General features: G+C 42.8%; 3 protein-coding genes across 5 annotated transcripts in view; 1 reads left to right on the forward strand and 2 right to left on the reverse strand.

Annotated features, from left to right (window-relative positions):
• Nucleotides 1-3,575, forward strand: part of ADPGK (ADP dependent glucokinase) — an 11,758-nt gene extending 8,183 nt beyond the window's left edge. The window contains exons 6-7 of one of the 3 annotated variants that reach the window (XM_075273703.1): nucleotides 463-561; nucleotides 1,733-3,575. In XM_075273703.1, the coding sequence (XP_075129804.1) occupies nucleotides 463-561; nucleotides 1,733-2,302 (669 nt within the window). In that variant the 3' untranslated portion in view covers nucleotides 2,303-3,575. The remainder of the gene's footprint in view (nucleotides 1-462; nucleotides 562-1,732) is intronic. The other 2 variants (XM_075273704.1, XM_075273705.1) reach the window with 2 other exon arrangements.
• A 7,832-nt stretch (nucleotides 3,576-11,407) lies between these two features.
• On the reverse strand, nucleotides 11,408-36,983 carry BBS4 (Bardet-Biedl syndrome 4). The gene is made up of 16 exons (XM_075273702.1): nucleotides 36,919-36,983; nucleotides 34,039-34,084; nucleotides 32,828-32,907; nucleotides 29,870-29,933; nucleotides 29,532-29,643; nucleotides 26,090-26,162; nucleotides 22,836-22,889; nucleotides 21,123-21,250; nucleotides 19,779-19,833; nucleotides 15,818-15,886; nucleotides 15,486-15,638; nucleotides 13,597-13,768; nucleotides 13,195-13,264; nucleotides 12,934-13,072; nucleotides 12,331-12,538; nucleotides 11,408-12,246 (listed from the first exon to the last, which is right to left on the reverse strand). The coding sequence occupies exons 1-16, from the start codon at nucleotides 36,940-36,942 to the stop codon at nucleotides 12,155-12,157; spliced, it is 1,539 nt and encodes a 512-aa protein (XP_075129803.1). The 5' UTR covers nucleotides 36,943-36,983; the 3' UTR covers nucleotides 11,408-12,154.
• Nucleotides 36,984-45,282: 8,299 nt separating this feature from the next.
• On the reverse strand, nucleotides 45,283-84,254 carry ARIH1 (ariadne RBR E3 ubiquitin protein ligase 1). Its single transcript, XM_075273641.1, has 14 exons — nucleotides 82,930-84,254; nucleotides 66,973-67,040; nucleotides 65,598-65,742; nucleotides 62,618-62,710; nucleotides 62,375-62,430; nucleotides 60,987-61,053; nucleotides 56,659-56,765; nucleotides 54,983-55,025; nucleotides 54,770-54,841; nucleotides 53,598-53,728; nucleotides 53,198-53,255; nucleotides 52,124-52,384; nucleotides 49,359-49,471; nucleotides 45,283-48,592 (listed from the first exon to the last, which is right to left on the reverse strand). The coding sequence occupies exons 1-14, from the start codon at nucleotides 83,218-83,220 to the stop codon at nucleotides 48,508-48,510; spliced, it is 1,590 nt and encodes a 529-aa protein (XP_075129742.1). The 5' UTR covers nucleotides 83,221-84,254; the 3' UTR covers nucleotides 45,283-48,507.
• Nucleotides 84,255-144,179: the final 59,925 nt, after the last annotated feature.

A 144,179-nucleotide genomic window follows, 5' to 3' on the forward strand; every position in this document is an offset into this window, starting at 1 on the left:
GTCAGACACCTAGGCCTTGCGAAGATCCACTAATTTGTCTGTCTTTGGGCACCAGAAGCTAAATGGTGGATTGCTCCATTGCAGCAATAAGAAAAGCTGGGTGTCAGACCTCCACAGATGAGCAAGCAAGAGATTGTGTACCAGGGAGCCTTGATCGGGTCCCATTTTACCATATCCACATTAATCATTTTATTTTGAACCAGGAGTTGGTAACCTTTTCAGAATCACATTCAACCCAAAATAGGCGCTGCCTGTGACACCACAGCCATGGTTTTACAATATATGTTTTTAGCAAACTCCATTTTGGTAGTTTCCAATGATAAAGTGTTGGATCCTGCATTATATACTTTGTAGGAAGTGTCAGGAGACATGACAGGTCCTCTTTAATGGCCAGCTAAGAGGTTAATGAACTTTCTGCGCATACTGACCACCAACTGTATTTGTCTTTGGAACAACCTTTAGGCTGCCAATGCTTTGTCAGATGTACCTTCAGATATCCTTATACATTTGGAGTTGGCAAGTATGACAGATGGCGACTTGATGAGAGGAATCATCTACCAGGTAACCAATGAGATTGGAAAAAAACGGATTAATGTTTGAGGGATGTGTAGTTATACAAAATAGTATATGTCATAAAAGACCCTAAAGTGAACCTGTAACATGTAAAATGCAGTCTGATCTGCAGGCAGCGTGTCGTAGAGCAGGAGGAACAGGGCAGATTGAGATATATATCATTTGTTTATCTATATCTCTGCTCTTTCTATTCTCAGAAGTTAAGGGGGCGTTCTTTAGCTGTGACTTACAGTTTCTTTGTGTGCACAATCTTAAGGAGGGCTGCCAATATGTAGGAAGGAGTGCCCACTTAACTTCACAGCCTAGGAAGAGCAGATATTTAAGACATATAGTACACGTTATACTAAACCTATTCCCAATAAACAATATATAAAATTGCTCAGCTTTTCCTATACAATGCATTTTCAAGTTTGCTTTAAACAGATGTGTATCCTGGCAGACACATAGATATCTTATTTCTCCTGAACCAAAAGCATAAATTATCATTGCTAAAGTCTTCCTATATGTTGTGTAAAGGTATTTGAGCCCTTTGTAACCCCTGTGGGGGCTTCAACAAACTTTCCATTTGGCCGGGGATCCAGTCTCTGTTCGGGTCACCAGTGTTCCTGACCTTTGGCTCACCCGTCAGTAACATAACCAATCAGTAGCAGAGCAGTGACACTCTGGTCACATGGAGCATTGCTGCTCAGCCAATGACTGGGTGACATGTTCATGTGTGGCCAGAATGCCAATAAAGATTGAGACCCTAAACCTTTGTAGGGCATTTAAAAAAAAAAAAAAAAAGTTTTAGACTAATGCCCCATGTTGCCGAAACACAGTGCTTTTTTTGAGTCAGGAGTGGCTTGAAAATATAAAGGAGTCTCTTAGACATTTCCCTTCTGTTAAAGCTACCCCTGACTTTCCCTCAAAAGAAAAACAAAACACAGTAAAATCATTAGGATAAGTTTCAACCTACTCTAACATTTTGGTCAAATCTTCCTATGTATTGGTATTTGTCTATAAAGGAGAATTTTGTTCGTTCTGACATTGGTTGTGGAGAGTGGTTTTGCACCAGGTCTCTTCTATTTAATAGGACACATACATGTTTATCTTCTGCTTGGGTGTATGGGATGATTTTGCATAAATATGTGGGGAAGGGGTGTCACCTTTTTATAACAAGTTCCTATCTGTGTGTTCTCTTGGTCAGCAGGTCTTCCCTCTGATTAGTTCTCTTGGACTCAATGAACAAGAGCTATTGTTTCTGACCCAGTCAGCAGATGGTCCTCATTCCACCGTGCCTGCATGGTCCGGAGTTCCAGATGTTGGGATCGTGAGTGATATCTTGTTCTGGATTCTTCAGGGTTCTGGTAGTGAAGGCTCTGGTCTTACCAGAGTGCACTTTCACACACTGGCCTATCATATCATTGCCACCATTGATGGCTTTTGGGGAAACCAGATTGCTGCAGTAGCTGCAGGTGCTCGGATTGCAGGAGCTCAGGCATGTGCAAGTGAAACCATCGACCCTTCACGAGTAATGCTTAAAAGTCCATTAGAATTCTCTACATCACAGACAGAGACTGGTTCTACCGCTAAGATCACTGCTAAGGAACCAGTAGCAGTATGGAGAAAAGGAGGAGTGACCTTTCATTTCACACCTGTCCTGATCTGCAAGGATCCAACTAGAACAGTAGGATTGGGAGATGCCATATCAGCAGAGGGGTTGTTGTTTTCTGAGTCCAAAACCCAATAAGGAAACAACTCTGTGCTACAGGAACCCAGGTGACATATGCTGCTGTCAACGTCAAGGCAACTTTAAACACCCTGGTGCTGTCAGATTCTGTTCGATACGGTTTTATCCTTGTTACTTACCTATAAGGGGTCTGGAAATCCAAATCCCTTATATGCTGGTTGCGATATTAGCAAATGTTACAAATTGATTAATATGTAATTTATTCTGTAATGATTTTGCATTCCAAACCTTAAAGAGGAATTTCACCCAAGATGTGAAATTGAATACACATTAGTGTGTAAGAAGTTAAAACATACCCAACTTTTCAACAAACTTTGAATAAATCAGTACTACGGTGTATATACATGAGGAAAAACACTATTTTTGGTCATTGTATGACTTGTATTCTCCATTTTATAGCAGTTTCTCCTCTGTATTCTCTCATTTTCATTTGTCTCAAAGCTGCTGGCTGGAAACTGGCTGCTATCAGGGCTGTGGAGTCAGCAGGTCAAGCCAATGAATACTCTGTTTTTTCACACTCCAACTCCTTCATAAATCCATGACAGTCATGGTTAGACAGGGGTAGTAAAGCTCCTCGACTTCATAAAAAAGCTAGTGAGTGAAGTCCTATGAATGTAAATATGCAGAAAACTATATCTAATTAATTATACAATACCAATTAATGTAGAATATAATTAAAAACAATCACTTCATTTTGAAATCTGAGTTGGTACCTTTTTCCGACTCCACAGCCCTGGCTGCTATAATGTCTGTTATATACTGCACACAGGGAGTAGAGGAGAATCTGCTTCCTAACTCTCTCTCTTATTCAGAAGCAACAGCAGGATCATGAAGGGCATTCTAAGGAAGTGCTAACCTGTATTAATGTGAATAAAGCACTTGGAGTGTAATACAAACTTCATATTCTCTCCATCAGCCTCTCTGTCTTTGTCTCTCCTCTCTTACTCAGGCACTTATTTCATAGGATTAAATCTACTGCAGTTTCTTGTATTCACCTGTAATAGTGATCTATGCAAAGTTTGTTGAAAAGTCAGGGATCACTTAAAGCAGTAGCCAAAGTTTGGTCATTTTGTTACACTGACTCAGAGGCATTTTTTTCTTTCTGTTTTTATTGCAATGCCCATATTTTAATATGCAGGACCAGAAAATGTCACGTGAAATTAGGAATAAGAAGCATTCTTGAGTTCGCGTGAACATATATAATTTTTTTTTTCCTTTAAAAATCTTGTTCTACACAGAGCTATGTTATAGCTATGAAAGCAACTTTGTGACTGTTTCAGAGGGCCATAATAGAGGTTCAGTGGCATCATAGAGTGATGCATCCATAGTGTGGACCCTAAAATTAGGCCAAGTAAAACCAGCTTTACCCTTTTGTACACAAAGTACTGCTGAGCAGGTTGCTGGTTTGGGGTCATACCGTTGAGTTATAGGTTTGGTTGCACTCCTAGATTTTTTTTTCCAAATGTATATTGTGCAGACTTACTATATACAATAGCATAGGTTTTGACCCATCTTCCCATTAACTTTTGTGATTAAGAAATTTACATTTTGGTTTATTTAAAAAAAAAATTCCAACTTCTCAAATGTCAACCAAAATTATTTCTTGCATATATCTGACCCATCGCTACTGTATATAATAGATAGCTCAATTGTATGGCCCAAATGCTCTGGGGTTTCTACTGTATGTTATATAATTCAGTATACCCCAAATGCCTTTGTTGTTGTTCAATTTTGCACTTTTGCAGCAAACATGAGATTATCGCAGTTCGCCATTAAAACGATTTAACAGTGACCACTATTAACCCATTAACTGCCATGATCCCCAATTAGGGATCGGGTACTTTAACCCGCCTACAAACGCTATCTGTCATTGAGGAATAGAATCAGGACATTCACGTGCTTCAGCAGGATGTCGCCCGTGATAGGAAACCTAAACTCATCACGTGCATGCATTGCCTTGTGCAGATGAGGTCATTTTCACGGTGCAGTTCCCGTATTATTGGAAAAAAAAAAAAAAAAAAGGCAGTTAAAGGGGTTTTATTATTTCAGGTTTTCAGATCAGTTCAGAAGTGTTTTCATTGTTTGTACATAAATTGTAGTTATCTTTGAATTTACTTACAAGGATAATAAAAAGACTGCTCAAGAAATGTATCTAGCTGTTATCAGAGATCAGCAAGTGAGAGCAATTTGCAGAGCAAGAAAGAGAATATAGGTGGCCGGGAACCTTCCAGTAGAGCTAGATAAAGAGGAGGTCTGTGACCTAGGCAACAAGCTGTAAACCCTAAGGAGACATAGTGACGGCTCGTTCACATCTGCGTCGCCCTCTCCGTACTTCAGGTTTCCGTTTCCTGCCTAAAACACAGGCAGGATACGGAAACCTGCAGGAGTCTCTCACCCATTCATTTGAATGGGTGAGAGAGATGTCCGGCCGTGAGCGGCGGTGAGCGTTTTAGGCTCTCCGCCGCGAAACCGGGTTTTATAATCCGGACACAGAGTCGGACATGCAGTACTCTGTGTCCGGATAAAAAAAATCCGGTTTCGTGGCGGAGAGCCTAAAACGCTCACCGCCGCTCACGGCCGGACCCGGTCTGTGGTTTCCGTCTTCTGGCATGCAGAAGACGGAAACCACAGAACGGACAGGAGAACGCCAGTGTGAACCTAGCATGAGCGGTATCTGGAAAACTGAGCGAGATAGATAATTTAACTGAAGTGTTTTACCCAGTACATTGCTTTAACTTTGATCCTGGAGATGGAAATCCCTCTTCAAACATTACAGTTTTATCAATTAAGTCTTAATATAATTTATATAATATAAAGGCATTAGGAAAATTAATAAGGGAGTCAAAATGTGTTTCTTCCATTAGATTAGGATCACTCTGTGTCCTGACAGTCATATGCAGGCACTTAGTCTCACAACTCTAGATGTCTAGTCTAGCCTTAGCACAAATCCTACAGTACACGGTGGAGCCGTTGCAATTTTTATAGTTCTCTATCTCTGGGATATTGACGAAAGAACATTGTGATATTAAATTGTTGTTTTACCATTTGCTGTGTATTATACACTCCACCTTACCTCTTGGGTTTACACACATCCATCTCTGAATCTCTGGTGAATTTTATTGGGACCAAAAATATTTATGCCTTTTCTGTATTGTGTTGAACTTTTTATTGTGGTGGGCCTAGCTATCTGACCTAAATGTCCCTTTTTGTAAATCCTTATTCATTCTTTGTATTTTATGCAGGGATACTTTCCATTTAATCCATATTGACTTTGCTGTTACAGTTCTATACCAAAACCATTTGAGATTTTATTTATTACAGTTTTTTTTTTTACTAGCAGGTCCTAAATAACCAACTAGAACAGACCTGGGCAAAGCCCGGCCCGCGGGCCATATCCGGCCCTCTGAATGATTCAGTCCGGCCCGCACAGCTTTGACTAGGGAGGCGTGTCTAGGGGGCGTGTCTTAGTGCCGGCCGAAGATGGAGATGTGGAGCCTGTCATAAAATACTGAGAGATGTAAGGTGAGCTGCAGGGGGAGAGAGAGAGAGTGAGTGTGTGTGTGTGTGTCTATATGTGTGCCTGTCTATATGTGTCTATATGTGTGCCTGTCTATATGTGTGCCTGTCTATATATGTGTGCCTGTCTATATATGTGTGTGCGTGTCTATATGTGTGCCTGTCTATATGTGTGCCTGTCCATATGTGTGCCTGTCCATATGTGTGCCTGTCCATATGTGTGCCTGTCCATATGTGTGCCTGTCTATATATACGTGTGCCTGTCTATATATATGTGTGCCTGTCTATATGTGTCTGTGTCTATATGTGTCTGTGTCTATATGTGTCTGTGTCTATATGTGTCTGTGTCTATATGTGTCTGTGTCTATATGTGTCTGTGTCTATATGTGTGCCTGTCTATATGTGTGCCTGTCTATATGTGTGCCTGTCTATATGTGTGCCTGTCCATATGTGTGCCTGTCTATATATGTGTGTGCGTGTCTATATGTGTGCCTGTCTATATGTGTGCCTGTGTGTGTCTATATGTGTGTCTGTCTATATGTGTGCCTGTCTATATGTGTCTGTATGTGTGTCTGTCTATATGTGTGTCTGTCTATGTCTGTCTGTCTATATATGTGTGTGTGTGTGTGTCTCAGTAACCTAGGGGCAGAGATGGAAGGGGAATGTTATACTAGGGCAGAGATGGCAGATGGAGGGGGGGGGGGGACATGAAACTGGGGGAGAGATGGAGGGGGGGGGGGGTACATGAAATGGGGAAAATAAAGGGGGATATGAAACTGAGGGAGAAATGGATGGGGGGGGGACACATGAAACTGGGGGTAGATGAAGAGGGCACAGATTGGGAGGAAGCTGTAGGGGGACTTGTCTGCCTCTAGTTGCCCCCAGTTTAATGTCACCCTCCAGCTACCCCTACGGTTTTATGTCTGCTTCCTGATTTTAATGTCCCCCTCTAGTTGCCCCCAGTTTCATGTCCCGCTCCAGCTGTCAATTTATTGCCGCCCTCCAACTACCCCCACTGTTTAATGTCCCCCTCCAGCTGCTCCAGTTTCATGTCCCCTCTAGTTTCCACCAGTGTAAACTGGGGCACCAGGAGAGGGACTTAATACTGTGGGGCAGTTGGAAGGGAACATTATAATGTGGGGGCATATAATGTACGGGTGACTGTAGGAGGATAATACTGTGTGGGGGCACATGGAAAGATGATTGGGAATGGGCGGAGTCAACGTAGAAGTGGGTGGAGCTAAATTTGTCGTGGCACGGCCCTCTAGCATAGTTTCAATTTCTTATACGGCCCCATGGGAAAATTAATTGCCCACCCCTGAACTAGAACATGATTTATTCCTTGCACACATGAGGAAACTTTGACCGTAAGATCAGGGTACTTTACTGCAGTGAGTGTGGATTTAGGGAATCTAAGTTATTACCCAGGAATTGAGCGACTTGCTTTTGAACAAGTTTGCTATGGTATGGGGCAGTGATGTCATCATGTATATGCAGCACAGACCCGGTACTGAAGTCATGGGTCATGTCACAGTGAAAGCACTGATAACTTCTCACATAACTGGTTACAATAGATTGTCTGTATGCCCTTTTTTATTGCAGTTTCTCATTTTATTTGGCTCATGGAGAACACTTAATTTTGTAACATATTTGTGATACTTCGTAACTTTTTTCCTTTTTAGAAAAAAAAATATAATAAAATGTGTTTTCTTACCAAATTCAGTTTCCTCGGTACTTTCTTCCATTCATATACTATTGATGAGCTGAATATTCACTTATTAGGGGAAAAAAACACACCAAGTTGTTGTAATTGAATAAAACTTTCTATGTGTAAATGTAATGATAATGATTTATTACAGTATTGGAGTGAAAAGATCAGTTTATTGGGGTGAACTGTACAATAGAAAGGAAGTCCTAGTACCTTTTTGGGCCACCTCTAGCCTAGATATAAGATATGATTGGGCATGAAGGCAGGCAGGCACTTTTCCATATGGTATCCTGTAGCACATTTACCCTCAAATGATGCATTTGGGCCTGTAGGTCCTGCACACTCTTGGGTTACTGAAACTGGTGTCCAAACTGATCACATTAATGTTTAACTGGTGCTAAGTCTTGTGACTGGGAAGGCCCAAAAGTGTTGCAATCTAAGGCCGCGTTCACACAGGGTTTTTTGGTCAGAATTTTGAGGCCATATCCGCCTCAAAATCCTGACCAAAAAGACAGCTCCCATTGAAATCAATGGGAGCTGATCAGATCTTTTTTACGGGAGCCGTTTGTGCCAGCTCCCAGAAAAAAGAACAGACATGCTCATTCTTCAGGCCGATTCGCCTTGCAAATCTGCTTGAAGACACTCCTGACTAGGCCCATTCATTGGGCCTAATCCAGAGCGGAGTGCGCGACTAAATGCCGGTGCACTGCACCAGCATCCAGTTGCGGCTACCCGTTTTTTGGTCCGAAAACTGAAGCGGCCTCCACCTCAGTTTCTGGACCAAAAACCCTGTGTGCACTCAGCCTCGAAGAAACATTCCTAGTAAACCCTTGCTGTGTATAGATGGATGGAAAATATCAGCTAGAAGCCCTGTCATGAGATGTGACAAACTAGTATTGCGATGGCCCAACAGATCATCACACCAACAGTGTAGTTTGTCGCTCCACAACAAAGGCAAAATTAAAGCACCCATAACAAAGCCTCCATGATTGAACCTGACATTCATCAGATCCCAAACGGAGTCTGGATTCATAGCTGGAGATCTATAACCAGCCACATAAGGGCATTGTGACACAAAATCTCCTTGTGCTAAGTGCCTAAAATGGTTTGGGCAGAGACAGGGGTGGATAATGAAACTGGGAGCTTCTCAGGCTTGATGGCATTTCAAACTACGGGTGGTCTACCAGGAGCATGTTTGCTGTAGACCCTCACGGGACCACTGCTCTCAACACTTCCTAACAGCTAAGTCAGAACAGTCTAGATGGTGGACAATTTATTGAAACTACCATTTTTCTTCTCTCAATCAAATGATGTGAGCCCTCTCAAAGTCTTCCAACTGGGCAAAATGTCCTCTAGTGTGTTGGAGAAGCATGGCTACCAGTCAACTATCTATCACCAAAAGGTACACTACCCAAAAGTACCCATCTTTTAGGGCAGGGGAAGAGATCACACCTGTGGCCTTCTCTGTGGGATCTCCAGCGCTATTACAGCAGCCGCACAATTGCGTTCAACTGCTGGAAACCACAAGGATGTACCGATGTGTCCTTGCAGAACAAGGAATTCACTAGCTGGACATAAAAACCCAATGGCTGGTCTGTAAGTAGTTAAACACAGCACTATTTTGGTCAGTTTCTTTCCATAGAATGCTGCTTTATTTATTTAACAATACAACAAAACTGCAAGTTGAGAACACAAAAACCATTTAGTTTGTGTATAACAGTTGCACTTGCAATTCAACAAAGCCAATCAGACACATGGACGTGGACACAGGAAATAAACACATATTATATGAATTGCCAACATTGTTTATTTTTACTATATCATACAAAACAAGAATCTATATACAACATCTACAGATTGCTGAAAAACCTTAGTCAAATAAGAAAATTCTAATATTTATATATTTGTCATGCAAGAATAGAATACAGTCCAGACAAAAAAAAAGTTACAATTTTTACACCGTAGATTGTATAATTATTCAGTCTGTGTACACCACTCCTTAACAGTCTACCTGAATCTATAAAGGGGTTGTCCGGGATAATCTGAAATCCCTACACTACTCTAAATACCCTCCCCTCTGTTACTTTCTAAATAACATTACTAATAAAAAAAATGTATATTTACCCATATCCTTGGGCCGGTCATGTCACAGCCCCAGGAACATTTTGCTATTATCCGGTGACGATCTGTTTCCCCATTTCTGGAAACGGATCATCACTGCTACTCTGCTCCCCCTCCTCCACTCATACTTACCCATCCATAGCTTCTTCCGACACGACGGCTCCTCCTTCTTTACTCACAGACTTCTCCAAGCAGTGTGTGCACATTACTGCCTGTAAATCACTTGTACTGTGTGTCCACGCATGCGCAGTAGAGGTGACTCGTCCCTGAAGAAGGAGTATCCATCTCTCAGGAAGAAGTATGGAGGGTAAGTATGTAATATGGGTCGGGGGTTGGGCTGTGTAAGTAGAGAAGGACATATAGGATAGCAAAACGGACGGGGGCGGTGAGAGGGGTTAGGAGGAAGTTAAATAGCTGGAAGCAGAAAGATATAAACAAAAGTAGGAGACACTAGGGGGCCCCAGAGACACCCAGAAATCACTCAAAACACACTAAAAAAGTATATGGTTATACGTCTAAGTGGGAAGGCTATCTGGGCGAACCTATTTCAAGTGCTGACAGGTCACTTATTTGGGGAAGGGCACCCAAGACCTTGAGATGTGTCATGCATAAAGAAAACTTTTACAAGATGTTGATGCACTAGTATCTCAGGCCGTACTGGACAATTGCTGGCGCTGTGGTTCCCATCTAGCTCACATTTTTCATCTTTTCTGTTCTTACCCCCTTCTCCAACCTTTCTGGTGCCAAGTTCAGGCCTTGGTCAAATTTGCCTTCAGACAGGATGTGTAAACACCTCTAGACTTCTGATTTTCCTCAGCTTATCGTCTGGTGGCCAAACATTGGAGACAGCCCACCCCATCTGCTCTTGAGGAGCTATACACCAGAATAAGAGATGCCCAATCATTGGAGTACCATACTACCCTATTGAATCATGAGAAAGGGAAATTTCAAGCAGTTTGGAACCCATGGGATGAGTTTAGGGCTACACAGGCTCTGTAAATTGAGACCTCCACCCCTCTTTACTGGCTGCAATTCCCTCCCTTCCTCCTTGTAAGGCTTGGTTCACATCTGCATTTGGTAATCCGTTCAGGGAGACTGCATGGGGACCCCCAAACAGAATACCGAACGCATTGGCAAGCGGTGTGCAGTAAAAACACACAAACCCCATAGACTATAATGGGGTCCATGTGCTTTCTGTGTGGTCTTCACACGAGTCATGTGGACATGAAATTAGACCGTGAATTACTTTTCTGTCCGCATGTTCCGTGCGGACACCGTGCGGAAAGCACTCGGACTCCGTTATAATCTATGGGGTCCATGTGCTTTCATAAGCTCTCCGCTTGCCAATGCGTTCGGTATTCTGTTCGGGGGGATCTCCATGCGGACTCCCCAAAGGGATTACCGAGCACAGATGTCAACCAGGCCTTACCTGTCTTGTGTTCACTTCTTGATTTATTTTGCTTTTTCATATGACCTGACTGGGCTCATTTCTTAGGTACTTATTACTTGTTACATTTTTCTTTTTGCTTTAGGGTGCTCTATGCACCTTGGTTGCATGTCTTATTCTTCCTATATTTTTGGTTGTTTTTATATTTCCTAAAAATCTGAACCCCCCCCCCCCCACACACACACACACACACACACACAATTATACAAAAAAAAAAAACCTCTGGAGAAGGACCTGTAACCTTGAGATTGTTGATATTTTACCACAGTTTTGGTTCTCAAGTCCTCAGAGTTTTCTTGTCCTCTTTGTGTGTGCACACTAAGCATGGAGAGCACAAACACACAATGTAAATATTGAATCAACTTCTTTGTTTTTATCTGGCTCCATGTGTGAATTGCCCATAGCTATTACTTGCCACTGGTGAGTTTGCACAAGCATCACATGCTTGAAACAAAGTTATTTACCCAGAATTTCGAAAATGTGTAACAATTTTGTCTGGTACATTTTTTGTTAGTCCAGAAAAGGAGAACTCTGCAGACTCTCTGTGAAGAGCGCTGCAGAATAAAAACGTGATGTGCTTCCACCGCTTTTTTTCCACAGTGCTTTTTGACTGTGGCTCACCATGTGGCGCCTTAGCCTAGAGGGGTTTTCCTGACTACAAATATTGATTTATCTTAAAAGGAGATCACCAATATCAGATCGGTGATGGTCCAACACCCAACATCCTCCAAGTTTTCTGCAGCTGATACACAGAGCAGAAAACCTCCATTCTCTGTGTAGTGGCCAGACCAGAGTATGGCAGATCAGCTCCCATTCACCAATCTCATGTGACTTAGTGTCACAAAACAGAGCTGTCTGCTTCCAGCTCCATTCTTTATGCATCAGCTGCAGAGAACATGTGATCGGTGGGGGTGTCATTAAAACAAAGCTTACATTAACCTTATGTACTATATTCAGATTTAACCTTGTATCTGATATACAAATGAATCATCCCACTGAAATTAGCTGCTTCTTTAATATCCATCACCGTTTTCTATTAATTTGATGAGAGTTAGCTGGGTCACCTTCTGTATTCTGTAGTGGAACCAGAATTTGAAGAGTCTTCTGGTTCCAGTGGTAGAGATGGAGGTTTTGACACAGGACCAGTAGACCCTAAAAACCAAGTTATGGATATGAAAAAAAAGCAGCTCAAAAAAAAAAAAAAGAGACAACAGGGTTAAGAGTGCATTGTCACACCTGTAGGCAGACTAGGAGCCTTGCTGTATCCAGCTGCAGAAGACATTGCTCTTCCTAGAGCTTGATTGGAGCCCAATGGCGTCTGTTCTGCGCCAGCACCTTTAACTGATGCACGTTGCTTAGCTTTATGGTCTTTTGTCTGCTTGGTCCACACCAGGCTCTCTCCAACTTGCAGAGCAGCCCCCAACTTTTGAGCCATGTCAACCATCTGAAAAACAAACAAAAAAACCCCCGCAATATTGTGGATTTACTAATTCTAATATTTGTACACGCTAAACAGACCAGACTGCACCATATTTAGTATAATGGATTATATAGTGTATCATAATTCTGGTGCATCTTTCTAGACATGGTAGAGATTTTCTAACCATGGCTTACTTTACACCAATTGTTTGAATAAAAATGTTAACGCAGTTTGTTGCATTGTAAACCATGTCTCCTGTCCATTAAGTAATGCTCCTTGTCTAATGAGGCACATTGTCTAAAATACACATCGCACAGAGAATTTATTCTATTTTATTTTGTCCGCAGAATAGTAGATGTGATTTATTTTACATTAAGCTGTATTTTTGGGATTTGATATGGTTTGCTTTTCAATCGCACCTCAGGGTCAAATTCAGCTGAAGTTTCCCTGAGAACACTGACTTTGCGCTCTAGTTCCTGGTACTGGGCCAGAGCTCCCTTCTTATCACCCTGGTTGTAGAGCAGAATGGCGAAGTTCAAATTCACAAGGGGGTCAGTCCTGAGAGCAAGAGAGAGAACACATTAATAAAATCTAGAAGTAATAATGATTTTCAGATAAAGTAAAGAATAATAATGTAAAATAATAGCATATAGTGTAAAAGTAATGTTATATTCACTCACTGGTCGAGGCTGGCTGCCTGTTGGTATGAGCTCTTGGCATTTTCTGTATCTTCGAGGTATGTTAGTGACACTTAAGAGTAAAAAAACACATGGGGTAAGGCTTGTATCAGTAAGTATTAGTCACAACAGTACACCAGTAAAGTCTAGTGAATGTAAACTGCTGTGATACAAAGCTCTGTAAGGGGGCATTCACACAGCGTAAAGTGGCGCTGATTCTGACCCAATAACCCGCGGCAGAATCAGCGCTGATAAAAAGACTCCCATTGAGTTCAATGGGTTTGGTCTTCCGCGCGGAACACATTGAACTCAATAGGAGTCTTTTTATCAGCGCCGATTCTGCCGCAAGTTATCTTGGCAGAATCAGCGCCACTTTACTCCGTGTGAATGCCCCCTATATCTCACCTGCCAAAAGCATATAAAGTGTCGCATTTCCATGGTGTAGGGAGATAGCTGCACTCAGAAAGTGAAAGGCTGAGGCATATTGCTGCATGCTGAGATGAACAAGTCCAAGATTATACAGCACTCTCCAGTCAAATGGGGAAAGGTAAAGCGCACGCTTCAGACAACTAATAGCCTGTAACAGAGATGTCACCAACAAGCATTTGTAAAAACAGATAACATGTAAATTATATTACAAGACTAGTTTTTACAACCTTTCCCATTACATTTACATATACAGTAGTATGAAAGGTTTTTAGCATAGATACAAATTATAGCATTATGATGCATCCACGTAACAAGCACGCAAAGCACATTTTTTACACCAAGCAGTTATGGCCAAATAGCTCAGAATTTGCACTTTTAAAGTGGATAAAAGCAAAGTGTGCATGTGTACAGAAGGTGGCCGTACAACTTAAGTCATCACCAAGGGAGAGACCCACAATGCAGATAACAGAGAGCTGTGGTATGGCAGGAGTAAGAAGTGAACTCGAAAATGTAGACTTGGCATACTAATGTTTAAAGGGGGCCTGTCAGGCGTATTTGGGACATGCATATTTTTCCATTGAAACCAATGTAGTACACTATGACTTTACATTGCTCAACATGTGTTGCATACACAATGAAACCCAGGTGTACTGCCCCAGCGTCCTTGCATTCATCTGCAGTGCTGCATGTTCACGCACATTTCTCCAAAGTTGGTTTTTGTTTTGTTTTTTTCCCTATGGTCTGGTAGTCGTCAGACGATTTGGTTATTGTGGCCTGGTTATCTTCTCATGCAGAAACACAGAAGCAAGTGGGGACACAAGAAGGTAACCTGACCACAATAAAAAATCATGGCTAGGTATCTGACAAGTTCTAAACCATAGAACATTCCTGAATTCATGGTCATATCTACTTGCAACCTATCAAGACAAAAAAACTGTCACCACCAAGATGGTGAAAATTTTATGGGTCAGTTCACACGTGAACTGCCCGCGCGGGTTTTGACACGCGGTGAGCCGCGTCTCTCTCTTGTCAAAACCCGCCTGCCGCGACCATCGCGGTCGCGGCTTTCCCCTCCGCTGTCGGCTCAAATGAATGAGCCGACATAGGAGGGAGCTGCCGGGGGCGGAAGCATGTCCTTTCTTCTCTCCGCTAGCGGCAGCCCGCCGCTAGCGGAAAAAAAAAGCCCGGTGGTCTACATAATCCACCATTGTAAAGGGGCGGATTTTGAAGCGAAATCTGCTGTCAAAATCCGCCCCTTTGCCTACGTGTGAACTAGCCCTTTATTTGCAACATAGTTTAACTTTTTAATTGCCACAAATTTAATGAAGTTAAGTTCCTAGGAAAGCCCCTTAAAGAATGAAAAAATACATAATTTGTCTATAGTGTGTAGTAAATAAATCATAAAAACGGAAAAACTCAATCCCCCCTTGCTGTGTGTATGTAATGCTGCGATCAGTTGTCAGACAATACACAGCTACAAAGTACAAATGTGGAATTAGGTTAATGTAGTTTGTGGCATTTTCTTTATCATATAACAATACAAGAAGTACTCAGTGTCAGACATAAAGATTGTGGCCATATTGAGCGCATAAACTGAAGAGTTGGTACACAATAATATCCCACATACCATATGTTGATCACGTGTGCATGGGGAAACATCATAAATAACAAAAGAGGTAATGTAGTAATATGGACATTATTCGGTATTGAATTCATCAAAAGCAATAGTCATAGAGTAGATTATCATCTAGGTCTTCCATCTGTATCTGACATGTGCCACATAAGAATTCTTATATTTAAGCATTTCCAGACTTCAATATATGGCATATCATAAATGAGAATAAACCACAAACATCCATTCTTACCGCTACATATTTCTTCTTCCCATAAAAACACATTCCTATGTTGTTCCATAGCGGGGAGCTCTCTGGAACACTCGATGCCGCAACTCGATACTTACTGAGGGCTACATCATAATCCCCATGAGACTGCATCATACAACCCGCTGCTAGTATTCCCTTTAAAACAAAAGGAGAACAGTCACAATGGATTTAAAATTTCTATGTAAGCTTTACAGCATATCCTAATACGACACTAATTCATTGTAATGCAGTATAACAACAAGTCATGTGTCACTTACATAGATCCACTATAGGTTAAATATACTGCATTATATACAATGTGCACATTCCTTTACCTTATAATTGCTGGGATCATATGTTAGCGCATTCCCAAGGTACTCAAAGGCTTTTTGATACAGACCATTCTGTGGAAAATGTAAAAAGTCAGTGTCTAAGCAATATATTTACATGTGTGCCTGAAAGAGAGTAAGCTAGTAAACAAGTCAGACAGACATTTATACTGTAGGTACCAGCAACTTCATGTTTAAAGATACCTTGGGCTTGAAAAACAAAATGCAATGCAGATAATAAATTGAAACACTGAATAGCCCATGGAAAAGAAATTAAAACAAGATGAGAAAAACGTGAGATACAAAGTGACCAAAAAAAGAAGTCACTTCAAATGGGCGTATATTATTCAGTGCATACTGAATTTCATCAGCATTTATGTTTAATCAATTTCTAATGAAATTTTGATGTATAACAAAAAATTAAACAATGCTGTATACGCAATTTAAAAAACACGTGGAGAACAGGCAGGATACTGTGACAATAAACATTAAATGGGCACCGGTAACACAGGGCAGTGCCTGAAAGGAATTGCGCATGTTGCCCACACATAATTGAGAGCAAATGGAGTGTCGCCATTGAGAGACAGCAAAAACATCTAGGGAGTAGAATCAGAAAAAGAAAAGCGGGGTGACAGAAAGAGAGACAGATAACACGTGGGATGGGAGGACACGTAACAGTGGGGAGGAGGGAAGAGAAAGGACAGGACAACTGTGAGGAGCACCAAGGGAGAAGGATCCCAAAAGGCCAGGGGAGCCTAGAAGAGGTTGGTGAACTCTGTGGACTCCTGGAACCCACAATCACTACCCACCCACGATCGCTAAACATGGCATCAAACATGGAGGGATCGATAGAATCCTCGGCAACCAAGATCTCCATTTTCCTTATGCGAAGGAATGCCTGGCACCACTCCATCATAGAAGGAGCTATGGTACTTGGCCAGAGAATGACCACTCTGGCAGCTGTGACAAAATAATGCAGGGGAGATCCCTCTTTTCATCAGTATTTATAAACCATGACTAAATATCAGGGATTTTCCAGACTTTGGGAGGTTTTTGACCTATCCGTATGTCAACATATCAGATAAATGGGGGTTCCAGGTGGCTACAGCTGTTCCCAGCTGCCATCGGGTCACAGGATTATGTAGCGCACAAAGCCAAAAATAAAAAGATCCCTATTGGGCATCAAAGTACTGCAGCTCTGCTTCTATTCAGTTGAAACGGAGAAAAACTACAATACTCCATCTGACCATTTGCGGTACTGGGTGTCATGCCGCCCACAATATGAGTGAGCAGCATGGCTCTCCTGTGCTGCCTTAATACGGGTGATCTGCGGAAGTCTCAGGTGTCAAAACACTGCAGATCTAATATTCATGGCCTATGTTGAAACCTTTTAACGTTTTAACAAACTTTGCATAATTCAGTAGTACAGGCAACTATGATAAACCTTGTAATATATCTTAATCAGAGAAAAATGCTTCTTTTTCCTCTTACCAGATCAATTCCCTGTTCCTCCTCTAAATTCAGCAATATTCACCTCAAAACCAACTGTATGTCATCGGAGAGCAATGATCAGTTGCCATGACTGCTGGGAGCCTATTAAAAGGATCCTAGACTTGTCATTACCATAGTTCTATAACAAGCATCCATATTGGAACCTGTGCTCATAGTCCAGCACCATACCACTCAATTGACATTCACTAGAGAATACCAAAAGGCAGGTCCACCATTGGTGCTCCATTCTCTTCATAGTTGAACAACAGATTCACAAGGAGTGCACAAAAAAATGTAAAAGAGTCTGGAGATGTCACATTGAGCATTATACTGTTTGCAGAACATCATACAACATGACTGGTTTGGCGGATGGTCTGCAAAGTTGAATCCTTGGTGAATTGTACAAACCACAACTAAGCTAACAGTACCTGACTGCTTTGAGGCAGTGTCAGACCTTGTGCTGGTGTAGTGGGCTCTGGGTTCTTCCTGGTTCAGAAAAATTCCTAGCCTCATGTGGCCCAAGTATGTAGGCAGTTCAAGAATGGCTAAAGCAGCAATGTCACTAATGGGCTCTCACCCTCCCCAAAACTGAATACAAGTGAGAACTTCTGGGCATTATCACCAATCAGTGCATCCACAGTGCCACTGAGTAGAGCCACAGACTACCCTTCTCAGAAGCTCCTTGATGTCCTGATTCAGGTCTGGAAGGAGACACCTCAGGACACAATCTGCCATCTCATCAGAAGCATGCCCAGATATTGTTGGCAGTACACATTTTTTCGAACATTGTAAAAGGTAAAAGACAGAAAAATGGAAAAGACTTAATTCACAAAGGCAGAAGACACCTTAGAATAGGCAAAGTCACAAAGTGTTTTGACTCTAATATTCTTTTTTATTAGAAAATGCAGCAGTCAGATGTAACTTTAAAGGGAACAAGTCAGTTCCCTTTAAGTAAACTGGCCTCATCATGAGCAGGATGACCTTTAACTTGTTGTCCTCTGTAATTTATGTATAGCAGCAAAGTGACATTATAAATCTTTAAAAGCATAAATAGTCGTATGTAAATTAAAGAGGTTGTCCAGGCTAAACAATATTTTCTAAATAGGCCACGGGAGGTGAAATTAAAAAAAAAAAAAAAAAACATTATCACCAGACCCCGATGCTCTGGGGTCCTCACAAAAAGGTCCAGTCTGGTTGGCTGCCTTCTTGCTGTTGAGGATCGCACTGGCTGTGAGGCCCGTTTCCATTCCCCTGAGGCCAATCAAGTGACTGCTGAAGTCAATCAGCAGCCTCAGGAAGGGAACCAGGGATGTCACAGGTAGTGACATCCCAGTCCCATTCTTCAGGCCACTGATTGGCCTTAGCTGTCACGTGTGGTGGTACTTCCACCGGAACACAACAATGGAGCTGCAGGATCATACTGCGTGGGGAGGCGCCGGAGCACCTGGAACAGGAGAGTATGGTTTTCTTTTCTTTTTTACCACCCCCGGCCTAATTAATAAATACAAATTTAGCCTGGACAACCCCTTTATCCTTAGGGCTAGTTCACACAGGGCAAAATGAATCCGCATCAAAATCCTGCCACCTCCCATTGAAATCAACGGGAGCCGGTCATTGCCTTTTTCCATGAGCGGTTTGTTCCCACTCACGGTAAAAAGAAGCGAGCTGCCCTTTCTTCAGGCGGATTCTGCAGCTGATTGAGCTACAGCGTCCGCCTCATGACACCACCCTCCAGACTAGGCCCATTCATTTGGACCTAATCCGAAGCGGAATGTGTTCACGCAGAGCCCTGTGTGAACTAGCCCTTAGTAGTCACAGTGGGCAGGAGCAGCTTCAGCCTAATCATGCGTCACCTTGCTTATCACATCTGTTTGGCGTGAGTCATTTGTTTATATGGTTTATGTCTGGATCTAAATAAAGAAAAAGGATTCTAAATTCAACGGCAATGACCCTTTAATGAGAAGCTGCTACAAGGAGATTAATGGAAACTGCTGAGAATAACTAACCAAATGCATACTGTATGCACGTCTCTCCATAGGATCTTCTGGAAAAAAAAAAAAAAAAAAAGTATTGTACGTAATGTCACAAAATAAAAACACCAACTAGGGGGCAACATGGTGGCTCAGTAGTTAGCACTGCAGCCTTGAAGCTAGAGTCCTGGGTTCGAATCCCACTAGGAACAGCATCTGCAAGGAGTCTGTATGTTCTCCCTGTGCTTGTGTGGATTTCCTCCCATTCTACAAAGACATACTGATAGGGAGGGAAAAAAATGTACCTTGTGATCCCTATGTGGGGCTCACAATCTACAATTTAAAAAACAAACAAAAAAAAAATCCATTAAAATGCTTGAAATACATAGTATGTTTTGCATACATTTACAAATACAGAAAAAAACAAAACGTGTAAAGAAGTTGAAAGGCAGAAGTGTGATAGGAAACGAATCAGGATCTAAATTGGATTGTACGTTTTTCATCACCTGTAAATACACGAGCCCTAGTGTGGTTAACAACTCTGTACTTTCTGGAGACAACCTAAAAAAAAATAAAAATAATAATAATAATAATAATAATAATAATAATAATATTTAATTAAATTAATCATAGCTACCATTGATATTTTTCAGTTTTATTTAGATCAAACATTAGAGATTATTAACAAAGTTTTTTGGCACGGTTCTGATAGGGCTATGACCCCCTTTATGTCAAGCACCCTTTATCTGGTAGACTAGTTCCAGCCGCTGGAGAATATAAGCTCACTGGACAAAAAATTAGTCACCCTAATGAGCAAGCATAGATGAATCATTAAGCCTGTACAGATGGGGCAGCAGTTGAGTCAGTTTGTATTATGCATTAATTGTACGTAAACATGAGAAAATGTAAGGATGTGACAGAGTGGCAAAAAGGGGCAATCGTGTTTGGCCGTGCCCATACGGTAAGTTTAATGTGTCTAAAGGCAGTGGTGTAATACACGTGGTCACGAAACGCGACATTGGAATTGTGGTCAGAAAAGGATCCTAACTGAAAGGGACTGGAGACGAGTTCCGTGGCTTGTGTATCAAAATTGCTTCCAAACCCAACAGGAATTGCTGCAGTCATAAAATGAAGGTCCTCCCCAACCTGTTAGTGAGTGAACATTGCAACGGGAACTGCATACAATGAACATTTGGAGTCGTTCACCTCGCAAGAGGCCATTGCTCACACAGGCACATAAAGCTGCACGTCTTCAATGGGCTAGAAATCACCGAACGTTGACAGTAGCTGACTGGCGGACTGTAATGTGGTCTGACGAATCACGTTTTTGCCTTTATTCCAATGATGCATGTCATCAAGTGCATTTCGAGTGCATCCTGAATGAGGGACAAGTTGGAACAGCGGGTAAAACGCAGACATCAGCATCCCGCAATTTGGTGGATTTGCACGATCAACTCCTCAGCGAGTGGCTTAAACTGAATGCGACATACCTGCAAAACCTTGTGGACTCACTTCCTAACCGAATCCAGGCGGATGATTTTCATGATTTCTTTAGGGGCAACTAATTTTTTGTTCGGTGAGCTTACAGCTACTAGCAACCGTGAGCCACTCAATAGTCATACTGCCCCATATATGTACCCGATTAAGCAGCAGTCTCAGACCTCTCCCACGAATGTGACTGAGCACATTTTCAACAGTAAATTTGCCCAGTTATATACAGAGGGTTCAGAGGCTTCATGCCGAGGTACTGCTGCACATTTGTGTAAACAGCACAGTTCAATAACTTATTTTATTATATTATTATAAGTGAATATATATGTCAAACAGATTGAATTTAGGCAAATACTTACTGTAGTGCCTGCAAATATGTCTGGATAGCGTTTTCTGTGTCTCCTTCCATAAGCTGAATCTTTCCTAGTGTCATGGCGCTGAGCTCTTGTCTGTGCAGCTGAAGAGCAAGATTCAGCTGTTCTTTGCTCTTTCAAGAAAACAGAAATATTTTAATGCACAATTTTACAATAATCTAAGAGACTAAGTATGTAGTTAGGGAAGCTGAGCTGTGAGCTCCTTCATTATACCTATATGCTTGGAACTGTGTAATCATCATTAGCTATGGATAGCAGTTAGTGTTTGCCTTGTAGAGGGCCTATATGGAACAATGAATCATACAGTAATTGAAAGTCTGACTTTTAGGGTATATTCACATGACGGAAATGGAAGAGGAACCAAAGCAGAAAGCCGAAGCTCTGGCTTTCCCCCACGGATAAGGCTCAGAAGAATGCGCTAAACCACTGGACTATGCCAGACGTTTAACTATAGGGGCTCCAAAGGCTATCATGATGCACAGCAAGATGGCAATGGTAGATGGAATGGAGGTCTATCCACTTTAGCGATAAGCTCTGCTTTTGTCTCAGAAGCAATAATATCCATAGAGATAGCAGCACAGTCACAACAAAGAACACAGTTACATCCTTCTGGCAGACTGCTCACATTAGCACAAAAACATGCAGTCCAGCGTTGTCCTGTTGAGAGACATCTCCTGAGACACTTTGGAGAAATGGATGTACCACTGATTCCACAACCAAATCAATCAAATGCCAGGCTGTTGGTGTACCTGAGATAATGACCAGATAACGACCAGAGGGGTCCAGCTATTGTACATTATGCCACCCCACACCATAAGCTCAGGAGCAGGACTGGTGTGACATTCCCTTGTGCCTCTTCATGGTGTTGCCTATGTGGTCTTTAGCTCAATCTGCAGCAATTATTCCATCCATGTGATACATTGCTGAAAAGTATAGACATCCATACCAGCCTACCATCTTGCGGTGCACCATGATAACCTGTGCAGTGCTGTGAGGTCAATGTAGCTGGATATCTGTCTGTGTCTGAAATGGGAAAGAGCTTCAAACACACTTCTGCATGCTCTCTTCTTGTCCCACTCTCCTTCAGAGAGAATACTTTTAATACACACACACACTCACTTTCTGTGTAATTGTATCTTTGCTTTATTTTTCAGTTTATTTTTTGTGCATTTAAATTTTTTGTAACATGGTGTACATTAAATATTTTTGCTTTCATCATACTTCACAGCTCTATATCTTTTTTGTTTTCATCGTACTCCACAGCTCTATACATTTTTAGCTGGTACTCACCCTATTGCCTGTTTTATGTCATAAAGTAACAAGTGCAGGATAATATTTTACACTTACAGTACAGAATGGATCACTATGCACCATTCTTTCAATCAGACCATCAACACTGCTCCAGGCACACACATAACAATTACTACTTCTATAACAAAAGGTGCACATATGCTTTAAAGGGAACCATCCTAAACAGACCCCAGCTTATGTAGCATCATGTATTAGCCTTCCCTATGGTATTCCTCACTAAGCTTTCATGCTGAAAGACCAAGTTATAATGTATTAGAAACATAGATGGGCACATGCAAATTTACCTTCACTAGTCATGGGGTGGGTTGAGGGGGCTAGCTGGCAGTCTGATGCCGGACAGTCTACACTTCGCAGACTGATAGCAAACATCTATTTCAAATGTCCTACCTTGCTGAGGTCTTTCAGATACAGATAACAAACTCCCAAATTATGACAAATTTCCTAAAGAATAAAAAAAAAGTCAATTCATAAGATATATGATAATGTCATGTTGAATATTAAGGAAGTTTACTACAGAAGAATCATATTCCTTTGTACCCAAAGCAATGCATCACATCTGAGGCATCCCCACATTATCCTTATTCGAGGGCACAAGAGTAATATAGTATGGCTGAGACACGAGTCGGATAATGCTTCTTCAAATGTCCGGAAATAATAAAAAAAAACGGTAGAAAGCAACAGCAAAGCAACCCTACAATCATGAATGCATTACATACCACCCATGCTGCATTAAGGTTTTTGTCAACTTGACTGCAACATGAATAAATTGTTATATAAAAAAACCTAAATATTCTGGCTTGTTCCCATATGTGTTTCAGTATTTAGACTGCAAATGAAAGCAAGTTTAACCCTATCACTGCCAGGGGTTTTGGATATTCTGCATTTCTGGCTGCCAGGGCAATTTTCATAGTATAGAATTTACCACGTGCAAAGTTCATTCATATCACTAAGGCCAACTCCTGCATGCACATGTCTTCATAAAATCACCAGAATTGGAAGAGAAAAAACTAAAATCTACTTTAAAGCTGGAAATGTTAAAAAAGTATCATCCTAGAAAATGGAGGGATTACACACAATGAAAAGCAAGTGCACCCCTAAACCCTATATATTTCTTGTAGACAATCTGAACATAACAGGAGTCTCAATGGGTTATCAATAGCCATGTCCATCTTCATGTAACTTTGTGACAAACACAAATATATATTTTTTTAATGCACTTAAACATATTTGCACTTAAAACTCAGTCTATTGTACATGTACATTACCACACACAAAACACATTTAAAAGAAATAGAACAAAGTGTGCACAGTTTATATATACCACAAACATCAACTACAACGGCTCATACTCTCAAAACCACTGATACAGAAGACAAGCAATATTTTGCTGTCATTCACTAATATGTTACAAAGCTATACTGTACACAGCTGGCACCAAAATCTAACTTTTTTTGAGACTGCACAGCATAACGTATGTAAAAAACACAACTTAATATTTCATATATATACTAAAATGATAACAAGGCCAGTTTCAAATTGGCGAAACACGGTCGCTTCATTGCTCACATATTATAGGCGCGACCTCTGAAGTTCCTGTGGTTCATCATTACTGGTGTTAGAGTCAAAATTCTAGATCTGATCACCTACTGGAAGTCCAGGGGTTTCATTTGTACTGTTGTAGCAAAAAAAAAACCAAAAAAAAAACACCTGCTACTATACCCATCTGAAAGCTGTCAAAAACTGGGATATTATATGGTGATATTCATTGGTTGAAAGTGTGTTACCAAACTGATAGAACTTTTCCACCTGTCACGACTACATATGTTCATCTCTAGTGATAATCGTTATTGCTGTTCTTTTAGCGTGTAACATATATCGCTAGAGAGGCGGTCGTCGTATTTTACTCTATAAAGATAAGGTATGGGCAGGATAGGGACAGAGTCAAATGTAAATTTTATTGATGACTTTGTGTAAGTGTTTGGCATAACTCTTTTGGTGCTGCCATCTGGATGATGGTAAATGTCTGAGCCACAACGCAAATAAACTTCCTGGTTATATTAAGAGGGGAATTACATAAGAATACCGCTCTGATTAGGTTCAGATGGATATTACATTATCCCAGTATGTGACATTCAGAGAGCAAAAGTATAGTCCATGTTACACCTCGCCCTTGGGTCACATATAGCTTATGCGCAGACAGTGATGATTTATCATTGTATCTGCAGTCTACAGACGATTCTCTCTGCCACACCTCCTCCTTCATGCTGCCTTAAATGCTGCTGGAGGACACTTTATAGCCCTATATCTCAGAATCCATTAGGGCTATGAAGATTATCTTTTCATTTTAAATTTGAAAGATTCTCATCCTTTAAATTCTTTTTAAAGATGAGAATCTCATCTTGATCATCATATCCCTTACAGATTTGGAGCAATTTGTTGTTAAAAACCTTGTGGGAAATTGGGATCTGCATCGGAATCTCCATGACGAACAGCGTTTTCACCAGCCAATCACTCCTGATTAGAGATGAGCGAGTAGTATTCGATTGAATACCTCGCTCCCATAGGAATGCGTGTAAGCGACCGAACACCAAGGGGTTAAGCGCATTTTAAGCGAATATTCGATGCGCTTAACTCCTTGATGTTTGGCCGCTTTTACGCCTGATCTGTAAGGGCTATCGTGCTAATCAAGATGAGATTCTCATCTTCATAGCCCTAACAGATCCTGAGAAATTGGCATTAGTAGCAAGGATGTACTACATATGTCTTCTGCTACTGAAATGCCACCCCGTCCAGACTTATTAATACGTGGTTGGCAGGGAAAGGGTTAAAGCTTACATTCAGTTATAAACAACTTTTCATAAATGAATAGTGCATATAAATATAAGAAACTTTGTAATATATCTTGTTAAGGAGAGGAGTTTCCTAGTCCTTTTACTAAACTGTTATCCTGCTCCTAATCTTTAATCTGACTGTTTATTATCAGTTTCTAATCTACAACATAATAGTGTAAAAAAAAAAAAAAAAAAAAAAAAAAAAGGAACAGCATAGGGTGTTTTTTTCTAATCACCCTCCTCTCTTCATAGACTAATATGGAGAAAGCAACTACCTAAAAAGTAAATAAGAAAATATATTTCATTAATAAGATATATTACAAAGTGTCATAAATTAATCTGTAATATTCATTTATGAAAAGTTGTTTATAACTGGAGGCATACTTTCACTGTATCTATGCTGTCAGTAAGAGGCCGAAGGGAAAGGGAAGATTGCAGCTCATGAATAATCCACGCTCACAGTGCACACATATACATAATGTATGTGTCCTAGTATTTTTTCTTCAGTTCCCTGAATCTTTTGACTGAAAAAAAAAACCTTGATTTGCCTCACTAATATGCTGCATTACTGACCACTTTGAAGTCTATCATCCAGAAATAATGCTGGACAGGCCAAGTAAGTGGGCAGTGTATGTGTTGCCCTATTGAACAGAGCACACCGCATGTGGCAGCACATTGTACATCTAGAACTTTAGAGACGTTAAAGGATAAAGCATAATAATAACAGGCCATTTCTGGCAAACAGCACACACTGGAAAATCGCTTTAATGTGGACTTAATATAGCATGCAGGTAGAATTACACATTGTACCCAGTCTTTATTGTTGAGTCTAGCTGCCTCATTGTAAACTTCAACGGCTGCTCTGTGCTTCCCCAACAAAAACCTAAAAAAAACATAAAAAATAGAACATTAAAATCAACAACAAATGGGGTTTTCTGTAACTAAAAAATAATTACCGTATTTTTCGGACTATAAGACGCACTAAGGTTTTAGAGGAGGAAAATAGGGAAAAAAAAATTTTAAGTAAAAAAAATTGGTGAAATATTTAATAATATTTAATTTAATATTTCACAATGTAAATAGAACCGGGGGCTTTCGGACACAGGGATACCAAATGTGTATGTGTTTCAACAGTAATGTTTTTGTTTTATATGTATTCTAGGGATATGGGGGTGATTTGAACATATATATATATATATATCATCCATGGATGGAAAGAGACACCCTGCAGTGAAGCTATGCAAGAAGAGAAAAAGAGGCGGGCCAGACGGGTGAAGGAGGTGTGGTTTTCTAAGCAAAATTGAAAACACGCCTCTTTCACCTGTCTGGCTCGTCCCTCCTTCACTGCCTCTCAGATCTTGCTCCTGCAATGAAGCCACACAGGCAGGGAAGTAGGGGCGGGCCAGATGGGTGAAGGAGGCGTGGTTTCAAGCTTGCCGAGAAAACCACGCCTCCTCCTCCCGTTTGGCCCGCCCCTCCTTCCCTGTCTGTGTGGCTTCATTGCAGGAGCCAGATCTGAGAGGCAGTGAAGGAGGGGCGGGCCAGACGGGAGAAGGAGGCGTGGTTTTCTCGGCAAGCTTGAAACCACGCTTCCTTCACCTGTCTGGCCCGCCCCTACTTCCCCGCCTCTCATATCTCGCTCCTGCAATGACGCGACACAGACAGGGAAGGAAGGGCAGAGCAGGCAGGCACCGTGCTGCTCTCCTTTTGATTCTCATAGACAGGACACAGACGCTGCACACGCTGCATTCGGACTATAAGACGCACACACATTTTCCTCCCATATTGGGAGGAAAAAAAGTGCGTCTTATGGTCTGAAAAATACGGTACCCTTGACTTTGACTTTATCACCATTTTTAGAAATCTGTTTGTATTCTGATTTACATTCCAAATGTCTACAACCCACACAGACCTAATACTTCTTAAGGCTGAAGCCCTGCGTTGCAGGAAAAGCAGCTTCTTTTGTTGCAGATTTTGCAGCATTCTTTTGAGCCAAAGTCAGGAGTGGATTTAACACAATGGGAAAATTTTAAATTCCTTCAAATTCCTGTACTATAAATGGTTATGTTATAATTTGACTACTCAGCCCCTCACCCTCACTTAAGATACTGAAAAAACTATATACTTATTGTCTTAGTTAGTCTTGGTAGGGATCGTAAAAAGAAGCCCTGCACCTCTGGAAGTCAAACGATGGGTATATATCAGTGCATGATATTTAGTTTTAAAGATATTTATTGAAATATTGCAGTATCAGAAAACAATGTAAGCATTATGGTAGACATAATATACTGTAGGTACAGGTTTATAAAGGAATGCAGGTGTAAACCAAAGATACTGTTATATATTCAAAATCAGCGTAGATATAACATAAGGGGGATGATAAGGGGATATTAAAACCTCAATAAACAACCTATGTAAGGAAAGAGAGGGAGTAAATAAATAGCGCTATAAAGTGCATACAGATGGTGGAAAGGGAAAACCAAGGAGTCGTCTGCAGGTAGGTGGTAAAGGAGTTACTCAATTCAGCCATACGATTAGAGCTAAAGACAAAATAGAAGACATGGGATGCTAGACCTGTGGACCCAAGGTACCGAGATCTTATCAAAAATTGGGTGAGTATTGGAGATAGTGGCATTAATCTTCTCATGCTGCATAATAGTATCAACCCGTTGTTAAACGTCCATCACCGAGAGAAAAGATTTTCTTGAAAGCAATATGGATCTGGGCCAACAAAATTTATTGAAATAATTTAAATTTAGCATATGTTAAGCTGCTGGGCTTAAGGCTGAGAAGAAGTATGGGGGCCAGAAACAGAAAAGACTGTCCAAAAAACTGTTGTGTCACTTGGAGAGTAGTCTCTAAGGGCTAGTTCACACATCATTATCCGCCTCCATACAATGCTAGTCTATGTAGAGGGCTAGCTCTTTTTTTTTCGCTAGCGTTTTTTAACGCTAGATGAACAAAGAAGCGAGCTGCCCTTTCTTCAGGCGGAAGCCGCAGCACGCTGAGCCGCGGCTTCCGCCTAGCGGCAGCACCCTCTGTGTCAAAATCCGCCCCCGTGTGAACGAGCCCTAAGGCTTTTTAACATCTTAAAACAGAGGGGTATGACTGTGGGGAAAAAAAAAAAAAAAAAAAAAAAGAATGGCGTCGATGGAGGACCAAATAGGTCCTATGGAGTACTTTTAAAGAAGATTCTATAAGGGAGACCTGACAACTGCCTTTGCTGCGGCGGGATCACAGACCAGGTTTTGCTCCAGAGCACCGCCAGAGTCAGAAGATGGCAACTTGCAACACACGCTGGATACCGTGGGATCCGACAGTGGTGACACAGCAGGTATGGAGCACGCAAACGTTGCCCAAGGGGACAAAGGCAGGCAAGAGGAGGAGAATTGACAGTAGGAGGAGGAGGGGGAGTGGGTCTTGTCAGTAGCTCCCCCATAACTGAGGAATGGAATTAGGGTACCAGAGCTTGCAGAATGTGCATACAGCCAGTATCAGATTCAGGCCAAGTACCCCAGTGCATGATAAATAAAGGAGCTCCCCATCCTGTGAACTACTGCATTATTTGTAACCACAGCTAAGTATTATCTCTTTTCATTTATGAATCACTTATTATTTTATTAGATTCCTGTTGGATTTCAGTCTTGACCATCTTTGAGTAAAAACAGTCCACACAAAATTCCTGCACCCACTGGCAACCGAACAAAAGCCTGTCAACACTAAAATGGGTAGACAAAATCTTTAAAACTCTTCCAGTTTATGATTATTTATATTTGCATCTTATTGCTGCTCATTATTGATACATATTGGGATATGTAATAGTACCCACACAGCTGAGAGGTTGGTATCATTGGATTCATGCAAGACAAAAAGCAGTAACGTAGATCTCTTGTCCTGATCCTTTATTATGTTGTATTAAAATAAGCAAAATCTATTAACCTAGAGTACAGGTTACAGGGAATTACATAGACGGAAAACTGAATTCTGTCCTTCACTGTGAGCAGCACTTAGGCTAGGTTCACATCTGCGTCTGGGTTTCTGTTCTTCTGGTCCATTTGGGGGTCCAAAGAACATAAACCCAATCCGCTTAAAAAGACTATAATGGGGCTGGCCGTGTTTCTGCCCAGTTGCAGAACTTTTCTCTCTGCATTTTTCAAGCAGAATGGGGGCCAGAATCCCCGCACAGTCACACAATGCATTAGAGTTAGAGTTGCAAAATTCATCATCTAAAAGTATAATTTAAGAATCTTACAGGGATCTAGCGACTTGCTTCAGGTTGTCAGGACTGGTTGGATTCAAGATTGCACATGTTTGGAAAAGTTCAAGAGATTCCTGGATTTTCCCCTCCAGTCTTAATAACAATGCTAAAAAAAATAAATAAATAAATTAAAAAAAAAAATCTTAGAATTAAATTAATATTAATATGATTGCTACTAGGGGTCTGTTAGTATGCTGAAAGTGTAAAGAGGGTTAACAGTCTAAGCAGATACATTAGATAAAATTTCCATTGAATTGCATGAGAAATCTAGTGATAAAGAAATAAAGGAGGAATAGGCAAGATGCTTATGAAATTCACATGTTCCTTCTTACCTTGCACAAAGACTGCATACTCACACACCCCCTCTGTGGCCTGAAGCTGTTCCTTAATCACAGCCTGAAAACATAATACAATGTCTGTTATAGTCAGAATGAGAATCACTATAAGATCATGCAGAAGAAAATACATACATATAGATTTCGCATTTACACTTAAAGGGGTATTCCCACCTCACATACTCATCAGTCTTTACTGCTGTAAAATCTTCTTTCTTCCTGGTTTCTTGCATCATTTGGTGGGCGGGGCTTCACATGCAACCTGCCGTTTTGCTCCGCCCCCAAATTCATGTGTAGCTCCGCCCACCCATATTGGACTATGAAGTACAGGCAGCAGCAACTCCATTCTGTGCTACATACAGAGACTGCCTGTCTCTGCCATAATGAACACAATTGAATTAGCTAGCCTGATAACTGGGAGAACAGAAGAAATGAAAGCAGCTCCTCTCCCCTATCTGATAGCAGGAAGCTAGGTCACATGGTGTAGACACAGGAATAGCTAGAAACACAGGCTCGCTCCACTGCACTTAGCCCCTCCTCCCTCCGCCCTGAGAGCAGCAGATACATCACTTGACTCATGAGCAGCTAAGTCAGGGCTGTGGCCACAAAGAATTCAATAAAGTAAGACAGTGGACAAACAAAGCAGTTTTGCTGAAGCAGTGTATTTAGGAAACGTCTTACATTCACATTAACAAGCAGTATAGATAGGATCCTTGTGATGGGACAACCCCTTTAACACGATTCATGGCAGATATAACAGACCTGTTATGATTTGTCAAAATCTTTTTAATGGATCCCCCCACTTTTAAAATAAAGTGGGTCTGCCAGCTTTCGTTCTTTAACCAAATCACACCAGGATACAAAAATCTGATGCAAAAGTCATAATGTATTTTACAAACAGACTTAAAGGGGTTCTAAAGGGGCTAGAGGATAAGTTGCAAATCCTTGGGAGTCCAACTACTGGTATTTCCACTGATCAAAAGAACAGCAGTGTTTTGCTCCCCATTTTGAATGCAATAGTGGACTCATTTTAATGGGACTGGTGGATATCGCCAAAGTACATTGAAATGGTAGAGCAAAAAAACCCTCTCTGTTCTAGTGATCTTTGAGGGTCCCAGGAGCTAGACTTCCACTGACCTGCAACTTATCTCCTTTTCTATCAAACACAAATACATTTCTATAATAGGAAAATCCCTTTAACTACCGCATTTTTCGGACTATAAGATGCACCTAGGTTTTAGAGGAGGAAAATAGGGAAAAAAATTTTGAAGCAAGAAATGGTAAAATATTTAATATACGAGAGCTGTAGTTTTGCAACAGCTGCAAGGCCACATTGACAGGTGACCCTGCAGCTGTACGGGGACGCAAAGAGCGTTTTTTTGCGGGCCAGATGTACTTTTTAGTTATACCATTTTGGGGAATGTCTATTGCTTAGATCACCTTTTACTTAAATCAGAGGCAAAACAGTGAAAAAAAAACCTGGCAGTTTGGTACTTCTGATTTTGACATTCACCGTACAGGAAAACTTAGTAGAACGGGCATTTTCGGACACAGGAATGACTAATGTGTATGTGTTTGACATATGATTTTCTACTTTTGTTTGTATTCTAGGGAAAGGAGGTGATTTAGAACCTTTATTTATTTCATTTGGGGGGAAAAAAAAGTGCGTCTTATAGTCCAAAAAATACGGTAGTCCCTAAAAATTGTAAAAACCCTCCTGAATAAGTACATTTTTTATTACAGATTTCAATTTTATGGCTCAAATAAATGCTACTGGCACATAATTCTGGTTCCTTATGTGCATTTTAACCCTATATTGTGGACATATAAGACTTTTTATTATTAGTTTTTATTAATTTTTGTTTTTGAGAGTTCAGATCAGAAAACAATCTTGGCATCTGAATGTTAAGGTGTATACAGTTTATCATTTAAAATAAATAACCTGCTAACCATGCAAATTTTATTTTAGGAGTTGTTTGCGGATGTGGTTATATTAAGTTTGTGTTTTCTTATTTTATTTTCCTCATTAACAAAGAAAATAAATGTCCATTTTACTTTTTTTTTTTCTATAAAACCATCTAGCTGCTGGAGTCAGCATTGACCATTCCCTGGGGTCATCTGAAGTTACAGGGGCAGGAGAATAAGAAATCATTCTCCTCTCCCTGCAGACTGTCAGCAGCGTGTTCCCCTGCACATTGCCTGAAGTGAGAGCTGAAAGTATATGCAGCTTCATTTCAACCATTGAGAACTATGGCTCTACAGGGGGTACAGGCTTGGTCTTATTTTAAAGAGGATCTTTCAAGTCCTCATGAAAGAAAACTTTTATATACTGCTAGAAAGCCAACACTGCGCTGCATTCAATGCAGTATCGGCTTTCCCGGTATGTTCCCCGACGCTGGAGATATCGGTGCTGTTAGTTTCGGCACTGATATCTCTCCACTGTCAGAAGGACGTTCCTCATAGCTCAGCATCATTGCTGGGCTGTGAGGAACGCTTCCCCCATTCTTCCCCCGACAATGCCCCAACATAGCCTTGTACTGTCAGAGGGGGCGTTCCTTACCGCTCACTGATGGTGCTGAACTGTGAGGAACTTGCCCCTCCAATAAAAGTCTAAGGATGAGTATTGTCAGGGATGGCGGTCTTCCTTACAGCCCAGCGATGACACAGATCTATGAGGAACGCCCTTCTGATAGTGGGTAGATATCAGTGCCAAAACTAAGGTACCGATGTCTCCAGCATTGGGGCTCATCCCGGTAAAGCCAACAGTGCGCGGAATTATTTTTTTAAAGCCATAAAGGAATTGATAGCTGTTTACTTTACTGCTCCCACTGCAGTTTAACTGAACACCTCCTGCTGAGAATAAACGGTTAGGTATTTTTCTTGAAACCCAAGCAGGAGACATTACAAAACAAAGATCAGATTAGACTGTTTATAGTAGAATCCATCACAACTTACTTTGCAAGCTTCATAATCTTTACGGACATAGTGCAGGTGAATAAGCCAGTTCCTTCTTTCCAAGATAGGTAGGTCTGGAGCTAAAAATCATTTATGACAACAATTTACAATTTTAAATTAAATCTCCATTTTAGCTGAATATTTTTACAACATTAGGGTGCATGCACACTACGTAACGCCGGGCGTGTATGAGAGCCGTACACGCCGGCGTTACAGCAGGGCTGCCGAACACTTCCCATTCACTTCAATGGGAGCGCTCGTAAACGCCGCTGTTACGAGCGCTCCCATTGAAGTGAATGGGAAGTGTTCGGCAGTCTGCTGTAATGCCGGCGTGTACGGCTCTCATACACGCCCGGCGTTACGTAGTGTGCATGCACCCTTAGGGTGCGTTCACAATACAGTGGTTAATGTCTGTTGCGTCTTCCCTCTTTTGCTGACCATTGATGTCTTCCATTGTTTACTTTTGTAACAGAAGAAAAAGTCCTCCATGCAGGACTCATTCTTGTGTCAGAAAAGTAAATAATATAATATAATGAAAGAAGGCTTCCGTTTTGTTTTTTACATGTGGTGAATGCAGATGGACACCTGACAGAGGGGGCTCTATTTGAATTTGTCATTTAATATCTGTTTCTCTGATCCCGTGATGGTAGTAGTAAAAACAGTTTGTTTGGTTTTTATTCCAGTTACTCATCTTCTATTAATTCAAAGCAAATTAATAGACAATTCTGTCACGTGTATTCTATTTATACACATAATTCTTACTTTCAGTTACAGCTCCAACAAATACAGCTACTTCCTGATGGTATTTGTTTACTGTGCTTCATCGATGACGTGCCCAACTACCCATGTGACAGTGGGCAGCCAATCACTGGTATCAGACTACTGGCTCCAGTGGGCACATGGGTATTTGAGTAGTCTATGGTGCCACAGCAGTGACCAGCCTGACTACCCACACAACCTATGATGCCAGTGACTGGCTCTAGAGGTGTATCCAGGCATTGAGCAGGTCTGCAACTGTACTAAAACTCTGAACTATGGCGCTTCTAAAAGAGTAGGCCGAAGATGTGGATCCACTGCATTCTAACCTGTCATTTATGTCCAATTTTGTGGAAAAGTTACAGGAAGGAAAAGGTGCTATAGATGTCGCCTTATGACCTGATAACAGAACAACAGAAATGATGTGACAAAAATAAATTAGAGAAAGTGCCCACCTTTTTTAGCTCGTGGTTTTCTTAAGATTGTAGACTCTGCTGGGGCCTTTGAAATAAGAAATCAAGTCAGAGGAAATTTTTGCACCGGAGAAACATAATGACAATACTTCTTCAGAAAACATGGATGAAGGACACCAGTGCTAGACAGCAAACAGATAACTCTGTTATAGGGACACACAAAATAATATCACATTATCTATGTATTCTATAATTACGAGGAAAGGATGGAGAAAGCATTTACCCTTGTGTCCCTTAATGCCCTGGCTAAAGCTGTGTGAAGAACAACACCGAGAGGAAAAGGACCTGCACGGTGACACACTTTAAAGAGGACCTTTCACCACTTTTGGGCACATGCAGTGTTATATACTGCTGGAAAGCTGACAGTGCGCTGAATTCAGCGCACTGTCGGCTTTCCCGATCTTTGCCCGCTGTAAAGAGCTTACGGTGCCAGTACCGTAGTGCTCTATGGTCAGAAGGGCGTTTCTGACCATTAGCCAGAGACGTCCTTCTGCCTCGCGGCGCCTATCGCGCTGTGCTGTGGAGCGGGGAGGAACGCCCCCTCCCTCTGCTCACACAGCTCGTCCATAGACGAGTATTATCAGGAGCGGGAGGGGGGCGTTCCTCCCCGCTCCACAGCACAGCGCGATAGGCGCCGCGAGGCAGAAGGACGTCTCTGGCTAATGGTCAGAAACGCCCTTCTGACCATAGAGCACTACGGTACCGGCACCGTAAGCTCTTTACAGCGGGCACAGATCGGGAAAGCCGACAGTGCGCTGAATTCAGCGCACTGTCAGCTTTCCAGCAGTATATAACACTGCATGTGCCCAAAAGTGGTGAAAGGTCCTCTTTAATGATCACCCCATTAGTCTGAGGGACTGCCAAATATCTGCTCTGGCTTTCCACTGTGCACCTCAAATTCCACTTCACTTTCCGCTGCCAAGTGAACGGACCATAAAGGTCTGTCCTTCCTGTCATTATTAGAAGCCGTGTCATGAGGGTTTCTTTTGGGATACGTCATCTTCATGGGAACCTGTCACCACTCCTGACATTTCTATTTTAGTAAACACTGAAATATGACCACAATAAAGTGCATCATAATGGGAAATGGTATCAAAATATGGAAATGCATATATAAATATATTCTGCTTCTAAGGGGAGCTCAACCCACTGTGAAAATGCTAGTAAATAAACAGACAAATGCTGCTATGCAAAGAGCTTCAACCACTTCCGTACCGGGCCAATTGCTGGTCCAGGACCAGACACGTTTTTGAGGGCTAAAAATGTTTTATCATTTGCCTTATTAAACTAATTTCTGCATCTATTTTCAGTGACACACAAGGCTTCATTTTCATGTTATTTTTATTTTTGCATGTTTTTTTTTTTGTTTTGTTTTTTTTATATCTGGGAAAATATAAACAAAAGAGGAGAGAAAATGTCTCTGTTTTTCACTTTTTATTTATTGGCACAAAGTGCAACTAAAAGAACCTTTATAAAATAGTTTTAACTCGCCGTTACATTATTCTGTATTGTGTCGTGGCGGGTGGAGCTAGAATCTGTAATAAGGGAATATTTATTTATTAAATTATTGTACTTTTTTTTTTTTTTACTTTTCTATAGTTTTATTTCTTTCCATTGTGTCCCCCATAAGGTCATAGTAGACCTTTGGGGCCTTCTAATGACTTTTTTTTTTTTTGTGGTGGGGGCCGATTTCCCCTGTAGTTGGGTCTGATACATATAACCCCCAGTTACAGGAGGAATGCTGCCTCCTGCCTATAACTACAGAGCTTATCTGGGTCCTGTAAGACCCAGCAGCACTTTGATCCTGGCAGATCATGTGACTGCTTGATCAGATGGGAGCCGCATCATAGCATCGCCCATAGTTGTGTTTACAGCACTCATTGAGCACTGTGTAGACAGCGATCGGGAAGGCAGGGACAGTATGGGAGGGAGAAAGCTAGTGTGGAAGTTATATAGCAGAAAGCTGAACCATGTAAACAAATGCAGAAGATACCAGGAGCTCCCAGACACCCAGAAATCACTTAAAACACTGCTAAAGGTATATGGGTGCATTTATAAACACATTAAATAGCACTATCAAACCTTTAAAAAATATATATATTTTTTTTTTTTAGCCCAGAAAACCCTTTTAACATTCCCCTTGGATATATAGGATGTGCCCCTACACATCGTGGCACTGTCAGGTCAGTCTGTGTAGGGATACAGGTCTTTATCAAAGGGAATCAATTAATTTATACATTTGCAGAAAGAATAGAGAGATTATATAAAGTATTTTTAAGCGGAAACACTTCAAAATTTGCAATTATTTTAAGGGCAGCAAAGTTTCTGTAAAGCAGCCATGTCTGGAGGGTTGGCAGGTGTCCAGGCTTAGCACACATCTGCCCATGGTTATCCTTCCCGTTCCTGTACATGTAACATGTGCCATATTCATACCCCTATGGCAGCATACTCTCTCTCTAATGGTTAGGATGCCCCTATACACATTAGATCATTGGCTGATACCGAGGAGATCTGCCACCTCATATGAATGCTCCGCTCCAGTCATATACGCTGTAATCTAGTAGAATAGAGGATTTATCTCTTGCACTGCCCGGACTGTGCTCCTGAAGCATACAGTAGTATTAGCACTACACTAAGCCGCAGTGACCTCAGCCTAATCCCCCGCACTGACCCTCAGCACTCCTGCCAATGTGCAGCGATACTGCGGTGTGTTTGCCCCCTATATATTCTCCGACCCACCACACCACCAAGCAGACAGTATGCCAGCCAAGACGCTAACAATAGCCTTCCATGCAGACAGCACAGCCATTCCTCCTTGGGCCACACTACTGACGGGCAGCTAAGGCCAGCGCCATATATTACCGCCGTCACCGTGTCCTCCGCCATCGCCTGACAGGATAAAAGTAGCGGCTTAGTTTCCAAGACAACATCATTTACATCACTTCCGCGATCCCCTCCTGAAATCTGTTCCCCGGAAACAAGGTGCGCGTACTCTAGTTCTGTTCTCTTTGTCCTGAGCTGTGTGCTGCACAGTGCCAGGCTGTCACATAGTGGTAAATATGAATATATCCCTATGTGAGGCTGAATAAAGGCGGAAAACTGAGCAGGATGGTCTGTCCCATGCGCAGATATATGACATGGGAATCATGTTATCTGCACTCTGCTGTTTAGTAGGCTCCTTCAGTGACAACATAACAGATCAATCAGTGTCTAAAGCCAGATGTACCCTGGATAGTGGACATGTTTACATAGGGAAGATGCGCCACCCATAAACAATCATCACCTGACTACACAAGTTTGTGGTTGGAGGCCATGTTTATGTACTTTCCAACTATCTTGGAATTGTTGAGACAGCTCCTAAATTTCAGAGGAAATTCTGGCAATTTGGAAGTGTGAGCCATGTGATGGAGGCGCTCATTATAGGAGACCCTGGGCGTGAGGATAGCTCATGATCATATTCTCTACTCTTTAGGGGGACAATGTCAGGAGTAATGAACCGATGCTCACTGCCAGGGGTGTGGAGGCACTAAAGGGGCCATTATAATGTATGGGTGAATTTTTCTTCATGTCGCTTGAAATAGGGTGCGTGATATGTATAAATATATATATATATATATATATATATATATGCAAATTCTAGTAATTTTGAGGAACTTTCAAACCCATGTTGCTGCAGAATTTAGGACAGGTTCCAAAATGACTTCACCTCTGCTTGTAGGATTCAAATTATAGTTAGCAATTGCACTCCTTCTGGTTAGAAACACACAACAGTGATCAATGAAGATGCCAGCTCAGGTTCTAACTCCTTTACATGCTTTATAGTAGAGTCCCAAGGCCTTAGCTGTTACAGTTATAGCATTTGATTTAACCAGTCACATTTGTACTTAAATTAGATCTACGCATATGTCCTACAGGTTGTTTTTTGTGCTAGCAACCGGCAGGATGAGTTAGTAGACCTATTGCTATATTATCTCAGTATATACCACTTATTTATTGGGCACCTACTTACGTTTCTGCGTAATAAGGATTATTAACCCCTTCCCGCCGATGGCATTTTTTGATTTTCGTTTTTCGTTTTTGACTCCCCTCCTTCTAAACCCCATAACTTTTTTATTTCTCCGCTCCCAGAGTCATATGAGGTCTTAATTTTTGCGGGACAATTTTTTTCTTCATGATGCCACCATTAATTATTCTATATAATGTACTGGGAAGCAGGAAAAAAATTCAGAATGGGGTGGATTTGAAGAAAAAATGCATTTCTGCGACTTTCTTACGGGCTTTGGTTTTACGGCGTTTACTGTGCAGCCAAAATGACATGTCCCCTATATTCTGTGTTTTGGTACGGTTCCAGGGATACCAAATTTATATGGTTTTATTTACATTTTGACCCCTAAAAAAAATTCCAAAACGGTGTTAAAAAATTTTTTTTCTAAAAGTCGCCATATTCCGACGGCCGTAACTTTTTTATACATAGGTGTACGGGGATGCATAGGGCGTCTTTTTTTGCGGGGCCGGGTGTACTTTTTAGTTCTACCATTTTCGGGAAATGTTATTGCTTTGATCACTTTTTATTCTAATTTTTATCAGAATTAAAACAGTGAAAAAACGGCGGTTTGGCACTTTTGACTATTTTTCCTGCTACGGCATTTACCGAACAGGAAAAATATTTTTATAGATTTGTAGAGCGGGCGATTTCGGACGCGGGGATACCTAACATGTATATGTTTCACAGTTTTTAACTACTTTTATATTTGTTCTAGGGAAAGGGGGGTGATTTGAACTTTTAATACTTTTTATATTTTTTTTTACTTTTTTTTTTAATTTTTTTTTTGCATTTATTAGACCCCCTAGGGGTGTTGAACCCCAGGGGGTCTGATCACTAATGCAATGCATTACAATGCTAATGCATTGCAAAAAAGCATCATCTCTTTTGCAGGCTGTATACACCAGCCTGCAAAAGAGAGAATTTGCAGACCGGCTGGGAGCCTTTAACAAGGCTCCCGGCTGTCATGGCAACGGGGGGTCGGCCCTGGAGCATGCTCCAGGAGCCGGCGATCCTTGCCAAAATGGCGGCGCCCATGCGCCGCCGGGAAAATGGCGCCTCCGGCGCCTTTGACAGCAGCGCCGGAGGGGTTAATGCCTCCGATCGGTCCGGGGACCGATCGGAGGCATTAGAGCTGGTTGTCTACTGCTTAAAGCAGTAGACACCCGGCGGCTATGACGGCCGCCCGGCTCCCGGGCGGTCGCCATAGTTACAGACCCGACACGCGCCGTACTATTACGGCGCATGTCGGGAAGGGGTTAAATTAAATAGGTCAGTATTTGAGGAACTCAATTTTGAGCTATTCATCAACTTTCAAATCAAAGTCTAACCAGAAATTTTATTTTAAGGCTGTAAAAAAAAGAAATATCAGCAGACAAAAGTAAGTCATGTCACTCACTAATCCAGTATAGGGATATAAATTCAATCCAATATAGAAAATAATCAAAATGCAATCAAATTTCATTAATCCCTGTGGATAAGGAATAACTTGTTTTCGTAGGAAAACCCCTTTGATCTGCTCTCAGTTCTCAATCTTGCCACCCATTTTACCCAGAAGGCTACGGTGGGGAATAGCATAATATCTTTTCTAGCACAGTAGGAAGGCAAGTGGCCATTTTTGTCACCATGATCAAAGACACACTACTTGGAATACAGGAGTTTCTTTTATTGTGCTTAGCTAACATTAACTTGTACTCCCTTTTCAACCAAGTAAGAGAAGAATAATCGGCTAATGAGGGGTTAACACCATTGCCCACTTCTCCCTCAACCAGGGGACACTCCAAATCAAATCCAGCACATTCCACTGACTTCCTACACTTAGAAATGGAAGATGAGTACAAACCCCTACTGAAGATCCTGAATCAGGTCCATGGTCAAGTTGAAATCTGTCATGGAAATCCAGCATGACCACAATTGTCATAATATCATGTCAAATTTGAGGGTCGGTGGAGGAGTCAGGTATACGTTAACTATAGTCACACGTCTGCGATGAAGGATTTATTTATATATATATATATATATATATATATATATATATATATATATATATATATATAATAAAAAAAAAAAACAGGCTACCCCCAGGATCAATATGAACTTACTTAAAGGGGCTCTATCATTGGGAAAAGTCATTTTTAATATAAATTGAGTTGTTTTGTGCCCCAAGATATTGACAGCACTGGTGTAGTTGCTCTATGTTGCATGGTAGGCAGAGCCGACTGCGCATGCACACAAGTTTGAACCCAGCTCCGGACGAAGACGCGCAGGGAGGCTGTTCCTGAAGAAGATAGAAGCAGCACTGGAGAGTTCTCTCGCAGCATTTTAGCGCTGGGGACCACCCCCAGTGCTGTGAGAGAACTCATTTGCATACAGACGAAAACCGGGATATCTACCGAACGGTGGCGCGGAGAAGACATCTAAAGGTAGGAGAAGACTAGCCTTTCTTAAGGCTATTCGTATGTGTGATCGATAAAAAAAATGTGATTTTAATGATAGAATCCCTTTAAAATAAATGGTATTTATATAATAACTAGCCTCTGCCCGCGACTTCGTCTGCGTGTGGTGGTTGGCGATGATCCGCTTATATTTAGCGAAATATGGTTGGCGATAATCCGCCTGCGCCCGCGTCTCTGTAATTTAAGTGAGTTGCGCCTTGCACCAGCACAGTTTTTGGACCTTTGGGTGAGTTGAGCCTTTAACTAGCTGAGATTTGTTGGCCATTTGGGTGAGTTGAGCCTTGCAGCAGCAGAGTGTTAGCCCCTTTAAAATTCTTAGCTCCTAAAACGGTGGTTCCACAACCATCACTCTCATTGTGTTGGATTGATGCCGTGGATTGGAGTGAGGACCCAGACATTGACCTTGATTGTGAAATTGATAACATTTTGGCATCAAGTCCTGGGGGTAACTTTTATTTAGAGGACCGCAAAGGTGGAGAATTGGCTGCAACCACTACTAGCGGTAATGGTCCTCTAATATTGGACTCTACATTACCTCTACAGGGTTCTGATCAGGTGTTAATAGCCTAAACAACATGCTCCAGTACTTTAGATGTAGATCAGAAACCACTTTCCCTTCCGACACCAGATTTAATCAAGCTTCACCATCATCATCCTGCTGAGATGGAGCCACTAAAGGAAACCTTGCCTTCCAAGGCATGTTCTGGAGCTGCGACTGAGCCAAATCTAAACACAGAGTCATTTGGAACTGAACAAAATGTCAAAAGACTTTAGAGACTGTTGAAAGTAATGGGATCCAGAATGAGGAGTTCATCACAAGACTGACAGACCCAATTCCAAATGCTGCAGCACAAGCAACCAGCAGTCAGACTAAGATTGTCTCTTCTTCAAGTAAGGCACAAGATTATTTGGAACCAGAACAGGGAAAAGCCAGTGATTGACATTGCAGCAGTGCCTAGGCCATCTGTCAGAGCAAGTTCATTCAGAGATTGAATTGGAGAAAAATAAGACCATTTACTGTGATCGAGTATGCACATTAGTGGGCATGGACAACCTAATGTAGAAGATCCTCATACCGAGCTGGCCTCATTACTGAACAAGATCAACCAGGATAATCAGGGCTGGAAACAGCCATCAGATCTTACCGAAACGAATCACCCTCGGTTTGGAAAGAAGCCATCTAAACGTTGCACCTTTAATTGAGTTGAGCACTGCACCAGCAGAATGTTAGGCCATATGGGTGAGTTGAGCCTTTAACCAGCAGAATGTTAGGCCCTTGGGGTGAGTAGAGCCTTTAACCATCAGTGTTTTATTTTTTGGCCCTTGGGGTGAGTAGAGCCTTTAACCAGCAGTGTTTTATTTTTTTGACCCTTGGGGTGTGTCCTTTTTTTTTTTAAAAAAAAAAAAACTATTTAACTGTGAAGGTGGTGGTGTTGGAGGACGAGGAACTTGTGTGTTGGCACAGACACATGGAACTGTGTCTCGTCAATACTGTGGATGGGACATGCTGGTTGCGGATCCACAATATCTGCTATCCACCCTAGCATAGGTTCCTGGTGATCGGGCCTCGTCAGCGGGGTACCCTGCTGGATTTCCACGTCCCCTTGTGCTAATGACGAGGGGAACTGCTGGCAGCCCCTCTCCAGTAGCTGGACTGTGGACTGGATCCCCAGCTGGATTTCCACATTCACGCCCCTTGATGCTACCCTGACACATCTTTGGCGGGTTCAGTGTATTTACACTGTTCCTGCAGTGTAGCTCTGAAAAGAGCTGTTGAATTTTTCCTGTCTAGCAGTGGCTAAACTCTATCGCACCCTCAATACAATGTCTCTCCCTATCTCACCAAAACACATCTGACACAAATATGGCTGACACTAGTCTTATAAATCGGAGGTCACCTGATTTAGCCAGCCAATGACTTTTTTCCTATGTTTTTTCGATGCCTACTTTTTCCTGCTTCCTGTCCCACCTTCCCTGCAGTTATTGGCGCAAAGGGAAGGTGGGAGGGCATACAAATTTTTATTGCGTTTACCGTGTGGTATTCGATTGGAGACGAATATGTCGAATACCCTAATATTTGATCGAATATCTACTCGATCGAACGGTATTCGCTCATCTCTAATAACTTCCAAATGGTGTTCTCTACCTATATTATTTCTAGTCTTGTTAAAATCCTGCTTACAAGCTAGAAACAAATGCTGAATTGTCAGAAATTCTGTATTAGTAACTGCTGATTTGAGGGAACTTTACTATATCAGCAAGTTTTAGATCAACACTTCATTGTAAATGTTGGTCAAGTCATGAGCAAGAAAAATCCTCCATCACAGTTAATATGAGTACTGTAGGTGGAAGTAAAATACATTTTTTTTTTCACCTCAAAAATATGTAAAGCAGTAAGTTTGTTACCTCCATTTTCAGCTTAAGGGTCCATTCACATGGAGGAAAATGGCGCCGAATTTGGTGAATTTCAGTGCTGAAAAAAAGCCTCCCATTGACTTGGGTTCCTTTTGCTGCTAGCAGAAAAAGGAATCCATTGAAGTCAATGGGAGGCTTTTTTTTTTCAGCGCTGAAATTCCTCACCGTTTTCCTCCGTGTGAATGGACCCTAACACATTGTTTACGCCCCCAACGAAGATGTTGAGAATCAGTAACACATGATTTTCATTATACTTTAAGTAGATCTCCAATTATAAAACAACTTTTCAGAAACAAATAGGACACGAGTATCAAAATAGTACTTTGCATATCTTATACATAAATGTTTCCTTCTTCAGGTTGAGTTACTTTTTACATAGAGGTCTATGGCTGGGTTCACATCTGCATTGGAGTCTCCATCGAAGAGACCACCAAAAATAATCAGAGAAAAATGTCCTGCATGGAGAATATTTATTTCTCCGCTTTCAGTCTCAAAACAGACTGATGCAATTATAGTCAATGGAGTTTGCTCCATGTGTAAATGCTGTTTTAGCGGTCCAGCTCTCCTTCATACGTTCACGTTTTCATAGACTTGAGCGAGATGACAGAAACTAGGAACAGTCTGAGTGAAAATACAGAGAAGGAGAGCAGCCTCAGGGCTAGTTCAGATGGGGTTTCATGTGTACACATTCCGTTGCGACTTTCCGCTCCGGATTTGGCCCAAATGAATGGGCCTGTTCTGGAGGGTTGTGTCCCAAGGCGGACATCAAATCCGCCTGAAGAAAGGGCAGCTCGCGGAAAAAGAAAAGGATCGGCTCCTGTTGATTTCAATGGGAGGCGTTTTTTTCTTTTTTTAGCAGGATTTTGACACGGATTCCGCGTCGTGACCATTTTGCCCCGCGTGAACTAGCCCTTAATAGTAGAGAAGGAAACACATTTCTGCAATAAGATACATTCACTGATAGGAAGAAGGGACATAAAAAAACAAACTATAAGGCTGACGCATAAATGAAATATATATATATATATATATATATATATATATATATATATATATTTACACACACACTTTTCACTTTTTAGGTAATGTGCCACTTAGTAAGGGCTCGCTGACATCTAGACATTCAAAAATTTGCACAGTTGACAAACTTTGAAACAAGGAATATGATTGGACTGAGAGAAGCAGGATGGTTCCTTCAAAGAGCTGCCCCCTATCTAGGCTGCTCAGATCTAGCACTTCAGAGAAGTATTTATGTGAGGGCGCAAACATGACAAACAGGCTGCAGAAAGTCTATTCAGACCATCAGTAGGGAGGGTTATTTGATCAAGCAAGCAGCAAAGTTTTCTTGTCCTCCATCCAGACACAGATGGCTTCTTTATTACACATCTCTGTCAGGACCATTTCCAAGCCCTTAGCCAAAAAAAAAAAAAGTAATTTGGTATCATGACACGGCATATGTTTCCTGCATTTGCTAGCCAGCCACTATTGCCTATGCTTGCAGTGATGTCATGAGCAAGAGGTCTGGACTGGAACCATATTGTCTTTAGCTACACATCCAGGTTCTGTTTGGGATCTGACAACAAATGGGTTCAAGTATGGAGGCCTTGTATCAAGTGCTTCAAACCTACCTTTGTTGCGGACAGATACACTTCCCCCAACTGCTGGTGGAATGATCTAGGAAGCCCTCGTATACGACATTTGATCATCCCTATTAATATTACAGCGGTCACTAACAGCTCAGCAACACATGCAGGACATCTTATGGCCATGGATTGCCTCTCATTGCTGGGCTCCAAGTGACATTTTTCAGCGAGATAATGCTCACCTACACATAACAAGGGATACCCAGGAATGTTTCTAACACATTCTTGGCCTGCCTGGTCATCAGAATTTTTTGCCTATTGAGCATTTATGGGAACAGCTGGGACGCCAATTTTGGTAACCTACGAGTTTACACAGTAGACAGATCCAGCAGCAATATCTGTAGCCAAACGTGCTGAAAGATACCATACAGAATCTGCATGCCTCCATTCCCAACCCCATCTCATCTTGTATCCAGGCTAGAGGCAGACCAACATGGTACTAGAGCCTCCTTTCAGTTGTACAATTTTTCCCAATAAACGTATCCCTTTGCTCTAATATTGTAGTCACTTACATATATCATTTCACTCACACTTAGAAACTTTTATTTAATTCCAAAAACTTGTGTTCTTTGTAAGATAAACTCATTGAGAAAGAAAAAATATAATGCAAAGTTTCTTATATTCACATTTACCATTCATTTCCAAAAGTGGTTTTATAATTGGAGGTATGATTTAAGATACAGAATAAAACCAATAACCCAACATGTATGTCTGGCTGCTCAACACATTATGTAAAAGAAATATACCATACATTCAAATCATAAAGCCAAAGCTTAAATCTGTTCTCTGGAAAGCATTTACAATACTGGTTCGACTGTATACACCATTATAAACAAATGGATATTGGTAAATTTTCTTTGTATACTTCCATAGTGAAATAAAGAAGTGACACTCAACAGTGTACAGAACAGCAGCATAGACAACTCCAGTTGTAAAAGAGAACATCTCCTAAAATGTCTTACTTTATTAAATGCTTGCATCTTCGGTGAAATAAGGATTCAGAAGCATTTTTTCTTAGAACTGTATTGTGATGTTCCTCCATTGACAACCGCTTGCTATAGTGTTTATGACTGCATAAAAAGCGCAATTGTGGCAAAACTGCAGTAAGGCCCCTTGTAGAAAAGATTTTTTGGTTGCAGATTTTGCTGCGGTTTTAAGCCTTCTTTTATATTTCCATTCCTTTTCAAGCCACATTTAACTTTAGCGCAAACATCACAACAAAATCTGCTCCATTTTTCACTGTTCCCATAAAAATAGTCTTCAGTGAAAAATAGACAAGCTCAGGACATGTTGTACAATATAAAAAATAATGGACATACAGATCCTTTAAAAATAACACAATTGTACATTTGCCCCATAGACTTGAATGGATCAGCGTTCTATTGGTAAAAAAGAAATGGACAGAAGATAAAAACAGATGTGTGCAAGACATCTAATACACACAATTTAAACATGACATTGGACTATCACAATAGTGAAAGACTATCCTTAGGATAAACCATCAATATCAAATCAATGGAAGTCAGACTCACTGTACCCCCACGAAACATGTGGTGCTCACATGAGAACTGCAGTCACTTTTATTCTGATGGATGGGCCAGTGTAGCACAAGGTCACAGCAACTTCATAACAAAAGATGAATCTGCTTATTGGCTTATCCCAATCATAGACAGTCAATACTCTGTCCTCATAAAAAAAACCTTAAAGGCTAAGGCCTCACAGTATAGAAACGCAGCTTCTTTTGTTGAAGATTTTGCTGCAGTTTTTTGAGCCAAAGCCAAGAACGGCTACAGAGGGAAAGGAAATATATAGGAAATTCTTATACTGCTACCCTCTGTTTAGTCCATTCCTGGCTTTTGTTCAAAAAAAAAAAAAAAGCAACAAAACCTGCCACAAAAGAAGCTGCGTTTCCACAACGTGGGGCTTCAGCCTAATGCTTGCAGAAGAGTGCAAAGGGGACAAAATGATAAAAGGACTTTGCTAATAACCTTGACTTTCAGCTTCTTCCTTACTTCAGTTGGCTGCAAATATAATGTTTGCAGTTAATTTGTTCATGAGGAATATATTCAGTGCACAATACTCTGGGGGGGGGGACATAACAAATTTTCACTATCATCACTTGGTCTTCTCAAATTTAATGAACAATATGTGAGCAGCTCTTGAAAGAAAACTTTTACCAACACTTGTATTACATTTTTAACAAAACTATGCTTTGTATAGTTACTCTTTTTTTTTTTTTTTTGGTTTGATACTTTCTGTTCAAATGCATGGATTGCTTTAAAGGAAACCTGTCAGGATGATTTGGGACACTAAACTACCCACAGGTCCTGTTATGGACAGGGGTTTAGTGTCCCAAATAACTCTGTTGTATAGCTGTCCGTGCCCCTATTCAGGGAAAAAAAACCTCAACTTTTATGTTTACCCCCGACTTCACTGAAGAACTGCACAGGAGTACCAAAGATGAAACTCGTCTCAGATAGATACTTCCATCTAAGTAATTGTGAAGGTTTAGGATTTTTCAATATAGGTGTGAACAAGCTTGACAACAGGTTTATTTTAGACAATAAACCTCTGGTATTTCCGGACCCGTGGGTAGTTTAGTGTCCCAAATCACCCTGATAGATTCCCTTTAATATTAAAGGCAAAAATAATTATGTTCACCTACTGTACAATGCTCACAAATAGCCAATGCTCATAATGCTGCAGGTACTCTGTAGCATTACAACAGCAAACATACTCAATACAGAGACAACCTGCAAGAAGGTTATGTCCAATTCAAGCAAAACGTCCCTTCACTCATTCTCATTTTAATCACTTCAAGTAATATAGTTAATGGATTCCTAATATCTAGTGGCATCCACACACAATCACACACAGTGCCTTCCTGGAAATGTTATTTCAGCCAGCACAGCCAGATTTAATGCAATGTACGCAACCAACATTCTCTACGGAGTGGTTATTGTGGCAACTGGGAAGATCTTTTTAGACTGTGTAGACATCATCCAGTTAAAAAGATCCCAAGAATAAACAGCACAGCCAGGACCAATGATCTTCAAGAAAGAATAAATATTTTTTTTCCTGTTTTGTACTTAAACATGATGCAAACACCATGCGTTCCCACCTCAACCCTTCTCATGCAGATGCACTATTTACAAGGTTGAAAAATACTGCTGTCTTCTGTTCAGTTTAATCTCATTTTGTTTTTAAAAGTCATGTACAAAGCTATTTTTTTATTATTTTTTTTCTTCTATTTTTTCAACTTTTCAAAGCAGTTCAGCTCCAACCCAGGAATAGAAAAGGTGCTGAGGGACAGTCTGAAGATAAAAAGGAAATAGAGAAAAAGGGGAGAAACTGGCAGAGAAAGCAGACTGGTTGAACAGGGGGAGACATAGGCAGAAAACAAGTTGGCAAGATGGTATAAAGACTGAAGGGAAACGTTCTTGAGGGCGAAAGGGAAATCAGCCTGATTATGGCAAGCCAAAGTTAGGAGAAAGCATTTGCAAATAGCTGAGGTGCTGCACACATTTTAACCCGTTGGTGCTCAAAGTAACTAGCAACGCCTTATCAAACAGTTTTACATGCAGATCAGTGCTTTCCCAGTCACTATTTGCCAAGGGGTTAAACAAGCCTACAATACTGTCAAACCACTGCCTCTGCTAACGGCTTTCTTTTTATTATTACAATATAATTTACTTAAACTTTCTGTTAACAAAAAAAAAAAAGAGGGAGAAAAAAAAACAAAAAAACATTCTGGTAGGAGCGCAAAAGATGAGAGCAAGAAATTGAAAAGGAGACGGCTGAATGTGCAGGGACCAGCCTCATGGGGCAGAGATGCATTTAATGGGATTTGAAATCTAGTGTCAGGTGGCAACAGAGGTTGGTCTGTGCAGACGGCTCAGTCCTCAATATATTCCCACAAGTCCTTCTCATAACCTTCGTGCACGTGAAGAAGCAGAACCCGCCTCCTACTCTCGCAGTATCTAAGAGAAGAAAGCAGGAAAATCAGGTTAGTTTTCAGTGAAAGTATCTACTTAAACATACCCCCATTTATAAAACAATTAGTCGTAAATGATTAGTACAGGTGAATATAAATATCAAACAGATTTATACTGTAGTCTCAGGGTGAAAATAAGGAAGTGTCAGAAAAGTTCCAGAAAAGTAGCAGAGTATCGGTTGCAGTTATTTGTGTATTCTCCAGCAGCTGCTTCATCCCCTCTATGGACTTATATGTAAAAAGTAACACAGCCTGATTAGTTAATATGTATTAAGAAGTTTCTGCTATTCATCTGTACAATTCATTGTACACTTAAATAGGTAACAAATACAAGAACAATACACCAAGGTACATCCAGCAAGAAACTGGAAGAAGGAGATTTTCGTATGTATGTTTATGTGGGTTACTTTATTTTTCAGGAAATAGGTTTTCAAAATGTGAATGAATGAATAACTGCTAATACAAGGAAAGACCACGATGAGTGTAAGAATAGACAAACTTTAAGGTTGGGGACAAACTGTCACTCTGTATAATTCTATCAGATAGTGAAGTATTCTCCTCCGCAGCAGTCTGACAAATTAATAGAATGGCGCCATGCATGTGTAACCATCAAAACATTCAAATAGGGGGACTCAGAAACCACATTTCCATGAGTAACTACTGGAACAAGTACTTTAGATACAAATCATCAAAATATGCAAAATGAAAAAAAAAAAAATGTACATGCACTATGGTGACCAATGGGTTCTCACCTGTACTTATCTTGTACTTTTTGTTTAATGTCTTGAAGGGAATCCTGGGAAATATCCCGTTCCAGATATCCAGACAAAACTTCTGTCGCATTCTCTAGGTCTGCCTGATTATTCTACACAGAAGAAAGTAAAAAGGTTTCTATTAGATTATATAAATGTATAATTTACATAAATCTAAGCAGGACTGACTGGCTTTAAATTCTTATATTACATTAAGCGCAAAAGAAGCCACAATATAATTTCTTACAAAGCTAAAAAACAGACTACAGGAGCCTTACTATAAGGTTTCTCTTCAAAGTGTTTACAGCATTAAGCTATAAAAACCAGCACATGATAACAATGTAGCAGAATAGTATAAGTATATGCACTAAAATGAATACAGCAAGTAATAATTTAAACAATAAATCAGTGAAAGCATATGCTTAACCAGGTCCCATCTAATATCATACTATTGTATCAGTGATGGCAACCTGTTCCCGCAAACTAACATAATAGTACTTCATGAACGTGGCGTCACCTGGAGAGGATATTAGCTGTACCACACAACAGACATCTCGCTGACACTACCCATGAGCAGTGAAAACATTGCTCACGCCAGTTTAACCACTTACATGCCACCATCATTAATGTCACCATTCTTACACCTACACATCAGAATGTGTGAGATGTCCCAATTGCTTGAAGGACAACTGGACGTTACTGAAGAAATGAGGAAGATTATTTACATCATATGTTTGCAGTTTCTAAAATATAGTTTCACTTAAGAAGCAGACTTGGTCTCCCATCCAAGATTTAAAACTGATGTGAGTCAGTGTGCAACAGACACTAAAGCCTTATCTGTTCCTATGCAGGCCAGGTTTCAGTATCCATCAGTTTCCTTAGAGAAGCATCCACATCCTGGCGTCTCTTGCAATTAGTCTTAAGACTAAGTCTATACAGCTGTAATTGGGTCAATATTTTGCATCACTGTTTGTAAGACAGAGGCATAAGTAAAACAAAACAAAAAAACCCCATAAAATGTATGAAGAAGAATTTCTGCGATTTGTATCTACCACTAGTTTAGAACAACAAACACAGATACAAAATACATATACGTGTGAAAGATGCTTTAACCTCTTCCGGACCGCCCATAGACTATATAAGTCCGGATAGTGGTTGCCTTGTTCTGACAGGACGTACCAGTACGTCCAATCAGAACACAGCAGCTGCACAAGATCGTGCAGCTGCTTTCACTGGGAGCCGGCTGTAACTTCAGCCGGAGCTCCCAGAGAGAAGACAGGGAAGGTTTATTCTAATCCCTGCCTTCTCGATCGCTGTGTATACAGCTCTCAATGAGCGCTGTATACACGGCTATGGGCGCCACCATGATGTGGCCCCCCTCTGACCCAGCGGTCACGTGATCCGCCAGGAGCAGTGTCTTGCAAGAGCTGCTGGGTCCTACAGGACCCAGATCAGCTCTGTATACCGTGTATACAGCGTGCAGAAGGCTGTATTCCTCCTGCAACTGGGGCTAAATGTACCAGCCCCAGTTATAGTACAAAAAAAAAAAAAAAAAAAAGTGATCAGATGTCCCCAAAGGTCTCTTATGACCTTATGGGGACACCATCTGAAAAAAAAAAAATTAAAAAATTTAAAAAAAAAAATGCATCACATCCCGGAAAAATACAAGCACTCATATGGCCACATCAAGACAAAAATAAAAAAATATAGCTTGAATAATGCGAAGACAAAAAAACCCCAAAATCGCCAAATGCATCAGGAGGGGAATATATAAGTGGTGCGACCGTATATCAGGGTACAGACCAGTTTTGCAGCTTACAAGAGAAAATACAATAGAAGAGACCCCCAAAGTGACCCCCCAATCATAGTAGCTACTGGGACATAGTAGGGAATTTGGTGCTCCCAATGTCCTCCGCACCGCTTACATATTACCTCTTCACCATCCGCTGTGCATTCACGTCTGGGATACTAATACTCACTACACCCCCTGATAAATTCTTTGAGGGGTGCAGTTTACAAACTGCAGAATCAGAGAAATAAATATTATGGTATGTTTTGCTGTTAACCCCTTCTTTGTTACGGAAAAATGTGGTTTGAAATGGAAAATGTGCATAAAAAAGTGATATTTGGAAATTTCACCTTCATTTTGCATTAATTCCTGTGGAACACCTAAAGGGTTAATAAAGTTCCTATATACAATTTTGAATAGTTTGAAGACTACCGTTTCAAAAATGGGGTCATTTATGGGTGTTTTCTATTATATACACCCCTCAAAGTCACTTCACAACTAAATAGGTCCCTAGAATACAAAATCTTGAAATTTTCTTGAAAATCTGACAATTTGCTACTAAAGTTATAAGTCTTCTAACTTCCTAGAAAAGTAAAAAGACATTGAAGAAACAATGCCAATATAAAGTAGACATATGCGAAATGTTAATTAGGAAGAATTTTGTGTGATAGGACTGTCTGTGTTTTCACGAGAATAACAGAAACTTTCAAAATTGATAATTTTATGTAATTTTCAGTATATTGTCCTTTTTTTTAACAAACAAACGCAAAGTATAATGACCAAAATTTACCACCAACATAAAGTAGAAGGTGTCACGAAAAAACAATCCTCACATAAAGTAAAAGACGTCATATTTGAAAAACAGGGTCTGAGCCATAAGTCCCAAAGTACCCTGCGTCCTTAAGGGGTTAAAGTAATGACTGAAGGTTAGGTTTTATATCAGAAATATCCACAAAATGCATGCATTAGAACTTACCTCAAATATAATTGACTGGTTGTTCTTCTTGAGGTAGAACGCAAAGACGTAAGTGTACATTAGCGTGGAGCGGCACTGGCATAGTACGTCCACAGCCTTTTTCAGAAACTGCACTTCAATCCATGACATGTTATGTTGCTGCATCTCCTCCATCTTCTGCTTGACTTGGGCATACAACTTGTGCTCAAATCGCAAGCTCTGCATGTGGTTCATGTAGCGGTTGCAGTAAAACAGATATCTTTGTAAAGCTGCTCTGGATCGCTGTGCCAGTGGAATACAATAAAATGAGTACTTTCCCTTAGAACTGGACACTTAAAGGGTTGCGTTTCAATAAATATTTGTATAATCTACAATTTTCCAATATATTTTCTGTATGAACTCCTGGTTAGGGCTTGTTCACACGTGAGCCCAGGGGAGGTTTTTGACAGCGGATTTCGCGTCAAAAACCTCCCCTTACAATGGTGGTCTATGCAGACCGCCAGGCTTCTTTTTTCCGCTAGCGGCGGGCTGCTGCTAGCGGAGAAAAGAAGCGACATGACCTATCTTCAGGTGGAAGCCGCGCGGGCTGAGCCGCGCGGCTTCCGCCCCCGGCAGCACCCTCCTATGTCGGCTCATTCATTTGAGCCGACAGCGGAGGGGAAAGCCGCGACTGCGATGGTCGCGGCAGGCGGGTTTTGACCAGAGAGCCGCGTCTCTCTCGGTGTCAAAACCCGCGCGGGCAGTTCACGTGTGAACTAGCCCTTATAGTCACAGCACAGTAATCAGCCATTTGCCTTGTAATGAGCAGTGCACCTGTGTGCTCATCACATGACCATGGACTGTACATCACATGACTATGGTCTGATTTTTATCAACTTGGAGTAAGCAGAATGCATGACAGCAAGCAGAGATCTAGAAAACCATGAGGAATTGATACAGAGAGTATGTTGAAAAATTGTACAACTTCTCATTATACAAACAATAACTGTTTTTTTTTTGTTGTTGTTGAAACTGGAAAACCTTTTTAAATGATATATTCTAAAACAAAAAAAAGCTTAAAAGGGTACCTGTTACGTGAAACTTCCCTGTACTCACCTCTTGTGCATCTCGGGCAGCTTTTGCATCATCTTCATTGTAACGATTACAATTATACCTGCAATATTTGGTAATGTCATTACAATATATAGAACAACAATAACAGGAGTCTCTGACATACAAGGTAACTGAATTCCTGAATGTTGGACAATATATTAATAAAATTAAGGAAATATAGTGGCGATCCTATACAGATTGCCTTGGTCTTTCATGATCAATACTGCAGGATAACATGCTGAACTTGACGGACAACCATGTTGCTTTTCAGTCTTACAAACTATGCTGCTATAGAAAAACAATTGAATGGCTAGAGAATGATAACAGCAGCAAAGCGGAATGCAAAGTTATATTCACAATAGTCATAGTTCTGTCAAAGCTTCTCAAACCAAGCTGATCTTACCAAGCTGATCCATGGGGCTCCCAAGGACCAAGACACACCCAGCAGAATTCAGCCTTGCAATTTTGGTTCCGACATACCATATGATTACAGCCTCCATCTTTCTCTATGGTAACGTGACATTTGGGACATTCCTGGGAAAAAGGAAACGAAAATAAAAGTAAAATATACTGTTATTGGTGAAAGTAATCATTTGCCAAACATTAATGATTTGCCTGATGTCACTGTATTCTGAAACCTTTAACTTTTTTTTTTTTTTTTTTTTTACACAGTAATAAAAGGTGTTCCAGGGCAACCATAATTTTTGGTGGGTTAAAGGTGGATTTTTGTTAACCTATATTTTTTTTATACTTTCTTTTCAACCTTTTTTTTTTCCTGTCCTACGGGGGAACTTGAACCTGGGATCTCTTGATCCACAGTGCAACATACTACAATACACAGACTTCTTATGTTCAATAGGGAGAGACAGCAAGGAGGCCGAGCAACTAGGGAGTCAATATTCTCCTAAAAAATAAATAAATAATTTGTGCAGTACAGATCATTACACAGTTTGTCCTGCAAGTGATGTCAAAGTTAAACAAGCCTAACAACATTGGCTTGTTCATGGGATTGTTGGGGAGATCTTAAAATGTGTTCAGAAATGGTTACAAGGGGAAATTACAAGTATGCCAAATGTCAGACAGTGCAATGAATAATGCGAGAAAGCCTGATTCCTGAATACCCCTTTAATGGAAATGCACTAAGAACCATCCTCAGTGGACAGCCCGCTATTCCTCTTCTCTTGTTCTTCACCTTCCTTCTCATCCATTCACTACATGCAATCTGAAATACCTGAGGAAGGTCCACATTGGACCGAAACGTCACAGTGAAATTGTTTTGTGGACTGAAACACTAATAAAGCTGAAACTCTTATTTCTTAGACCTTACTGCCAGAATTATTTATGCCTATACAATGTAGTGCATTCCTTTTCCAGGCACCAGCATATCTCAGGATGCCATGTTACCATGTTTAGTGTAACTGAAATGCAATGATGACTTGACAGAATATTAGAAAAGAAGGCATTGTAACTATGCAAAACAATGCAGATTAATACAGTATGTGGGGAATGCTAGCTTCCAGTGACTACTAAATAGCTGAAGGCTGGTGACAATACAGTTATAATTAAGAAGCATACCTTTGTGTTAGCTGCAATCCAATTGGATGTTTCACTGTCATCATCACACTTCTTAATCCATTTTTTTAGCCACTGCAAGAAACAAACAACTATTATCTAATATGTTGGTGTGTGAGATATATATAAATAGATAGATCCTTTTTAGCATAACACTGCGCCAAAAACAAGACTGGGCAAAGTAATCTCAGCAATGCATTTACTAAGCATACTGACCTTACATTTAACAGGATCATGCCAATTCTCTCCACAATTAAAGCTGTAACAAAAAATAAATATCAACTAATCATCAAAGGGTTATTTAAAATTCAAAGTAGCCTTCCAGTACAGCAATACAATTACAAGCATAAAGTGTATACCGTCACAAAGCTATTTTTGGATAAAAAGCCACTTGAGTCCATTGTTCAAATAAATGTAAACTATATGACCTATACACACAAAAGAACTATTTCTTATAACATTGTGAACAACACTTCTACATTACATACCTGTATATCAAAAAATAATATTAAATTAATAATAATATAATAATATTTGGTCAAATATCCATTTGCCTTCTAATAGGGTAAGCTCCAGGAAAAGGATAAGATCATAATATTGTCTATAGTGGTATGTACAGCTCCATATATTCTGCAGATAAACATATTGCCCTTAGTCCTAAAAAGCGTTTCCCAGGTTTAGGAATTTAGGATAGGCCATTAATATCAGATCAGAGGGGGTGATCCCCCTCTCCCCAGGGCTCAGCTGCTCGAAAAGGCCCAAATGTTCAGGTAAGAACACAATCTCTTCATGGCCAGGAACAGCACTTTGCTCTCTATAGTGGCTGTGCCTGATAAGACATTTAACTCTATTTCATCCACTTAAATGGGCTGAAGCTTCAGTATAATACACACTGACTACAAAATGAATTGCACTGTGCCCAGTCAACAATGAAGAGGCCCCACGAACAGCTGATCATTAGGGGTACTAGAAGTCAGACTCCCACAAATGTGATATTGATGGCCTCTCTCAAGGATAGGTTATCAATATTAAAGGTCCAGGAAAAAAAACTTTAGGCTTAAGGCCCACGTTGTGGAAATGCAGCATTTTTGACTGCTTCAGAAAAAACAAAAAAAATAATACACTTTACCATACCAGAAAAGTCAATGAGATTCTGGTTAATTCATTTACAAAAAAAACCCCAAAACAACAGCCGCAGGAAAAAAAAAGAAAAGAGGTGAGCTTTCAGAAATGCAACATCTCCATTATAGCTGTGAAATACAAGAGGTTTCACTATAGACTTATTAAGTGAAATTAATAAGGGAATTTCACCACTGATCAATAATTTGTTGGTCATAAGACAGACATGTGTGAGCTCAACCTGCTTTTCAAGACTGGCAAACACAAGGGGAAGACCAAAAGGAATTGATGCGGATCGGTCCAGCACCATTGATCTGTTCTTGACCAATCTGTATCAATTCTTTTCACGTAGCTTAGGTCCTGTTCTGCTGAATGGGAGCTGATCTGCCATAACCTGGTTTGGACACTACACACAAAACAGTTGTGTGCCTCCTGTTCCATTCGCTGTATATCAGATGCTGAAAACAGGTGTGATAATGATGAACTATTCATAAGTATAGAGTACCAATATTTAGAGCCTGGAAAACTCATTTGAGCGGCTCATGCTCCTTAGTCTGAACATTCGTTTATCTACTCAACTCCCACCCTCTCCACACATGCAAACACTGACAAGCATGTATGTGTTTTTATTAGGGTGAGGGGGCTCTCTGGCTGATGCATGACTCTGAAGAGCTCATCTATTAGACACATTAAGAAAGCAAATTAGACAAGAGGGCCACACCTAGGACCCGCACCAAACCAAAGGTGGAAAGATCCGGGTGATAAAATCTTACCAAAACTGACGGCCACATTTGCAACGCACAGGCTTGGCATCTGGATACTGAACTTTAACAACGTGATGACAGTCTGGGGCAGGGCACCACTTCAATAGTCTGTTACACTACAAAATAAATATTCCTTGTAAGTACATTTGCATAGCAGAAACCGGGATAATTTAATGTTATGATGGATCTAGTTTAGCACAACTGAAACAGCGCATGTATACTTCCATACAAGTGCCTATTAATAATCCTAGAATCTGTAAGCGATACTCACATGTGCTTTTTGTTATTGTTATTTGGTAGTCTGTCACAAAAAAAAAAAGCAAGCAAGCCTGTCTACAAATATTTATTATATTGCCACTAAGGGTTCGTTCACATCAGCGTTCATCTGTCCTTATTGCAGGTTTCCGTTTCCTGCATAAAACAGATGCAGGAGACGGAAGCCTGCAGGAGACTCTCTCACCCATTCATTTGAATGGGTGAGAAAGCTGTCCGGCCGTGAGCGGCAGTGAGCGTTTTGCGCTCTCCGCTGCGAAACCGGGTTTTATAATCCGGACACAGAGTCGGACATGCACTACTCTGTGTCCGGATTAAAAAATCTGGTTTCGCGGCGGAGAGCTCAAAACACTCACCACCGCTCACAGCCGGACCCGGTCTATGGTTTCCGTCTTCTGCCATGCAGAAGACGGAAACCATAGAACGGAGACATGAACGCAGGTGTGAACCTAGCGTAACTTTTCAAACACTTATTTAATAGAGCATGTGATTTTGGACTAAATTGAAATGTCACTAAAAATGTTGTGGTTTTCTGCCTAAAAAATGGCTCTCAAGGTTTCTGCCACTACATGTCTCCCCATCAGGAGCGAGCAACTGGCAATCCGATGACACCAACCCTTCCCTACCTGTCCCATACCTGTGAGTAATTGACTTGGCAAGCCATAAAAAGGGTTCCAAGCTTTATAACTGAGGTCCCATACTTAGAATAAGTCATCAGTTAAAGATCTGCAGGGATCTGATACTTGTGCCTTCAGCCAATCAGCTGTTATGAAGAGACTGCAGCACTTATATGCACTCTTAGCCTTTTCAGTACTTACCAAGCACATCGGTTGTGCTTGGTATTGCAGCTCAGTCCATTGACTTGAATTTGCGATCATGCTATGTCACTAATGAACATGACATCACATGGCCTGTGAATTAAAAGCGGCGCTCAACGAGCACAGCTATTGCTCCAAACAGCTGTTCCAAAGGGTCCCAGGTGTCAGACTCTCAAGTATCAACTGATGACCTATCTTAACTTTAAAGAAGATGTCCAGGATAAAAAAAAAAAAGGAAAATTTTAAATTAGGCCGTTGGAGGTGGAGAGAAAAAAAACAAACATACTCCCCTCGCCTGGTGCTCCAGTGTTTACCAGCGTGGTCTGGTCCTGCTGCACTGGTGTTTTCTTTTGGTGGAAGTCCCGCCAATCAGCAGTCTCGGCAAAAAAACACAGGTCGTCACAAGCGATGATGTCCCCAGGCCATCACAGCTTTTGAGGACTTCCACCACAAGAAAACATTAAAGCCACAGAACTGGACCGTACGAAAGTATGTATATATAATTAAAAAAATTATGCTGGACAATTTCTTTAAGTAGTCAATTAAAAAGTCCCAGAAAAATGCTTTGCTGCTAAATCTCCAAGTAGTGGAAATGCAGCGTTTTTTGTTGCAGACTTTTCAGCAATTTTTTTTGAGCCAAAATCAGGAGTGGCTTGAAAATCAATGGAAAAAATAAAGGAAGCAGTTACACATTCCCATTCTGGTAGATACACTCATGACTTTGTCTCAAAAACACTGCAGCAAAATCTGCAACAAAAAATGCTGTTTTCCCGCAATGTGGAGCCTTAGCCTGAAAGGATATTCCAGGACTTGCATATGAATGTCCCCTGGATTGTGAAGAAGCCTATATGAATTATGAACAGCTGATATGTGCGGGTGTTGGGTGTGTGACCCCAAAAATGTGATATTGATGACTTTTCCAATTGACAAATCATCAGAATCATCCCAGAAAACCACTTTAATAATCATGTCTTCTATGTTTAGTGGATACAAATAATAAATTTGGCCTGCTAGTGGCAGCATCATGCACTGATATTGACAAGCATATCTACGAGGCAGCAGGGCATTTCCCTACTCAGTCTGGCTCTATCAGAGTAAAGACACATGATGCGGCCTTCACCCGCTGGCCGCCAGTAACAAGTACCAGACAATAATGTTTCACTATTTTAAAGGGGCTCTATCAGCAATATTTTGCTGTATGAGCCCCACATATGCGTGAATAGCCTTTAAAAAGGCCATTCAGGCACCGCTAATCTTATTTTAAACCCCCGTCCCGTTTTAAAATAAAACTATAAAAACATATGTAAATCATACCTGAACGTGCACGGTGGGTGGTTGTGCACGATGCAACATCATCTTCTGGCACGCCTACCTCTTCTTTCTTCTTGCAGTGACGCCCTCTGGTCCTGGCTCTTCCACGCCTTGAGCGTTCTCTTCTTCCGGCATGATGGCTTCAAATCCCACGCCTGCGCAGTAGTGCTTCCTTCCGGAGTGCTACTGCGCAGGCTTCAGCGCTCAGGATGCTCAGTTCCCCTTACAACTTCACGAGCGTACTGCGCATGCGCAGTATGCTCACAAACTGCCATTGCTAAAAATGGCGCCAAAGCCTGGGCAGTAGCGCTTCAGAGAGAAGCACTACTACGCAGGCGCGGGATTTGAAGCCATCACGCCGGAAGAGGAGGACGCTGAAGGCGTGGATGAGCCAGGACCAGAGGGCATCACTGCAAGAAGGAAGAAGAGGTAGGCGTGCCAGAAGATGACATCGGATCGTGCACGACCACCCACATTCATGTATGATTTACATATATGTTTTTATAGTTTTATTTTAAAACGGGACGGGGGTTTAAAATAAGATTAGTGGTGCCTGAATAGTCTTTTTAAAGGCTACTCACATATGTGTGGCGCTCATACAGGGCTGACAGAGCCCCTTTAAAATAGTGAAACATTATTATCTGGTACTTGTTACTGGCTGCACGGTATCAATAAACGTTTCACGCTATTAACTGAAAACGGAGATGGGCCAATCCAGCATGGACCCAAAGGTGCACTGTGTATTTACCCTCAGTACTGTCTGCAAACTGTCAGACTGTGCAGGGACACACCCACTTGACAATGAGAATGATAGCGCCTAATTATCCACTTATTCATACACTTCCTGATAGTAGTACAGAGAAACTGCACAATGCAAAGTTTTAAAAAGACTCTGCAGAATTGCTATTTTATTTGGAATACAAATATTTATAAGAGTGTCAAGAGAGTTTAAAGGTTTTTTTTGTTAGCTACTAGTTCCCATAGTAAGATCCTTTAAGGGCTCAGTCACACGAGGACAGAGGAGGCGGATTTTGGTGCGGAATCCACGTCATAATCTGCCCCCTCACAATGGTGGTTTATGGAAACTGCTAGCAATCTTTTTTCCGTGAGCGACATGTTGCCGCTCACGATAAAAAGAAGCGAGCTGCCCTTTCTTCAGGCGGATTCCGCAGATCATTGAGCCGCGGTGTCCACCTCGCGGCGGCACCCTCCGGACTAGGCCGCATCTCTGGAGCGGGAAGTCGCAGCAGGCGTATTTTGGTCCCGATTTTCCCGGCTTCCCGCGTCAAAATCAGGACCAAAATACACTATTCTGTGCCCGTGTGAGCTAGGCCTTAGGCTATGTTCACAGGGAGGATTCTGCTGCAGATTTCGCCCCCGAATCCGAAACAGATTCCTACCTGAACCCGCCTCTCATTGTTTTCAATGGGAGGCACAGATCGCAGCAGGACGCAGAAAAAAGAAGCGTCCTGCTGGTTCTTGCCGTGGATTCTGCAGCTTGAGACTCCTTCCTGATTAGGCCCATTCATCCGGGAATAATCAGGAGCGGGATGCCGCAATGAAATGCTGATGCACTGCATTAGCATCTAGTCGCAGTGAAAATGCCGGTGGCAGAAAATGAAGAGGAATCTCTCTTCATTTTCCGCCGTGTAAACATATCTTAAGGGTGCGTTCACATTGTTTAATGTGTTCTTCTGGTCCATCATACAGAAGAATGGATTAAACAATAAAACAGATCTGTCTAATGACTGATAACAATAGATCCCATTGACTATAATGGAGTCCATCACGTATCTGTTGTTTTCTCGTAGACATCACTGAACAAGAGAGTTGGCCTTGCTGGACTTTTTTGTCAGCAATTTCAGATGGGCTCTGATGTGAATGTAGCCTAAGATATACCAAGAAACAAATACATTCTGTGCATCAAGCACTTACCTCTACAAAGCTATTAGTTATTAAATGCTGATACTTTAACTTCACTTTTGAATCTGTGATTAAACGCCTGATGGAGAGAAAAGTTCAGAAAAGTTATATAATGTAGAAGGTTAGATGTAGGCATTTGACGTAGTGTTGCTCAAATCTACTGAATGAATTCCGCAACAGAGGTCAGTCTATTTGCAGTTAGTCTTACAAGTGGATTCCCGGTCAAAAAGTTTATTAGTGGATTGCATCGTGGAGTTTTAATATCCATACCTGCCTGTAGCTTTTACAAAAAAAAAAAAAAAAAAAAAACATTTTGGGGTTTTGTTTTCTATTTTTTTGGCAGGGTCAGATGTACCTTTTATTCATACCAATTTGGGAAGTGTCTATTGCTTTGATTGCTTTTTATCCAAAATTTTATGGGAGGCGAAACTGCAAAAAAAAAAAAAAAAAACCTGGCAGTTCAGCTATTTTGAAACTTTTTTTTCTTGTTACGGTGTTCATCGTATGAGAAAAATATTTTTTGAAGTTTGTAGGCTGGGTGTTTTCGTACACTGGGATACCTAATGTTACCAACACGTCTTGGTTTTTATTTTAACTTTATAAGTGTTCTAGGGCAAGGGGCATAACACAAATTTTTAATTCTTTTTATTTTTTTCAGTTTTTTAAAAAACTTTTATTTTAATTACTGTAATTGACAGACCTCCTATAAAAATGCCTGCAGTTTGCAATTATATACAGATGAAACACATAAAATAATAAAATAAAGTCTCATTTGTAATAATCACCACATAGGGCAGCTGTATGAAAAATCTATTTGGGACCAGAAAACTCCTGATAAAGGGAGTCTACCACCATCCACCTAGCATGTTTAGCTACCAACACGGTGTGCATTATAGTAATAAATAACATGTCTTATTATGTATGTCACTTTTGTAGATTTAGAGAGAAACAACTCTGAAGTATTATGCAAATTAGGAAGTTTGTGCGTGGGGCAGGCCTTCAGCCCTTTCAAGCACTGCTCTTTCCACTCACACCCCTACTATTTGTTAACTGCCAGCTCATGAGAGTTGATCACTCATCCTACTTGAGCAAGAAGAGAGGTGCTCTCAGGCCTGTAGGCTCACCCAACCAGTGCGCCGTCTCATTTGCATAAGACTTCAAATTTGTTTTTCTTCAAATCTACAAAGTTCTCACTGTTGTTCATCACTTCAGCAAGTGATGGCAGTTGAACATGTGGTAGACTCAATTTAAGGAATAAAATCTGCAATCTTATTAGATATGGAGACCAGCTCCAGCCTCAACATTTTCATATAATATTTGGAACATTTATATTGTCAAAATAAGGAGAATGGAACAGCATCAAATACAAATACTATATGTTATATTAGCTCACCACTTACATTACTGTATTGTCATCAACTAAAATGTCACAGCCATGAGCTGGGCAGGAGATGGTCTAAAAGAAAGAATACATGTAAAATTAAAACAAACATCTGTAAAAATAAAGCAGGTAATTATTCTGTTAGTCTAAGAAAGAAAAATTGTAAAAATGTATCTTGAATGCTTATTTTTGTACTAGATTAACAAAAATAACACAAATTGAGTACCCAGATAATCGTAGAATTCACTACCAATGGTCTCACCTGTCCCATTCCTTCCTCTATGATTTTGGTGGTTAAATATTCACCCCAGCACTGCATGCAAAACTTGTGACCACACTCAAGGCCTGTGAAATACTGTAGAGATACAAGAGGGGGACAAAAATGTCAAAACACAATAAATGAGAGATGAAAAATATGTACAGGGTAAACCTGGAGCCTCCAAACCCCAGAATTTGTAAACTTTGTACTGCAATGATAAAGCACACCCTGCTGAAGACAAAAAGTTCTGTCACACGAGAACATTTTCAAAATGTCCAACCCTATGGTCTAGATGCTACATTTGTAGTCTACATTCATTATAGATACATATCCAAAGAACAAAGACAAGGTCAGACATATCTTTAAGGTGTATTCCCATCCCTAAAATCTTACTTAAAATGAAAGCTGTGGTAATAACCCCTTTATTCTTCTCTCAGGGCCCCCATGTTGTATTTTTGGTGTCGTCCTTGGTTAGAGCTACAGATCAGTGGCAGCACTTTGCAGTTAATTCCAGCCAGTGCACAGCGAGTATAATAAAAATACATTTTATTTACATAGTGCCAACGTATTCTGCAGCACTGTACAAAATAAGTATGACCTGATCACCTCTCTGAACCTCTTCTGAAGGCTGCAAAACTACTACTAGGCATGTGCAATAACCAGGTTTTTGCTCTATAGCACTGTAGACGGGGTATATCCTGGGCAATGCATTAAGGCCTCAACTGTTATGTCACTCATCTGGGGGAGTAACTGCTGCATAACAATATGGGTAAGGGGGTGAGGGCGTGGCATCATTGCAACCACACTTACTACAGCTGGTTGTCACAAGCAGGGAACTTGTTACCCTGTCAATGCTGCACAATATTGTATGGACCAGCATCAGGAGAGAGTATGTTCCACAGCCAGAAATGTCCTGAGAACAAGTAACCAGCAAGATGGAAATACCCCTTTATGGCACAGTCCCACCAACACTTATCCCTTAACCATAGGTTATAGAATAAGCGTCTTATGCTCGTGGGTGCCACTGCTGGGAATTACAATGATCCTGGAGTGATAACAGGGACAAAGTAGAAGTGTATGGAACAGACCTCGTGGTATCCATTGTTTACACACCGCATTCATGGGGAGTCGGGATCTTTATTGTACAGCAGGGAAGTGATATTAAAGGTATTATAAACTGTACTTTTTTAATCACTATTTTTTTATTGTTTTTTTTTTTTTATCAGTACAATATAAAAAAGAACAGATAAAAGCATAACAATAGATGTTATAAGTATGTTTATAGGATGTTCATCCAGCTAATAATGATAAAGCTAAATAACTAAAACAGAAGGCACATAATGGTTGTGACACTAGGGTCACACTAGCATTGCCTCTCTATTATTTGGGTTTATTGGTGGCCCTGAGCAAAGGGAAGGTGGACCGCTAAAACAGTGGTTACACAAGGAGCCCAGCGGACCCCACTGACTACAATGGGGGCCGTCAAGTGTACTTCATTTTTTAGAATGAAAACGGCAGAGGAGACTACATAGCCCGAGTCTGTTCAGGCAGGACCAGACCTTCCAGTTGTCCATAAACTTTAAACCTTTGTAATTCCGAATATGTAACATTTTCTCAAAGGTGAATGCAGAATAGAGAGCGGTAAAGATGTCTTTCATTGTGGGAACTGTATTGGATTTCCAGCGTTTTGTGATATTTGCTTTAGTGGCTAGCAGATATGCGGAAGCACATGTCTTTGGAGGGAATGGATATGAAAACATAGAAAAACGTCACAGTACACCATCACAGCTCATTGCCTTTTGTAAACTTTGCATATACAGTGGCCAATACCTTTAAAGCATGCCTCCAATTATATTCCAAAATTTCCTAGATTCAAATTTTCTAAGTTAAAAAAAATGTTCCCTTCTCCACGTATTGGGCTGCTCGTCTCTTTATAAATCTGTATCAGTATTCAGCTCACACACACAAGTTTCTCTCTCCATTACTCTACTATAGTACAGAGTAGCAGCAGTAATTTGTACGTCTTTTCCAGCAGCCTCCTCCTTCCCCTTTCCTCTTCATAGTCTAATACAGGGGTCTCAAACTCAATTTACCCGGGGGCCGCTGAAGGTAGAGTCTGGGTGAGGCTGGGCCGCATCAGGTTTTCCCAATTTTTTTTTTTCTAAAAGTTGCCATATTCTGACAGCCGTAACTTTTTTATACGTCCGTGTACAGGGATGTATAGGGTGTCTTTTTTTGCGGGGCCGGGTGTACTTTTTAGTTCTACTATTTTGGGGAATTGCTTTTGCTTTGATCACTTTTTATTCAAATTTTTATCAGAATCAAAACAGTGAAAAAACGGCGGTTTGGCACTTTTGACTATTTTTCCCGCTACGGCATGCTCCAGGCACCGGCGATCACCGGCAAAATGGCGACGCCCATGCGCCGCCAGGAAAATGGCGCTTCCGGCGCCTTTGACCGTGGCACCGGAGGGGTTAATGCCTCCGATCGGTCCCAGGACCAATCAGAGACATTAGCGCCGTTTGTCTACTGTTTAAAGCAGTAGACAGCCGGCGGCTATGGCGGCCGCCCGGCTCCCGGGCGGTCGCCATAGTTACACACCCGGCATGCGCCGTACTATTACGGCGAATGTCGGGATGTCCGCCGGGGGCCGCAAACTATTGTCCCGAGGGCCACAGTTGGCCTGCGGGCCGCGAGTTTGAGACCCCTGGTCTAATATATAAAAAGTAACTCAGCCTGATAAGTGGAAAAGGAAACCTGTTTCTTCAATAAGATATATTAAGTCTCTTATATTCACCTAAATTATTCAATTCTAACCATTTGTTTTCTTAAGAGTTACCATATTCTACTGCAGACATTTCACTTGATAACTTGAGCAATCAAATATCAAAATGACAGTGAACATGAACATATTATTTACACAGAATTTAAACCCAAAGTGGTAGCCAGAATTTTATAAGATCAGAATTACAAAACCACTTACTGAGTTTGGATAATTCAAGTAGCAGATTTGACAGGGCATATCTTGGGCAGAGGAACGTGTGTTCATCTGTCGAGTCCGAGACTTCTTACTTGGGTTTATAACGTGACATTCAGAGAAGAGTTTCTCCAGGTTGCCATCAAAATACCTATGACAGCAAAACATAGCAACTTATCTACTGAGATTCTCACCAAACAGAAAAACCTACAAACATATGTAAATATAGTGCCAAAACCAAAATGTCACAACTGTTTAGGCTCCCAGAAGGTAACCAGTCAAAAGTTCTTAAAGTACGCATTTCACCACCTCCACCTCTTAGCGACTGTCAAAGATTGCTGCTCCACAGATGCTTTCTGTAGCCCCTATCGTTCCTGAGTATTCAGTGATGTTAATATGCTAATTAGCCAATTTACTGTTACGTGGGTCGTTCTTGTCGGTGTACTCCAGTCCAGGACTGCCCACCTGACAGTAGAGAGTCCAAGTAGCAACTGCACTGAAGTCAGTGGAGTGGAGTCTGTGAAAGGATGCAAAGAGCTGGATAAGGTGGAGGTGATGACAGATCCTCTAAGGTTCTTAAAATAAGAAAACTGAGACTGAAAAAATAAATATTTAATTTAAAATGTTTTGAAACACGGTAACAATCGTAGTGATTGAAACAGACAGCCAAATAAAGTTAAAAAGGATTTTTCCACTAAAGTCACCACAGATCCAACTGTGGAGTCACCAAACTAAAATGAACACAAGGTCCCCAAGTCCCATGTGGGAAAAGACCAACATTTCATTCCGTTCTGTGGGACAGATTGAGTATAGCACTCTGTCAGTCCCATAGAAGAGAAGTGAGTGCCGGTCATGCAAGTGCACTGCTAACCCATTCACATAGAAGGATCCCTATTCTTATGTTGGTTAGGGGTCCCAGCAGTCAGACACTTATTCCGTGGAGAGGGGTTAATGGTTATAAGTACTATTGTATGGTGGCCACTGGCACGGCCTAGAATGTATTTACAACAGGAGAAAAGTGTTTATGATGAAATCTATATTTCAATCCACTATTTTTACACAAATATTTATGGCTAAAGACAGAGAGTGTTATCTTAGGGCTGTGCATTTAATGGCAGTAATACATTACTGGCCTATTTTGTTACCTTATATACAAAAGACTGTCTGTTTAAGGCAGCAGTGCTACATCTACATTTACAAGTACTGTTAAAGCTTCACATGGTATTACCCAACACCAAGCACACTGGACTGACTGTTCACATTCCTAATTTTTTTTTTTTTTTTTTAACTCAAGAGAACCGCTAAGCATCTTGTTTTCCAGCCATTAGAATTTACTGTCAACGCTGACAGAAATATGTTAAACTTCCATGATTGTGCTCACCTCTCCATTAGCTTCTCTTTGTCCCAGTTGAAATGACTCAGGAGTATTCTTGTGATGGTAGCTGGATTCTAAAGAAGGAACAAACAAATTCAAGTCGTGCAAAACATATATTGCAGTTTTATTTTCTTGACTTACAACTAGTTACATTCACATAATGGTTAGAGATGAGCGAGTACTGTTTGGATCAGCCGATCCGAACAGCACGCACGCATTGATATGAATGGACGTAGCCGGCACGCGGGGGGTTAAGCAGCCGGCCGGCGTCAAAGCGGAAGTACCAGGTGCTTCCATTCATTTCAATTCGTGCATGCTGTTCGGATCGGCTGATCCGAACAGTACTCGCTCATCTCTAATAATGGTATGTTCCTCCTCAATTTCCCACTCTCCTCAAGACAACGTATTCTCACAAACAAAACATCAGGCACAAAAGAAAAATGGCATGAGGCATAATAGAATGTCAAACAGACAAATCGTGAGGATGTGTAATACTAAGCTACAAACTGCAGCATCCTAGATCCACCATAAGTGTGTAACCATATGTGTGACGGAAGGAGGAACAGTATAAGGAACAGTATAAGTATAAGTATGATAGGCTCAGGGCAGACATCAGAAAATTTCTGCCTCCTCAGCAAGCATAAAGGGGGGGGGGCAGTAGAAGCCTGTAGAGGACAAAATACCTATGTATACAACTTAGACACATATTTGCAGCAGTGACCAGGGCCTAAGTGTAACTATGAATGGTTTAACACAAGGGTAGGGAACCTCAGCTCTCCAGCTGCTGTGAAACTACAACTCCCAACATGCTCCATTCACTTCCATGGGAGTTCCAAGAACAGCAGAACAAGTATGTATGCTGGGAGTTGCAGTTTTGCAACAACTGGAGAGCCATAGGTTCCCTACCCCTGGTTTAACACATCCACCTAGTACCCTGATGGCTAACCTATGACACGTTTATCACAGGTGACATGCTGAAATGTTTTTGCTGACACACATTAAGCTGAAAGCATCTGGAGGTGAGGGCAACTCTCCTGGTTCCTGCTGAGTACACAGCAACTCTCCTGCTGTTGACAGCACTGTGGGAATGGCGGCCATCTTACCTCCGTTAGTAAAGCTGATTTTAGGGTTAGGAAGTGAAGCCAGAGCTCCCACCCGCACTAAGTTTATTACAGACTTGCACCCAGACAGCTGGGAAAGCTAGGACTACAGCAACAGATGGCTGCAGGGGGATAGGAGTCATCTCAGGGCGTGTGCTCCTGACACCATGGTCAATATCCTAAAGCAGCTACCAAAATCTCACCCTGCTGCCAATGTACCCACTATAGTTATCACTCAGCAATACTGGGGGTAGAGAACACCCCATCAGAGGCAGTTAACCTTGCCAAGACCTCACTGGTCTTGAAGTGTACAAAATACCAACCTTCAATTGAAGATTTAGCAAATGAAATTCAGCAACAAAAAGTCACTAAGCAGTAATGTAAAGATTTGTTTTTTGCTTTATTAATAAATATAGTACATATATTAAAAATATAACATTTTGTTATTAGAGTTACAAATATCACAAAATTATGTATTTTTCTAGCAGTGACACACCACCCAACTTATGCAAATTTTGACACACCAAGCTCAAAAGGTTGGCCATCACTGCCCTAGTGTAAACATTTTTTTAAGGTTTAGATTTTACTCTACCAAATGACTTATCAGCTGCTGCCATGTGTGACTAGTAACCTGGTTCACATAAGTGTGCACTGATAAGTGTGCTGACATAGCAGATATACATCGGGGTGGTTTAAGAATATTCTAATTCTGTTAATCCAGTTCTCATGACATGCTCCTAAATTTACAACCCCAATGCTCCCCCACCCTTCTCCAAGCAGTATCTTTGGAAGACTGGTTGCACACCTAGGGGTTTTTCTTTGTTTTGCATTTTTGCTTGGAAAATGTTGCCGCCTGATGTTATTTCTCATAGATTTGTAAAAGCTGGCTAGAGACAGAAGTTTTAAAGATAATATCATATATTATCTGAGCAATTATCTCATAATATCTGAGCAATTCAGCAACCCCTAACATTTTCTGAGTATTGCTAAGAATGAGATTACCAAAGGTGGTAAAAGGGGAATCCAGTCAAAAGGATCAGTCACTTTTACACTGCATAGATGATGAAAGTTTGGTTGTAGGGGACCACTGGGATCCCCAACAGTTACCAGCATAGGAAATCCTGGATCTCCAAATTATTAAACTGCAGTTATAAGTATATAATATTAATGGTCAAGCGTGGAAGATTAGGAGACCCACAGCTACAGGTTTCATCTGGACATACCGTATTTTTCGGACTATAAGACGCACTTTTTTTCCCCAAAATTTTGGGGGAAAAGAAGGGTGCGTCTTATAGTCTGAAGGTGGCGCCTGGCATCCGCTGTAATAGAGAGGCGGAAGCCGGCAAGTGATAGACGCCATTACAGGTGCCGGGGCCTGCGACATCGCTGTGCTCCTCTGCCATGCATGAAGCCAGCAGCGGCAGGGGCTCCTCCGTGCCCCCGCCGCTGGCTTCATGCAGGGCAGAGGATCGTAGCGATGTCTCAGGCCCCGGCGTCTATCCCTCCCCGGCATCCGCCTCTCTAGTACAGCGGATGCCGGGTCAGTATCCGTGGCCCCTTCTCCCCCGGGGCCGGTCCCCACCGGCCCCGTACCTGTAAAGTTGCAGGCCGGCTCCTGCGCGGCAATATCGCAGGAGCCGACCTGTTCGGGTGACAGCCGGGAGCCTAATGAGGCTCCCAGGCCTGTCACTGCTATATATTAGTATTGCGGCTGGTCTCTATGACCAGCCGTAATACTAATAGACAGAATGTCCCATAGACGGCAATACAGTTGTATTGCCGTCTATGGGACCTGCGATCAAGTGACCGCAGGTTCAAGCCCCCGGGGGGGAATAAAATAGTTAAAAAAAAAAGCTTTAAAAATATGAAATAAATAAAAGTTCTAAATCACCTCCTGTTTTTTTTTTCAATACAAGGTGATCTAAGCAATAGATATCCCCCAAAATGGTATAACTAAAAATTACAGCTGGCCCCGCAAAAAAAACGCTCTATGCATCCCCGTACAGCTGCAGGGTCACCTGTCAATGTGGCCTTGCAGCTGTTGCAAAACTACAACTCCCATATATTAAATATTTTACCAGTTTTTGCTTCAAATTTTTTTTTCCCTATTTTCCTCCTCTAAAACCTAGGTGCGTCTTATAGTCCGAAAAATACGGTAAATTAAAGGAGCAGTCCCACATAAAGACAATCCCTATTTGTGTCTCCTATTAGGCATAAGAGTGTCATAGCATAAGATTTCCCACCCTGGACCTTCTCTATTAGCCATAGACTCCTTCATAAATGACTGACAGCCATAGTCAGCCAGAAGCAGTAAAGTAAATATGCAACAAACTAGGCATCTAACTATACAACATTAGAAATTATATAATTTAATTCAAAATATTAATTTTGCAGGTGGCAATAACTTTTTTTCTTACTCCACCCAAAATCTGTTCCAACTCAGACTCCATGACACTGGTGAGGGGCCTATGTTTTGAAAGAGAGGCTCTCTGATTGCACAATTCCTTTAACACAGATAAGGATATGTTAAAAAAAAAAAAAACCTGACACCAGGGTGATGCATGCTAAACCAGGAACACAGATAAACCAGGCTCGCCTTAACGTAATACCTTTTTCCCCTTGAAGATTCATTGCTACATGGCCAAGATATTCATTTATTTCATTTTCATTGGGGAAAAAAGCATGACAACCAGGTGAGCCAGACCTATCTGTGTTACTGGTTTAATATGCTTCATATTGATGACAGACTCTTTTTAAAATCACTATAATATTATTAAACATGCAGATATAAGTATTTGCTCACCATAGTATGAAGATTATATAAAGGACCATGTTACACACAAAACACACAATATAATTTGGATAGTTAGTTGCCATCTCTGGCAGTGGAAAGGCTAACCCAGTCATTGTGACATTATGAGATCCTCATCAGCTACAAGCTCTCCAGTGTCAGGGACACGGTGTACACAACTCAGACACTTGACACAGACATAAAATAAAGTACTTGCTTATTTCACAGGTATGAGAAGCAAACATTCAGAAAAAGTCTCACATAGGACTAAAATGTATTTTTACCAGCTTACAAGAACAGAGGAGATTTAAGGCTAAGGCCCCAGGTTGCGGAAACACAGCTTTTTTTTTTTTGTTGCAGTTTATTGGGCTAAAGGCAAGAATGGCTACAAAAGGAATGGAAACTCTATAAAATGTTCTTATATTTCATTCTTCTGGTCCACTCCTGATTTTGGCTCAAAAAACCACAACAAAAAAAAGCTGCATTTCTGCAATGTGGGGCTTCAGCCTTAAAAAGGACTGAAAAAGAGAAGTCTTAGTTTCTAGCAATGCCATAACTTGTCATGTCCCTACACAATCTACATCAGCAGGACCCCCTGTGATCGACTTGTATGGTCAGAACAACAGGCAACAGCTTAGGCCCGGTTCACATCTACGTTTGGACCATTCCATTCTCCTCTTCACATGAACAATGCGGAGAGAAAAGTCCTGCAAGCAGCAGGAACCTCACGGACTCCATTATAGTCTATGGCGTCTGCCGGTTTCCTAAGGTAACCGCTTTTTTATGCGGATTCGTTTTCCATACTAGGGTACAACAATAATAGAGGGTAGTCTGTACCAGGTAGATGAAGGGGATGGGAAAAACAAATAGCTCTAAGGCTGAGTTCACACGATGGAATTTGCTACTGATTTTGGTGACAGATGCCTGTCAATGGGAGAGCAGAGGTTGCAGCACAAGCTCAAAAAGTAAGTATCCCGCTCGATCTGAGGTTTCCAGCAGAGATTACCTTTTCATCTGGGCCTATCAGCGTTGTAATGGCAATGCTCTGCATCAGCATTCTGACCTGGGGGGGGGGGCAGAGAATGCAGGGGAATCCGAGGTGGGTGCTTGCCTCAAACTCCTCTTTGTTTTCTGTTATGTGGATGGGGCTTAATATAGAGAAGTCCAACATTGTAACAGGAATATGTAAAGAGGCAGAATTGAAGCACTAGTGACAGCGCAGTATGAGGGCAGCAGTATAACCAGACATTCAGAGCATGGGGTAAAGATGACAGTAGTATAATAGATCTGTACAGTCACGATTGGTGTTGATTAATGAATCTTAGAACAATCCCTTTACAAACCACCATGGAATACCAGGCCACTGAATTTTTATTTTGTTTAATGGTATATCCTTTAGCAATGATAGTGAGAGACATAATGGCTTGGATGCAAAATATGTGAAATAATCAACGTGAGCAAGTTCACGATAACAAACGTAGCGATTAATCCGACTTGATTTTGGTTACTCCATTAATTACCTAACTCTACTACATAGGGTCTCCATATAATAGAATAGTCCATGTCTGATTCCCATTATCCCAAGGGCCCACTTTTCACATCATGCAGAGGTGCATTAACTTGTGAGTAGGTTTAAGATATATCGCTACTTCACAGATCATGCAGGTATATGTGCTAAAATGAGTTAGGGTGCATTCACACTACGTAACGCCAGCGTGTATCACAGCCGTACACCCCGGCGCTACAGCAGGGCTGCCGAACACTTCCCATTCATTTCTATGGGAGCCGGCATGCGAACGCTCCCCATAGAAATGAATGGACTGCTTTTTTCCATTCATTTCTATGGGGAGCGCTCGCATGCCGGCTGCCATAGAAATGAATGGGAAGTGTTCGGCAGCCCTGCTGTAGCGCCGGCGTGTACGGCTGTGATACACGCTGGCGTTACGTAGTGTGAATGCACCCTTAGACTAGCTTTAGTAGGATTAGGAGGTAAAGTTTGGTTAAAATGGTAGCAGTTAGAACTGTTCTGATTGGAGTGAAATGTATTTGTTCTGATATTTGCTCACAGTTAGCAATGTATTACCCATACACATATGCCCCGTTTACCCAAAAATAAGACCTATAGTAAACCCTAGCATGATTTTTCAGGACTTTTGGTATATGCTTGAAATATAAGCCCTTCTCCAAAAAATAAGCCCTAGTTACAGCTCATTTATAGAGGACTAGAGATGAGCGAGTACTGTTCGGATCAGCTGATCCAAACAGCACGCTCGCATAGAAATGAATGGACGTAGCCGGCACGCGGGGGGTTAAGCGGCCGGCCGCCGTCACAGCGGAAGTACCAGGTACATCCATTCATTTCTATGGAGCGTGCTGTTCGGATTGGCTGATCCGAACAGTACTCGCTCGTCTCTATAGAGGACCTTTCATGGTTTGGGCACAGGCAGTTCTATATACTGCTGAAAGGCCGACAGTGCGCTGAATTCAGCGCACTGTCGGCCTTCACGATCTGTGCCCCGGGTGAAGAGCTAGCAGCACGCGCAAAATAACGCACGTTATACGAACAAAAAAAAAAAGCCATTGAACTCAATGGCTTACTACATTTTACATATGTAATTTGTAGCAAAATGTGCGAAGCGTTACTCCGTGTGAAGGCGCCCTAAGATTTGTTCAAAGCTGAAATACCACAATATAGCATATAAACTGATGCAAACAAATTCCATTATTTTGTTACATATAAAGGTGTAGCAAAGTTGACTCGAAATTCTGCAATTGGATAAAATGCTGCAGAATAGTATATCAGCACAGAAGACAACAAAAACCAATGAAAAGTTATTAGAAAAACATTTTTGATAAGACATCACACTGCAGCAGTTTAAACAATTGCAGAACTTTGGGTTAATTTCAACATTTACACTTTCAGGCTTTTGCTAGTGACCAAAATCAGACTGGAATAATAACTGGTGCATGGTTAACACTGAGTAAACCCACAGAATACGGTTAGAGGAAGACTAGATCACTTCTTTGTAAAATGGGTGGACTATGCCATAAAGTAATGATATATAAAAGCTGATTAAACCTGGATGCAGATGAGTAAAACTCCTGACACATCCAGTGCCAGGTACTAGGACAGGAACTAGCTTAGCTTCTGCGTCACACACACATAAGAAGCTTGTGTTGTGGCCCAGGAATTAACCTGTTTGCTCTAAAGGGGCAATAAAACTGAAGCTTCATCTGAAAGATTTTCCATACATTAGGACACACTCATACCTTTAACTTAACAAGTGTAATTTTCATTATTTACTATATATAAATCAGACTTCTAAGCAATGGCTATTAAAACTGGAACAGTGATGGATCCCATTTTTATCAGCATTGAAACTGAAGTCAGTTCCACAACATGCTGTGCTTTTTATTTGAACATTGCGTTCAATACTGATGGAGACAAACGGACATCACAAAAGAGGTGTAAAACCATTCTAAAATGGTTTGCAGATTTCTAGTACAGACAACTTTAGATGTATGGACCATATTCCTTCAGAAGTTTTTTTTGCAAGGACAAGTTTTCTTTTAAGACCATAGATGAGTTTTTACGTATATAAAAGCTTATTCACTGTAGAGCGTAGCCACATCTACAGTGACTTCAGTCACGAGACACCTACTTTCTTGTTAACCCGTTGAAGACGCGGCCTATTTTGATACTTAAAAGGGTTGTCCTTTCTTGCGCTACACATTCAACTTGACTGCAACCAGGCTGGATGTAGGCGATGCTGGTGACAGTCAGCCCTCCACTTCAATGGGAGTACCAGAGATAGCAGAAGTACAGCACTGAAGTGAATGGGAGTACCAGAGATAGCAGAAGTACAGCACTGAAGTGAATGGGAGTACCAGAGATAGCAAAAGTGCAGCGCTGAAGTGAATGGGAGTACCAGAGATAGCAGAAGTGCAGCTCTGAAGTGAATGGGAGCGCCAGCGATAGCTGAAGTACAGCACTGAAGTGAATGGGAGTACGAGAGATAGCAGAAGTGCAGCGCTGAAGTGAATGGGAGCGTCAGAGATAGCCGAAGTTAAAGTGCCGTACTGCAGCTATTTCTGGAGCTCCCATTGATGTTAAAGGTCCTTTTAATCTACTTCATGGGACAAATCTTTATGGACACAGGTCTTTTTTTGTTTTTTTCTGTTGTCACATTCTAAATTCTATTAAATTTTCATTTTAAAGGACTTGTCCAGTGTGTGTGTGTATATATATATATATATATATATATATATATACCGGGGTAAGGTGGAAGAAATTAAACCACACTCACCTGTCCATCTCCATATGTCAGCATTATTTTAAGGCTAAGGCCCCATATAGCGGGCCTCAGCAAACAAAAAAAAAACCCACTGCGGGAAAAACTACAGCGGCAACACACTGCATTTTTTCCTGCAATGCTTTTTACAGAAAGTCTGTAGAGGAAACCTCTGAAACTTTCTGCTTCCATTATACCTATAAGGAAACCGCCGTAAATATAATCGATATTGCAGCGTGTCTACTGTGCGTAATTTTCACAAGGTCTGGATAGCTAGAATACTATCCACCTTGAAGGATTGTAAAACGCTGCAGTTTTTTCTAGCCAATCCCATCCACACATTGCGAAAAAATAAGCACAGTGGACATGCTGAGATTTCCAAAACCAGTGTGGTTCTGGAAATTGTAGCACATCAATTACACCTATGGAAACGCCAGCAGTTTCCCTATAGGTATAATGGAAGAAGGAGGGCCGCAGAGGAAACCTCAGCATACTAATCATGAAAAGCGTTGTGGGAAAAACGGCAATGTGTTGCCGCTGCAGTTTTTCCCACGGCACGCTACGTGGGCCCCTAGTTCACACGTAAATTACGTGTGGCTTATTTTGGCACCAGAAAAACACGCTTCCTAATTAGGAAGCTTTTTTTTGGACTTTGCCACGCTTTTTGTAGCTTTTTTTGTAGCGTTTTTTGTTTTTTTGTAAAAACCGCTTCAAAAAACGCCAGGCTGTTTTCCCCTCCCGTAAAGTGAATAGACCAAAAAAAAAGCAATGCAAATTTTTTTTTTTTTTGCAAAAAAAAAAAAAAAACACGCGGAAAAAAACGTTTTTCGCCTCCCATTCACTTCTATTGCTTTCTTCAGGCGGAAAACGCTTGAAGAAAGATCATGTTGCTTCTTTTTTTTTCTGCTAGCAGAAAAATAATAAGCTAGCAGTCTACACAGACCACTATTGTAAAGGGGTGGATTTTGAAGCGATATCTGCTGTCAAAATCAGCCTCTTTGCCCCCATGTCAACTAGCCCTTAAACTGTTTTCTTCTAAATGCTGTGGAAGTTCAGAAAAAATGTCATATCTCAAGAAGCACCAGGATTCAGGCAGCATGAACCTGATGAAAAGTGTACCACATTAGACTGGTGATCAAGTAAAAAATATACTACAGGTTAAATGAAACACACAAAAGAGGAAGCAAACAGCACACGCATAGTGACACACATTTATAAATAGAGCATCTTTCATTTCTCATTCATTTATAGCAACCAATTCTGGAAAAATGACAACTAGATCCTCTTTACACTGTTACATTAGGAAATGCTGAGAATCTGCCTAATTCTCTGTACTGTAAAGTAGGTTGTCCTATCTGAACCCCCATAAATCTGCATTAAACTCTGGGGGAAACCAATAAGTTCAAAAATATGAAGCGTTCCACACATCCCACTGAAATCTATGACTTGTCCTTGTAAGGCACAAAGCGTATTTCATTGTTTCCGTCTACTGGAGGTACATGTCAAGCGTATAACTCTGATGCAAGTTTACATCATAGCTGTATAAAAGCATAGACCCCCCCCCCCCTTCCCCGGATCGTAAAAATAATGTGTACCACATTAATAATATTTTTTATTTCGTTATCCCTCTGTATAGGAAAATGCAACTAAACTGCGCTCTATCAACTAATATCTATCTATCTCAAAGAAAAAAAAAAAAAAAGTGTCAAAAGAATATTTTAAGATATTATGTGTACATAATAAGGCCCTATGACTATATTATGCATTCAGAGAAGGTATTCACATAATGAAATGTGAAGAACATAAAAGTGAAAGTTTCCATGTCACCATCAAAAATAATGAAATCTTACAGTTTTCACTGACAACAGAGCCTTATAATAGGTTGATACTTTGGGCTGCATTCACACGATCAGTTATCACTGACTAAAGAGACAAAGCACATTAATATTTTTTCTTCCCGTTGGTTTTTGAATGGTGCTGCAAAACTGCAACTAAAATACACTGTGTAAATACAGCCTTCCTATTTTTCCTGTTCTGTAGAGATCACGCCTCGTCTTATTACCCTCACTAGCAGGATTACAATTAAAAAAACTCCTACATATAGATAACACACAATAGACAATAGTCACCAGCTCATCTCCTTTCCCTTGCTGCATAATGACCTCTGCCCAGGTCACAGAGCATGTACACTACATTTGAGAGAGATGCTCTTTTTAACACAATATGCTCCAGCTAGTAGATGAAGACCCTGAATGCAGGGGGGGGGGGGGTATATAAGGTGGCCATGCACCACTGGTAAATCAAAAGCTCATTCAAAGACAGCTAGTCCTCCAGACCACTCCTCACACATATACACACTTAGCTGTGGGGAATAGGTCGCTATCAGACACCTCTACCGCTGACTTTTCTCCCTTGAGAACAAAGGAAATCCAATATGCCTGCTCCTTCTATCCTCCTAAAAACATACAGTGTGATGTGCAAGTATAACTATCGGAGCATCTAATGCCTAGACAAAGAAAGTCTAATACTTGTACATATGCTTTGACAAGGTGTGTACTTTTCACTATAATATTTTTTATTCATACTTATTCATTACTTTATCGTACACTCTTTAGCCAAAATCTTTGCTCCTTTTGGCTGTAAATAGATTTTTATTGAAGTAACAAACACGGGCTTTGTAGGCCAAAAATTTAGAGAAACAAAGCGGCCAACATGGCCAATTGTCTCAGGTGTACATGAGAAAGAATATGATCTAGGCAGAATGCAGGACACTACACAGTACATAATATATTTACTAAGAATTCCAAGTAGAAGGAGTAAAACACATCTGTAACTGCAGAGGGTGTTGAACAATCATCTTAGACTTGAGTTAAGATAGAAATGTTACATAGTAGATGAGGTTGGAAGAAGACCAGGTCCATCAAGTCCAACCTATAACCCTACAGTGTTGATTCAGAGGAAAGGGAAAAAAAAAATTTAAAAAAAAGGAAGCTGATGTCATTTGTCCCATGTCAGGGAAAAAAATCCTTCCAGACTCCAAATCCGGCAATCAGTATAAAATCCTAAACCAACTTATCCTTGCCAAAAATCCATAAACATAATCCATAGATGCAAAACACCCAAAAGGTAAAATATGGATAAAGATAAAGAACATGGAGGCAAGGGAAACTCCCACTCCCAGCGCATTGCAGTCAGCTAATCATTTGCTTGACATGGAAATTATCCGGATAAACTCAGAGATACAGAACTGCATCTCAATGTGTTTATTCACACCATGTCACTGCATAGATATCATGCGAACAATCCTTCTTCTACCCAAATACAGTCTAGTAACCAGTGTTTGACAGGTGCTGTCAAGCTAAAAAAATAAGTGGTGATACTAAAGCGTGCGGTCTACCAAGACATTTACAAACACACAGCCCCAGGAATATCACCTGCGGCCTTCTCCCCGGTTTGGCAAACCTATCTTGCTCCATTTGGCAGATACTGCTGTATGTGTCCTGTGTGTTTACAGCCCATCACATACATTTCAGTCCACCTAAAGTGGTTATTGCATCCAAGCCCTCTTCCAGAGTATACATGAGATATTTCCATAGACTTTCTTTGTAATGCATCTTTCTGTCTGTATTTGAACTCTACAATTTGTACAGTGCTGCGGAATATGTTGGCGCTATATAAATAAAATTTATTATTATTATAAGCACCCCACTGCGGGCAAATCAGTGTCCTTTTGGCGTTAATACTGTGGAATTCATTGGACCTTCAGTCAAATTCATCCAACAAAAGCCATGAATGTAGTGTGTCCAGCAGCCATGTCATGTTCCTTGTAATTTTAAGGGATTTTGCTCTCTTATTAATATATATATTCCTGCAGAGACGTACCAGGAATGCATCTTGTAAACACTCACAGGATTACGCTGAGCTGTGTCATGGTTTTGTAATTTAACTAATGTTGACCCCACATGGATTAGCTCCCCTCCCCCCATTAGCATTTTTGTATTTATGGCCATGACTATTACTCTCAGATACGAGTACTATAAAATGCTGCATTGGTATGTATTTTACCTTCATATAAAGTGTTATAAAATAAAAATATTTTCAGTAACACCATGTATACCAACATGTTTAGAGAGGACCTATAGGGGGTGTGAACCCTCTTGCTCTGCATTGGGAAATTATTCAGAAACAATATATTAGGCAATAAATGCATTCTTTAACATATACGTGTCGATGCACACGTTTCACTGGGCCATCTACTCCTTACAGATATTATGCCACAGAGCATATACATCCTTTTTACACAGGATAGCAGATAAATTGCTGATCAGTAAGGGTCTGACCACGCTGAAAGGGAACGCTGGATATAGCCAACATGAATGAGAGTGGGAACACATCGGATCAGCTGCTTTTCCTGCACCTGTATTCAAAAAGCGGGGGGGGGGGACACAACCATTAGAAAGAACCCAACTTATCAGCAATTTTTCAGTGTCACAACATAATGGCAGGTTTACAAGGTACCTCTGAATGCCACAGCACTCCTAAAGAGAATCACTGCTGCACACAGTAGCCGAAATTTACTAATATATAGACAACATAATGTTAGGCAGTCTGAAAATATGCCAGCTCTACAGATTTATCACAGTGACTAATGTGATCTAGTGTATCTTTAGACTGTCTACTCTAAGTAGGTTCCACCTTTTAGTTGGCTTGCTCTGAAACTGAATTTAATGACGCAATTTTGGCACAACTCCGCATATTTGAGCCACAGCCCTTTTGCTGAGAAGCTAGGTGATAGATCTAGCAAGTCAGAAAAGTTTTTGCTCAAAGTAGATGCACCACATGAGTGCAAGTGTCTAGTTAGAAACACAATAATAAACCTGGGCCACTATACACTGCTAGTGCTGTAGCAGTTGCAAAAGGAGGAGGCACTTCAAATAGCTGTTCTGTTTCATACAACCTAGAACAGTGGTTCTGGTACCACATGTAAGTTAAGATTCTGTCATTCCATATGGTATGTATGATTACAGTTCAAACTAAATTGAAGAAAAAAAGTTACTAGTTAAATACACAGTCAGAAATGTACGTTTAAGCAGCTAACATTGCATATAACCAGAAATACAAACTGCTACATCAGTACATACTGGCAAGACACAGTGAGGAGCATTTATTAGCCCTCTACACCAGTGTGTGGTATACAGGCATGAAACTGTTGTGGGCCAAATGTGTGACACGTTCCACGTCCTACTCACTAGTTTCTGTGGCCAGGAATACTTCAGTCCAATAAATTATAATTCACACCAGTTTTCTGGTGCGAGCTATACCCAAAAGCTATACCACAAAGGCAAAGTATCCATTCTAGCATACAAGCATATGCCTGATTTATAGAGACCAGAGCCTCCTCTTAAGGCTGAGGCGCCACGTTGCAGAAATGCAGCCTTTTTTTGTTGCAGATTTTGCTGCAGTTTTATGAGCCAAAACCAAGAATGACTAAAGAGGGAATGGGAAATATATAAGAAGTTCCTATACTTCTATCTTGTCCTTAATCCACTCCTAGCAAGGGCTCAAAACAACACAGCAAAATCTGCAACAAAAAAATCTGCATTTCTGCAACGTGGGGCTTCAGCCTAAATCAGGCATGCCCTACACTTGCCTGTCCCTTTATTAAGACTGGCGTTCAAAACACCAGTATTAATGAGGGTGGGTTCATAGCATCATTATGTAATCTGGTGTCTGTCTGTATTCACCCCCATATTAAAAAAAAAGACTTTTTGTCTTTCTAACACTCATGTTTACTTTTCTGAAGGATGAAAAATTCCTGCAGCCTGGACTTTTTCTCCCAATACTAAATTAAACAAGCATGACAAAAGAAAGTGTCTTTTACATTATAGTCAATGGGAACGAAAACAGAAGAGGCCCCTCCCCCTCTGTCTGTGCCAGTTACTGTACCATCGTTTATGTCTGTTGACCTCATCCTATAATGGATAATAGCAACAGACCCCAAAAACCAGTTGTGTTCACATGAATCTAACTGATCGTGTAGGGGATGGACTCTCCAAGGAAAAGCTTTATTACAGCACTTTCAGAGACTTTTGGAAATATGTAAAAAGTAGGTAACCTTGATTAAAGTGTCACAGTACCAGAATCACTGAAAATTTCACTGGACGGCGGGTTCTCACCTGTGCCCGGTCTCCGCTTTAGCCAATCTGGCGGATTTCCATCTTCTGCCCTGAGAAACTGGACAGAGGTCGGAAACCCGCCAGTCAATTTTCAAACCCATTCACTTGAATGGGTTTGCAAAGGGACCACCCGTCTTCCGCCTCTGGGTCTTCTGCCTCTCCACGGTGAAACTGTTTTTTGTTTGTTTTTTTGTTTTTGTTTTTTTTAACCAGACACAGTGCCTTGAGAAAGGAACGTTGTTCAGAAACGTGTTGGCGATTTTTTTAAGGGTTTTTTTTTTGTTCACTTTTGTATCTTTTAAGTGAATTTATTAAAAGTTAATTTTTATGTAACCACCCTTCAGAGAGCTGCCGGTTTCTTCCACTTTTTCTACATATGTCCGACTTTGTGCCCTGTTTAAAAAAAAACCGGTTTCGCCACGGAGAGGCAGAAGACGCACACTTGTGGTCACTTTGCAAATCCTTCAAGTGAATGGGTTTGAAATCGGACTGCTGGGTTTCCGTCCCTTGTCCAGTTTCTCGGGGCAGAAGACGGGAACCTGCTGGATTGGCTAAAGTGGAGACCGGGCGCAGGAGTAAACATACTGTGTTTTGGGAGGACCGTGAGTGTATATGCAATTTTTCTAATACCTGACCCTGGTGAGACGCACATTGTTGTTATTAATGTTTATAGTACATGTTTTTTTATCCTTAATTATTAAAGGTTATGTTTTAGATGCCATTTTGTTCTTCTTGGATTGTTGTCAGGTGTGAACCCACCCTTACTAGTAATACAAAGTAAAGGGTTTTTTTCAGCCTCAAACAGACGTTTCATATTGATGACCTACCTGGAGGCTGCTGAACAGCTGATCTCTGCAGAGTCAAGGTGCCAGACCCCAAGAGATCACATACTGTGTCTTTAGTGTGAAACATCCATTTGGAGCTGGAAAACTCCCATTGAATTACATTGCTAATGTTGTCCATACACTGTAGAAAACATAAAACTGCTACCCCTGTTAGGAGGAGTCACAAATACTATATGGATAATCTAGCAGTCACATGAATGCCACTGTATACCAGCTAGACTCCTAGGATTTGTTTAGCCTTGTGTTTTATACATAACAAACCCTTAAAAGGGTTTCGTGGGCTAAAAATACTGATGACCTATCCTAAGCAAGGGTCATCACTACCAGATTGATGATGATCCAACACCTAGAGTCCACATTGATCGGTTCCTCTAGAGCAGGGGTAGGGAACGTACGGCTCTCCAGCTGTTGTAAAACTACAACTCCCAGCATTCATACTTGCTCTGCTGTGGAAGTGAATGGAGCATGATGGGAGTTGTAGTTTCACAGCAGCTGGAGGGCCAAGATTCCCTATCTCTGTCTAGTGGTTGGACTGAGTCACTGCAGCTTAGCTGTCATTTAGATGAAGGAATCTGCAGTAACATAGTCTGGACACTACTCAGAGCTGTCTTCCTGCTCTTCTGTATCAGCTGATCGGTGGAAGTGCTGGGCCTTGTCGGGTTAGGTCAGCATAGGTCATCAATATTTTTATCCCAGAAAACCACTTTTAGCCAACATCTCAGACCTCTAGTAAAATGATTTACATGTCATAGAAAATACCTGGATGACTTCATTCACTTCACGAATGCATTCTACCATGTGCTGTAGAATTTGCTCAGCAGTGAGGACCTCATATCTGTAGTCATCATCTTCCTCCTCACCAGGACCAGGCCCAAGGACACCGCCACCTCCTTCTCCACATATCCCGGCTCTTTCAGATCCTCCAAGTCCAGCTTCCACCAGCTCTACATCGGCTAGTTCTAGCTCATCTTCAGGTTCATCAGCTGCGCTGTCTTCACTGCACTCTTCATCTTCATCAAATTCATAGTTGTAGCCTTCGTCTGAGTCCATGTTCCCAGTTGTAGGAACAAGATAAAGACAACTACAAACCAATGCTGGATATTAGCTCTAAAGTCTGCAGCTCCTCAGAGTCCGGTCAGAGGAGAAATCAAAGCAAGAAGCAGACAATGTAAAATAATATCATATAATGAAAGGATGGAAAGCTTCTCCTATGACCACTCTAAATGTCAGCAATCTTCTAAATCAAGGTCAGTGTACAGGGGGTTACACTGCTGTAATGTCTGTAAGGCTGCAGGCCTTCACTATTTGGGTCTTGGAGGACAAGTGTATGCTCTTCAGCCTGTTAATAGCTCATAGGCAGAATAGATATGTCACTTAAAAATAATAAAGATCTAAAACATCTTTACTCCTGTAAGTCAATGATCTCTGTTAGAAATCACAGCATATAGGGGATATTCACATAACTAATAGTTTCACTGAACTGAAGATAACCTTCTGAGCCCAAGTATATATGTAAAAGCTACCCAGGTTATCAGTCCACTGGCATGGGGTGGGCTACTAGAACTATGTGTAAAGAAAGCCAGTGAGTCCCTCGCAGGACCTGCAGTATTACTAGGACATGTGGGGTGTATATGTAGTGTGTATGGGCCGGGTACACCTCTGCCTCCCAATATATCGTATGAATGAGTCACTAGGCTCCACACAGGAACTGCCTGTGCCGTATACGGGGCGCTGTGTCGTGTACTCAGCCCGTATCCTATATAAGGTGCGTCCCTAGCCTACCTCCTATATAAGGTGTGTATGGGGCCTTGCTCACCGGACCTCTAGCTACATACACACACGGGGACTCCGGTATGTCCGAGGCAGACAGGCCTCAGGCCCCTCTATCACCGCCCCTTCCCGATGCGCGCTCCCGTTCCGGTTAGCGCGCGCTCCCGGGGTGAAGAGTCCGCTCCACCTCCGAGCCGAGAAGAAGCGCCGTTTCAGACAGTCCCGCTCGCCAACTAACGGACAACCCCCCCTCCCCCGGTTCCGGTCTCCTGGAGACACCGTGCAGCTCCCGTCGCTGAGCCAACAAAGGGGCGGTAGCGTCACGCACGGGCACGTTAGCGCATCACCACCTGAGCGACGGCGTCGAGTTTCCGGCGAAGTCAGTTAGCCATCTTGGGTGTGGAGAAAGAGAACTATATCAGCTTGTATGTGGCAGAATTGCGGCTTATTGAGGAAGCCATTTTGGTTGTGGCATTCATGTATATGGGAGAAAATTAACAATGCAAAGCAATAGTGTAGTTGGTGAAGGCTGTGCATTAGGCTTGGGCAGGGTATATCAGTGGTGACATAAAAAAGGGTCTACACCTGTATGACTAGAAAGTTTAAGGTGGTGTTCCCACTAATCCTTTCCTGCCCCAGCCAGTGTTTAGATTTGTGTTTTTCTCCCCCCCCCTCCTTAGAAGACTGTTAATATTTTTATTTATCTGTCCATGGCCATGTATGAGGGCTTCATTTATACAGGACAAATTGTATTTTATAATGGTATTATTTAATGTTGCATGTGGTGCACTGGAAAGCTAGTAAAAAAAAATCAGATTTGTAGTGGAATTAGAGTGACACTGCCTTTGCGCAAATTTATTACAGGTTTCCTTTTTGGGTTTACTGTGCAGCCAAAATGACGTGTCACCTGTATGGATCAATACGATTACAGAGATAGCAGATTTATGTATCCAAGTACTTGTGCGGTACATCCCTGGAAGCAGTCTATCATTCTGCCGAGGTGACTGCTAACGCAGTGGTAAGGTAGTTGTGGCCTTTCCCTTCTCTCCGGACGAATATAGCTGGCTTTTTTGGAAAGGGTCTGGAAAAGCTCATCTCTGAAGCTACAGAGGGGGAAAGCTCTTTCCTCCCTAGAGGCGTCCTAAGTGCCAGCTTTCCTCTTCCAGCCGTTCTCAACTCTTCTGCTCCTTTCACGGCTCCACCTCTTGCTTCCAAGGACATTCTTCCCAGAATTCTCACTCTAAGAGGCCCTCTTTCAAGCCCAGACAGGTCTGGCAGTCCCGAACCAAGTCCTCCAAGCCTTCCTCTTGCAAGTCGTCTGCATGAACATGGGAGGTACGGCTGCTGGGTTTCCAGGAGATCGGGTGTACCAGTGTGAACGACGCCTGGGTCCAAGAGGTGGTGTCACCTGGCTATTCCAGCAAATTCTCCTCCCTTCCAAACAAAATAATTTATTTTTCTGTCCCCTTTACCTTCTTCCCCTACTCGAGCAGCCGCCTTTCTTCATGCTGTGATCACTCTTCAGTGGTAAGGTGTCATTGTCTCCTTCTCTCACTTCACAGCGTTTCCAGGGGGTTGTATTCCAACTCTCTCACCATTCCTAAGAAGGATATCTCTCTTCACCCCATCCTGGACCTGTATGGGTTCAACAGGTCCGTCTGTGTTCACATGTTCCGTATGGAGTCCATGCAGTTGATAGTTGCATCCCTGAAGACTTGCAAATTTCTCTTGTTCATTGACATCCTCACCGCTTACCTTCACATTCCCATTGTGCTGTACAATCAGTGTTTCCTTCTTTTTTCTGGTGGGTTCGCCTCGTTTTCAGTTTGTTTTTCTCCCCTTTATCCTGGCCTCCGCCCCCCCCCCCCGAATATTTATCAAGGTGATCGTGTCCGTAATAGCCATCCTTTATTCCAAAGGAGTTGCCGTGATTCCATACTTGGAAGACCACCTGATGAAAGCTTCCTCCAAGACAGCCAATCTGACTAGCTTGTGGATCACCTTGGACCTTCTTTGCCAGTTCGTCTAGCTCATGAATGAGGAGAAACCATTTCCAGTTGACACCGAGGAACTGTAGTCTGGGTTACAAGTTCTTGACTCATCCAGCCCATGATCAACAGTAGCTGTCAGCTGCATGAGGCACAATTTTGCTCCATTTTTTCTTTAAGGAAAAATTGTCAAAAGACAGGGTCACCATAAAAATATTGTATTTATTAATAATCAAATATAAAAAAACACCAAAATTGTAGTTCATATAAATGTCAAAAATACTGGTTAAATATAGGAGGACCAACACACCACAAAAATCCGGTGAGTGGCAGGCAACAATAGACAGTAAAATATAATCTTGCAAAAGTGTAACAAAGTGTATCAAACAGTAATATTATTATAATGTGTCAGCTAGCTGAAAAGTATATGCACAAAAATAGAAATAAATATAGTAGCAATACCCCTAAATAGAGATAGAACTCAGTGTAGGTGCATAAAGGAATACACACATGTAGCCATATACACAAGTGGAAACATGGTAGCTAAATAATGAAGTGAGTGCAAGGCTGAAGAGACATTACAAGTAAGGCATGACACAAAGATTAACAAATGAAAAACTTTGAACACAATATATTGCAAAAATATTAATGAATATGCCTACCAAAGACCGGAACGCCAGACGCGCGTTTCACCACGAATGGCTTCGTCAGTGTCCCCTGACTGGTTTTTAGTTATACCATTATGGAGAATTGGTTTCGCTGTAATCATTTGTTATTCAAACTTTTATCAGAAGCAAAACAGTAAAAAAACGTTGGTTTGGCACTTTTGACTTTTTTTCCCACTAAGGCATTTACTGTACGAGAAAAATATTCTTATAGATTTGTAGAGCCTGCGTTTTCGGACACAGGGATACCTAATATATATGTGTTTCACAGTATTTAAGTACTTTTATATGTGTTCTAGGGAAAGGGGGATGATTTGAACTTTTAATATTTACATTTTTTTATATATTTTTTTGCATTTGTTAGAGTCCATTCACACGGAGGAAAATGGTGAGGAATTTAGTGTACCGTTTTCTACGCTGAAAAAAAGCCTCCCATTGATTTCAATGGGTTCTGCTAGCTTTTTTTCTGCTAGTGGAAAAAAAGCTAGAAGAACCCTGCAATAGAGTAGCCTGCAATAGAACATATTGAATGACAGGCAAGGCTCCCGGCTGTCATAGCAACGTGACGCCAGCCCTGGCGCTTACTCCGGGTGCCGGCAATCACCGGAAAAATGGTGGTGCTCATGTGCAGCTGGCAAAATGGTTTTAACCGAGGCGCCAGAGGAATTAATGCCCACGATTGATGTGGGCACCGATTGTGGGTGTTATCGCTGGGTGTCTGCTGTGTAAAACAGCTGACACCCAGCGACTATGTTGGCCACCATCTTTACACACCTGGCATCCGCTGTACTAATACGGTGAATGTCAGGAAGGAGTTAAAGAAAACATTACGGTCACCTTTGCCTTTGCTTGTGTTTTGTAAGGGAGCGTTCACACTACCGTCTGTGTCCGACATGTAGTGTCCGCTCCTAGTGTCCGCTCAAAATCTGTCACGGACACTAGGAGCGGACACTAGATGTGTCCGTGACACCTGTCATTCACTTGAATGGGCATCGGGTGCGTTCTTTTGCACTCCGTGCCCGTCCTTCCCTGTCCGCAAGAGAAGCTGTCCGACTTCTCAAGCGGACAGAGGAACCCTGCATGCAGGGTTTTTCTGTCCGCTTGAGAAGTCGGACATCTTCTCTTGCGGACAGGGAAGGACGGGCACGGAGTGCAAAAGAACGCACCCGATGCCCATTCAAGTGAATGACAGGTGTCACGGACACATCTAGTGTCCGCTCCTAGTGTCCGTGACAGATTTTGAGCGGACACTAGGAGCGGACACTACATGTCGGACACCGACGGTAGTGTGAACGCCCCCTAAATGTTTTTAAAGATGGAGTCATTGGAGGGATCCTCAGTGATCAAAGTGTACGTCAGCACTTTAAACAACTGAGTAGGACTCCCTTAACACTACCCTAAAGAAACTAACTCATGCTTTCTTGTTAGTTTAATTAAAAAAAAATAGTTCTTAATTAAAAAATATATGTATTGTATATTTTTTTGTGCATAGCCATAATTTTTTACATAAATTAACTGTTTAAAATAAATTTCCACATTTATTCCTAGAGTTGTCTTGTCCTTTCTGTGCATGCTCAGAAAAAAAACGGACACAAAATAACAGAAGGTTACTGATGACTATCTGTTACCATCCATTATAAAACCGTTACTCATAGACTTTGATGTTAAAAAATAATTAATTCTTGACGTCTATCATGAAAATGTTATTTTTCACGCTAAAATTCTACATGATGGATTTTTTTGTCCGCAAAAAATAATGGACATGTCACAGATTTGGTGTAAACGGACCCTAACGGACACAAAATAGAATCCCATTGAGATTAAATGAAAATTTTAATGGATTTGTGACAGTTCTGCTAGTGTCCGTTGTTAAAATCGGACAATAGCAACGGACACTACTAATCATCTCCAACGGTAGTGTGAAAAATGGATGGAACCATAAAAGCAGTAACTTTCTATGGTCTGGGCCTTGTAAGAAACCCAGCCATGATTTCCTTATTGCCGCCAGGTTATCAGGCAGGGACATTACAAGTACAGACAATCTAACCGCAACAAGGATATCATAACTTGTTTTATGGAGTATAGATCAGGGATACTCAACTACTTTTAGTAAAAGTCTATTGACCAGGGTCAGCCATCAAGTAAAGGACCAAGCTAAATAGCAGCTGAACAATCCATTATTTATGTTAGTTTTTTGGACAAAAAGACGCATCTATGTGCCATTATACAGTATGGAGGTCACTATAAGATAAGATATAATCCTTTAATAGTCCCACAGTGGGGAAATTTTAGCATGTTACAGCAGCATAGTAATACAGATACAGGGATAATACACAGTAATATATTACAGACGTAGGAACATATGCTGAGAAGAGAAGATATACTAGGAGTCCATAGTAGCTAGGGAACAGAAGAGAAAGAAGGAAGACTTCATAATCATTAGTTTTCTGTGTGGAGTGATCTTCGCTTGGACTGATGTAAATTATACAGTCTGGTCGCCTTTGGAAGGAAGGACTTGCGATAGCGCTCCTTCTCACACTTAGGGTGAAGCAGACGGTCACTTACAGTGCTGCCAAGTCCCATCAAGGTCCCATACATGGGGTGGGATTTGTTCTCCCGCATGGAGGTCACCACGTACAGTATCCTTCTGTCACCCACCATCTGTACTGGGTCCAGGGGGCTCCCCAGGACAGAGCTGGCCCTTCTGATCAGCCTGTCAAGTCTATTTCTGTCCCTGGTTGATATACTGCTCCCCCCTGCAGGCCACACCGAAAAAGATGGCTGAAGCAACCACAGAGTTGAAGAAGGCCCTAAGAAGTGGCCCCTGGACTCCGAAGGCCCTCAGCCTCCTGAGCAGGTAGAGTCTGCTGTGGCCCTTCCTGTGCAGCGCCTCCAGGTGATCAGCCCAGTCTAGTTTATTGTTGAGGTGCACACCCAGATACTACAGGTCGGTAGTCATTGTAGCCCATCAGGTTGGGTTTCTTTGGGACTGGTACCACACAAGATGTTTTCCACAGTTGAGGTACCACTCCTAGCTTTAGACTCATATTGTACATGTGCGTAATAATACCACCTAGCTGGTCACTGCACATTTTAAGAACTCTTGCGCTTATACCATCAGGTCCTCCAGCCTTGTCTTCTTTAATCCTCTTGATTTCCCTACACACCTGAGACTCCTGGAGGATCAGATAGTCAGATTGCAGTTGACTGCAGGTTGGTGGGGGTTTGGTTTGGTGTGTGAGGGGAGTGGGGTTGACTGACATGCTGGTGAAGGAAGCGTTGGCTTGGAGTCAAATCTATTGAAGAATACATTAAGCTCGTTAAGCCACTTCCTGTCATCTTTTATCTGAGTGCCAGCCTTTTGTTTGTGTCCAGATATAGCCTTAAGACTGTCCCACACCTTCGAGATTCTACCCTCCCCCATCTGTAGTTCCATCTTCCGCTTGTAGTTGGCTTTCCCTTATCTGATCAGTTGTCATAGCTGTTTCTGCACCTCCCCCAGGCCATTTTTGTCCCCAGACCTAAAAATTCGCTTTTTCTCCTTGAGAAGAGTTTTAATCTCAGAGTTGATCCATGGTTTGTTATTGGAGAAACACCTCACCTTTCTAGTTGGTACCGTGCTGTCCACGAAGAAATTAATGTAGTCTGTTATGCAGTGTGTGAGTCCCTCAGTGTAACCTGGAAATGAGTCTTGAAACACTTCCCATAATGTTATATTAAAACAGTCCCTCAGAGTCTCGACACTTTACTCTGACCAAATTTTCACTGTACGGGTAACCGCCGGTTCTTTGCGCACCAGTGGAGTGTATGTGGGTCGCAGATGTACCAGGTTGTGATCTGATCTGCCTAGGGGCGGTAGGGCAGATGAGTTATATGCATCCCTTACATTGGCAAAGAGCAAGTCCAGCGTTTTGTTGTCTCTTGTATGGCAGGTTACGTACTGAGTAAAGCCTGGTAGAGTGGATGCTGGAGAGACATGGTTGAAATCTCCCGACACCAGGAGTAGGGCATGGGGGTGAGATGATTGCAGCTCGCTCACAAGAGCATGTAGCACCTCACAGGAAGCGTCAGCTTTAACAGAGGGGGGGACATATGCAGCTAGTACAATAACATGTTATAGTTCCCTTGGCAGGTAATAGTCTCATGCTCACGGCTAACAGTTATGGAGCATTATACGGTGGGTGGAGGCAATAAGAAGGAGCATTGTACTGTGGGGGGGCAGTATGCTCCTTAGTCCCTCTACATACAGTCTAATTGCCCATTAGTGCCCTCACACATAGTTAACATTAACTACGGATGGGAGAAACAGTCACCTCCCACCCGCTGTCCCCAAGCACTGATCCCTCATACAGAGATTGTCAATTGTCCCTGCAGCCTAAGCAACGTGTGAAGGCAACAGGGTTGATTCCCAATCCATGCTTCCACTAGCGCAGGGCACTGCGGCTTGGGGACAGTGGACAGAAGATGTAGGTTTGTTCTTTTCGCTGTCATAATGAAAGAGGCGGGTGGCAGGAGTGGCAATTTGAATATCCCTGGTATAGATAGTTCATGCATTCATGGTCGTATCCATTGATTTTTTTTTTTACAAAACCCTGGCAAACTGTCTAGCCTCCCTACATACTGACCCAAGTGAAGATTTTCCTAGGACGCAAAGCTCAGGACAATGCCACTAAAACATTGCTCCTCGTTTCTCTGTGCGGTTAAAGATCCTTTGTCTACTATCGGTGGATGCAGAGAAAGCGTTTGACAGAGTTTTTTGGGGGGCGTTTATGGCAACAACGCTTTGGCAAAAATAGGTCTGTGGTTTCTGATTAACATCTTATCACTATACTCATTCCACAGAGAGGCTTCAGGTCAATGGCTGCCTATCCCCTCCAATTCCAATCTATAGCAGGACGCAACAAAGTTGCCCTTTATCACCCCTTTTATATATCTTGGTGATTGAACACTTGGGAGTGGCAATCCGGAAAAAGCCTGATATTCAAGGAATTCAAGTTAATGATTTGTAAGATTCAGTTCATACACAGTAGTGAAACAGTAGTTTCTTCAATGGAAACTCCAGTGCAGATGTAAACCTAGCCCAAAGTTACGGTATATTATTATTATCATTATTATTATTATTATATGAAGACCAAAGCCCCGAATGTGTCACTAACCCTTTCCCCCAAAGAGATCCAACACTTAGAAACACAATTCCTATTTCGCAAAATTCCTTAAAATATCTGGTTGTGCAGTTACCTACTGATCCGTCCACACTCAAACAACTTTATTTTTACCCTTTGTTGATGCGTCCCCTGGGGGATCTTGGAAATTACTTACTAAAAATCTATCCTGTTTGGTAGAATAAACACTGTGAAAATGGATATATGTCCACATTTGTTATTTCAGAATTGGACACGATGTACTAACATGGCCTAAGGAACCAGGGGGCGCAGGACTTCTAAATTTAAAACTATATCGCACTGCGTACTTATTGGTTTGTCTGGTGGATTGGGCATTTGGGGTGATTGTCTCACAGGCGATGGTGACAGAGGGTACCTTTTCCTCTCTCCCTCTCCATCTCATTACCTGATTCTCAAATAGACGTTTTGAATGGGGGGAGGTTTCACTCTCTCCACATTGCGTGATTCGGATGCTTTAATCCATTGGAGGATGCTGTCACGAATGGATGGGCTGTTTGTGCTGATTTTCCAGAACCCTACGTTCCTCTGACGCTGTGAGAAGGATGCATCCACCAGGTACTCTCTGGCTCCCCTTTTCCAACCTATCTTGAATTACAGGCCTTTTTACAGCCATTTTTTGTGGCTAGAGTACGTTCATCTGATTTCTTTCATACACCCATTGGGGGATCAGCATCGCCTATTATCTATACAATTTGAAGATTTATTTGTACTCTCATCTCCCCCAGTCTGTCATTTTTCTACTGTACTGTTTCCTCTTTAGCGACTTGCATAAAACCTCAGAGTTGAGGTTTACCTCGTCTTGGGCAACAAGGAGTGGTGCAAAGCTTATCTGTTCTCCCATAAGATATCTATAGTCTGCACAGCTCTTGACTAGGTGATATAGATACCCTTCTCAGCTACACACAATTTTTCCCTCAGTGCCAGAGACTTATTGGCGATACAAGGAGGAAAGTGGTATTATGTTGCATGTTTGGTGGGAGTGCCAGGGTGTGCGGGCCTTCTGGGAATAGGTATTCAAAGCCTGCAGGCAGATCACCGGACAAGTGACAGGGAATCTTAGGTCCCACCTACTTCTCAATCTCATGACACGACCCCTAGACCTCCACGCATTGTAGTACTGTATATATGGCCTGCTTTACCCCCCGGTACTACTTTGATGAGCTTCACCCTCATCCTATCTTTTGGTCTATAACATCAGAAGGTTTTGATTTTCAGGATCGTCTTGCACTTTTTCTTGGCACTCACTCTTGGAAAATGGACTGTCACCTGAACTATGCCCCTCTATATACTTAATATCTTGTTTGAAAAACCTTCTGAAAGAGTGGTCATGGTGAGGGCAATCAGGAGCAGGGACATTTGCCCTGCAAGATTTATTATCATTTACGCTAGAAATGTGCGGTACATAGTGCTATAAATCTACGCAATCTATGAACTGGAACAGTTTTTACCAGGCACACAACCTGGTGAAGGGTGTGCCTCATTTAGGAGGAGGCATGCACCTTATTGTATATAAGGCGTACCCTCCACCGGTGATTAGATACCGTAATCTTCATAAATCTCCCTCACTGTCAGGTGCATACCTTACCTTCATAACTGATTGATGGCTGTATCTTGGGGGGATGCGTTGTATTTTTCAATGGATTACATTGTGGATTACATATTTTTTTCTGTATTATAAATTTTGCTCCACTGATGTTAGGTTCACCAGCGTCACCTGTCCGAGGTTACTCATGGATTCCAGCAGACCCCATTGACTCTAATGGGGTCTGTTGTTTTTAAACCGAAACTTGCCAAAGGAAAATTCCTCTGTGCAGAACTATTTCCGCTGCCAATTATCAGCAGACAATGCGACGGAGACTGAACGTGGAGCATATACAATATGTTACCTTTATTCTGCAGGTCTGTACATGGCAATGACCAACATTTATAGATTTTTTATTATTTTAATATTTTCGCACAAAAACCCATCTTTTAAAAAATATATATTTTTTTTTTAATTGCCATCTTCTAAGAGCTATAACTTTTTTTTTATTATTTTGCTTAGTATTACTTAACCTGCTCCTTCTGATTTGTGGGAACTTGAAGCCAACACAACACCCTGTTATAAAGTCCAGGATCATACATGTATGGTGTTTGGTCATTAATTAGTTAAAAACTTGTAAAATGTGTCTGTATTTACATATTTTAACACCCCTAACTTTTTGACTTTTCCATATTTAGAACTAAGTGGGGGACTATCCTTTGAAGACAAACTCTAGTTAGTTAACTGAGGCATCATTTTGGGGCCCATGTTGATTTTTTTAATTCATTTTTTTTTTGAAGAGGTAAGGTAACCAGAAACACTGCATTTTTTCTTTACAGTACAGTGGGCCTAGGGGCTTTAACAAGCCTCTTAGCTACCACGACAATTCTATCACTTCCCGCTGAAATATCTGAATAGTCAAAGGGAACCTGTCACAGACTTTGTGGACACTAAATCACACAGGTCCATATGGACCATGGTTCAGTGCCTCAAATAACCCTTACCAGCAAATTAACATAAAAAAAAAAATCATACACAGGCACAGAGACTAGAACCTGCATGATAACCCAGTAGGGGTACTTTTCCACCAACACCATATCTCTCTGATTAGATATAAGTAGAGATGAGCGAACAGTGTTCTATCGAACACATGTTCGATCGGATATCAGGCTGTTCGATGTGTTCGATTCGAATCGAACATCACGTGGCAAACTCCAAAAAAATTTGATTCCCCTCCCACCTACCCTGGCGCTTTTTTTGCACCAATAACAGTGCAGGGGAGGTGGGACAGGAACTACGACACCGGAGGCATCGAAAAAAATCGGAAAAAGTCATTGGCTGCCGAAATCAGGTGACCTCCATTTTAGACGAATAGTGGATTTCAAATCCGGGTCATATGAGAATGTGAACTTTGTGACTAAGAGACAGGGATAGCTGTACAGGCAGGGATAGCTAGGGATAACCTTTATTTAGATAGGAATGTTATTAAAAATAACTTTTTGGGGCTCTATCGGGTGTGTAATTGTGATTTTTGTGACATAAACTTTTTCCAATAGGAATGAATTGGACAGTGCTGATTGGCCAGAGTACGGAACTCGACCAATCAGCGCTGGCTCTGCTGGAGGAGGCGGAGTCTAAGATCGCTCCACACCAGTCTCCATTCAGGTCCGACCTTAGACTCCGCCTCCTCCGGCAGAGCCAGCGCTGATTGGCCGAAGGCTGGCCAATGCATTCCTATTGGTAGCAGTGCTGAGCCAGTTCTGCTCAACTACACCGTGTGGCGGTCAGCCCATCTGATATAGCAGAGCCGAGTGTGCACACTCGGCTCTGCTACATCTGATGTAGCAGAGCCGAGTGTGCACACTCGGCTCTGCTATATCAGATGGGCTGACCGTCACATCAGATGTAGCAGAGCCGAGTGTGCACACTCGGCTCTGCTACATCACACACTCGGCTCTGCTATATCAGATGGGCTGACCGACACATCAGATGTAGCAGAGCCGAGTGTGCACACTCGGCTCTGCTACATCACACACTCGGCTCTGCTATATCAGATGGGCTGACCGGCACATCAGATGTAGCAGAGCCGAGTGTGCACACTCGGCTCTGCTACATCACACACTCGGCTCTGCTATATCAGATGGGCTGACCGACACATCAGATGTAGCAGAGCCGAGTGTGCACACTCGGCTCTGCTACATCACACACTCGGCTCTGCTATATCAGATGGGCTGACCGGCACATCAGATGTAGCAGAGCTGAGTGTGCACACTCGGCTCTGCTACATCTGATGTGCTGGTCAGCCCATCTGATATAGCAGAGCCGAGTGTGTGATGTGGCAGAGCCGAGTGTGCACACTCGGCTCTGCTACATCTGATGTGCCGGTCAGCCCATCTGATATAGCAGAGCCGAGTGTGTGATATAGCAGAGCCGAGTGTGAATATAGGAATCCATAGGAATGCATTGGCCAGTGCTGATTGGCCAGAGTACGGAATTCGACCAATCAGCGCTGGCTCTGCCGGAGGAGGCGGAGTCTAAGGTCGGACCTGAATGGAGACTGGTGTGGAGCGATCTTAGACTCCGCCTCCTCCAGCAGAGCCAGCGCTGATTGGTCGAATTCCGTACTCTGGCCAATCAGCGCTGGCCAATGCAATGAGAGGGATGACAGGGATTTCCATGCAATCAGCCCATCTGATATAGCAGAGCCGAGTGTGTGATGTAGCAGAGCCGAGTGTGTGATGTAGCAGAGCCGAGTGTGCACACTCGGCTCTGCTACATCTGATGTGCCGGTCAGCACATCTGATATAGCAGAGCCGAGTGTGTGATGTAGCAGAGCCGAGTGTGAATATAGGAATCCATAGGAATGCATTGGCCAGCGCTGATTGGCCAGAGTACGGAATTCAAGCAATCAGTGCTGGCTCTGCCGGAGGAGGTGGAGTCTAAGGTCGGACCTGAATGGAGACTGGTGTGGAGCGATCTTAGACTCCGCCTCCTCCAGCAGAGCCAGCGCTGATTGGTCGAATTCCGTACTCTGGCCAATCAGCGCTGGCCAATGCATTTCTATGCGGAAAAGTTAGCTTGCGAAAATCGCAAGCTGACAGGGATTTCCATGAAATAAAGTGACTTTTATGCCCCCAGACATGCTTCCCCTGCTGTCCCAGTGTCATTCCAGGGTGTTGGTATCATTTCCTGGGGTGTCATAGTGGACTTGGTGACCCTCCAGACACGGATTTGGGTTTCCCCCTTAACGAGTATATGTTCCCCATAGACTATAATGGGGTTCGAAACCCGTTCGAACACACGAACAGTGAGCGGCTGTTCAAATCGAATTTCGAACCTCGAACATTTTAGTGTTCGCTCATCTCTAGATATAAGCAATCATTGCTTCAACATATTCACATTGAGAGTTTGCATGCATACTTACTGCAAGTCCTCCAAGCTCCCATCGATATTCCAGTGGTTGAAGCGCATCAATTAACTATATTGCAATAAGAGCTTGATCTATGCAGATACAACATGCACTGCCAAGTTTCATCAAACATGTTTTAAAGGAGGTAGATTCTCCATGTCCTCACATTACAAGGAGCTTGTGAATGCATCGCTGAGGTCAGGACTGAGGAGACAACACTTTACATCTCCTATCCCCCTTTTCCACTTTCCCTCTTTTTTTTCTTCTTTCAGTTTTTTTTTCCTCCTTCCTCTTCTTTCCCTTCTCACTTCTTTTTTTTTTTTTAATCTTTTTCACACTTCTTTTCCCTTCCAAATATACTTGAAGCAGTAAGTGAACTAATTTCCTTCTGTCTTCTTAGTTACTGTTTCTCATGACTTGGATACCTGTGTAAATATTTTTTGTAATTTTCAGATCCAACTTTCTGCCAAAGTCATAGTTATATACATCCACCAAGAGACCCATTTGTTTGTGGTTTTGTGTGATATGGCACCTGTCTGGCGGTCTCATCTAGACCATGGTAGTAAACTGTCGATTTTAGGTTTGAGTTGAGTACAATGGGGCAAATTCTTGAAGACTGGCATTAGTCACACCAGTCTTCATAGACACAATGCCATGCTAAAATGAAGTTTCAAATGGTAGATGTTATAGCATCATAGTGTATGACCTTAAAGGGATCCTATCTTTCAAACCCTTTTTTTTTCCTAACTAACACATCGGAATAGCCTTAAGAAAGGATATTCTTCTTCTACCTTTCGTTATCGTCTCCACGCCGCCATTCGCTTAAAATCCCGTTTTTTGTCGGTATGTAAATGAGTTCTTTTGCAGCACTGGAGGCGGCCCCAATGCTGCGAGAGAACTCTCCAGCGCCGCCTCCATCTTCGTCTGGAACTAGGTCTTCACCACGTCTTCTTCCGGTAGTGTCTTCTAACTTCTAGGCCTTGGGCCTAGGGCAAGCCGACTGCGTATGCTCGCCGGCCACGAGAAAATGGCTGCTTACAATACTATGTAAGCAGCCATTTTTATTGTGGCCGCAAGCATGCACAGTCGGCTTGCCCAAGGCCCGAGGCCTAGAAGTTACAAGCCACCGCCGGAAGAAGTCGCAGTGAAGACCTCGTTCCAGACAAATATGCAAAAAGCTGATTTTTGTTCCTTCCGGTTCTGGTGATTTTCTGAAGACACGTGCATGCGAGTGTAGGCCATAGTAATATGAGTTAACTCTGCACATGTTGAACTCTTATTTTTAGGAGGTTTGGTGCATATAATTTTTTGTTTGGTTTCCACTTTTAGCAGACTAACCTGATTTCCTTCTACAACAAAATCACTGAATGGTTGGACCAAGGGAATGCTGTGGACATAGTATAACTTGACTTCAGTAAGGCATTTGATAAAGTATCACATAACCTTCTTATTGAAAAAATGATTAAGTATGGCTTTGACAAAAAATCAGTTAGGTGGATTCACAACTGGCTTAATGATCGGGCACAACGAGTAATACTAAATGGCTACACATCGAACTGGAAGAAAGTCAAAAGTGGGGTGCCGCAGGGCTCTGTTCTGGGCCCAGTACTTTTTAATATCTTTATAAATGATCTGGATGATGGAATTATTGGGGAACTCATAAAATTTGCAGATGATACGAAGATAGGAGGAATAGCCAACACTAGAGAGAGTGTATTCAAAAGGACTTAGACACACTGGAACAATGGGCTGAGGCGAACAAAATGGTATTTAACAGGGACAAATGCAAAGTTCTACATCTGGGTAACAGAAATGTAAAAAACATATATAGTATGGGAGGAATAGAACTAAGTGATAGCATAGGGGAAAAGGACTTGGGCATAATAGTAGATCACAAATTCAACATGAGCCAACAGTGCGGTGCTGCTGCAAAAAAGGCTAATAAAATTCTGGGATGTATTAAGACAAGCATTGAATCTAGATCAAGAGAGGTTATTATTCCGCTGTACTCTTCCCTGGTCAGACCACACCTGGAATACTGTGTACAGTTCTGGGCGCCTCAATTCAAGAAAGACATCGATATATTGGAGCAAGTCCAGAGAAGAGCAACCAAAATGGTGGAAGGTCTGCAAACCATGTCCTATGAGGAGCGGCTAAAAGAACTGGGATTGTTTAGTTTGCAGAAGAGAAGGCTGAGGGGAGATTTAATAGCAGTCTACAAATATCTGAAAGGTAGTCACAGTGCAGAGGGATCTACCCTATTCTCATTAGCACAAGGAAGTACAAGAAGCAATGGGATGAAACTAAAGGGAAAGAGATACAGATTAGACATTAGGAAAAACTTTCTGACAGTGAGGGTAGTGAGAGAGTGGAATAGGCTGCCACGGGAGGTGGTGGGCGCTCCATCAATGGAAATCTTCAAGCGGAATCTGGATAAACATATAGCTGGGATGATTTAGGAAAACCTGCACTCGCAGGGGGTTGGACCCGATGGCCCTTGAGGTCCCTTCCAACTCTACCAAAAAAGAAAGAAAAAAAAAAAACTAATATATTTATTTGCATTTTTTCATAAAACATTCACTTTAAATAAAAATTGCATGAAGGTGCCTGTTCGTATACAGTACCAAGTGGCATTATAACAATGTCTACTTTAAGAAAATATATAAAGTCCTATGAAAAAGTTTGGGCACCCCTATTAATCTTAATCATTTTTAGTTCTAAATATTTTGGTGTTTGCAACAGCCATTTCAGTTTGATATATCTAATAACTGATGGACACAGTAATATTTCAGGATTGAAATGAGGTTTATTGTACTAACAGAAAATGCGCAATATGCATTAAACCAAAATTTGACCGGTGCAAAAATATGGGCACCTCAACAGAAAAGTGACATTAATATTTAGTACATCCTCCTTTTGCAAAGATAACAGCCTCTAGTCGCTTCCTGTAGCTTTTAATCAGTTCCTGGATCCTGGATGAAGGTATTTTGGACCATTTCTTTCTACAAAACAATTCAAGTTCAGTTAAGTTTGATGGTCGCCGAACATGGACAGCCCGCTCTCAAATGATCTGAAAACAAAGATTGTTCAACATAGTTGTTCAGGGGAAGGATACAAAACGTTGTCTCAGAGATTTAACCTGTCAGTTTCCACTGTGAGGAACATAGTAAGGAAATGGAAGACCACAGGGACAGTTCTTGTTAAGCCCAGAAGTGGCAGGCCAAGAAAAATATCAGAAAGGCAGAGAAGAAGAATGGTGAGAACAGTCAAGGACAATCCACAGACCACCTCCAAAGAGCTGCAGCATCATCTTGCTGCAGATGGTGTCACTGTGCATCGGTCAACTATACAGCGCACTTTGCACAAATAGAAGCTGTATGGGAGAGTGATGAGAAAGAAGCCGTTTCTGCACGTACGCCACAAATAGAGTTGCCTGAGGTATGAAAAAGCACATTTGGACAAGGCAGCTTCATTTTGGAAACAAAAATTGAGTTGTTTGGTTATAAAAAAAGGCGTTATGCATGGCGTCCAAAAAGAAACAGCATTCCAAGTAAAACACATGCTACCCACTGTAAAATTTGGTGGAGGTTCCATCATGCTTTGGGGCTGTGTGGCCAATGCCGGCATCGGGAATCTTGTTAAAGTTGAGGGTCGCATGGATTCCACTCAGTATCAGCAGATTCTTGAGAATAATGTTCAAGAATCAGTGACGAAGTTGAAGTTACGCCGGGGATGGATATTTCAGCAAGACAATGATCCAAAACACCGCTCCAAATACTCAGGCATTCATGCAGAGGAACAATTACAATGTTCTGGAATGGCCATCCCAGTCCCCAGACCTGAATATCATTGAACATCTGTGGGATGATTTGAAGCGGGCTGTCCATGCTCGGCGACCATCTAACTTAACTGAACTTGAATTGTTTGTCCAAAATACCTTTATCCAGGATCCAGGAACTGATTAAAAGCTACAGGAAGCGACTAGAGGCTGTTATCTTTGCAAAAGGAGGATGTACTAAATATTAATGTCACTTTTCTGTTGAGGTGCCCATACTTTTGCACCGGTCAAATTTTGGTTTAATGCATATTGCGCATTTTCTGTTAGTACAATAAACCTCATTTCAATCCTGAAATATTACTGTGTCCATCAGTTATTAGATATATCAAACTGAAATGGCTGTTGCAAACACCAAAATATTTAGAACTAAAAATGATTAAGATTAATAGGGGTGCCCAAACTTTTTCATAGGACTGTAGGTGAAGGCAGGTTGGATGCTTTTTTAATGTTGCAATTTAGGTTTGATTTATCCATCTCAAAACTGTGAAAATTGCTCTGGCTACTTGAGGTGCAAAATTTCCAGAGACCCTTGGCAGTGAAAGGGTTAAAGCTTGGGGGATTGGTTCTTAAAGATTACAGTTTTCTACTAAATAAGCAAAATATGGGGTCCAAATCAGACAGAATCTATGGCCTCCAGAGTGCATGAACTCCCTCTGTTGTGCTTACTCAAAGTGACCATGCTTCCTCTATAGATTGAGTCTCTTTCGATTAACTGGCCCCACAGGTTTGTTTACATTACTGGATTCTTACCACTCCTTCTGAAAACCTTGTCTAAGATCAAAAAGAGAAAAACAATTGCCATATTAAAAGCTTTGTTTTGATCTCAGAGGTCTTGGTTTCCATTTCTGCTTTAAAGGGTACATGCATTTTCATGAAGAACTGAAATATCTGCAGGGTCTTGCTGGGCAATTTGTTCTCTGTCTGTATAAACCTTCATATTTGGTGTTCTATTTGATTTTTTTTCTGTTAAAAACCCCAATATGGCTGCAGCACAACTAACATTTCTCAATCAGGCTGGGCACATACACAATAATGACCAATCTTTCCCTGCCCCTATCCAATATTAATAATACTAATGGTTTTCCATATAATTCTGCTCGAATTAACTGAAAAATAGCAAAAATATAGCTAAGAAAACCCCAAGGAAGAGTCAGGCATTTGGATCGGGTTGGCAATCAGATATTATCAGATAGCGGTGACCCAGAGGGAGTCAAGAAGCAAACTACAACACTGTAGTGCCAACTATGTTAGGAATCAATCTAGAAAATAAACTTCAGAAGAAAAATATGCAATTTGTATGGTCCGGAATGATGCAGATCTTGGGATTTAACAAAATAGGATATGCAAGGAGGGTATTACTGGCATTGCTGAACATCCACTTCAATAGATTTTGTAATAGAGTGATGCCATTCACTGAACAAGGGGTTCCCATAACACCAGCTAAGGGGCAACACAGTTAATCATAGGCAATGGTGCTAGAAAGATAGGAAATCGCTACAGAGAGTCCAACCAGGCAAAGTGGTGGGCCCAGATGTAATTGTAGGTGCTGTTTAAGTTAATAAAAATTAAGTGAGTCTTTGGGCCCTGCTTATGGAGAACATCACATATTCCAGTGCCATAGCCAAGAAAATAATTTAATAGAACGTGATTCTTTACCTAAATGAAATGCACTGTAATTAAAAATTAAGCTTCTTTTTGCTCGAAAACCTCTCTATTAGATGTTTCCTGTCTAGCAAATTTGCAGATCACTTGCTGTTACTAGGGAAGTCTTGTCTCCAAAGATGCAAGACGGGTCCATAGTGTGTGGAGAGAGAGGTTCTTTTCTCTCTTCACACAGTGAATGCAGATGGAGGGGCTAATTCCTCTCACAGTCTGCAAACTGCTTTCAAGGACTGTGCAAACACTCAGCATTCTGCAAATCTCACATCTTACAGTGCAAGAAAAGTCTTTTATGTACTTGTATCTAATTTTGGCTACTTGTGTGATTACAAATGGAACCTATCCTCTATGCTGCCTGAGGTGAACGCCCCCCCCCCCCCCCCGGTATTGAATTCGGGGGGGGGGGGGGGTGTTGTTCATCTTTTGATCGTCCATCTCAGACAGCGGGGGTGGGGTGGGGGAGGGGTATGGGGATGCTAGCAGTAACATTACAATAAATACAACGCAGTAATATTTTGTGCAGTAATACTCACAGGAGACGTCTTCCCACATTTCCCGTCTCTTCCCTTTGGGCCACCATGACCACTTCTTCCAGCTGTTACTTGACTCTGTAAAGTTTGAAACACAGACATCTTTGACTCCTCACTTCTCCACGCACCCTGCTATATATATATATATCAGGCTTTGGGCCTGTATGGTAATGTGTCAGACGTCACATGGTCTGGGATATTACCATATAGGCTCAAAGCCTGTGTTATCAGTAACAGCCTGTTGCCATACAGGCCCAAAGCCTGTGCTAGCAGCCTATATGGTACTGCTAGCACAGGCTTTGGGCCTATATGGTAATATCCCAGACCACGTGACGTTTGGGACATTACCATATAGGCCCGAAGCCCGCTAGGATTAACCTCACCTCCCTTGGGGCTCCGATTATTATACTCGGGGGTCTGAAAAAACCCCGAGTATAATAATAGCGGTACTGGAATCACGGCCTGGCCCGGTCCTATTCACTACCTCCCGCCGCAGCCTATAGTACAAGGTGAAGCGGGGGCGGCAGTGAACAGGTGCGGGGAGGTTGGTAAATAGGCTGCTACCTGCTGGGGGATACTCCAGCAGGTAACGGCCTATTATAAAACAAAAAAGAAAGTTCTTTTGCTCCCTGACCTGAGCGCTGCTCCCGCTGCCGCCGCTTCCTCTTCACCCGGCATAGTAAGAAGTCTGCATCTCAGCGTGGCCGCATGATGACACCACTTGCGCTCAGACTCAGACGTCTGAACCAACACGGGAGAGCTACCACTGTCCTGCAATAGTTTAGCGAAAAAAAAGTAAAAAAAAAAAAAAAAAAATCGCCCATGCTGCCGCCCCCCTCTGGAGGGCCGCCCGAGGCGGTCGCCTCACCTCGCCTCATTAGAGGTGCGGCGCTGTATATTATGCTCACTTGGGCTTTTATTCAATCTTTGTTTTCTATTATACAGTTACACCTGGCAGAATTGCTTGTAAAACCAGTAGTTGCAAAGGATAAGGAAGGGAAGACAGACGGCTTATTGTTCATGACTTTTGCCTCAGACATGTGATGTACCGATAATGTGATTATTAGCCTCAGGGCTTAAATATTGATAGAACAGATTGCCCAGCAAAACCATGCACATATTTCTACTTTTCATAAATCCTCAGGTACCTTAGAAACCACATCCCTCACAGAATTCATCAAGGGGTAGAGTGAGCATTTTGACCCCACAGCTGTTTCACAGATTTTACTAACATATGGATGTGTAAATGAAAAATTACTAAAATGTCTGTAACATCTTTGCCCGTCCGGGCTTTGACGTCATCATCCGGTCACATGCTGCAGCGCAGGAGACTTGTTCGGCTGTGATTTCTTCTTTTGGGTTTGTTTTGCATTGTCTGAACACTGTCCTATTCCTTCACCTTGTTAATTGATTTCCCACTACACCCATCTCCTTCACCTTAATTTCTCTCTGCTACTCTATTAATTAAACTTATTCTTGCTCTGTGATTGACAACCTGCCTTCCTGTCAGGTCCAGGGCAGGGTCTTCCTCCCTATTTAGTCTTGTCTCGCGTTCACACTGGTGCTTGCTATTGCCTTGTGCGTGCTGGCTTTTCTGTTTTATATTCTGATTCTTGACCTCTGGCTTTCCTTATTGACTATTCTTTTGGATTCCGATTTTGACACTTCATTGCTCGACTGTTACTGACCCCTGGCTAGCTGACATCCCTTTGTTGTTATTGTCTTGTCTGCGTTTTGTGTGCCACATATATAGGTAGGGATCGTCTCCAAGTTGCCGCCTATTGCGTAGGATAGGGCCAGGCAAGAGGAAGGGACAGTGGGGGGGGGCTTCAGCTTAGGGCTCACTGTCTCTTGTGCCCCCTTCTCCCCAGGGTTCATCTACGCACTGGGGAACTGCTGTCTGCACTTCCCTAACAGAATAGCAAGCCCCCCAAAAAATTTTTTCCTCCCTTCCTACTCCTTACTGCATGGCTTCTATTCAGGACCTTGCATCTCGGATGGAGGGTTTAGCAGGTATGGTGTCTGAGTTGGATAATCAGGTACACACCCTCACTCAGAATCAAGCAGAGGCTGCTGCAACACCACCTACTATCATTTCCCTTCCCAGGGTTAAAATGTTACTCCTGGATCGTTTTTCTGGGGACCGAGAGAAATTTCAGACATTTCGGGAGTCATGTCAGTTATACTTTTGTGTCAACCGTCATGCATCTCAGTCTCAGATGGTGGGGATGGTCATCTCTCTCTTACAGGGGGATCCACAGACTTGGGCCCTTAAACTTCCCCCTGGGGCAGAGGAGTGGACAGATTTAGAAAAAAATTTCAAATCTATGGGGGCTAGTTATGCAGAGCCTGACCAAATTGGACTTGCTGAGTCACAACTCCTTACTCTTAGACAGGGCAAACGCTCCGAACTTTATTGCTTTGAGTTTCGGAAGTTTAGTATAACAACTGGTTGGTGTGATGCAGCTTTGAGGGCTCTCTTTAACCCCTTAAGGACCCGGCCATTTTTTGGTTTCGCATTTTCGTTTTTCCCTCCTCACATTTCAAGAGCCATAACTTTTTCATTTTTCAGTTCACAGAGTCACATGATGGCTTATTGTTTGCGGGACAAATTGTACTTTGTAATGGCATCATTCAATATGCTGTGCAATGTACTGGGAAGCTGGAAAAAAATTCAGAATGAGGTGCAATTGGAGAAAAAATGCATTTGCGCCATTTTCTTATGGGTTTAATTTTTACAGCGTTCACTGTTTGGTACAAATGACATGTTACCTGTGTTCTACGTGTCAGTACGAACGCGGTGATACCAAATTTATATAGTATTTGAAATGTTTTGATACTTTTAAAAAAATGATAAACTTTGCAAAATAGAAAAAAAATTTTGTGTCATCATGTTCTAACACCTGTAACTTTTTCATATTTCCATGTATGGAGCTGGTTGTGGTGTCTTTTTATGCGGGACAAGATGACGTTTCTATTGATACCATTTGGGGAAAGATCTGATGGTTTGATCACTTTTTATTCAATTTTTTATAGGAAGCAAAGTGTTGAAAAAAAAGGCTTTTTGGCGGTTTTTATTTTTTTTGCCGCTACGCCGTTCGCAGTACGGGATAAATGTTTTAATATTCTAATAGTTCGGGCATTTTGGAGCGCGGGGATACCTAATATGTTTATGTTTAATGTTCTTTAATTACTTTTATAGCTAATCTAGGGAAAGGGGGGTGATTTGAACTTTTATATATTTTTTATTTTTTTAATACTTTTAAAAACTTTTTTTTTTCTTCTGTTACATTTATGATCAGACCCCTTAGGTACCTTGAAACCTAGGGGGTCTGATCGCTCATACTATTCACTGCAATACTACAGTACTGCAGTGAATAGCAGAATCCCAGCACTTCTAATCCCATCGTCTAATAGATCTCATGCAGAGACAAGCCTGGAAGCCTTCAATAGGCTTCCGGCTGTCATAGCAACCGATCACCGCCCTCATGTGACGTTCAGGAGGGCGGCGATCGGCGAAACATGGCGGCGCCCATGCCGCCGGCGCCGTTTACACACTGCGGTCACGTTTGACCGCAGTGTGTAAAGGGTTAACAGCAGCGATCGGCTCGGGCACCGACCGCTGCTGTTATTGGCAGGTCCTGGCTGTATGATACAGCCGGCATCTGCCGTGTATGGAGCGAGCTCAGCGTGTGAGCTCGCTCCATACATCCCCATGCGACCCATGACGTACAGTTACGTCAAGGGTCGCTAAGGGGTTAAACAGGGTCTCAATGACTCAGTTAAGGATGTTTGGGTAGGTCACCCTGATCCCCCCACCTTAGAACAGGCCATGACCCTGGCTATCCACATTGACTGGAGACTCCAGGACAGACAAAAAGAGAGGGTAAGATCTGATTCTGTTAACCCTTCTGTCCACCACTCTCTTTCTGTTAAAAAATCTATTTCTCCTCCTGTCACCGCTGGAGATGAGCCTATGCAATCGGGAGCGCTGGATACCAAGGCTAGACGGGAATATCGTCACAGGAATGATCTCCGCCTGTATTGTGGTAAACCAAGTAATTTCATGCGGAAATGTCCCGTCAAATCATGCACACCGGCGGAAAACTTCAGGGCCTGAATGGTAATCGGGAGAACCACTCAAGCAACCAGGTATCTTCCGAATATTTTTAAATTGCTGTTACCTGTGTCTCTGTCCTCTGGGGACAGATCTGTTTCTGGCCAGGCCCTAGTAGACTCTGGGGCTGCCACTAACTTTGTTAAACTTTCGTTTATTTCTGCTTTGTGTCTTAATCTTGTGCCATTGGATACTCCCCTAGTGGTTACTGGAACAGACTTTAATCCACTGGCCAGGGGTAAAATCTGTTTTAAAACCCCCTTTGATCTCATTACAAGTGGGCTCAATACTCACTGAGATCATAAGTTTCTTTGTTATGGAAAATTTGTCATCTGATATTATATTAGGGCTTCCCTGGTTAAGCCTCCATAACCCTACTTTCCATTGGCCCACAAAAGAATTGGTAAAATGGGGAAATCAATGCTCTTCTCATTGCATAACTTTGTTTACCTCCGATTGTCTCAGTGAAGAGACGGGTATTCCTGAATTCTTGTCTGACTTTTATGATGTCTTTGATCCTAAATCTGCTGAGGTTTTACCCCTGCATAGACCTTATGACTGTGCAATTGAACTCCTCCCTGATTCTAAATACCCTAAGGGAAGGATTTTCAATCTTTCTGCTCCAGAACGGGAGTCTATGCGGGAATACATTCAGGATAGTCTTCTGAAAGGTCACATCCGTCCATCTAATTCTCCCATGGGAGCTGGTTTCTTTTTTGTTGATAAAAAAGATGGTGGTTTGCGGCCATGCATTGACTACCGTGAACTAAACAAAATCACTGTCAGAAACCAGTACACACTTCCACTAATTCCTGATTTCTTTAATCAGATTGTGGGTGCCCGCTGGTTTTCTAAGATTGATCTCCGGGGGGCATACAATCTGATCCGGATCAAGGAGGGAGATGAGTGGAAAATGGCATTCAACACCACGGAGGGGCAATTTGAGTACCTGGTTATGCCCTTCGGGTTGTGCAATGCACCAGCAGTTTTCCAGCACTTTATCAATGATGTTTTCAGAGACATGCTAGGTCGGTATGTGGTGGTTTATCTGGATGATATCCTGTTTTTTTCTCCAGATTGGGATACACATGTGGAACACGTCAAGAATGTTATGTTGCGATTACGCCAAAACAATCTGTTTGCTAAACTGTCCAAATGCCTGTTCAGAGTCCAAATAGTTACTTTCCTGGGTTACGTCATTACCCCCGATTCAATCTGTATGGACCCACTCAAGGTCATGGCGATAAAAAAGTGGGAACGCCCTTCTAGTCTTAAGGCACTGCAACGCTTCCTGGGCTTTTCCAATTACTATCAAAAATTTATCAAAAAATTTTCTGTCATTGCTAACCATTGATTGATCTAACTAAAAAGGGTGCAGATTTGACCAATTGGTCTTTTGAGGCAGAACAGGCATTTGAACAACTAAAAACATGTTTTGTTGAAGGTCCGGTCTTAACCTCATAGAGACACAGCCCAAAAGTGACTTAAAGAGGACCTTTCATCAGATTGGGCACAGGCAGTTCCATATACTGCTGGAAAGCCGACAGTGCACTGAATCGGCTTTCCCGATCTGTGCCCGGTACCCGGTACCGTAGAGCTTTACAGTCAGAAGGGAGTTTCTGACAGTCAGTCAGGTACGTCCTTCTACACAGCAGCGCCTATCGTGCTGTACAGTGTGAGCGGGGAGGAACGCTCCCTCCCCTCCTGATAATACAGCGCTATGGTACCTGGAACGATAGTGCTTTACCCGGGGCACAGAACGGGAAAGCCGATAGTGCGCTGAATTCAGCGCACTGTTGGCTTTCCAGAAGTATATAGAACTGCCTGTGCCCAATCTGATGAAAGGTCCTCTTTAAGGACCAGGCCTCTTTTTTCAAAACTGACATGTGTCATTTTAAATGGCAATAACTTTGAGACGCTTTAACTTACACAAGTGATTCTGAGATTGTTTTTTCGTAACACATTGTACTTCATGTCAGTAGTAAATTTTCATTGATATGTTTTGTCTTTGATTATGAAAAAATAGGAAATTTGGCGAAAATTTGAAACAAAATGCAGTTTTCAAACTTTGAAATTGCAAGCCTTTCAAGTGGAAAGCCATACTACCCAAATTTTTTCATAAATATAATTAACCTTGTCTCTGATTTATGTATCAATCACATTTTAATCACCCTTTCATTTTTTTCAGATATTATAAGGTTTACAAGTCAATCAGTAATTTTCCAAATTTTCAAGAACATTTCCGAAACACATTTTTCAAAGGACCAGTTCAGTTTTGAAGGGAAATTGAAAGGCCTCTCTAATAAAAAAAAAAAAAAACATAAGTCACCGCATTCTCAAAACTGCACTCCTGAAATAATACAAACCAGCAGTTAGAAAGTTTCTTAACCCTTTCAGCATTTCACAGCAATTAAAACAAAATGGAGGTCAAATTTACAGTTTTCAATTTCTGTCAATAATATATTCATTTAGCCCTTGGATTTACACATTTACTAAGGGTTAAAAGAGAAAATGCACCTCACAATTTGTTAAGCATTTTGTCCCAACTACAGAAATGCCCCACGTGTGGATGTAAAATGATCTATGGGCACACTGTAAGGTCCAGAGCGGAAGGAGCGCTATTGAGATTTTGGAGGGCAAATTTAGCTGGAATCTGTTTCAGGCACCATATTGCATTTCCTGTGTGGCCTCCACATCGTGATAGCACGTAATCATTATACATTGCCATCTGAACCATGTGCACGACCAGCTTTTTGTACCACTTTCTTGTTTTTCGCATGGCACTGTAGGGCTTTAGGACTTGATCAGATAGATCAACCCCTCCCATGTATTTATTGTATGCCAGGATGCAGTCTGGCTTGGACACAGTGGTACTAGTTCCACACAGAGGGACAGAGGTGCTGCTGCTGCCGCCATGAACTGTGGTCAGTACAAAGACCTCCCTCTTGTCCCTATACTTGACCAGCAGGATATCTTCATTGCAGATGGCACTACTCTCACCCTTTCTGAGGCACTGCTCAATATATGCCCTAGGGAGGCCTCTTTGATTTTTGCGCACTGTCCCACAAGCTGCAGTTCGTCTGGAACTCAGGGACCTAAAGAGTGGGATGCTGGTGTAAAAGTTATCCACATAGAGGTGATAACCCTTGTCCAGCAGTGGGTGCAGCAAACCCCACACTATTCTCCCACTAACTCCTAGGATTGGGGAGCAGGCTGACAAGGCCAAGACTTGAACCTTCAATGTGGAAGGACTAAGGCCATTGTCCAGGCCATCCTGAAGGAACTTTAGAACAACAGAAATGGAAGGACTGGATTCCTTGTGGCCCAGGCAATACAGATGAAATATATCCTGTCATAGTTACTATTAGTAGACTCAGCTCTAGAAAGTGAGAGAGTATTTAGGACTGCTCTAGAGAATCCTCTAGATCATAGTAGGGACTGGTCAACTTCCAGCCTGTCAGATTGAAGGATTTCAGATCCTGGCAGAGCCAGGAACCCTGAGACGCCATGTTCTGAATGGGGGAAGCCTCCAGTATGACCTGTGAATCCTCTGTATGAGTCTGGAAAACCAAGCTCTCTTCGGTTAGAATGGAATAATGACAATTACTAAGGAAACTGTAGGGAAAATGTATGCCAGCCTGAACCTCCAAGGCATGGACAGGGCATGCACAGCCAAGGATATGTCCTCGGGGTAAACAGTGCAGAACCTCTCCACCTTGACATTGAGTCTGGTATACATTAGATCTACTTCTGCATCACCCCATTTTTGATTGATCGCTTGGAAGACTTCTGGATGGAGAAACTATTTCCCTGGAATGGTGAGACCTCAACTCAATTGATCCATTATCACATTCAGCGATTATTTGATATGTACGGCAAAGAGACGAGTTAGATTTTTTTATGCCCAACTCATGATCTCTCCACTTCGCTTAGAAAAGGTTGAGACAGAGTTACCCCCTGCTTGTTCAATTAGAGAACTGTTGTCATGTTGTCTGACTACTCTGACTGCTTTTCCCTTCAGCAGATCAGAGAAGTGCTGGAGTGACAACTGTACAGCCTGGAGTTCTCTCCAGTTGAACGACATCATCCTCCCATGGATATTCCAAGACCCCTGGATAGGAATTCCATCTAGGTGGGCTCCCTAACTTGAGAGTATTGTGTCCATTGTCAACAGGGTCCATTGAGGTGGGACCATGGACTTCCCATCTTTTAAATACAGTCTTTTTAAAAACCACTTGAGGGATAGATAGGCTTCTAGAGACAGGGAGAATTTTCTATCTAGTCTGCTGGGACTGTGAATCCAGGCCAAAAGAACTTCCCCCTTCAGGAGGGGGCAAAGATGCTATAATGCCCATGAAACTGCATCTATGGCTGCGGAAATTACCGTATTTTTCGGACTATAAGACGCACTGGACTATAAGACGCACCTAGGTTTTAGAGGAGGAAAATAGGGAAAAAAAATTTTGAAGCAAAAACTGGTAAAATATTTAATATATGGGAGTTGTAGTTTTGCAACAGCTGCAAGGCCACATTGACAGGTGACCCTGCAGCTGTACGGGGATGTATAGGGCGTTTTTTTGCGGGGCCAGCTGTACTTTTTAGTTATACCATTTTGGGGGATATCTATTGCTTAGATCACCTTGTATTGAAAAAAAAACAGGAGGTGATTTAGAACTTTTATTTATTTCATATTTTTAAAGTTTTTTTTGTTTTTTTTTACTATTTTATTCCCCCCCGGGGGCTTGAACCTGCGGTCACTTGATCGCAAGTCCCATAGACGGCAATACTGTACCGTTTCCAATACTGTGCAAGCGGACATTTTCTCGTGGCCTGTGGGCATGCGCAATCTGCTCTGCCCAAGTCCCGAGGCCTTAGAAGTTATAAGCCACCGCCGGAAGAAGAGGCTGAAGGTGATGCTGCTGAAGAAGAGGAGGCGGCGCTGGAGAGAGTTCTCTCGCAGAATTGGGGATGCCCCCAGTGCTGTCTGAGTGCGGGGGCTCGCCCCCAGTGCTGCAAGAAAGCTCATTAGCATACCAACAAGAACCCGGATTGTAGGCAAACGGCGGCGTGGAGAAGACAATGAAAGGTAGGAGACGAATAGCCTTTCTTAAGGCTATTCCGACGTGGTACTTAGAAAAATCATGTCTGAGTGATAGGATCCCTTTAAGTCTCTCTTCTAGGCAGGCAGTAGCTAAAGCCATATTATATGTAATACGCTGCTTGTGTAGCGCTGTGATGTAGACCAACAAAGTATATCCACTGTCTTCTGACCTCAGTTTTCCCATCACAGCTAGAGGAGTAGAAAATGAGATTAGAGTGCACTCCAGACAGAGAGCTAGTAAAAACACAAATGGTCACAGGTTGATAATAATTTCAGGTTTCCTGCTTCTGTTTACGTGCAGAGTCTATAGGATTCTAGTAACACCTCTGCTACTAAATGTATTGTAGCACAGAATAGAAGGCAAATGGAAGAATTTATGGGACTACAAGAATGCAGCATTACACTGCACATAATTTGTTTGCTGCCTGGAAGCATGGGAGCTTTAGAATCAAAAAAGTTAGGAAAGTTCCATCTTTTCATTCTAGGTAAAAGCATAATTATCCTTATAGTTATATTTTCCTAAATAAATTAAGAGAATGAGCCGTGAACTCCTTCATTGTAATAGTGTAATTGGATCTAGTAATAGCAGTTTGTGCCACCCCAACACCACCACACTTCTGTGGAGAGTCAATTCTTCCAGTTTTAATTGTACAGGAAGCTCCGCTGCCTGAGATGATGACTCAAAAACATAGGGGGGGGGGGGGGGGGTCACCATTATTGTGGTAGAATTGGTTATGATTAGAGATGAGCGAACACTAAAATGTTCGAGGTTCGAAATTCGATTCGAACAGCCGCTCACTGTTCGTGTGTTCGAACGGGTTTCGAACCCCATTATAGTCTATGGGGAACATATACTCGTTAAGGGGGAAACCCAAATCCGTGTCTGGAGGGTCACCAAGTCCACTATGACACCACAGGAAATGATGCCAACACCTCTGGAATACAACTGGGACAGCAGGGGAAGCATTTCTGGGGGCATCTAACACACCAAAGACCCTCTATTACCCCAACATCACAGCCTAACAACTACACACTTTACACACTCAATACCACCTCTCTGACAGTAGGAAAACACCTTGAAACGTGTATTTGGCACTTGCAGTGAGGAGAGCTTGTCACCAGCAGTGAATTTGGCCCTTGTAGTAAGTTGAGGTTGGCACCAACATTTGTTTTGAAAATCAGGGTGGATTGAGCCTCTAACCAGCAGAGTTTGGGCAAATTCATGGTGGAGGGAGCCTCTAAAAACCCCAGTTTGGACCAATTCATGGTGGAGGGAGCCTCTAAAAACCCCAGTTTGGACCAATTCATGGTGGAGGGAGCCTCTAAAAACCTCAGTTTGGACCAATTCATGGTGGAGGGAGCCTCTAAACAGCCCAGTTTGGGCAAATTCATGGTGGAGGGAGCCTCTAAAAACCCCAGTTTGGACCAATTCATGGTGGAGGGAGCCTCTAAAAACCCCAGTTTGGACCAATTCATGGTGGAGGGAGCCTCTAAAAACCCCAGTTTGGACCAATTCATGGTGGAGGGAGCCTCTAAAAACCCCAGTTAGGCCAAATTCATGGTGGAGGGAGCCTCTAAACAGCCCAGTTTGGACCAATTCATGGTGGAGGGAGCCTCTAAAAACCCCAGTTTGGACCAATTCATGGTGGAGGGAGCCTCTAAAAACCCCAGTTTGGACCAATTCATGGTGGAGGGAGCCTCTAAAAACCCCAGTTAGGCCAAATTCATGGTGGAGGGAGCCTCTAAACAGCCCAGTTTGGACCAATTCATGGTGGAGGGAGCGTCTAAAAATCCCAGTTTGGACCAATTCATGGTGGAGGGAGCCTCTAAACAGCCCAGTTTGGGCAAATTCATGGTGGAGGGAGCCTCTAAAAACCCCAGTTAGGCCAAATTCATGGTGGAGGGAGCCTCTAAACAGCCCAGTTTGGGCAAATTCATGGTGGAGGGAGCCTCTAAAAACCCCAGTTTGGACCAATTCATGGTGGAGGGAGCCTCTAAAAACCCCAGTTTGGACCAATTCATGGTGGAGGGAGCCTCTAAAAACCTCAGTTAGGCCAAATTCATGGTGGAGGGAGCCTCTAAAAACCCCAGTTTGGACCAATTCATGGTGGAGGAGGCTCTAAAAACCCCAGTTTGGACCAATTCATGGTGGAGGGAGCCTCTAAACAGCCCAGTTTGGGCAAATTCATGGTGGAGGGAGCCTCTAAAAACCCCAGTTTGGACCAATTCATGGTGGAGGGAGCCTCTAAAAACCCCAGTTTGGACCAATTCATGGTGGAGGGAGCCTCTAAACAGCCCAGTTTGGGCAAATTCATGGTGGAGGGAGCCTCTAAAAACCCCAGTTTGGACCAATTCATGGTGGAGGGAGCCTCTAAAAACCCCAGTTTGGACCAATTCATGGTGGAGGGAGCCTCTAAACAGCCCAGTTTGGGCAAATTCATGGTGGAGGGAGCCTCTAAAAACCCCAGTTAGGCCAAATTCATGGTGGAGGGAGCCTCTAAACAGCCCAGTTTGGACCAATTCATGGTGGAGGGAGCCTCTAATAACCCCAGTTTGGACCAATTCATGGTGGAGGGAGCCTCTAAACAGCCCAGTTTGGACCAATTCATGGTGGAGGGAACCTCTAAAAATCCCAGTTTGGACCAATTCATGGTGGAGGGAGCCTCTAAACAGCCCAGTTTGGACCAATTAATGGTGGAGGGAGCCTCTAAACAGCCCAGTTTGGGCAAATTCATGGTGGAGGGAGCCTCTAAAAACCCCAGTTTGGACCAATTCATGGTGGAGGGAGCCTCTAAAAACCCCAGTTTGGACCAATTCATGGTGGAGTGAGCCTCTAAACAGCCCAGTTTGGGCAAATTCATGGTGGAGGGAGCCTCTAAACAGCCCAGTTTGGGCAAATTCATGGTGGAGGGAGCCTCTAAAAATCCCAGTTTGGACCAATTCATGGTGGACGGAGCCTCTAAAAACCCCAGTTAGGCCAAATTCATGGTGGAGGGAGCCTCTAAACAGCCCAGTTTGGACCAATTCATGGTGGAGGGAGCCTCTAACCAGCAGAGTTGTGGGAAATCAGGGTGGAGGGAGCCTCTAACCAGCAGAGTTGTGGGAAAGCAGAGTGGAGGGAGCCTCTAACCAGCAGAGTTGTGGGAAATCAGGGTGGAGGGAGCCTCTAACCAGCAGAGTTGTGGGAAAGCAGGGTGGAGGGAGCCTCTAACCAGCAGAGTTGGGGGAAATCAGGGTGGAGGGAGCCTCTAACCAGCAGAGTTGGGGGAAATCAGGGTGGAGGGAGCCTCTAACCAGCAGAGTTGGTGGAAATCAGGGTGGAGGGAGCCTCTAACCAGCAGAGTTGGGGAAAATCAGGGTGGAGGGAGCCTAGTATTAGCAGAATTGTGCAACGCTTATGGTGGATGAGTATGAGGATGCGGAGGAATTGGAGAGGTTGAGCACAGACATGGAGTTTCATGTTGGGGTGCTTTACACAGGTGGGCACAAAAATGAAGGCTCTATTCAGTGGTGGTTCATTTTTATCAAAGTGAGCCGGTCGGCACTCTCAGCTGACAGACGGGTGCGCTTGTCAGTGATGATGCCACCGGCTGCACTGAACACCCTCTCAGATAGGACGCTGGCGGCAGGACAGGACAGCACCTCCAAGGCATATAGGGCAAGTTCAAGCCACAGGTCCAACTTCGACACCCAATACGTGTAGGGCGCAGAGGGGTCGGAGAGGACAGGGCTGTGGTCGGAAAGGTATTCCCGCAACATGCGCCTATACTTCTCACGCCTGGTGACACTAGGACCCTCCGTGGCGGCACTTTGGCGAGGGGGTGCCATCAAGGTGTCCCAGACCTTAGACAGTGTGCCCCTCGTTTGTGTGGACCGGTGAGAACTTGGTCACCTACTGGAGGAACTGCCCTCCCTGCCGCCAACGTCACATGCTGGAAACATCTCCATCATATTCTGCACCAATTGCTTGTGGCAAGCATTGATGCGATTGGCCCTCCCCTCTACCGGAATAAAAGAGGAGATGTTGTTTTTATACCGGGGGTCAAGGATAGCAAAGATCCAGTACTGGTTGTCCTCTATGATTTTGACAATACGCTTGTCGGTTGTAAAGCACCCCAACATGAACTCAGCCATGTCTGCCACAGTGTTAGTTGGCATGACTCCTCTGGCCCCACCGGAAAGTTCAATCTCCATTTCCTCCTCATCGTCCATGTCTACCCATCCGCGCTGCAACAATGGGACGATTCGAAGTTGCCCGGAAGCCTCCTGTATCACCATCACATCATCGGACAACTCTTCTTCCTCCTCCTCCTCCTCCATTAAACGCGATGAAGCGGACAGATGTGTGGACCTACTCTTAGCTGTGACGGATCAGATGCTATCCCTGACTCCTCTGTGTGATCTGAGTTATCCCTGATGTCAATCAGGGATTCTCTCAGAACACACAAGAGCGGGATTGTAAGGCTCACCATCGCATCCTCAGAGCTCACCCTCCTTGTGGACTCCTCAAACACCCGTAGGATGTCACAAAGGTCTCTCATCCATGGCCACTCATGGATGAGAAACTGAGGCAGCTGACTTTGTGGCACCCTAGGGTTTTGTAGCTGGTATTCCATCAAAGGTCTCTGCTCCTCAACCACTCTATTCAACATCTGAAACGTTGAGTTCCAGCGTGTGGGGACGTCGCACAAAAGCCGGTGTTGTGACACATGCAGGCGTTGCTGGAGAGATTTTAAGCTAGCAGCGGCTACTGTCGACTTGCGAAAGTGGGCGCACATGCGCCGCACTTTCACCAGTAGCTCTGGAACATTGGGGTAGCTCTTTAGGAAACGTTGCACCACTAGGTTGAAGACGTGGGCCAGGCATGGAACATGTTGGAGTCCGGCAAGCTCCAGAGCTGCTACCAGGTTCCGGCCGTTATCACAAACGACCATGCCTGGGCCCAGGTGCAGCGGCTCAAACCATATTGCCGTCTCATCGAGGAGGGCATCCCTCACCTCGGAGGCAGTGTGCTGTCTGTCCCCCAAGCTGATCAGCTTCAGCACGGCCTGCTGACGTCTACCAACGCCAGTGCTGCAACATTTCCAACTCGTAGCTGGGGTCAATCTAACAGCGGAGGAGGAGGCGGTGGAGGAGGAGGAGGCGGTGGAGGAGGAGGAGGAGGGGGGTGTTCTTCTCGTGTCCCTGCCAGGAATGTTAGGCGGGGAGACGAGGTACACCGGGCCAGTTTGGGAAGCAGTCCCAGCCTCAACTACATTCACCCAGTGTGCCGTCAGTGAAATGTAGCGTCCCTGTCCGCATGCACTTGTCCACGCGTCGGTGGTCAAGTGGACCTTTGTGCAAAGCGCGGAACTAAGGGCCCGCCTGATGTTGAGTGACACGTGCTGGTGCAAGGCGGGGACGGCACACCGGGAGAAGTAGTGACGGCTAGGGACGGCATAGCGAGGTGCCGCAGTTGCCATCAGGTCCAGGAAGGCGGGAGTTTCAACAAGCCGGAACGCCAACATCTCCTGGGCCAGCAGTTTAGCGATGTTGGCGTTCAAGGCTTGCGCGTGTGGGTGGTTAGCGGTGTATTTCTGCCGCCACTCCAATGTCTGAGAGATGGTGGGTTGTTGTAAAGAAGCGCCTGATGGTGCCTTTGATGGTGCAGGAGAAGGAGATAAGACAGGAACAGGGGAGGATGAGGAAGAAGTCAACAAAGTGGCAGAGGCAGATGAAGTGGTGTCCTGGCTCGTCCTCTGGAGTGCATCGCCAGCACAGTCAGCAGTGGCAGTGGCAGAGGCAGTGGCAGTGGCGTGAACGGCAGGCGGCCTTTGTCCTGCCGTTGCTGCCTGCCACTGATTCCAGTGCTTGGATTCCAAATGACGGCGCATTGAAGTGGTGGACAGGTTGCTCTTCTCAGAGCCCCTAATCAATTTCGAGAGGCAAATTGTGCAGACAACACTATATCTGTCCTCGGTGCATTCCTTGAAAAAACTCCACACCTTCGAGAAACGTGCCCTCGAGGTGGGAGTTTTTCGGGGCTGGGTACGAACTGGAACATCTTGGGAGATTCCGGGTGTGGCCTGGCTTCGCCTAAGCTGCTGACCTCTACCTCTGCCTCTAGCTACCCTTTTTGTTGCTGCACCTGCCTCAACATCCACACTACTTTCCCCGCTTGACATCCCCCCTGTCCAGGTCGGGTCAGTGTCCTCATCATCCACCACTTCCTCTTCCAACTCCTGTCTCATCTCCTCCTCCCGCACAATGCGCAGGTCAACTGGATGCCCTGACGGCAACTGCGTCACATCGTCGTCGATGAGGGTGGGTTGCTGGTCATCCACCACCAAATCGAACGGAGATGGAGGAGACTCTAGTGTTTGAGCATCTGGACACAGATGCTCCTCTGTTAGGTTCGTGGAATCGCGACGTGGAGGGGCAGGTTGAGGGACAATGAAAGGAGCGGAGAACAGCTCTGGGGAGCAGGGACAGTTGGGGTTATTGTTCTGTGAAGCTTGGGAATTTTGGGAGGAAGGAGGACAAGACTGTTGGGTAATATGAGGAGAGGAGGCAGAGTCTGACTGGCTGCTGGACAATGTGCTGTAAGCGTTATCCGACAGCCATTGCAAGACCTGTTCCTGGTTCTCGGGCCTACTAAGGTTTGTACCCTGCAGTTTAGTTAATGTGGCAAGCAACCCTGGCACTGTGGAGTGGCGCAATGCTTGCTGCCCCACAGGAGTAGGCACGGGACGCCCTGTGGCTTCACTGCTACCTTGCTCCCCAGAACCATTCCCCCGACCTCGCCCACGGCCTCGTCCACGTCCCTTTCCGGGAGCCTTGTGCATTTTGAATTCCCAGTCAGAAACTGGCACTATATGGCAGTAGCAAGAAATGAGGGTATTTGTAACCCCAATATATTCTTGGAATTCCCAGTCAGACAATGGCACTATATGGCAGTAGCAAGAAATGAGGGTATTTGTAACCCCAATATATTCTTGGAATTCCCAGTCAGAAACTGGCACTATATGGCAGTAGCAAGAAATGAGGGTATTTGTAAACCCAATATATTCCTGGAATTCCCAGTCAGACAATGGCACTATATGGCAGTAGCAAGAAATGAGGGTATTTGTAACCCCAATATATTCTTTGAATTCCCAGTCAGACAATGGCACTATATGGCAGTAGCAAGAAATGAGGGTATTTGTAAACCCAATATATTCTTGGAATTCCCAGTCAGACAATGGCACTATATGGCAGTAGCAAAAATAGTGGGTGTATATAGCCCCAATTCTATTGCTAGGGGACTTGCAGGGTATTTCTGGGGTGAAGGTGGGGGGGCACACCATTGGAACGGGGATTTGGGGTGTATATATAGGGTATACGGGAATACACTGTCAGTGTATTCCATTCAGGATCCTGGGAAAGCTGGGTTGCGGCGATTGAGCCCGTCAGTGCCACGTTACACTGACAAGCTTCTCCCTGGAATTTAGCTCTTATAAGAGCTGTTGGTTGTCTTCTCCTTCCTATCCTAGCCTGTCCCTGCCTACCCAGAATCTAAGCCCTAGCTAACTGGTCGGAAACCTCCGTCCCCGGTGAATTGCAAGCTCAGAATGACGCGAACCTGGGCGGCGCTGTTCTTTTAAATCAGAGGTCACATGTTTTCGGCAGCCAATGGGTTTTTCCTACTTTTTTCAACGTCACCGGTGTCGTAGTTCCTGTCCCACCTACCCTGCGCTGTTATTGGAGCAAAAAAGGCGCCAGGGAAGGTGGGAGGGGAATCGAGTAATGGCGCACTTTACCACGCGGTGTTCGATTCGATTCGAACATGCCGAACAGTCTAATATCCGATCGAACATGAGTTCGATAGAACACTGTTCGCTCATCTCTAGTTATGATCTCTAAATTAGAAATCTCACCATATTTTGCAAGTTTCATATTCTTAACTTTCTGGGGAAGGAAAAGGAAAATTCAGAAACTAATTACAAAATACTTCATTTTCTGCATGAAGAAATAAAAAAAACATGGTAGTGATTTTGGTACCATAGTTGATATAGAGCTTATTGTTACTGCCTTCTCCCCCCCCCCCCCCATTTTCTTTATTTTCCCTCTTTATTTGCTTGCAGTGCATGAGCTTGTGAACATGCAGTAGAACTGGCGGTGTAGATGGATGAAAAACTGTCTAATCTCCACCCATTCAACTGACTCAGGAGTCACATGGCAGAAAGCTAACAATGCAATGTGGAAGCTTTATTGTTTCAAATGTCACTAAAAGAGAGAGTTTCACAACCTCCCAGGACATTTGTATATTATTTTATTAATCAATTAAAAATGCTTTAAAATTTTATACAATAATGAAATGGCTAAATTGTAGACCCAATATTTCAAGTTACGTGTTTATTTCATTGTATTCCATCAAAGCAATACTCTGGGCTAAACCATCTGGACTCCTAATTGATACATTTTAGTTTGTATGGTTTGTAGAAAAGTCTAATGAAATATAAATGATAAATATGTGAACTGCAGTAATCTTAGGATGCAGGAGCATATACTGTATATCTTGGCAGTATTAAAATATTTTATTTACGGGAGCTGTCTGGTTGATACTTCTATGTAAGATATTCACACCTTCATTCAGGTTTCCATTTGTGGGGTTTGCTTGGGGACCCGAAAAATGGAAACCCAATCCACTTAAAAAATGTTTATCCGCAGAAACCTGCGGACAACAAAGACTGTAATGGGGACCACCAGGAGCGCTGCTTGCAGGACTTTTCTCTCCCCATTTTTCAAGCGAAATTGGGAACGGAATCCTCAAACAGAAACCAGGCACAGGTGTGAACCTAGCCTTAGTGCCACAATAAATTTTCCCTCATAAACATATCACTTTAGCTTCAATCCCAAATAATTTGCACAGTCTTAAGTACGCATAACATACCTGTAAATATAAATACTGCTGTAGCCGCCATAGTTAAACACCCAGCATCCGAGTACTAGTACGGTGGATGTCAGGAAGGGGTTAACTAGATTGGTGTTTGCAGACACAGTGAAGGGCCTGGATGTCATTACCTGTGACATCACGGATCTTTTCCCAGAGGCCTGCTGAAGCCGCTGATTGGCCTCAGTGGTCATGTGAATATTCAAGGGCTCCACTGTGATAATATTGACAAAATAATGAAACCGTCAATGGGTTAGGTACACCTCTAGGAAAAGTGTTGTGATATTGTATGTACAGGATTGGTTTATTAATGCCCACCATCAAACAGTTAAAGGTACCTGAGTTTTCATTAAAAAAAATATACATACAGGGTCTTGCTGGGCAGTCTGTTCTATGAATCCCAGTGGGCCCCTGCTGCTGTTTTTTTTTTTTTTTTTTTTTAAATAGGCTGTTACTTGCTGCAGTAATCCCAGCAGATAATGGGCCCTATTTATTTAACCATCCCTACTCCTGCTCACTGCTGTCTCAGCTTCCCCTTCTGCCCTCTGGGACACCCCATGAGTCCCATATAATTTTGCTGGGGCCACCTGGAGGGAAGAGGGTCGAAGCAGAGGCAGCCAAAAGCAAGAGTGGTGATTGGTAAGTAAGGCCGCGGGCCAGTAGCAAGAGTATTTGTTGAATATTATTATACTCTTGGGTCTCTTCAGAGTATAATGATGAGAGGCCCAGAGAAGATGACAAACATATGAGTCTAAAGCTGGGATTGCTACCTCAACTGTGGAAAGCATCTTGTGTGGTACCAGTACCAAAGAAACCCAACCAGATGGACTATAATGACTACCGACCTGTAGCATTGACATCCCACCTGATGAAGATCCTAGAGAGACTGGTCCTGACACACCCACGCCCCCTAGTGAGCTCCGCTCTGGACCCCCTCCAGTTTTCCTATCGACCAGGCATTGGGGTAGATGACGCCATCATACAACTTCTTCACAGAGCTCTCTCTCACCTGGAGAAACCCGGAAACACTGTGAGAATAATGTTCTTTGATTTCTCCAGTGTGTTCAACACCATTCAGCCAGGACTATTGAGGGAGAAGCTGAACCTTGGTGGTGTAGACCAGCACCTGTCCAACTGGATACTAGACTACCTGACAAACCGCCCTCAGTATGTGAGAGCCCAGGACTGTGTGTCTGACACTGTGATCTGTAATACGGGGGCACCACAAGGTACAGTTCTTGCCCCATTTCTCTTCACACTGTACACTGCTGACTTCAGGCACAACTCATCCAGCTGTTACTTACAGAAGTACTCCGATGATTCTGCTATAGTAGGCCTTATCACTGATGGTGATGATAGGGAATACAGAGACTTAAACCGGGACTTTGTTGAATGGTGCCAGCAGAACCACCTCAGGATTAATGTTGGGAAGACCAAGGAGATGGTGGTGGACTTTAGTAAACGGAGAAGTGCTCTGACCCTGGTGGAGATCCAAGGGACATGCATTGAGATAGTCAGGACCTATAAGTATCTGTGTGTGCTCCTCAATAATAAACTAAACTGGGCTGATCACCTGGAGGCGCTGCAGAGAAAGGGTCACAGCAGGAGCCTGAGGGCCTTCGGAGTCCAGGGGCCTATTCTTAGGGCCGTTTTCAACTCTGTGGTTGCTTCAGCCATCTTTTTTGGTGTGGCCTGCTGGAGGAGCAGTATATCAACCAGGGACAGAAATAGACTTGACAAGCTGGTCAGAAGGGCCAGCTCTGTCCTGGGGAGCCCCCTGGACCCAGTACAGGTGGTGGGTGACAGAAGGATACTGTGTGTGGTGAGCTCCATGCGGGAGAATAAATCCCACCCCATGTATGAGACCTTGATGGCACTTAGCAGCACTGTAAGTGACCGTCTGCTTCACCCGAAGTGTGAGAAGGAGCGCTATCGCAAGTCTTTCCTTCCAACCGCGATCAGGCTGTATAATCTACATCAGACCAAGCGAAGATCACTCCGCACAGAGAACTAATGATTATGATTATGAAGTCTTCCTTCTTTCTTCTTCTGTTCCTTAGCTGCTATGGACTCCTAGTATATCTTCTCTTCTCAGCTTATGTGTGTCTACTTCTGTAATATATTACTGTCAGTGGCGTAACTAGGAATGGCGGGGCCCCGTGGCGAACTTTTGACATGCCCCCCCCTTCCTGACCGACACCGAAGATCTCGACCGACTACCCCACACACACACACGCCGCATTCCTGCACGCTCAATTATGTCCCATAGTGGCTCCTGCACACAGTATTATACCCCATTGTGGCCCCTGCACACAATATTACACCCCATTGTGGCCCCTGCACACAATATTACACCCCATTGTGGCCCCTGCACACGGGATTATGCCCCATAATGAACACCCACGAACAATTATTATACTCTGGGGTATTTTCAGACCCCGGAGTATAATAATTGGAGACCAAGGGGAGATACAGACATAAAAAAAAAAAGTTACTTACCTGTCTCCGGCTCCGCTGCAGTCTTTGGTGGTGTTGGCCATCTTTAATAACACACTGATGTCACATGACATTTCATACCCTTCCTCCATCTGCCCCCAGTTTCATGCACCCCTCATCTCTACCCACATTTTCATGTCCTCTCCTCCATCTCTGCCCCTAGGTTACTGTTGCTCCTCACCACACACACATACACACTCACACACAGACAGACACTCTCCATCCTGCATCTCCCTTCCCTTCCCCCTCCCCTTCATTACCTCGCAGCAGATCTCTCCTTCTCTTTCCAGGACTGTACGGGCTATAGACACGCCCACCCAGTCATGTGACGGATGACGTCACACAAAGTCCTTTCAGCTTTCCCCCGCTCTTAGCACAGTTAAAACAGTTTGTCTGTGATAAGAGCGGGGGTAGCAGAGGTAGCTGTCTCCGGGCCCCTTATGTCCCGGGCCCTGTGGCAGCTGCCTCTGCTGCTATGGTGGTAGTTACGCCACTGATTACTGTGTATTATCCTGTATCTGTATTACTATCCTGCTGTAACATACTGAAATTTCCCCACTGTGGGACTATTAAAAGGATTATCTTATCTTAACAACCAGTGCTACTCACCTCTCTTGTACACCAGTGCAATTTGCGATTGTTTTCAGCCTTCTTCTATGACATCACAGATGTAAGTTCAATTATATTGGTGTAACAAACACAGCACTGGAGCTCAGGAGAGGTGAGTAACACTTGGTTTTGTGTTTTTCATCTCTCCTGTACCTCCTATCTGGGGTCTTTTCAGTTCGTAATCATTCGTGGGTGGTGTACCCCAAAAGTTTAGGTTCTGCCAAACCCGAAATTTTTACAATATTTGCAACACACACTGTAGGGGCCAAGATGGGATATTATACTGTGTGGAGGAGCCACTATATGACATTATATTGTGTAAAGGGGCCACTATGTGGCATTATATTATGTGCAGGGGCTGCTATATGACATTATACTGTATGGAGGTCGCTATGGAACATTATACTGTGTGGAGGTCGCTATGGAACATTATACTGTGTGGAAGGGCTGCTATGGCATTATATACTGTCTGGAGGCAACTTTGGGATGTTATGCTGTGTGGAGGCCAGGAAAGGAGGCGCCTGGGAAGACCCAAGTTAAAAGTTTGCTATGGGGTCCAGTCTTTGCTAGTTAAGAGCCTGATGAGCACAGCCATGAAAGCTGCTTGCTGTCTGTGAATAATATTCCATCTGTAATTACACAAGCAGCCCAAAGTACATACAAGTACATCGAAGACTTTTTACATTGTGTAAGTCGATGGCTGGTGAGGTAATGGAGGGGGTGTACATCTCACCCAGACTACTCAGGTGGGTGAGATGAGAAAACTCCAGGAATGTTTGTTCTCAGCAGACAACTTTCATCTGCTGAGCATTTTGGTAAATGCTAGGTATTGGGCTGGATTTTTAGGAATGACAGGTAGGATTGGTAGTGGAACCTGTCATTCCACCCCCCTCCAGTCCACACTTTGGGGTTGATTCGGCAGCGACTCAGCTGTTGAGAGTCTCCTCGTCTAGGAGGCTTAAGAAGTCTATTCCAGCAGGAGACCTTTGGCAGAGATTGGCTGGAGAGCTGACAGAGAGGTCATATTTTTGGAGCTGTGTCCTGAATGATTCAACTTGCTTTTTGGATTTCTGTTATTCTAGGTGAGGTAATCTATGCTATGTTTAGTTAGAGCCTAGCCGGGCAGGTATTTATTTTTGTATTGTTTCCTTTGTTGCTGCACTACCTTTTTGAGTGAAAATAAACTCTACCTTTATTTTGGACTAAAAGAAACTGGACTTGTGTGTCTATGCCACCCCACATAGCAACCCCATACTCTGACAATTGTAAGCTGTAAGAATTGCAAACTTTTCAGCAGTTTGCACTGAGAACTCAGTTTGCAGGTGTTTTTGAAGGCTGTGAGAAGAATCAACCCCTCCACTCTCCATTCACTGTGTGAAGACAAAAGAGAACCTCTCCACACACTGTGAAGACATTTTGCTTATCTAATGTATCTATGGATGGACCTTGCCATCCATAGATACATTATCCATATCCATAGTGGGGAAGTGAACTGCAAATTAGCTAGAAGAGAGACATCCTGTGGCAGGAATTTAAGAAGTTTTTAATTGGTCTTTAATTGGTCATTTTGCTCTATAAAATAAGATGAAGTTGTCTGAAAAGTTCTTAACCATTTAAATAAAGAGTGACTTCGTGGCCAACAGGATCCCATTACAGCAGTGATTCCATTAAAGTCCAGGTTGCCTACAGAGAGTCACTCTACCCCACAGCAACGAAGAACCTGAGTGCAGGATAGAAAACCTTATTACCTGCTGAGGAAGAAAAGCAGTCTGAAAAGAGCAACCTCACTACAAATCCAAGACTTAAAGGGGCATTCCCATGATGCTTGTTCACTAACCTGCAGGCTGTTGTGCTCTATTCACTTCTTGCTTCGCTCGGCACATAGGTGGGCTGGGTTTCACTTGCACGGGATTGGTTGTAAATGAATTACCACAGTGTGAAGCTGATGTAGCAGAGCTGGATTTTAGTCAGTTTGCATTACATACAGAGGTAACGGACTCCCTATCTCAGCCCTTATCAGCCAAATTCAATTAAACCGACTGATAAGAGCTCAGAAATCCCTGAGCTCTCACCTCCCCTATCTGAGAAGTTCCACTACTTATCAGACACAAACAGCTCAGAGCTGCTCCCAGCCCCTCCCTCCCCCCTGAGAGCAGGCAGCTACATCACTTGACAAATGAGCAGATAATCCCAAGGGCAATAGAAACGGAGTGTAAACAATGAAGTGAATAAATTAAGATAGCGGCCAAACAAAGCAGTTTTGATAAAGCAATGCATTTAGGAAAAGTCTTAAATCCACATAAACTAGCAGTATAGATAGGATCCTTGTGATGGGACAACCCCTTTAAAATAGTTAAACATATAAAAAAAAATCCACTGCCAAAATACTGCATGTCAGTACACTTCTTTATTGTTCCTGAATTAACCAGTGTAGTTTATTTGAACATCATTGTGTTTGTTTGCTGTGGTGGGATCCTGATGGCTGTGAGGTTGCTCTTTATAGAGTGGGAATTTAGCATTTCAGAGAAGGATTGGCACCTTGAGAAGCTCAATTTATTGGTCTAATGGAGGGCAGCAGCGAATCAATCATTTATCTAGAATATCATGACACTTTACAAGTATTAGAAAGTAATATTTTATTTTGAATTATTTCATTTGTCCAATGACTTTTGAGTCACTGAAATGAAGGGATTGTGTTTATCTATAGGCTTTAGTTCCTCACGTTTTTATGCAATCATTTTGTTCAACCCACTGAATTAAAGCTGAAAGTCTGAACTTCAACGGCATCTGAATTCATTGTGGGAATATACAGAACCAAAATGAGAAAAATGTTGTTTATGTCCAAATATTTATGGACCTAACTGTATATAGAACAGCTCTTTTCCTGAGATAAATATTAGATTTGACCTGTACATATTTCTCTCTCTCTCTCTCTCTCTCTCTCTCTCTCTCAATGCTTGTGGCTTGCGTTTCTGATTTTTTTTCTTAGGGTATATGATGGCATCAAGGGCCACATTTCAAAATCTAACATTTCAGGTTCAGTAGCATTGCTGCAGGGTGATGACTGTTCTGTACACTGCTTTATGCAGAGATGTCCTGCACCTTGTCAAAGTTCCTTTCTTGTATGTCATGTAACACAGCCAGCCACTAGAGGACAGCATTTAATTACAATAAAGTACATACTGTATATTAAACCCCAAGTACACACTTAAAGGGAACATGTTTATTAAAGCAACTCTATCACTTGATTTCTGAAGGTCAGAAGGAGAGAAGCTGTTAGAAGGAGAGAAGCTGAGTTTTGATACATAGATTATGATTTGAAGCAGAATGTCTGAGTAAAAAGCAGAGTAAGTCCCGTAAGGACTCCTATGAGAGGCGATAAAAGACTCGCTAACATGCACTGATACAAGTAAAGCTTCATTGCTGCAGATTGTACATTTTTATTCCACTTTGCTAGCTAGGTATCATTCAGCTACCCCATCCTACTGATTTTGTTTTTCCATTAAGAGTTTAATAACGTTTTCAAAAGAACAGAACATTGTATAATCATAATAGATGAAAAAAGCTTACACAACAGTAATGGGGTAAGGGTCAGAGGGGATAAGAGGACAGGGAGACGTAAGGTAAGGAATGGGTAACATGAGGAAGAAGAATCAGGGACTTAATGGCTGACACAGCAGAATAGCACATACTAAATAAATCTGAAGCAAATGAAAGTTCAAAACAGTAAGTAACATTAGCGAGAACATGTCTCCTGTCAAACAAATGAGAATGAGACAAACATCAAATGGGGAGTAATAGGTTCACATGAAGAAGAAAGGAGGAGGAATAGGAGCAGGGTCAAGTGGACAAAAAAAGACAGAGGAGGGGGTAGATTAAGAGTAGAGGCTTGAAAGGAGGCGGGGAGGTAGAATCTGTTCCATAGGAGACACTCTTTTTGAAGCACACTATTGCCTGGTCTGAGTTCTGCAGTTCTTCCATATGCTTTGTATACTAGATCTCTTGAAACCAGGCCAATAGGGTTGGGGGAGAAGGGGACTTCCAAAGCCTGGGTATGATGGATATGGTTGGGGGGGGGGGGGGCAACTCGGAAAACGCTCTATATCAGATCAAGGACTTTCCCTTTATGGAACATTTGACAGCTCTCCTCCATAATGCTGTTGATAAATTTAGGGACACATGGGCCTTCTGGGATGGATACTATATTTTGTAGCCATAACTTCAGTGAATTTTGCGGCTACAGGAGCTTTTCTTAAAGTAAAACATAGTAACATAGTTAGTATGGATGAAAAAAGACATATGTCCATCAAGTCCAATTAGGGATGGTAAAGGACAAAACTGAAGGAAATTGATGTATTCTACATTTCCATAAGCAATTATGCTCTTAAAAAATATAAGCATCTCTGTTGAAGCTATCAGGGGTTGCTTTATTAAAGGGGTGACCAGTTACAGGTGTATCGCATTAAACCAGCGATCAGAGCATCGCTGGTTCAGGTCCCCTAGTGGGACATCAAGAAAATGTAAGAAAAAGAAAAAGAGGGTTAAAAAAATTAATACATGAATAAAGCCCCAAAACTGCTCCTTTCCCTTAAAAAACTTACCTTAAAATTATTAAAACAATAAAAATTTGGTACCGCCACATCCATAACAATACATACAGTAAAACTGAAACAGTATTAAACCATCTCACCTTAGAAGAAATGCTATAAAAAGTGATCAAAAGTCTTATGTACCCCACTAATAAAAAGCACCGGTCATCCTGCAAAAAAAAGCCATCAACCAACTCTGTCAATTGAAAAATAAAAATGTCACGTATCTCAGAAGATGGTGATGAAAAATCTCTGCAAAATTAGTAACACATAAAAAACAATATAAATTAGGTATTGCTGTAATCCTATTGACCCAAAGAATAAAGGTAACAAGCCATGCCAGAATTAATGTTTTATTTTTAATCCACCAAGAGTTAATAAAATTTAGTCAGTAAATTATAGGCAAACAAAAATGGTGTCATTACAAAATGTATCTTGTACTGCAATTAAACAAGCACTTATATGGTTACATCACCAGAAAAATAAAAAAATGGGTTAATATATTTCCTAGTAGGGCAACTAACTGGATCATTTGTCTAAACAGATGGGTTACATACTGACAAAATCAAGCTCAAAAAACAGGGTTAGTTCGCCCAATATAAATGCCCTAAAAAGAACAGAAGTGCTCTAATAAATTCAAATTAGTAGAAACTGAAGCTGTAGCAAAGTTGAGTCTATTAAATGGACAGAAAAGGTATCCATTGAATCAGATTGTCTGGATACACACAGTCGATTGGATCTATGGGCAAAACAAACAAAATACAGATATGGTGGATGTATATCCTCACGGACACTGACTATGTTGTCTAGGGGTCCTTACCTCCACTGCACACCAGTCCAGGCCCGCAATAACCATCCGGTTGTTTGCAAAAAGACAAAATTCTGCACCAGGAGAAAATGCCAGAGGCAGTAATGAAGAGCGCACAAGTGCTAGCGTCTCTGGGGTCTTTTTAAATGATGGCGCCAGACCGTGTCTAATGGTCCATGTCACGCCGTAAGCCCGTGAGACTTAGAAGACAGGTGGCGCATGCGCGAGCCGCTGCTCGCGCGATGTATGCCGTGTTAGATGTGGTATGTAATGAGAAGACGAGCAAAGAATGAGAACGCATGCGCGAGTTGTGCATATAGAGAGACTGTGCTGGACATGAAATAGAACATAATGTCAATGTGCTGTAGCAATTACTATGGGGATGGTAAAGATAGGGATAAGTTTTAGGACCAGGAGACTGCAGGTGAAAAGAGCTGTAGAATGAAAAGACGGTAAATAGAACAATGTGAATAGGGAGCTAGACCATAAATAGTGCAAAGCAGGAAGAGAAATAGCACAAGCAAGAAGTGGAAAATAAAAAAGAAATAAAATAATTGAAAGATACATAATGATAAGGTTATTAAAAATTGAAAAAAATAAAAATAAAAAAATGAAAAATTTAAAATAAACAACAAAATGGAAAAAATGAAAAAATGGGAAGACGGAACTAAAAAAATGAAATGAGAAATAATAATGCAGTGGAGCTAAGGACCCCTAGACAACATAGTCAGTGTCCGTAAGGATATACATCCACCATATCTGTATTTTGTTTGTTTTGCCCATAGATCTAATTGACTGTATCCAGACATCCATTTTTCATTTGTTTGGCTCCAAATCTTCAGGTACACCAGGGCCGCACCTCTAATGAGGCGAGGTGAAGCAACGGCTTCAGGCGGCACTTTGGAGGGGGCGGCAGCCAGGGCAATTTGATTTTTTTTTTTTCTAAACTAGCGCAGGAGAGGGCTGCCCCAAAAACAAACCGAGCAGCCCTCTCCGTGCTAGTTTAAACCTCTGCGGCTCTCCTGACCGGTCTCTGCAGTCACAGCCGTCTTCTCTGCCTTCTGATGAGAGGCTCCAGTTCCGGTATTCAGTCGGGGGGGGGAGCGGAGCGTCTTTTGATCGTCCGCCTCAGGCAGCAGGAAGGCTAGGTTCACCACTGGGTACAACAGGTGAATATATTAACTCTAGCTCCACCTCCTCTTTTTATACTTTTCATCAAGACTCCTGTATTATATTAGACATAGTGCACGCATATTGATACCAAAGTGAACTCCTTGACTTTCTACATTAGAGTTTCCTTTCCAGAAATGAACTTGCTTTATGTGTAAACTGTATTTTATTGAAAATTTTACAACAAAATAAAAGGAACAAACATGTAAAACCACAATGTATAGCAATAATGCAAAATGAGGACCAACCATGGGAAGGTCTAATAGCGCAAAAACAACCACACAACGCCCAAAATGGGCCAAAAAAGACAAACATGCACCATGAGCATACAACACCAAACCACACAGAAGGCGCTACCACAGGCACAACACGGCCCCAAGGGCAGGACCAACAAAACACATAACCAAAGTGGGACAAAACACCACAAGGACGGAAACACAGGGGGAGAAAGAAAACAGCAAATGACATAGAAGCAAGAAGAGCAAGAAGACACCAAGAGAGACCCCAAGAAGGAACAAGCCAGAAAAGTTAGGGGAAAAGAGAAGAAAACTCCGAAGAATCCTGAAATATGATCCACGGCCGCCAGAGGGACTCAAATTTAGACGAGTCCACTAGGTCCTCCGCAACTATAGCCTCCATCCTCCTAATGAGGAGAAATTCGTGAAGCCACTCTGATAAGGAGGGAACTAGAACTTGCTTTATGATACCCCACCTTTTTTGTTTATGGCCTTTCTGTATATGTTTGTAACAATGTAAATATGTAAATATGGATGCATTTTTGTCACCTGTATATATATTTGTTTACACTGATTTTTTGCACTGTGGCTTTATTTATGTTTTAAGTAGAGTCTGATGAAGGTCAGTGGACCGAAAACGTTAACTTGTACTCTACCAATAAAAAGCCTATGGTGATTGGTTCGGTACCAATAGCTCTTCACCGGGGGCACAGAACGGGAAAGCCGATAGTACGCTGAATTCAGCGCACTGTCAGCTTTCTAGCAGTGCATTACACCTCATGTGCCCGAGGTCCTCTTTAACTTCAGGCTAAAACAAGACAAAAATCTGCTCGTCTGAGCAACTAACTAAAACAGTAGGTTAACCTAACTATATGTGTGGCTTACTTTCAGCCACACGAACAAAACAAAAGCAATATCACCGGACTCAGGGTTACAGGACAGAACCACACACCTCCTTTCACCTCATGGAACTGCACTGCAATGCAGGAGCTGCAGCCTTTTGTGGCCCAGTAATGAGCCAAGGACCAACACCTGGGCTGAGGCCTACTCCAAATCCGCCTTGGACCGCACATGTTACAAGCCTGGAGCTGATATATTTGGACTCCAGCACTCTGCCTGTCACCTTCTCACAATATATAAAAATTATATCTGATTTGTACATATTGGGTTGTTTACAAGGCTGGTACATGTGGGTTTCATTTTCCCTGAGGGAAAAAATAGTAAAGGTTCTAACTTATTTAGTTCACATTTCTGACAAAGATTCGTTCGTTATACACTAAAGCGAAAGTGAGGAATTGATGGTCCTGCAGACTCACTCACTGGCATACTACTACTTGAATTTTAGTTCCTAATGCTGTAAAGTAAAACACTCTTACGTGTGAGTGAAAGGGAGCCTGTGTGTGTCACTTCAACAGGCACAGAAAAATACCTATGTGGCCACAAACCAATAAATCAATGCAGAGACAACCATCTTTTAATGAATATACAAATCTGGCTGCAAGTGTGCAAGTAAATCTAAAATCTACAGGAATGCCTTTGGGATGCAATTTCAGGGGAGAACCAAAGCTGTATTTGCAAAAATAGATATTTTCTCTACGTTGCATTTTTGGTTTGTGGTTACAAAGAAATGCTTCTGGTCCTATTAAAGACACCTATATGGACCTATTATTGAGGAATGACAGACCTGACAGACTGTCTTTAAATCATTATCCCCATTTCTACTCCTACTCTCCAGTACAAATTCTAAATTTAAAATACCCTATACACTCGAGTGTAAGCCGAGTTTTTCAGAAAAAAAAAATTAAAAAAAATTATATATATATATTTTTTTTCTTTCTCTTCTTTTTTTTTTGAATATGACAAGCCACAATAATAATGTATAGAATCTCTCATAAAATAGTGAAAAAAAAGCTTTTAAAAATATAATAAAAATAAAATAAATAAATAAAGTTCTAAATCACTCCTTTCCCTAGAATACATATAAAAGTAGAAAATTACTATGAAACACATTCACATTAGGTATCCCTGTGGTTGAAAGTGCCCGGTCTACTGAATATAGGGCATCTGCAGTGCTCCTGTTCCGTCAGGAAGGGGTTAATAAGAGCACTGCAGATACCCTATAGTCAGCCAGGCTGAATTCCAAGTGGGGGGAAAAAACAGCCCTCAAGCTCAGGGAAGGGGCATACAGACAACTAAAACACCACCTCCCCTTTCCCAGCACCCAGCAACTACTGCACCCCAAAACTCCGGTCATTTTAATTTTTGAAATTTTCCAGTAGCTGTTGCATTCCCCCCCCCCCCCCCCCTCGGCTTATACTCAAGTCAATAAGTTTTCCCAGTTTTTTTGTGGTAAAATTAGGGGTCTCGGCTTATATTCAGGTCAGCTTATACTCGAGTATATACGGTATTTTTTATCCTGAAAAATAAATAATTAGTAAAAACAGAAGATTTACAACCTTTACAACCAGTTTGTTCCAGAAAAGATCAGTTAAAAGATTAATGGGAGCAGGGCCAACAACAAGAAGTGTCAATGCTTTCCTGAACCTACTGTGACTGTACATAAAAAAATAAAGTCATTCACTGAAATACCTGGGGTTGTTCTTGAGTCAGGTCTTTTGGTTCAACTATTCCCCATTGCTTCGCACCATTGAGGACAACATACATAAGTGGCCAAAGCTGACCCCTGTCCTGGTTCTGAAGGATCAATGCTTGTTCTACGTCTTCCAAACCCTTCCACATCTGCCTCGCTTCTTCCTTCTGAGACTGCAAAAATTCACTGACGCCTCTGTATGGGGTCAAACCCGCTCTACATTGAAATGATACATCTTTATTCAGCCTAAACAACTGGGAGAGGTGGGACTACCCAATTTTGCTCTCTATCACAGGGCAACCTTATTTATCATCTGACCTTTAACTTGTGGGTGGAAATAGAACTAGAGCTTGACACCAGGAGGCTCCAGAAATATATTGGTGGCACCCCTGTCCTACCTTACCCACTACCGACTCTCTTCCCCATACTCCGCACTTTCTGGTCCACCTGGCACAAATTTGCGTGGAGCTCGTGGTTGGTTATCTCCCCTGGTCCACTTACCCGACACTTATCCCTGGCTGACTGACAGTCCCGTTCCTGTGGCATCTTGATACTAAAAATTAGAAACGTAATGGGCGCCACTGGTATACGCCCCTTTACGGAGCTCTCAGGGCTCTTAGACAGCTCACCATATAGATGGTTTGCATACTGTACAATCATCTACACAGTTACCTAAGGATTTTTAACATATAGAAATAAACAATACAAAGGCCAAAGAAAAAGGCATATACGTATCAGCGATAAACAGAATATCATAACCAATCATAGAATAATCAAGAACAATAGGGAGGACACACAACAAACAAGGGAAGACAAAGGGGAAGGGGGGGGAGGGAATCAGAGACCATTCAAAGCCCAATAAGCGTCCCAGGATGACCCCACGGCTTGAAATGCATCCAAGGTGTGGTTAAGGGAAGCCGTCAGAAACTCCATGCTACCCACTTCTTTAAGGCGAGCCACTAAATCAGGGCCAGAGGGGGGCAAAGTTCGTTTCCAAAGTAAGGCAATAAGTGTCTTAGCCGCCGTACACAGGTATAGAAATAATATAGACGTCTGCTTACCCAGGTGAGAGGGGGGGGGGGGAGGTTAAGCAGGTAAGTAAGAGAATCCAACGGAACCCCTCGAATAAAGAGAGCATCCGTGAGACACTTCACCTCCTGCCAAAAGGAATGAATACTTGGACAAAGAGAGGAGTGTTCTAAGCTGCATACTTGGTGGACATGCCCTCCATGCACTATGGGGTAATGTTATTGACCTTTACAATACTATGTGCTGACCCTATGGTTACACTTACACCCCAACAGGCTTGTTGAAAAAAAGTCAACCTATAACCATACAGTGTTGATCCAGGGGAAGGCAAAAAAACCCCTCATTTCAGGGGGAAAAATTCCTTCCCGACTCCAATCTGCCAGTCAGTATACAAACCCTGGATCAATCTGTCCTTAAAATCTAGAGTCCATAACCTGTAATATTTTTATTTTCAAGAAAGGCATCCAGTCCCTCTTTGAACTTGTTTAATGAATTTGCATTACCCATGTCCAGTCTTGAACTGACCTCCTTATAGAAGCTGATCAGATTAGTCTGACAGGACCGATTCCTCATAAACCCATGCTGATTGGGTGTTATAAGATTATTTACATTGAGATACTCCAGGATAGCATCTCTTTGAAAGCCCTCAAATATCTTACCCACCACAGAAGTCAAATTTACTGGCCTATAGTTTCCAGGTTGACTTTTACATCACTTTTTAAAAATTGGCACCACATTTGCTATGCACCAATCCCGTGGAACAGACCCAGTCATTACTGAATCCTTAAATATTAGATACAAGGGTCTATCTATGACCATGCTTAATTCCCTCAGAATTCGGGGGTGTATACCATCTGGACCGGGCGATTTCTCTATTTTAGTGTTTTGCAGGCGGCGCCACACTTCTTCCTGGGTTAAACAGGTGACATTTAATTGAGAGTTAACATTACCCCTAATCATGTTGCTGGCCAATGGATTTTCTTGTGTAAACAATGTAGAGAAGAAGGCATTTAATAGTTGTACTTTTTCCTCATCCTCCTCCACCACTACACCTAGATTATTTTTGAGAGTGCCCACAGTTTTTCTTCTCTTATTATTTATGTAATTGAGTACGGTAATTTGGGATTATTTTTACTTTCCTTGCTTCCTTTGTCTTTTGCACAATTTATTTTTCTCCTTATAGTTTTTTAATGCTGTGTCGCTACTTTCTTGTTTTAGTACTTTAAATACTTCCTTTTTATCGTTCATTGAACTCCTTACCGTTTTAGTTAGCCATATTGGTTTTCTATGATTTCTGGCCCGCTTATTCCCATAGCTTATATGTTTTTTAGTGCCCCTATTTAGTATATTTTTGAAGATGTCCCATTTTGTTTGTGTTCCCGTCACTTTGAGGATTTGCCTCAGTTTATGCTGCTAAGCTCCTCTCCCAGCTGGTTTAAATTGGCTTTTGTGAAGTTTAGTGTTTTTGTACCCCCTCTACTGAACATCTTTTTAATGTGTACAAGACAACTTATTATGTTATGGTCACTATTACCAAGATGTCCCCCAAACTCCAATTTTTGACAATGTGTCAAGATCATTTGTTAAAATTAGGTCTAAAAGTGCCTCTCCTTTTGTTGGGCCCTGCACTAGTTGTGATTAGCGATGAGCGAACACTGTTCGGATCAGCCGATCCGAACAGCACGCACCCATAGAAATGAATGGAAGCACCTGTGACGCTGGCCGGCCGCCGGCAAAGTCAGCGTCACAGGTGCTTCCATTCATTTCTATGGGTGCGTGCTGTTCGGATCGGCTGATCCAAACAGTGTTCGCTCATCTCTAGTTGTGATAGGTAATTGTTTTTTTATTAATGACAAGAACCTGTTCCCTTTGCTGGATCTGCAGGTTTATGCAGTGGTTGGTGGCAGTGGGTCCTTGGATTACAGGTGCCCTGCCTGTTTGAGAATCAGTGCTGGGAGGGCTCAAGTTAGGGTCCGTTCACACGATGTAACGTGCCGTTGATTCTAACACGTAGGCTTTTTAACTAATTGATTTCAATGTGTTACGTGCGCTAAACAGAACTAATTGAAGTCAATGGGATTCTGTTTTACAGCGCTGACTCTGACACGAGATTACGTGTCAGAATTAGAGATGAGCGAACAGTGTTCTATCGAACTCATGTTCGATCGGATATTAGGCTGTTTGGCATGTTCGAATCGAATCGAACACCGCGTGGTAAAGTGCGCCATTACTCGATTCCCCTCCCACCTTCCCTGGCGCCTTTTTTGCTCCAATAACAGCGCAGGGTAGGTGGGACAGGAACTACGACACCGGTGACGTTGAAAAAAGTAGGCAAAACCCATTGGCTGCTGAAAACATGTGACCTCTAATTTAAAAGAACAGCGACGCCCAGCTTCGCGTCATTCTGAGCTTGCAATTCACCGGGGACGGAGGTTTCCGTCCATTTAGCTAGGGCTTAGATTCTGAGTAGGCAGGGACAGGCTAGGATAGGAAGGAGAAGACAACCACAACAGCTCTTGTAAGAGCTAAATTCCAGGGAGAAGCTTGTCAGTGTAACGTGGCACTGACGGGCTCAATCGCCGCAACCCAGCTTTCCCAGGATCCTGAATGGAATACACTGACAGTGTATTCCCGTATACCCTATATATACACCCCAAATCCCCGTTCCAACGGTGTGCCCCCCCCCACTTTCACCCCAGCAATACCCTGCAAGTCCCCTAGCAATAGAATTGGGGCTATATACACCCACTATTTTTGCTACTGCCATATAGTGCCATTGTCTGACTGGGAATTCAAAGAATATATTGGGGTTACATATAACTTCAATTCCAGGGAGAAGCTTGTCAGTGTAACGTGGCACTGACGGGCTCAATCGCCGCAACCCAGCTTTCCCAGGATCCTGAATGGAATACACTGACAGTGTATTCCCGTATACCCTATATATACACCCCAAATCCCCGTTCCAACGGTGTGCCCCCCCCACCTTCACCCCAGAAATACCCTGCAAGTCCCCTAGCAATAGAATTGGGGCTATATACACCCACTATTTTTGCTACTGATATATAGTGCCATTGTCTCACTGGGAATTCAAAGAATATATTGGGGTTACATATAACTTCAATTCCAGGGAGAAGCTTGTCAGTGTAACGTGGCACTGACAGGCTCAATCGCCGCAACCCAGCTTTCCCAGGATCCTGAATGGAATACACTGACAGTGTATTCCCGTATACCCTATATATACACCCCAAATCCCCGTTCCAACGGTATGCCCCCCCCCCCACCTTCACCCCAGAAATACCCTGCAAGTCCCCTAGCAATAGAATTGGGGCTATATACACCCACTATTTTTGCTACTGCCATATAGTGCCATTGTCTGACTGGGAATTCAAAGAATATATTGGGGTTACATATAACTTCAATTCCAGGGAGAAGCTTGTCAGTGTAACGTGGCACTGACGGGCTCAATCACCGCAACCCAGCTTTCCCAGGATCCTGAATGGAATACACTGACAGTGTATTCCCGTATACCCTATATATACACCCCAAATCCCCGTTCCAACGGTGTGCCCCCCCCCACCTTCACCCCAGAAATACCCTGCAAGTCCCCTAGCAATAGAATTGGGGCTATATACACCCACTATTTTTGCTACTGCCATATAGTGCCATTGTCTGACTGGGAATTTAAAGAATATATTGGGGTTACAAATACCTTCAAGTCCTGCCACTGCCATATAGTGCCAGTTTCTCACTGGGAATTCAAAGAATATATTGGGGTTATAAATACCTTCAAGTCCTGCCACTGCCATATAGTGCCATTGTCTGACTGGGAATTCAAAGAATATATTGGGGTTACGTGCACCCACAATTTTTGCTACTGGTATATAGTGCCAGTTTCTGAGTGGAAATTCCCCAAATAATTTGGGGATTCATTCACCCTACATCTCAGGCTCTTGCCATATTCACCCAGGTTGTCAGTGCTGCACCAGCTCGTTCCCAGACAGCTCGGCCCGAAAAACACATTACCTATATAGAGGATTTGGACAATGAAGACAACATGTTCTAAATCTAATGTCTGCACCTTCTCCAGAATTAAAATAAAGGCAGCGTTTAACTTTCAAATAGCACTGCACAAAGGAAGATCTTATCAGCTTGTCTCATGACATGCTACTAAAAAGTGTCATTTGTGTATCTTAATGTAAATATAGTTGTATAAGCTTTTTGGGTTTTAGGCACTGCCAAGTTATTTATTACCCTTATAATGATGATGACGCCAAAGTCACTGTGGGTGTTCAGAGCTCACAGCTTTGGTTGACATTTGTCTTGCTCTCTGTCAGTACCAGCTGTCTTTTTGGATACTGTAAAGTTATGTTGACTTTATTAACAGCTATAGAAGCTTTAGCCAGGTTGTGACGGTGTGTAACCCTAACAACACTAAGTGGGATACATATTAATAGTCAGTCTATGTACGCTAAACGTATCACTGAAGTATTTTTTTTTCCCTCTCCCCTAATATAAGAAAAGAACAGACATTAGACCTAGACCGGGGTTCGAGGCTTGTAAAAATCCAGTATTATTTGTTCTTCATGATGTGAAATATGTGTTGAAAAGCAACCCAAGATGACGTCAGCCATGTGTGCCAGTGTGTTACTTGGCATGCCTTTGCTGGCCCCAACTGTAAGGGTCACTCTCCATTTCCTCCATTTTCCACTCCCCTTCACACCATTTGTGGTGAAGCAATGGGATGGACTGAAGTGCACCCTCTAGCCTCGTGTGGAACAGGGACATCAGATGCCACTCCAACCCCCTCGTCTTCCTCTGCCAGCCAACGGTGCGAAGATGAGAGGAGTGTGCTCTGAATGTTTTCTGCCTAGCAGAGGCTAGTTCTCACTTACGAAAATGGCCCCACTTTGACCTGTATATCAGGCACAATGGTGTAGGTTTCAAAGAAACATGGCACCAACAAGTTGAAAAACGTGGGCCATGCGTGGACCGTGTTTGAGTCTGGCAAGCTCCAGATCTGCTACCAGGTTCCAGCCATTATCACAGGCGCAAAAATGCCAGGCCCCAGGTGTAGCAGGGAAAAAAAATGCCATCTCAGCCAGGATGGCATCCCTGACCTCGGAGGCACTGTGCTGTCTGTCCCCCAAGCTGATCAGTTTCAGCACGGCCTGCTGACATCTCCCCACACCAGTGTTACAGCGTTTGCCGCTAGTAGCTGGGGTGGAGGTTGCAGCATCGTAGGGTTTCAGTCTACTCCTGCCATGAATTTTGGCACCCGGGGACCAGACTCCACCACATTCACCCTGCCTGTCATTAAAGATAAGCACTGCAGCATCCCTGACCACAGGCGCTTGTCCATGTGTCGGTGGTCAAGTGGACCTTGCAGCAAAGCGCAGAGCTCTGGGCCCGACTGATGTTATGGGACACATGCAGGCGCAAAGCAGGGACAGCACACCAAGAGAAGTAGTAACGGCTAGGCCCAGCATAGGGAGGTGCCCCAGCTGCCATCTGCTGACGGAAGGCCTGGGTATCCAGAAGCATAAACAAACACCAACATCTCCAGGGCCAGCAGTTTATCGATGAGGCTGTTAAAGGCTTGGGCATGGGGGTGGGTTGTGTTGTACTTCTGCCTGCAATGAAAAGCTTGGGAGATGTGGAGTGGCTGGGAAGAGGCGCATGATGGTGCAGGCCAAAAGGGCGCATGAGGGTGAACTCCCCAATGTGTCAGAGATAGGTGTGTAGGTGTCCTTGCATCGTATACTTGCACCATACTTGGCTTTGGAAGTTAATTTTGTGCCAAAAAGTGGTTAAGACAGCAATACCTCAGCTACTCCCGTTACACTGTCTATTGACAACTCCAGCCCTGAAATTACCACCTTTGGAAGTGGACCACCACTTCTAAGATCCCAAAGGAAGTAGGCAAGAGATGTGCAGTGCAGAAAAAAAGATGAAAAAATAAGTGTAGGCAGTAGAGCACAGAGGGATCGGAGAGGACAGAGCTGGTGTCGGCCAGGTATTCCCACAACATGCGCCTATACTTGTCCCTCCTGGTGACACTAGGCCCCTGAGTGGCAGTAATTTGTCCAGGGGGGCCATTAACGTGTTCCAGACCTAGGAATAAGTCTTCCAACAGGGTAGAGTTTTGCATGCCTTTGCTTCTACCCACTGTTTTTGCTGCTTAGCTTCCCTCCACATCTACACTGCTTTAGCCCCTAAACATCACCCCAGTTTATGCCTTTGCTTCTACCCTGTTTTTTTTTGTTGAATTAGCTTCCCTCCACATCTACACTGCTTTAGCCCCTAAACATCACCCCAGTTTATGCCTTTGCTTCTACCCTGTTTTTTTGTTGAATTAGCTTCCCTCCACATCTACACTGCTTTAGCCCCTAGACATCACCCCTGTCCATGTGGGGTCGGTGGCCTCGTCATCCACCAACTCCTCTTCCAATTGCGCACTGCCCCCTTACTGCAAACCGCACATGACCACAGCTTGCCCTGATGGCAACTGTGTCTCATGATCCCCACTGAGGTCCAGACAAGTCGGTGGCGGGTCCAAAACCCCAAAATTGGAAGGAAATGGCGGATGCTGCAGTATTTCTAACACCTGTTCCTGGTGCTCGGGCCTGGTCTGTGTTGTACCCTGCACCCTGCTTAACGCAGCTGCCATATCCGGAGTTGTGCTGAGCGCATGCTAATGTTTCGTGTCCAGTGCAATGGATGGGATGGGATTTCACATAAGTCTGCCACCCATGGCCACTCATGATTGAGCAACTGAGGGAGTTGACTTTGACGAACCCGAGGGTTTTGGAGTTGGAACTACATCAAAGGTCTGTGCTGCTCACACACACTGCTCAACACATGATATGTTTAGTGCCAGCAGTGTGGAGACGTCGCACAACAGCCGTTGTTCCAACAGGTACAGGCGTTGTAGGAGTGCATAGAGGCTAGCAGCGGCAACTATAGACTTTAAAAACTATCCGCACAAGCGCCACACTTTCACCAGTAGCTCAGGAACATTGGGGTACCTTTTTAAAAAGATTAGCAGCAATGAGTTAAAAACGTGGCCCAGGCATGGAATATGTTGCAGGCTGCCAAGCTACAGAGCCGATCCCAGGTTACGGCCATTATCACACATGACAACATGCCTGGGCCCAGGTGCAGTGGCAAAAACCACATTGCCGTCTCATCGAGGATGGCATGACTCACTTTGTAGGCAGTGTGCTGTCTGGCCCCCAAGCTGATGAGCTTCAGCACGGCCCGCTGACGTCTCCCCACACCAGTGTTGCAGCGTTTCCAGCTCGTAGCTGGGGTCAATCTAACAGCGGAGGAGGAGGAGGGTGGTGTTTCAGCCCTCCTCCCAGGAATGTTTTGTGGGGAGACAAGTCAGGAAAATTCTTGAAACAGGGGAGAGTTTTGCATCTTTGCCCTTGCTGCCTATGGACATCCCTTTGCCTCTAGCCACCATTTTCCCTGCTTTGCTTGCCTCCACATCCACACTGCTTTTGCCCCTAGACATCACCCCAGTCCATGCCTCTGCTTTTACCCCCAGTTTTTTATGCTTAGCTTCCCTCCACATCAACAATGCTTGCACCCCTAAACATCACCCCAGTTTCTGCCTGTGCTTTTCCCCAGCTTTTTTTGTCGATTTAGCTTCCCTCCACATGCACACTGCTTTTGCCCCTAGACATCACCCCAGTCCATGCCTCTGCTTTTACCCCGTTTTTTATGCTTAGCTTGCCTCCACATCTACACTGCTTTTGCCCCTAGACATCATCCCTATCCATGCCTCTTCCCCTAGCCATAACTCTGCCACCCCTGGAAACTCATGGTGCAGAAACTTTGGGAGCTGACTTTGAGGAACCCTTGGGTTTTGTAGATGGAACTCCATCAAAGGTCTGTGCAGCTCACACACCCTGCTCAAGATATGGTATTGTAGGGTTTCAGCGTGTGTGAATGACGGACAACAGCCTGTGTTTGGACAGATGTAGGCCTTGCTAGAGTGTTTTTAGGCTAGCAGCGACTCCTGTACACTTGCAAAAGTGGGCGCACAAGCGCCGCATTTTCAACAGTAGCTTCGGTACATTTGGGTATGTTTTCAAAAAACGTTGCACCACTAGGTTAGACGTGGGCCAAACATGGAACGTGTTGGAGGCTGGCAAGCTCCAGAGCCGCTACCAGGTTCCAGCCATTATCACAGGCGTAAAAATGCCAGGCCCCAGGTGTAGCAGGGAAAAAAAATGCCATCTCAGCCAGGATGGCATCCCTGACCTCGGAGGCACTGTGCTGTCTGGCCCCCAAGCTGATGAGCTTCAGCACTGCCTGCTGACGTCTCCCCACACCAGTGTTTTAGCGTTTGCCGCTAGTAGCTGGGGTGGAGGTTGCAGCGTCGTAGGGTTTCAGTCTACTCCTGCCATGAATTTTGGCCTGGGAGAGGAGATAGGGTACCTCAGTTTGCACCCCGGGACCAGACTCCACCACATTCACCCTGCCTGTCCTTAAAGATAAGCAGCATCCCTGACCACAGGCGCTTGTCCAAGTGTCGGTGGTCAAGTGGACCTTGCAGCAAAGCACGGAACTAAGGGCCCACCTGATGTTGAGTGACACGTGCTGGTGCAAGGCGGGGACGCCACACCGGGAGAAGTTGTGACGGCTAGGGACGGCATAGTGAGGTGCCACAGTTGCCATCAGGTCCGGGAAGGCGGGAGTTTCAACAAGCCGGAACGCCAACATCTCCTGGGCCAGCAGTTTAGCGATGTTGGCGTTCTAGGCTTGCGTGTGTGGGTGGTTAGCGGTGTATTTCTGCCGGCGCTCCAATGTCTGAGAGATGGTGGGTTGTTGTAAAGAAGCGCCTGATGGTGCCTTTGATGGTGCAGGAGAAGGAGATAAGACAGAAACAGGAGAGGATGAGGGAGAAGTCAACAAAGTGGCGGAGGCAGATGAAGTGATATCCTGGCTCGTCCTCTGGAGTGCATCGCCAGCACTGTGAGCAGAGGCAGTGGCATGAACGGCGGGCGACGTTTGTCCTGCCGTTGCTGCCTGCCACTGATTCCAGTGCTTGGATTCCAAATGACGGTGCATTGAAGTGGTGGACAGGTTGCTCTTCTCAGGGCCCCTACTCGATTTCGAGAGGCAAATTGTGTAGACGACACTATATCTGTCCTCGGCGCATTCCTTGAAAAAACGCTACACCTTCGAGAAACGTGCCCTCGATGGGGGAGTTTTTCTGGGCTGGGTACAAAAGGGAACATCTTCGGACATTCCGGGTCTGGCCTGGCTTCGGCAAAGCTGTTGACCTCTGCCTCTAGCTACCCTTTTTGGTGCTGCACCTGCCTCAACATCCACACTACTTTCCCAGCTTGACATCCGCCTTGTCCAGGTGGGGTCGGTGTCCTCGTCGTCCACCACTTCCTCTTCCAACTCCTGTCTCGCCTCCTCCTCCTGCACAATGCGCATGTCAACTGGCTGCCCTGACAGCAACTGCATCTCATCGTCGTCGATGAGGGTGGGTTGCTGGTCATCCGCCACCAAATCGACCGGAGATGGAGGAGACTCTAGTGTTTGAGCATCTGGACACAGATACTCATCTGTTAGGTCCGTGGAATCGCGAAATGGAGGGGCAGGTTGCGGTACAGTCAAAGGAAGGGAGAACAGCTCTGGGGAGCAGGGACAGTTGGGGTTATTGTTCTGGGAAGATTGGGAATTTTGGGTGGAAGGAGGACAAGACTGTTGGGTAAGAGGAGGTAGAGGCTGACTGGCTGGTGGACAATGTGCTTTAAGCGTTATCCGACA

This window comes from Leptodactylus fuscus, chromosome 5, assembly GCF_031893055.1.
Source record: "Leptodactylus fuscus isolate aLepFus1 chromosome 5, aLepFus1.hap2, whole genome shotgun sequence".
NCBI lineage: Eukaryota > Metazoa > Chordata > Amphibia > Anura > Leptodactylidae > Leptodactylus > Leptodactylus fuscus.

Excerpts from the sequence above, each read along its gene's own strand:
- ARIH1 (XM_075273641.1), bottom strand. The coding sequence starts at position 83,220 with ATGGACTCAGACGAAGGCTACAACTATGAATTTGATGAAGATGAAGAG. Across the intron at positions 65,743-66,972 it reads AAAGAGAAGCTAATGGAGAG|GTATTTTGATGGCAACCTGG; the intron begins GTGAGCACAATC and ends TTGCTGTCATAG. Across the intron at positions 56,766-60,986 it reads TAACTAATAGCTTTGTAGAG|TGTAACAGACTATTGAAGTG; the intron begins GTAAGTGCTTGA and ends TTTATTTTGTAG.
- BBS4 (XM_075273702.1), bottom strand. The coding sequence starts at position 36,942 with ATGGCGGAGGACACGGTGACGGCG. Across the intron at positions 22,890-26,089 it reads GACTCAACAATAAAGACTGG|GAAATTTGTCATAATTTGGG; the intron begins GTACAATGTGTA and ends TTTATTCTTTAG. Across the intron at positions 19,834-21,122 it reads ACATATTTGCAGGCACTACA|GTTGTCTCCAGAAAGTACAG; the intron begins GTAAGTATTTGC and ends ATTTTTTTTTAG.